Below are 125229 nucleotides of genomic sequence, written 5' to 3'. Positions count from 1 at the left end.
CTGCCAAGATATGCAAATTAATAATATTAATAATGAATACAATTGATATTGCCCCATTCCTGCAGAGAGAAAAATAATATTTTTTGGCTATAGCTTGTTGAACCTCCTGAATTTTACATTGCAAAGATATATTCAGAGGACACAATATACAGCAGCATGCACATTATGCCACTGAAAGTGAATTACAGTAGATGAGAAGTGAATTAAGGAATGAATAATTATTTCAGTGGACCCAGGGTTAAGGTAAGAATGAACTCTGGCAATGCTCAGGATGTGGGGAAGGTGCAAATTTACAAATCAGCTGGCAGAAGTAGAATGATTGAGGTCAGTGATACCTGTAAGATTTCTGACTTTAGTAGAGTTCCTGAGATACAAAATTTAGTGCATGCAAGTGCTGGCAAGTCTGTAAAATACCTCACACCGGGCTTGTAGGAAAATTTTGCTGCTAGCATCTACGATGGAAATTGGACCAGAAAGAAGGACTTGTAATGGGGTGAGATCTATCAGCTGTTCCCAACTGACACAGTATATCCTGGTTCCAACAATCCACCCTGTTTCCTGCCTATCCGCCCCAGTGTGTGTATGGGAGGGAAGGGGGTAATGGCATGGAACCTCAGGCTTCCAAAATTCTTTCTACCTCTAGTTCCATTTACTGGGCCACCAACTGCCATGGAATCTTTGGGTTCCAGTATTCCACCCTGTCTGTTGAAGGATGATGCTTGCTATTGGAATGGCAGTACAGGTGAAAAGCACATGGCCCCATGTATGCACTGCATTACACATGCAGTTTGTCTGCACTCACCACCCCCAGCGGTGAGAGTACAGCTGTGATGAAGGCCAACTCTTCAGGCTCCAACTGTGTTGCACATACAATGGACCATCCCAAAGTTGCGATTCTTCAATTGGTGGATGCTGCACAGCAGCAACTCATGCAGCTCACCAAGACTACAAGAGGCCGTAGGAAGGGGCTGCTGTTATCCAAATGCTGACCAAGCCCAGGTAAATCTTTTCTGGGACTATCGCTAGGACAGGGGTCATCAATAGGGGGCCTATGGGCCAGGAGATGCTTTTGAACAGAACTCAATCTTTTTACTTTCTTATTATTTTCTCCGGAGTCTGGACCTTGACCAAGAAATTTAGATCTTGACAAAAAAAAAAATCAACTACCCCTGCACTAGGACACAATTGTGTCAGTGTGATGACCTCCCCCACCAGAAGTGCTGGAACTAGAGGTGTGGGGGGTGCTGCAGCACCCCCTGGCTTGAAGTGGTTTCCACCACATACAGGATTTACAGTTTGGTTCAGTGGCTCTCTGCATCCCCATTATACAGGGGTGAAAGTAACTTAAAGGACTTACCGGAGTGCCCTAAGGGTTGCTCCTAGGGCTGGTTTTGTTCAATATCTTCATTAACGATCTGGAGGATGGCATGGATTGCACCCTCAGGAGGTTTGCGGATGATACTAAACTGGGAGGAGTGGTAAATATGCTGGAAGGTAGGGATAGGATACAGATGGACCGAGACAAATTAGAGGATTGGGCCAAAAGAAATCTGATGAGGTTCAACAAGGACAAGTGCAGAGTCCTGCACTTAGGACGGAAGAATCCCATGCACTGCTACAGACTAAGGCCCGAGCAGCTAGGCAGCAGTTCTGCAGAAAAGGACCTAGGGGTTACAGTGGATGAGAAGCGGGATATGAGTCAACAGTGTGCCCTTGTTGCCAAGAAGGCTAATGGCATTTGGGGCTGTATAAGTAGGGGCATTGCCAGCAGATCGAGGGAATGTGATCATTCCCCTCTATTCGGCATTGGTGAAGCCTCATCTGGAGTACTGTGTCCAGTTTTGGGCCCCACACTACAGGAAGAAAAGGAGTACTTGTGGCACCTTAGAGACTAACCAATTTATTTGAGCATAAGCTTTCGTGAGCTACACTCAAGCTATGCTCAGATAAATTGGTTAGTCTCTAAGATGCCACAAGTACTCCTTTTCTTTTTGCGGATACAGACTAACACAGCTGTTACTCTGAAACACTACAGGAAGGATGTGGAAAAATTGAAAAGCATCCAGAGAAGGGCAACAAAACTGATTGGGGGGCAGGAGCACGATTTATGAGGAGAAGGTGAGGAAACTGGGATTATTTAGTCTGCGGAAGAGAAGAATGAGAGGGGATTTGATAGCTGCTTTCAACTACCTAAAAGGGGGTTCCAGAGAGGATGGATCTAGACTGTTCTCAGTGGTATCAGATGACAGAACAAGGAGTAAGGGTCTCAAGTTGCAGTGGGGGAGCTTTAGGTTGGATATTAGGAAAAACTTTTTCACTAGGAGGGTGGTGAAGCACTGGAATGCGTTCCCTAAGGAGGCGGTGGAATCTCCTTCCTTGAGGTTTTTAAGGTCAGGCTTAATAAAAGAAAAGGAGTACTTGTGGCACCTTAGAGACTAACCAATTTATTAGAGCATAAGCTTTCGTGAGCTACAGCTCACTTCCTCAGATGCATATCGTGGAAACTGCAGCAGACTTTATATATACACAGAGAATATGAAACAATACCTCCTCCCACCCCACTGTCCTGCTGGTAATAGCTTATCTAAAGTGATCATCAGGTGGGCCATTTCCAGCACAAATCCAGGTTTTCTCACCCTCCACCCCCCCACACAAATTCACTCTCCTGCTGGTGATAGCCCATCCAAAGTGACAACTCTTTACACAATGTGCATGACAATCAACTTGGGCTATTTCCTGCACAAATCCAGGTTTTCTCACATCCCCCCCACCCCCATACACACACAAACTCACTCTCCTGCTGGTAATAGCTCATCCAAACTGACCACTCTTCAAGTTTAAATCCAAGTTAAACCAGAACATCTGGGGGGGGGGGGGGTAGGAAAAAACAAGAGGAAACAGGCTACCTTGCATAATGACTTAGCCACTCCCAGTCTCTATTTAAGCCTAAATTAATAGTATCCAATTTGCAAATGAATTCCAATTCAGCAGTTTCTCGCTGGAGTCTGGATTTGAAGTTTTTTTGTTTTAAGATAGCGACCTTCATGTCTGTGATTGCGTGACCAGAGAGATTGAAGTCTGGGATGATTTACTTGGGGACTGGCCCTGCTTTGAGCAGTGGGTAGGACTAGATGACCTCCTGAGGTTCCTGTTAACCCTGATATTTTATGATTCTAATCTTTAATTAAAAATTAATCTTTCTATTCTTGAAGACTCCAGGACAATCCTGGAGGCTTGGCAATTCTAGTGGGAGGGGGCAGCTATGCGAGGTAAGCACCCCGACCGCTTATGCAGGGAGATGGAGGAGGCATCTGCGCGTTCTACCCCCCCACCCCCCGTGCAGGGAGAGGGCATCTGCGTGTGATGCCATCTCGCGCCACGCAGAGTTCAGCAGGGAATTGACTGTGTGAGAAGGAACACACGTGAGTCCGCGGAAGACTCCAGTCGGCCTAAGCGTTTGCTGTCTCCTGTCACCTAATTGGTCTTCCTCTCAACCTTTGACCTCTCACCCCCATTTTTAGTCCAATCGCCTCACTGCTCTCATGGGCTGGGGAGGTGGAGGGTGTGAGCTATGGGGGGTGGAATTCTCAGAGCACGAGTACGCTGCCTGCGTTGGGCGGGCCTATTGTTGTGGGCGGAGAGCTCGGGCGGTGCTCTATTTGCGTAGGACCAGCCTCGCAGGGGGAAGGGAGGGCAGGAGGCTGTCCCGGGCCCAGGTGAATGGAGGAACCTGACAGCTGGGGGGAGTGAGGCGGCGGCGGCGGGGAAATGGCGGCGGGAGCAGCACAATGAGACGCGGCCTGTAGTCTGGAAGCTCTGGGCTGGGTCCAGTCCGGCAGGTAGGAGGCGGCGGCTCTGGCATGTGCCCTCGCCGAAGGCTTCATGGCGGGCTCGGGGACCCAACGCCGGGGATGGGCAGCTTCTGCCGGGCGAGTGGTCACCGCCCGCTCCGAGCATGTGCGCGGCTCAGCCCCCTTCCCCAGCCCTTGGCGCCCGGCTGAGCCTCCCTTCTCTCCCGCTGGCTGCAAGGCATGTCCACCTGCCGGAGCCGCGCAGGGCCCCCGGCGCAGCCACCCCCCGGGCTCTGCCTACCGCGGGCCTCGCCACTCCCCTTGCCGCTGTGGCCCCGGCTCGGTGGAGCCCAGGGCGAAGGGTCTCCCAGTCCTTCTCGCTGGCTTTGTCTTCTCTCGCCCCAAGGCCAGCAGCGCTTGGGGCCTGCTGAGGCGTGTGCGCTAGGCTCCTGGGCCCCGTCCCGGACACCGCTGCCCCTTCAGACGACAGGCCTGTGGCACCCGGGAGCTGCTTCCTCACGCCTACTCATGGACCATCTGCTAAAGGGGCCCTTGTTCTGGGTATGAGTTGCGGGCGGAGGAGAGGAGTTCTAACTTAAAGCTCCCCTGGAGTAATATTTTAAGGTTTTTTATTATCCCTCTCTTTCTTCGCCATCTCCCCCAGTTGAAACGAGGGGCGTCCTGCATTCTGCAAATATACAGTGATAAAATTAAAAGGTCCTTTTCCAAAACTTGTATGCAAAATATTACAAAGTCTAAGTAGTGCCATTAAAGCATTTAGCTATTCTAGTGCCACATGCTATAGAAAGCTCTACAATAGAAAAAAATAAAAAAAGTGGGTCATGTATTGATATAACCTGAAACAAACTCGGACACTTGTGTATTTGTTTTCTTCCAGAGGTAACAGGCATTCTTTGATAGAAAATATCTTATTGATTAGGTTAACTTTGATCACTAAAAACTTACTTAGAAGATCTTTTGCGCTTAATATTATCAGTTGTGGGTGTTCATTTTTTTTTTTTTTAAACATCAATTGACTGTTTAAGCCCAGGGAGGATGCATTCCACTAGTGGGTGAGAGATATTCTGCCAATTTAGTTTACAAATCTAGACACATCTTTTCCCTCCCCTCCGCCCACCCCACAAAAGTGAAAAAAACTTGACCTATATCTTTAGTCAACTAGTCAGTATATGTTTAGTAATGCTCATCCTCCATCTCTTGAACTGTTGTCCGGTGTCTTGTCTTTCTGCTTTAGATTGTAAATTCATTGGGACAATGAACATGTCTTTTATATTTGTGAAGTGCTATGTACAGAAGCGGAGTTACATACATATTTTTAATAACTGGTCTTTTTTGGTGGTTTGATATATGGGGATTGATTATATCTTAAATTACTTTTCTAAAGGGCGGGACCTTCTACACTTGGTCACAGCTTGTGGGGTCACAATCTGTAGTACTTAATAAAAATATGAAAATGCTCCTATTTAGGCCTAAGCAGCTCACCCAGTAAATAGTTGTGATTTTTCTCCTATTCCTTCACTTTTAATTCATAGAGATGATGGTGCTCAAAACTGCTAGATTGCACTAGTGAAAGATTCCTCATTCAAATATTCTGTAGCCTAGGAAAAAGTCCAGTGACGATGCATTTCAGGCACAGAATTCAAATTTTTGTATCCATATTTCTGCTCGCTTCATAACCTTTATTATTGAGCCAGGCCTTATAAGCTGCTCAAGAGGTCTGTAAAATATAATTTTTCCCATTTTACAGATAGCTAACTTGCAGTCATTTCTGGCAGAGCTGGGGGTAGAACACAGGCCTTACCAATTCATCCACACTGTCTTTCATTATGTGTTTATCAGATCACTGTTCCTATCTCTCATGCGAAATCAGGAATGTTTGTCTATTCTTTTTCTTAGTATAAGAACAATAGGGTACTGAGAGACACTGAGAGATGGAAAATTAAAACTGATAGATGGAAATACTTTTTCACACAATGTGCGATTAGCCTGTAGAGCTAACTGCATGATATGGTTGAGAGCAAGAGCTTAAGAGGATTTAAAAAAAAAAATTATACAGCTATATGGATAACTAGTTACTGTAAATATGAAGAGTATAGGCAAGAGTTTTGGGAGGGATATAAATGCTCATGTATAATCTAATCTCAATAGCTATCTATTGCAAGGTTGTTTTCTTGGTCTTTTTCTTTTTGTACCTTCATCTGAAGCATCTGGTACTGGCCACTGCTAGTGACAGAGTACTAGAATAGATGGACCACTGGTCTGATCTAGTATGATGGTTCCTTTATTCCACTCCCAGAACCAGAGATTCATGATCTCCAAAATTCTGCTGCTATCTAGCAAATAGTGTGTGACCTACTGATAGCATGTCCCATCTCCTTCTGGTGCTTAGCTCATATAGAGCAAAGTCGCTCAACCTTTTCAGATTGCCACCACTTTTTTGAAGTCAAAAACATTCACAATCCTCTTACATAAAATAAGAGTAAAAAATGTAAGTGCATCAATTTTAACAAGCCTATTTAATTTTTGTTTTTCAAGAGGATGAAAGAGAACACTTGAACGGTAAGGATATGTGGGAGTGGGGAAATGAGATTTTCTTTGGTATAGATTGTAATAAAATTTCTAACGCTTTGTAACTACCCTAGGAGACACAACAAACTGGATGAGAAATGCTGACATAGAGGGAGAGTTACTACTTTAGCTCAAACAATAGAGGTTTGTGGTGGGAATCTGAAGGTCTAGTATTCAAACGGTGCTGATGGCCCATGTGGGGAGAGCCTTATAGGTTGCACATGATGATATTTCTAGTTTCAGTTTTCTGTTTAAAAGATAGTTAGTTTACACAATGTAAAACTGTTTTTTATTAATCATTTAAAGAGCAGCACACTAGAAAACTCAGGTATTCCACAGTTTGGTCAGTTGTCACAGATTTTCAGGTTTGAAGGGTTAGCAGTATGCCCAGGATCATCTCTTGCTGCTTTTGTTCTTTACTACAGACTGCATCAGCTTACCCTTATGAAATCAGATCAATTTCAGTATGTCTACACTACAGAATTATGTCCACTTAAGTTATGTCGACATACAGCCACTGCAGTAATTAAATCTTTTTTGCATGTCCACACTACACTCCTTGTTCTGGCAGTGCACATCCTTACCAGGAGTGCTTGCACTGATTTAACGGTCAGTGTGGGGCATAGTGGAATGGCTTATGAAAGGCTGCAACATTCGATGTAAGCACTGCAGTGTCTGTACTGATTCTGTATCGACCTAACTATGATGACCTAAGCACTACACCTCTCACAGAGGTGGAGTTATTAAGTTGGCATAGTGGGAAAGTTACATTGGCAGGAGCAACATTTTAGCGTAGATGCTTTCCGAGTTAGATCGACGTAAGCTGCTAAATTTCATATTGCTGATACTCTTGGGGTAGAGGAGCTGTAACATAAGCCTCAAGAAGATCGCTTTCATTGATGCACCTGCTTATGCGTAGGAACAGCAGCGACAACAAACTTGTCTTTTTGCTAGTGGGCAGGAAAGAGGCAGAAAAATAGTAATATCTCTTCTTAGGTTGTCTGCAACAATCTTGTTGTCTGAAGACTAGATTATGTGTTGCTTTCTTCCAGCTCATACTGACTCAGTGTGTCCTTGGCCAATTTACTTAACTTCTCTGCGCTTCATAATTGTTACCTCACAATATAGGGATAGAGGAGCATTGTTAAAAATGTGACCATAACATATTCTCGTGTGGTGTGTGGTTTTTTTTTTTTTCTTTCTGGGCTTGGGTTTATTTTGAGAAAACTATAACATTTGCTTAAGGGTTAACATCCTTAGTAATTGATAGCTATTTTAAAAACTAAATTCAGAGCCATTATGGTTTAGTGGCTAGGCTGCTGACCTGGGACTATCCCTAGCTCTGTTACTGAACTGCTGTGTGACCTTGGGCAAGTTACTTAGCATCTGTGCACCTGTTTTTCCTTCTTTTCTTTGTATATCCTTTTGATTTATATTGTTAGCTCTTTGGAGCAGGGATTGTCTTTTCCTGTGATTGTATGTTGTCTAGATGATGATGCCTGTAGATATAAATGTAATATAAATTAGTAGTAAAACATGTTACCTGGGAATTTTCTTAGGCAACAGGCCCTTAAAAATGTTAGTTTGAAATTTGTGTATGACATGTAGTTAAAAGTATGATCACTAATAGAGGATGCTTGGTGTGGGTTTTTTTAATTTATGGGGATAGCAACAAGTGTGGTTAGGCCCTTTAGCTTTGTTTTGATTTGAGATTGTGTATCCATTGTGCTGGTCCACCACCCAGCCAGGTTGCACAGATGTAAGTTGATGAGTCTATAGCTGACCTCACTAGGTATCGTTGATAGATTTTCTTTTTTTCCCTGTTAGAACAATTAAGAAAAAAAGTGTTTTACAGGTAGTTGAATTTGAGTTACCTTTTTAATAAGTAAACTTGAATAATAGGTCTGGCACAAATCTAATACATGAATCAGAAATGATGTGATCTTTGTGAAAAAGTCTTTGGAAAATATCCTTGATCAATAAGTAGAAGTCTATCTTTTAGTTGCTGTTTATGCAGTCTACTACCGTGTTGTCTGGATAATCTCCAAGATCTTAAAAACAGTGGCGCTATCTGAGTTGCGCACATGGATGCAAGAGAGAGATGCGAAGGTTCCCTACAGAGGATTTTTTTAAAAAGTGGCTTATACCATTTTTACTCCTTTATGAGGGCCTGAAAAGTTCTTTCTAAAAAGGAAAAAAAATAGAAGTATCTGGATTACTAAAATTGGTCTTGCCACTGTTGCTGGAGTACTTCTTGGTTGTCTCAGAGCAGGTGTATTGTGAGCTGTCTTGCACCTTAATTGAAGTGGCAGGGGTGTACAGTTTTTTGGCTAGGACTTCCTTTCTTCAGAATGTTCATTATTGATTGGAGCTAAACAGGTGTTAACAAAACCAAATTATTTTTAACAGGCTTTCTAAAAATTCCTTCCCTTCTCAGTTGCTCAGCTTTCACTTTCCTAATTCATATTGTATAATGTCATTCATTCTCCAGTCACCATAGGCTTCCAAATAGGGCAACCTGAATTTTCTGTTTAAGACAAAAATATCTTTCATATTTTATAAATTGTAGAGAAGCAAAAAAAGCACAATGAACTTTGCAGGCTACCTTCAAAGCGCTTAAATTTTAGTTGATGTAAATCCCCCTAATCCACTCCTCACAGGAGTAAGGCATCAAGGGCAATTCACCCTTTGAAAGTTAAAATTACGACTTGCTGTTAATATATCTTAAATTTGGATCAAATCAATTCACAAGGCTGGATCAAGGGTATTTTAAATCCTAGGATTATGTTTTGAATAGATAAATAGATCTTATTAGAATTGAAAGTAGTTGAAAAACCATCAGAAGATGCTCAGTATGGTGGAATTTCTCTTCAACAATGGTAACTAGAGCATTTAATCAGGAATTTTCCTACTGGGATCTTTTGAGGAAAAAGCTTGAGCTTTAACAGATGACAAAATTTTGGAGGAGCAGGTGGGGTGTTTTTTTGTTTTTTGTTTTTTTGTGTGTGTGTGTGTGGTATTTTTTTTTAAGATTATAGGCGCTCTAGGCCTGCACTTTACCTTGAAGTACTTGGTTGAAAGGAACTGGGAGAATGCCAAAAAGGTTTATGAGCTTCATGGGTTTTGGAAAGACGTGATCAAGTCCGAAGAGACAAGTAATTTTTTTTCTGTGCTTTCTTAACGTAGTTAGTGCTTTACTTGTATAGGGCCTGATACGTGAAACCTGTGTCTTGGCTAATAGTGAGTGCTCTGGCAAAACTTCAGTCTGTTCAGAGCTGCATTTTATATATGCAGAATGGAAGGGGAGTTCCAGTAAGGAAAGTCATGGTTTCAGCAATACTGTTTACAGACAGACAGCCTGATTGCCTTTATCTCAGTGAATAAGGGCCTACAAGGAATTACACTAAATGTTATCCGGTATGTTGTGACTGGGATGAGGAGCAGGTGTTCTTTTCTGGCAGGGTTTCAAGCAATATGCCTGTAACTTTTTTAAAAATGGAAGTTGATTGTCAAGAATATTTATAATTTCTAAAAATTTCGATCAGTCCATTCTATCCCTGGTGCTCACCACCACTGATCTTCTCTCCTACTAAACTCAATCACTTCTTTCCCTGAATAATCAATAAGGGGCTTGCTTCTGGAACTCTACGTTTATTGCTATTAGAGCAAGACCATTAACACAAGACTGCAGGAAGGAAGATAAGTTAGTGTGTGTTTCTCAGCAACAGTCAAAAGCCTGTTATCCAAATCTTTCACTCGTGCTAAATAATTTCATGTTCCATGATATATAAAATACTCTTTCCTTCATTCAGCTAATTCTATATCCCACACTCCTCCCTTTCTCTCACTTTCCATTTAGATACTTTGTTTTTTGTAACGAGAGATGCTTGATTAGGATCGCTGGTGCAGTCATCTTGAGCTGCTTATGTCACTAAAATTGGCTAAGTAAAGCCATGATTTGGACCAAAGTAAGTGTTCTGAAGACTTTCTGTCTAATATGACATCTGGGAAGAAGAAACTAGATTGAACAAACTTGTGTGTTTGGATATCTAATGAAAGATTTCAGTAGGTTCATAAGCACAGAGCTAGCTACTGTAAAATCTAATAACAAAGGTTAAATTTGGAAAGAAACTAAACTCCCGCATCTAAGCTTTTGCTTATTCAAAGCAAGTCTGGAAAGGAGTAGGAACAGAGCAGGGTGGATAAAAATCATGATTTAAAAAAAAGATTTTAAAATGTACATGTTGCTAGTGTCTACTTTCCACTTCAAAGTCTTAAATTGTTAAAGTGGACATTTTGTACTTATTTCTCTAGTTTCCTAGTTGTTAGTGTAATTTTAGATTTTACATACTACTTTTTTTCTAAGAAGTTTCTCATTTAACATGATGATCTGTGGAAAGACTAAGATCTCATTAATATCCTGACCATGAGAACAACGCAAAATTGATTAGCAAATAGCCTGCACTATATTTACCAGTAGCACCATCTTCTGATTCACTGAATTTCCATAAATCAAGAAAGCTGAACAGCTTCAACCTGGCTGTACTCCTCTACCAGGCTTTATCATTTGAAATTAATGGGATTTACGCTCCAAAGTCATTTAGGTGTTTTTGACAGTGTCAGCCTTAGGAGCCTAAGTATGGGCTTTAGAACCTAATTTTAGACTTCAGTGTTTGAAAATTTTTGCCTGTGTACAAAAAAGTTTACAGTAACTTCGTTAATGTACTGAAAGTCTAAATAACTTTTCATTGTTAATGTTGCAGCAGTTTTGTTTTGAAATGGCAAAGATTTTATGTCACAAAGAAATTTTTAACAAAAATACAGGTTTAGTGCCTGATGCACATAGCATGCTTATCTTTAAGCATATGAGTAGTCCCATTGAAGTCAATGGCACTAGTCATGTGAGTTAAGCTATATACTTGCTTCTGGCCTGGTCTACACTACAAACTTAGGTTGACATAAGCCACATTAAATCTGTGTCTACACTACCGAGTCCTTTCTGCCAATCTAAGTGGCCTGTAAAGTCAACTTCTGTACTCTACCTCTGAGAGAGGCATATCAGTTGAGTCGACATAAGGATAGTGTAGACACTGTGTTGTGTAATTCGAAGGAATTGGCCTCCAGGAGGTGTCCCACAGTGCTCTGCTGTGACTGCTCTGGAGAGCACTTTCAACTCTACTGCACGCTAGCCAGGTACACAGGAAACAGTTGCTCCTGTTAAAGCCCTGGGAACTTTTGAATTTTCATTTCCTGTTTGATCAGCATGGAGAGCTCGCCAGCACAGCTGATCATGGAGACTCAAGGCTGCAGATGCGCTCCAGCATTGAGTACACAGGAGGTGGAGGATCTTATTGCTGTGTGGGGAGAAGAGTCTGTGCAGGCAGAGCGCTGATACAGAAGAAGAAATGCTGATATCTATGCCAAGATTGCATGGGGAGAAGGGCAACACCAGGGACATGCAGCAGTGCCATGTGAAAATAAAGGAGCTTCGGCAAGCATACCAAAAGACAAAGGAGGCAAACAGTCGTTCTGGTTCTGCCCCGCAGACATGCTGCTTTTATGAGGAGCTACATGCGATTCTCAGCGGTGACCCCTCCATTACCCGAGAGTGCTTCCAGGGGACTTTGAGCAACAACGAGGAGGACATTGTTGAGTAGTAGGAGGAGAAGTGTGAGGCAGGCAAGCAGAGGATTCATTCTCCCCAACAGCCAAGGACTGTTTTTAACTCTGGAGTATATCCCTTCACAGGACCAGTTGGCGGCAGAATGTGATGCTGGGGAAGGCACTTCTTGTGAGTACACATTTCCAATCAAACTAGGGGTTACACACACTAATTTTTTGGTGGTTTAATCTGAACAAAAAAGTAGGTGTAATGGGTATCTGCAAAATTAAAATACAGTGCAGTTTGCTCAACTATAACAAAGATAACTTGTTAGACAAATGGTAATTGAGGGTATGTCTACACAGCAACTAGATCCCTGTGCCAACTGACTTGGGCTTCGCTGTGGGGCTGTTCCATTGTTGTCTAGACTTCTGGGCTAGGGCTGTAGCCTGAGCTCTGGGACCCTCTCACCTTGCAGGGTCCCAGAGACCAGGTTCCAGCACAAGCCCGGAAGTCTACCCAGAAACGAAACAGCCCAAGGCAAGGCCAGGCCAGGCTCCAGCCCAAGACTGGAAATGTACACAGAGATGGAACAGCCCCACAGGCCAAGCCTAAGTCAGCTGGCACAGGCCAGCTCTGGGAACTCTGCTGGCATCATTGCAGCACACAGCATTGCAGCATAAGGACCAGGTCTCTGTACCCAGAGTAATATCGCATATGGTCACCTAGGGGAAATGGGAAGTTTTCAATGCTAGCCCTTAAACCGCAAACAATTCAACAAGTAATCCGTCCCCCCACCCCCGTTTGGTAAAAAGAAGACTCAAGAGGACATGTTCAGTGAGTTAATGTGTGCCTCTGAGAGTGACAAGATGGAGCTCAGCACATGGAGGATTGTGCTGTCCGAGAACCTGGATCACACAATCATGCTTTCCCAAACATGCCGTGGTTGTGGTTGGAAGGGATCAAAGTATATTGCAAGCAGCATTGGGGTTGGAGGAAAGGGGGTGGGGTTTCTGTTCTCCTCCCCTCCCCCGACCTGGTGCTGCTTTTGTTAAAAAAAAAACAAACAAACAAACACAAAAAACTGGGGGAGGGGGGGGGTTTACTCTGGTGCCGGTCCTCAAGCACCATCCAGATTGCTAGGGGAACAGGGGCTTTCTTCAAGTTCCAACCTGTGATCCCAAGGATGTCTTCACAAAAGTAGCAGCATAAGACCTCTCACCCATGGCTCGTGGCCTTACTCACCATGGCTGAAGCAGCAAACCAACTCTTGCAATAGCCAGCAGTTGTGATTATGTTGTGGCTTGCAGTGAAGTGTATTGAGGGGTGGTTTTTTTATTTAAAAAAAAGTTAACCTTACACCAGAAACAATGTATGCACTGTCCGTGCTACCCTTGTGCTTTGCATTCCTTGCAGCTGAAATCTGGTCCGTCGGTGCATCTTCCACACCGGGACAGAGACTTTCCCAGATTAGAAGGTGGAAAAAGAAGACTCAGGAGGACATGTTCAGTGAGTTAATGTGTGCCTCCTGAGACTGACAAGATGGAGCTCAGAGCATGGAGGATTATACTGTCCGAGAACCTGGACATGGAGGACAGGAAAGCATGCAGGGAACAAGTGTGTGCCATGCTTGAAGAGATGCTGTGGATTATGAAGGAGCAATCAGACATGTTGAGGCATCTGGTTGAGGTTTAAGAAAGGAAGCTGGATACTAGAGTCCCTCTGCAGCCTATGCTGAACCTGTCGCCATCATCACCCAGTTCTACATCCTCCTGCCCAACTGTCCTATGTGGCAGGGGAGAAGTGGTTAAGTATCCCTTGCACTCAACACCAGGGGCGGGTACAAGGACCAGAAGACACCCATTCCCACACCTTTGATTGTTGTTGCAGTGCATCTGTAAGCAAATTTTTTTTTTCTCCTCCCACAGTGTTATTAGCCATTTTGCCCCGGGTTATATCACTTTTCTTTGCTGTCTCTGTGGTTGTGTGCATAATAAAACTTAATGGATTGAGGAGAAAAGGCTCTTTTTTCAATCAACATATGGTGGTTGGTGGGGGTGGAGTTTAGAGGGAAAAAAATACAACAGAGGGGACCGTTTGGTAAGGAACAACACAGATAAGTGTCATATTACTCTGGCTCATTGCTGAAACTTGTATTCAAAGCCTCACAGAGATGCAGAGACCCTGGATGTGCTCTTGTATTGCCCTGGTGTTTTGCTGCCAGGTGATCTGCCTCAGCCCCTCATCCCAGTGTAAACTTTTCTCCCTTGGTTTCACAGATATTGTGGAGCACACAGCAGGCAGCAATTACAAAGGGAATATTGTTTTCACTGAGGTCTAACCTAGTAAGCAAACAGCACCAGCGAGCTTTTAAATGTCCAAAGGCACATTCCACCACCATTCTGCACTTCCTCAGCCGATGGTTGAACCAATCCTTACTGCTGTCCGGACTGCCAGTGTACAGCTTCATGAGCTATGGGAGCAAGGAGTAGGCTGGGTCTCCCAGGATCATGATTGGCATTTCAACATCACCACTGGTTATTTTGCAGTCTGGAAAGGAAGTCCCTGCTTGCAGGTTTCTGAACAGACCTGTGTTCCTAAAGATGCGCGCATCATGCACCTTTCCAATGTCAGTGAAACAGCCCCTGTGATCCATCAGCTCTTGCAACACCATTGAGAAGTGCCCCTTTCGGTTTATGTACTCTTTTACAAGGTGGTCTGGTACCAAGATAGGTTGTGTTCCGTTTATCGCCTCACTGCAGTTAGGGAACCCTGTGTGACGTTATTGACATAATCTGGGACCATATAGAACATTGTTGCAACCAAGGTCCTGTAGTGGCACCAAATCTTGTATAAAGGGGGTCAAATAAGGTGTCTAAGACAAGATTATGGTTTGCTGGTTATGATTATTCTATCTGTATGCATGTATCATTTTTGTATTTAAAATTATAAGTATTGGCTCTATATTGTCTGTAGTTCAAACTTGTGCTATGCTTCTGGGTGACACCCCAGACAAGTTGGTGTCAGCTCTGCCTAGCCTGCGTGATGGCCCATTAAGGACCATCAGCTATACAACTGACTCATTGAGTGAAGGCAGATATACCTTATGACTCAGCAAGGTATGCAGGGACCTGCGTATGGACAGATCTCTGAGGTTTTTCCATGCCGTGTGATGGACAGCTTGTCTTTGGGACAAAGAAAGAAAGACCATATGGCAAGAGACTATAAAAGGCTGATGCCTCATCTCCATCTTGTCTTCAATACTGCTTCTTACCTCTGGAGGAGCTTTACTACACTGAAGCTTTGAACAAAGGACTGATGACCCATCCCAGCAGTGGATGTACTCCAGAGACTTGATTTAAGCCTGCAGTTTATTCTATCACTGCTACAAGCCTGAACCAAGAACTTTGCCATTACTGTATGTAATTGATTCCGTTTAACCAGTTCTAGCTCTCATCTATATCTTTTTCCTTTTATGAATAAACCTTTAGATTTTAGACTCTAAAGGATTGGGAACAGCGTGATTTGTGGGTAAGATCTGATTTGTATATTGACCTGGGGCTTGGTCCTTTGGTATCGGGCAAACCTTTTTTCTTTTACTGGGGTATTGATTTTCATAACCATTCGTCCCCATAACAAGTGGCACTGGTGGTGATACTGGGAAACTGGGGTGTCTAAGGGAATTGCTTGTGTGACTTGTGGTTAGCCAGTGGGGTAAAACCAAAGTCCTCTCTGTCTGGCTGATTTGGTTTGCCTTAGAGGTGGAAAAACCCCAGCCTTGGGCTGTAACTGCCCTGCTTTAAGCAATTTGTCCTGAACTGGCCCTCTCAGTTGGGTCCCACCAGAACCAGTGTCGTTACACCCTACTGCGGCAAACCCATCCACTATGTCCTGCACGTTGCCCAGAGTCACTGCCCTTCTTAGCAGAAGTCTGTTAATGCCTCTGCAAACTTGGATCACAACAGATCCCATGGTAGATTTACCCACTCCAAACTGATGCAATGCCAAACTGCTAGCGAACAGTGGGGCAAGCTTCCACAGAGCTATCACCACTCGCTTCTCCACTGTCAGAGCAGCTCTTATTTCAGTATTGCTGCGCTTCAGGGCTGGGGAAAGCTCTTCACACAGTTCCTGGAAAGTGGCCTTATGCATTCGAAAGTTCTGCAGCCACGGCTATCGTCCCATGGCCGCATAATGATGCAGTCCCACCTGTCAGTACTTGTTTCCTGGGCCCAGAAATGGCACTCAACAGCGTCAAGGTGATGTGTGACTGTCACCAGCAACTGTCAATTGCTCCGCTCTGTCTTCCAGCAGGGCTGCTTGCGTGGCATCGCATTGTTCCACACGGTGGCTCCTGTATAGGCTGTGTAAATACTGCAGGATAAGGCGCAAGATGTTTGTAATGTTCATAACAACAGTGTAAAGCTGAATGGGGTCCATGTTTCTCGTGCTATGGTATCCGCGTAGGTAATCCAGGCTTATGAAAAAGGCTTGGCTTGTTTGCTGTTGATTTCAGAGAAGGAAGGAGGGGGAGGTAAGTGCCATCATGGTAGGCTAACACCATGTTTCCATAAACACCCGTGCCAATGTTTTGGTCCCATAAGGCATTGCAAGCCCAACCCAAAATTCCACTCAGCTATGTGCACTGTGGGATAGCTACCCATAGTGCAGTGCTCAGTGTGTCAATGCATCCTCCCTAGCAGGACTTACATCCTGCTGACACAGTGAGCGTAGTGTGGACGCAAGATCTGCTTGCTTAAATTGGAGGCTCGATGTCAGTTTACGGAAAGTTGACTTAACTTTGTAATATAAATATGGCCTCTGTCTTTGCAGGTCAAGGCCTTAATTTTCTTTTTCTTTTTTTTTTTTTGCTTGTAGCAGTTTTGTAAAACTCCAAAAGACCTACTAGTAGTGGTATTTAACACCTGTCCCCCTCCCTCTACCAAAATACAGCATTTATAATTTAGTTCGTCATTATATAAAATGGTTTAAATCAATTAGGTTTTATTTGCTCCACACAGAAACCGAGAAGGTTTTAGTATTTTGTGATTTGCTTGCTAAACAGTTCTTGTCCCCACATTTGCCTTAAGCTCCTGTCCGCAGGACCATAAGATTTTGGAGAGTGCCAAAATTATTTGGGGCCTTTCTTACCCCCCCCCCCCCTCCTCCTTCTTGCCATAATGAGTACCTTCTGTATAAAGGAATTGAAGGGGGAGAATTTTGCACTGCCAATAACCTCTTTCTCTGCGGAAGACGAAATCCAGTTGCTTATATGGTATCTGTTAATGACTGTATACACTTACATTTTTTGGGACCGTTCTCCAAATAAGGTGGGGATTTGAAGGTGCAAGGTCATCCTTTGTCCAAGAATTTTGCAGACTTTTGGTGAATTTTAGGTTCTTTTTTTCCTAATTACGTAACTCTAGAATCCAAATTATCCAGCAATATTATGCAGTCATGACATCATAGTTAAGGATCCCTATAGGAGGGTACTTTAAACTTTAATATAAGTGCTTAACATATCCATTCCACTCCTTTTCTCCCAAACTTAGAGAGAATGAGTACATAAAGGAACATACATTAAATATGCTAACATAAAAGTTGTGCGTCTTCCTTCTTTATCCTATTTTTTCCTGCTCCCATGGGGTGGGCTCCGGTGAAGGCTAGGGTAATGCCTGGGTGTGAGACCCAGACCATACCCCCTTGAAATAACTGTGAACAAATGGGCCCTTAACTCCTGCTTGAAATTAATCATCTTTGATCCCAAACTATCCACAACAAGTCATTAACTGTATGGGAAATTGTAAGCAGTAGCAACAAGGTGAGCTAGATTGAAATAAATAAAAGTGAAAAATCACAAATCAGGGTAACTTTTTAAAAAAAGAAAAGGAGTACTTGTGGGACCTTAGACTAACCAATTTATCTGAGCATGAGCTTTTTGCATCCAATGAAGTGAGCTGTAGCTCACGAAAGCTCATGCTCAAATAAATTGGTTAGTCTCTAAGGTGCCACAAGTACTCCTTTTCTTTTTGCAAATACAGACTAACACGGCTGTTACTCTGAAACCTGGTAACTTTTTAGTGACTTACAGAGAAAAACAGGTCTCTTCTTCCTCCCTTCCCCCCGAATATTGCTGAAATATTTTTGTTGTCTTAAGCCTTACTAAGGCTTCATAATGAAAGTTGGTTGCAATTTTTAACTTAGGAGAGGCTACAATCTTTATAATATATGAAAAGGAGATCAAATGGGTTACTCGGGATAGCATGGGTGGGATAGGAACACTTTTCCAGAATTCCCTCAAAAACTACATTGAGTTGCTTCTAATGTTGGTTATTTGGAAGTCATTATTGGGGTTAAAGCTTGCAGGGTTTGTGTAGATTGTAGTTTATCAGTTTGTATTTACAGGCTAAATTGATGTCAGCCTTAGAATCATAGAATATCAGGAATGGAAGGGACCTTAGGAGGTCATCTAGTCCAACCCCCTGCTCAAAGCAGGACCAATCCCCAACTAAATCATCCCAGCCAGGGTTTTGTCAAGCCTGACCTTAAAAACCTCTCGGGAAGGAGAGTCCACCACCTCCCTAGGTAACCCATTCCAGAGCTTCACCACCCTCCTAGTGAAAAAGTTTTTCCTAATAACCAACCAAAACCTCCCCCACTGCAACTTGAGGCCATTACTCCTTGTTCTGTCAAGGAGTTCTGTTACTAGCAGTTACTGACATTGGAGCTAGTTTCACAAGGAACAGTTTGGGAGTTATCTGTAATATTTCACAATTCTATTGAACACTTTTTTTGTGTGAAATATTTATAATGTGAACACTTTGTTGTAAGAAGTAGGGCTTTTACACCTCTAAAAACATATGCAGTTGGACTGGAAGTCTCCTCTTACTGTTTACATTGAAAATTCCTGACTCTTAGTGCCATGGGATTAAAAAGAAGAAAAGGGATTGCTATGTTGCTAAACAACTTTGAATATTTAAATTTATAATTTAAAGTATTTGAACAGCAAATATAGCTTGACTCTAAAGGAACAAGAAAAAAATAAAGTACAAAGGAAGTTGTGTTTAAACACTTTTTGATCTCATTTTATAATAGAGTAGTTAATACAAATTTTCATCTTCAGCATGTGCTTTATAACATTAACTAAAAGTAACAGACTCAAAGACTTTAAGGCCAGAAAGGACCACTATCCTCTAGTCCAGTGGTTTTCAAATTGTGGGTTGTGACCCCAGAGTTGGTCAGGACCCTCTTTTAATGGGGTCGCTGGGGCTGGTATTAGACTTGCTGGAGCCCGGGGCCAGAGCCGAAGCCGGAGCCCCACTGCCTGGGGCTGAAGCCCTTGTACTTTGACCTCCCGCACCTAAAGTGGTGGGGTTTGGGCACCTCCCCCCCCCCCACGCCCCCAGGACAGTGTGGTTTGGGCAGGTTCAGGCTTTGGTGTCCCGTCCCCCCCATCCTGGGGGTCATGTAGTAAGTTTTGTTCTCAGAAGGGGATTGCAGTGCAATGAAGTTTGAGAACCCCGATCTAGTGATTTCCTGCACATTGTAGGCCACAGAACCTCACCCACCACTTCGATAGTAGGCCCATAACCTCGGGCTGAGTTACTGAAGTCCTCCAATCTTAAAGACTTCAGGTTACAGAAAATCTACCATTTACTCTAGTTCAAAGCAGCAAGTGACCCATGCCCCATGCTGCAGAGAAAGGCAGAAAACACCCCCCAAAACAACCCGGGGTTTCTGCCACTTTAATCTGGGGGAAAATTCCTTCTCAACCCAAAATGTGACAATCGGGTACAACCTAGCATGTGGGCAAGACCCACCAGCCAGACACCTGGGAAAGAGTTCTCTGTAATCACTCAGAGCCCTCCCCATCTCTGGCATTGGAGATACTTGCTGATAGCGGTCACAGATGGGTCACATGCCATTGTAGGCAATCTCGCCATACCATCCCCTCCATAAACTTATCGAGCTGCGTCATGAAAGAAGTTAGGTTATTTTGCCCCCACTACTCCCTTTGGAAGGCTGTTCCAGAAGTGTACTCCTCTGATGGTTAGAAACCTTTGTCTACTTTCAAGCCTAAACTTACTGATGGCCAGTTTGTATCCATTTGTTCTTGTGCCAGAATTTGGCCCTCAACATAAATAACTCCTCTCTCTCCCTCCCTGATTTATATTCCTCTGATGTATTTAAACAATCATATCTCCCCATAGCCTTAATTTTACTAGGATAAACAAGCCAAGCTCCCCAAGTCTCATCTTGTAAGGCAGGTTCTCCATTCCACTGATCATCTTAGTAGCTCTTCTCTGCATTTATTCCCTTTTGAATTAATCTTTCTTAAACATGGGAGACCAGAACTTCAGACGGCATTCCAGAAGAGGTTTCACCAGTGCCTTGTATAATGGTAATAACATTTTCCTATCTATACTGGAAGTACCTCACCTGATGCATCGTATGATTGCATTAGCCTTTTTCACAGCTGCATCGCATTGGTGGCTCATAGTCATTCTCCTGCTCTGTTGCTTCTAACTAATATATACCCAGTTTATAGCAAAAATTCTTGTTGTTAGTCCCCAAGTGCTATTAAATTAAACCTTGAATTATTAAATTTCATCCCATTTCTGTTACTCCAGTTTTCAAGGTTGACGATATCTTCTTGTATGATTCTGGTTGTTCTCCATATTGGCAGTACCTCCCAACTTTGTGTCATCTGTAAATTTTATTACTGGAGTCTCACTTTTTGTACCAAGGTCATTAATGAAAATGTTAAGTAAAGTGGTCCCAGGACTAATCCTTGAGGAGCTCTAATAGTAACCTCTCTATCAAGGTCTTACTCCTGCTCCTCTTTTCCATCTCAACTCCTTTGGCCAGCTAAAGGAATTTTCTGTCTTGTAATAGAGTGTAGTAGCTGGAATGGATTCACTCCCTGAGCACCAGATGTGCTCCTGCAGCCAAAGTTCTTTGGGTGCCTTTGGAATAGTTTCACAATAAAGTGGGGCTAATTGAGAAGGTCCAGAAAACCTGAACATTAGTCTTGCCCCTCCCTTTCAGGATTACCATTTTACTTCCAGTGGAACCTCCACTTTGCTGGGATCATACCGGGAGAGCTGCAGAACAGTCTTGAAGTCTGCCTATCTGCTCCTGTTCCAGAACCTGCTCATATTGGAAAGACTACAACCATATTCAGATACAAGGAGGAAAAACACCTTCAGTGGCACTTCACACAGATACCCACCATAACTACTTCCGCATGTCCTGAGTCTTAGCACTAGTACCTTGTCCCGTCCCCCCATCCCCCCCCCCGCACATACTCTTTCTGCTAAACCCGTAAGTCTTGTAATTCTCAAAAATGCTCCCTGCAGTGTACTTCAGAGCTGTGTACACATGCTCCCTATGCTGGATTTACAACTCAAAAACTGTCTATAATACAGTCAATTAAGGGGAAGGGAGTAATTTCCTGTGCCCGTGGTTGTGTGTTGGTTAGTACTCTGTGGTTCCCTTTTAACTGACTGTCTCTCCCAGCCCTACGTGTACTTAGCTTCAAAGTAGTTTGTAAGAATATAGAGAAAGTTAGGGCTAGTTAGAAAATTTTGTACTATCTTCGCTTCCAGAGCTCTGCAACTGTGGAATCCCCATCAATGGAAGGTTTTTAAGAACACATTGGACAAATACATGTCAATGCTGTCTGTTTATTTGGTCCTACCACAGCACAGGGGGCTGGACTTGATGGCTTCCCGAGGTCCCTTCCAGTCCTACATTGCTATGACTCTCTGCCTCTAATGGGTTTTCTAGCCCTATTCAAAACTCAAGTAGGAGTAGAGAGGTTATTCTACCTCTGTTTGTTTGGCACTGGTGCAACTGCTGCTGGAATACTGTGTCTAGTTCTGGTGTTCTCAATTCAAGAAGGATGTTAATAAATTGGAGAGGGCTCATAGAAGAGCAGTGAGAATGATGAGGATTAGAAAATCTGCCTATTCGTGACAGACTCAAGGAGCTCAATCTGTTTGGTTTAACAAACAGAAGGTTAAGGGGTGACTTGATTACAGTATATACAGAACACATAGTTAATAATGGGCTTTTTAATCTAACAGAGAAAAGCATCACATGATCCAATGGCTGGAAGTTGAAGCTAGACAAAGTCAGACTGAAAATAAAGCATAAACTTTTAACAGCGAGAGCAATTAACTGCTGGAACAGTTTACCAAAGTTGTCATGATAGTGCAATTTAAGTGCCCCACTATAGACATCTCAAAGAGACCTGACTTTTCAGAGTAGAAGCTCAGCATTTCTGAAAATCAGAAAAAAATTCTTAGGTGGGGGCACTCCAGAAATGAAATTCCCCAAATCACTGGTCACTTCTGAAAATATACGACACTCTTCTGTATTATCCTAGTGGGAGGAATGTTCCTACGTGATCAGTAGTTCGGTTCACAGTAGTGATGAGGAAAGATTTTTCTCAATGTTTGCCCTTAAGCTATTTGCTTAGGAGGCTACTTGGGGCCTGATATGAGTTTTGCTACTGACTTCAATGGCAGAAGGTTTGGGCCCATGGTATTAAGAAGTCTTTACTGTGGAGTTACTGCCAGACAGTACGGGTAATTGCTGACAGAATTTTAGCCCTACTCTTATAATTAGGATGGTATTTTATTTTACTGTATATCTTTTTGTGTACAAAATGTCTATTTATAATGCTAATAATTGCATCCAGTCTAAAACTGATGTTTTTTGGTTACTGTAATACAGTGTCATGGCTTTGTTTTGTTGGATTTTGTTTTCTAAAGAATAATTCACATTTAAACACTGCTTACCTTAGGAAAAGGTTTAATTGCTACTTGATATTACTATGGGCTGCCAATCACCCTGAGTTGTCAAACTGCTGTTTTATTCATTCTGAATGCTTTGTTTGGTACTGAATGGGAAGAATGGAGGTTTTTTTTTTTAATCCCAGAACTTTTGCATGAGGTCTTTGGCAATCTTAGAAATGGCTTGGTGACTGTTGATCTAAATACTGATCCTGCAATTGGACTCATGCTGGCAACCCTTACTCCTGCATGGAGACCCATTGTCATCAGATCAGTTGTGCAGATCCAGCAGCAGGATAGGGGCCTAATGAGTGAATTTTGTGCATTATTTTTAGCATTTCCATGATTCGCTATGGTTTTATTAGAAAATTAGTGTAGCAATTTGAGGGGGAAAATTTTTCTATCAAACTATAGAAGATTTTTAAATCAAGCAGCAGCTTTGATAACTTGTGTTGGAAAACACTGTCATTACCACACTTCTGGAAGTTTTTTAATTCTGAAAATCTATTTTGGCTTTTTTTCTTGCAATCTTTGAATTGCTAACTATAGATAAAATAAACTTAAGTTTTTTTCGTTTTGCAGCATGGCTCTTTGAATTATTTTTTAGGTACCATAATGCTTATGAATCCGTGTCTGTCCTTCCTACTGGCCTGGTGTGTGTTGGCTAAGTTTACTGACATTTGGCTGACCGTTGAGTAGCAATTAGCCAAAATGCCTGGAAGATTCTTGCCAAGGTTTTCAGAAGTGACTGTTGAGTTTGGAAATGATATTTTTGAGTGCTTAACTTGAGCCACCTTAAAGAGGCCTGATTTTTAAAGGGAGGGTCCTCAACACTTTCTGAAAATAAGCACCCTTTAAAATTAGTATAGTTAGGCCTCCCAAATCAATAGTTTACTTTTGGAAATCTCAGCTTTTAGCTTTAATTATAAGTGAATTTTTTATATTACATAAACAACTCAAACAAAATTCTAGTTAATCATACTGCTAAACTAAGCTTGTAAAACTTATGAACCAATCATAGTAAGTTGCCATGTTATAGTGTTCTTAATAAATGTTTGTCATTCATTTTATCTTTATTAATCAGAAATGACGAGTGTCCTATTATCCTACAAAAATGAAAAACCTACCTCTGCTATACAGTTTCTCCATAGTAATGCCACCGTACATTAAATATCTTCTCTTTCCAGTTTTATCATTTAGCAGTGTCATGGTTTCCCCTTTTTCTTCTGTGTTCTTTTAATATGCTTTCCACTTACTGTAGATTGGGTGGGTTGCTTGTTCAGTGTATGGTAAAAGAGACCTTTGACTGTAAAATTTGACTGGTATCTGCAACACATTGCAGTGAAGAAAGGGAGTAGGTTTTGTAGTCTGTTTTGGTAACCACTCGCTATTGCCATCGTTCAGCAGTGCTCACTTGCAAGTTGTTGTTTCCCTTGGCCTTCAGACAGGAAGGGTTGGCTGTCTGCTGCAACAGGTTTTTGTCCAAGGTTTCAACCAACATCATTTAGATGCTAATGTTTTGTAAGCTTGCTGTTTTGTACTATAACTTGACTGAGTTTCTGGTGTGTGGCCTATCTGGGATACATGTTAGTTTTGGCCTTAAAAGGGCCTACCATGCTGAAGGGCAGTCAGTGTCATGCCCATCAATTAAAATTTGAATCCCCTGTTTTACGGCTATGTAGTGTTAACAGAAGTTGTCAGTGACTTTTAATGAATCAGTGATACTTAGTCCGTCTCCATTTTGTCACCTTAATATGTTTGCCTCCTACATTAATTATCAAAAACTAATACTATGTAGTGTATGAAGTTAGATATTATGCCAAAGGATTGTGGCATTTTTTTTTCTGTTCAGTTTATTGTAATATATTTTGACTACCTCTGTGGATCGGAGAAAACATTCTGCTCCCCCTTGTAGAGAGAACCATTTCTATCTTTAACAAGTTTTTTTTAGACCAGATTTAGCAATTTTACTAGAGAGAAAACAATGATTTCTTTAATAACATACTAACAGCAACTGAAATGATTTTACTGTTAGACCATATACTGGTTCAATAGAAATCATGCACATTTTAGACAGTGTGAATGTAATTTGATGGTAACTAACAAATTAGACACAACAGGAACTCCTTAAACTTCAGCTCTGATCGCTAAATGTACCAAGTGATTGTCTGTACTTTCTGGAGAAAAGAAAGGAAAAAATAAATTTATCCTGGAGAAAAGGGTCTTTACATGAGAAAGACATGGCTTAATATGATATCTTGGGATATAAAGTTCAAGCAGTTCTCTTTTGCACAAGAGCGCAAAATATCTGATTTTACATACTGTACTCTGTATTTTCCTGAATGTAATGGACGACCCTTTTATAAAATGAAGTAATAATTGTGTTTGCATTTATTTCACCATAAAACTAATGCATGCTATAAGCCTTTTAAAGTATGGTGAATATTAAGTTTCTTTAAAACTCCATTTTGATCATAAATGAAACACACACTGAAGTTTTTTTGTTTTTAAGGGCTGTAAATCTAATTGGTCTCTAGCAATTACTTTAGCAAATAAAACAGAAAATATGCAAATATCTCCTGAGCACTTAGAACCAATATTTCAGACACTCATTATCTGTATCCCCAGCCAAGAAAGGATGTGTGATGATTAGATTTTGAAGGACCATGTGCTTTTGCCACAGAGCTAAATCTTAAAATGCAAGAAAACAGACTACCACATGGCATGATTGATTTTTATGAGAGTTCATGTTAAAGTGTTCTCTTTTTATATTACCTTTTAGGTTACCTAGGGTGAAACAAAATTACAGGCTTGGAAACTCTGGAAAAGCTCTGTAGCAGCATTAGAGGTAAAAATGAACACACTGAAGTAATCTTTAGGAATGTCCTTTTTTATTAAAACTGATTAGGATAGAAATTCTTATCAAGGTTCATTTTGTATTTTAACTTTTCAGTAACAGTGTTTAGAAAAATGGACTTGGTAGAGCTTTTTTCTTTTCAGTGAATGGTTCAGTCATTCTGGGAATGCTTACACATTGGATGAATAAATTGAGTAACTTCTGTTGCTCCCTTTTCTCTATGGGGATGTATATAGTTGTGGATACACAAAGTAGAATTGCTGCTTAGAGACTATACTTTTGTGTTTCAGATGCAAGTCTGTGGAGCAGCAATTACAATGTTTGTATTTAACTAAATTCTTTGTTAAATCCCGCTAGTTGCATTTATACAAATGACAGTTAAATATATATATATACACTTTCTAAATTGAACTTTGATTTTGTACATTGCACCATCTTACTAGATATTAACTAATCAATAAGATATTGAATGTATTGACATGTTCAGGAGGTAGTAAACTACACTCAGTGCTTTTTCATGCGTTGAGGACGTTTGTTGAGGCTCAAATTAAAATTTGCACAAAACATAATTTGAACTTTCTTGCCTTTTTTGTTTATAACTTAGAATTCTTTATTATGTGTGTGAAAAATTTAGCATAATTAAACAGGATACAGAACTACTGCATTTCTCTTCTAATTTTCATTCTTGTTGACTAATGGCAGCCTATTGGTTTCCAGCAATTGCTGAATTTAAAACTACTACAAAAATCATATTTTAAAATGTCCTGGTAAAATAAATCTTGTAATTTATCTTTTCATTTCTTGCTGAGTCTTTTCCTTTTTTGAACATTCATTTCTTGAAATAGTTTTTAATCATTTTAAAAAAATACAAATTCCGAAATTTTTACATCTGATTCTCACTAGTAAACTAAAATACTGGAGAATGTTGTCACTTTCACGATAGACCTTTAACACACGAGCTTACCTTTCTTGTGTACTGATATAGATATCTCTGGATGGTTTTGAGAAATTACATAAGGGACCTTTACATTATTATTTATGACCCAAATATTATTGTCCTTTCTTTTACAAATTCCTTGTATTTTGGACTGTTTACAGAATTTGAGCTATCCTTTAATTCCACGCTTATGTTGGTTTTTATTTCATTTTAGAGCAGAAGCTTGCAAATGATGCAATTAATGTACAAACTGATATCATGATGTCAAAATGCAGTTCAAAGAACACAAACACAGATCTCAGAAATTAAAACGGTAAGTCTGTGCTTTATAATATGAGAGAAACAGATTACAAACATTTATATGCATCAAATTAGGCATTAACATGTTTTATTGAATTTCGTTAAATGGCTAAACCTTTAGAACAATACTGTAAAGGCTTTAGGTTCACAATCTAGGATAATATAAAATTGAATAATCTGTAGTTTAATTTTATACACACACACTTCTTACGAAGTAGTAGCTTTATTTTCTCCATAGGTGCTGACTATGTAAGAGGTAGGTAGCTAACAAATTATAAATACTTACCATTAGATTAGTCAAACTACAGACCTTCAAAATTTTATGAAATGTAGTATGATTAAAAATGTTTAACTTATTTTTAAATTTCAATGATTTTTTGGATTTAAACATTTACAGTGTTGTGAACATAAGCATTATTATGCAAGTGAATTAGACCCAGAATGAATATATGCTTATTAAAAAAGGATGGAGGGGTGGCATGTAGCCAGTGTGCTTATCTAACCTGAAAGAAATGCAGGAAGTAAACAGCACAAAATAAATCAGATTGGATTAAAAAGTATTGTTTTAATGATAAGGCAAAAAAAAGGTAAAGATTTGCGCTTGACTCTTAATTTTAGCTCCATATATAACTTCAGGAGAAGAAAACACTGTCCAAGTAAATCTTCATAGCGGGGAAGAGTTTTTGTTTTTAAAGCTCTCTAGGAGGTTTCACAATGAAGAGTGATGCAGAATTTTTTTTTTTTTAAATTTTCAGTAGTGTGCTTCTATCTGTACTACATTTTTAGCTAACCTAGAACTCTGCTCACTTAGCTGGTGGGGTGAATGTATCCTGTTCTGTTCTTGTGACTGCTGGGGGCCAGGACTGCTCTGACATAAGCTTGAAATGGCCCCAGTGAGCAATCACACCAGGCTGGGACCGCTGGAGCTGGGTGCTTTGGCTACACTGTCTCTGTCAAGGCTAATTCCCCACTCTGGCACTTTGAGTGGGGAAGGTGGGGGCCCGCAAGGATTCTAAAAATTAATACTGGCCGCTCCAAGTGCAGAACCCGTTTGAGAGCTCAGGAAGGTGCACTTGGGAATTTCTTCCTCTGGGGTACCCTCAAGCCCTTTTACCCCTCCCAGGAAGGGCTGAGAAAGAAGAGAGGAGGAAAAAAAAGGGAGGGGGGGAAATCAGCTGTTGCCACCAGCTAATTAAACAATGCGCACAAACCTCTTAAGACACAAAAATCCAATTCTGTTTTTTAAAAAAAGGTAAATTTTATTGGAAAAAAAAAAAGAAAAAGCATCTAGGAACTCAGGCTATTGCTAGATTTTTAAAAGAGCAACTACCAGAATTAAGCACCAAGAATAGCTTTCTTGAGGTCCAGCTTAAAGGTTACAAGCAAAACAAAAGCACTTGCGGTTAGCACAGAGGAATCCACAAGCCATAAAGAAATAAAAGGGATAAACCTAATCGCGTCTTCCGTGACATTTCCTGATCTACTTACGTATCTGGGGCTTTAAAAGAGTAGTTTCTAAGTATGATACGGATGATTTTTTCATACCTGGCCCAAGCTTCTTACAGCATAGTTGCTGCCCTGTCTGCCTCTCCCCGGGAGAACAGCCAGAGAGACAAAAGGGGAGTTTTTTCTAAATTTTAACAATTTCTGGTCTTCCCATTGGTTCTTTTGGCCAGGTGCCCACTCGCTTCCTTTTACCGATGCATAGCAGTGAGACTTTTTAACCCATTACAGGTAGAGCAATTAAAGAACAGCTACTAAGAGGGATTTTATAGCTACTGGCTGGCAGGGTGTCCATAAAAGGGAGCTACTTTCCCTCCCCCTTTCATTTATCACAGCCTCCTATCCTCTGAGCACTCCCAGTAGGTCCTCTGTGTCAAGGAGGCCATAGAAGGGGAATTTATGTAGTGCCAGCTCTGCATGTTCCAGGAGAATCCTTAGCTGTATGTTTAGGGCAGTTTTAGAGCCCCTCTCCTTCGCCCCTTGCCAAGTGGTACAAAAGGGCTAGTGGGGACCAGAATCTGGCTCTATGTATTTTTGTTCTGTTAAAGTGGGAACTTTCCTTTGTAAAACTTACGGACACTGTGTTGTTATTTCTGAGACCTGGTCTGCATTGGAAATGTTTGCTGGCATATCAGTATCAATTAGGAGTGTGCCAATTTGTGCACTGGCAAAAGTATACACAGTATACGCAGTTGTCCCAGCATAAAAGCCCTTTTGCTGGTATCACTTATTTTACTCTGAGAATTGGTATAAACTATGCTGGCAAAATCACTTTTTTGCTGGTGTAAACTGCATCTACAGTGGAGGTTTGGCTGGCATAGCTATACCAACAAACTTTTTTTAGTATAGACCTGACTGTAGTGTCAGTACTTTAATCTCCTTTCTCATTAGAGATACCACAGTTTTAACCTAGGACAGGGGTGGGCAAACTATGGTCCACAGGCCTGTTTCAAGCCAGCCTGCGAGCTCCTGTTAGGGAACTGGATTGGGGCCACAATATGCGGCTCAGCCCCGCTTCGGCACTCCAGCTGGGGTGCCGGGACGGGGCCGCACCATGCGGCTCCCGGAAGCTGCGCCGTGGCCCCGCTCTGAAGGTCGGGGGCTGCTCCATGCCTAGGAGCTGGAGAAGGGACATGCCACGGCTTCTGGGAGCCGCTTGAGGTAAGCACTGCTCGGAGCCTGCACCCCTGAGCCTCTCCCCATGCCCCAACCCCCTGCCTCAGCCCTGATCCCCCTCCCCAAACTCCTCGATCCTAGCACAGAGCACCCTCCTGCACCCCAAACCTCAGCCCTAGCCCCACCCCAGAGCCTGCACCCCGAGCCAGAACCTGCACTCTTTCCTGCACCCGTGCCCCAGCTCTGATCCCCCGCTGAACCCTTCAGTCCTAGCCCAGAGTACCCTCCTACACCCCAAACTCCTCATCCCCAGAGCCCCCAACCAGAGCCCTTTCCCCCTCCCACACCCCAACCCCAATGTTGTGAGCATTCATGGCCCGGCACACAATTTCCTATTCCCCGATGTGGCCCTCAGGCCAAAAAGTTTGCCCACCCCTGACCTAGGATGAGGGACTTCTAAGGTCCTTAATTTGCTGAGACTTAAGTTCTAAATTGTCCACCATTTCAGCAGGTCAGGAAGAATCCGTCAGGAACTCCAGCTGTTGACAATACTACATGGGTTATAGAGGAAGCTCTTCAGAGGCAGGTCAGTCTAATATGAGCCTCGTCATAGTCCTGGTCTTATTAAAATTATTAAATATGCTTTGCTGAGTAACAACAAAAAAAAGCCTTTTATTCTCTCAGTTGAGAAAGCAATATTCTGCTTACATGTTGTATAGAGTGTGTATAAAGGTGATCTTTTTGGTTCACATCTTATTATACATGGCCTTAAAAACTCTAGGGTTTTTTGGTTCAAGAAGGGAACTAAAAATGAGGTTAAATAATTGCACCATATTTCCACTGAAAGATACCTCAGGGAAACTTGTTCCTAGAGGGCTTTTGAGTATTTCAGCTACAATACATTCTCTCTGCACTTTTCTTGAGTTTAAAGAAAACAAACCTGAGATCCAATAGTCTCTTAGAAAAATTTGGGAAGACAAAACAAAAACTCAGGCTCTCTTTCTAGAATGCTTCAAGTGAATGCCAACACAGAGAAAAAGAGTTTCATACAATCATATTACAGAGATTATAGAAATGGGAAGGACCCATTAGGTCATCTAGTCCATCTCCCAAGGTCAACTTGTTTGACTAGTTCCTAAGTGTGGTTCTTACAGTTACAGATGAAAGAAACTGACTTTACACAGGACTCTGAAGTGCAATCCAGAATTCTGAACTCTTCATTTTGGAAATATCCAAGAAATTAGTTACTGGGGAAAGGGAGAGAGTCCTATTTCAATGAAAGTGAAACTTTTCCCACTCCATCTGGTTATTGTTGAGGTTTTTCTCCAAGGTTAGAGGGTCTTTCATGCAAGACTTCTACTTAAGTGAAAAACTAAGTTTGAACTGCCAAAGTAGGCTGAAATCTTAGTAAGGATAAATAATCACAATTCTGTTTTAATTTTCAGTTCTTATGGTCAAATATATCTTTGATAAAGCAAATGGAAGTGAATAAATTTTTAATGCCGTTTTTTAAATTAGCTACAAACGTATGCTACCTTTGTTAAATATTAGTATTGTGAAAGGTGTATTGTGTGTGTGCCCCAAGTTTGGCAAAGAGGACAATTTCTGCCTCAAAGACTTTATCCACCAGGAGAGCAGCAAATTTCAAAGGAAATAAGTCATTAAGTGTACAAAAATTGGAATAGAATCTCTCCAAATTTTGCAGGAACGGGCATGGAATGCTTCCAGTGAGTATTTTCCATTTCATGGTTTAATGTTTACTTTCATCTGTTGATGCTCAAGTTCCATTACATTTTCTTCTTTGATACCCAAGAGATGGAACAGGATATTATTTTTGGATCTTTCTGGGTTTTATTTAAAATGACGTATTTGGCTGATATGTAGAACTTTTTTTTCTAAAAATAACATGGTGTTTGAGTGCTGTAGCGAGAGATAGCAGTTAAGCAGAGAAACTTTAATGCAATTTTTTATAGTTGATGAGTGACTTTCTTTTAAATTTGCTACCTGTCCTGTGGATTCAGTCCTGGAAACACTTTTCTTCAACATCTGAGAGTGTTATTTAGAGGGGAAACTAGAAGTTTGTTGGTAGAGTTAAAAGCTAGGTACTGAACTTTCGCATCACTAGGATTATGTCAGATAGAAATTCATAGATCAAGGTTAGTGACTGCTGAAAGAACAGATTACTTAACTATTGGATGTGAAAACAATTATTGTCTGTTGATGAAACAGAAAAATCCTAAAATGTTTCACAGATTCATGTATGATATATTACACACACAAGAACTATGTTAAAATCATTAAGTTGCAAAGTCAAGCACTGAAAAGTTAGGAAATGCCATGATTATGTTTGCATATGCCACCTTAATTCAGCCCCTTTGTGCTTACATGGTCACATACTAGTTTTTCCACAGGACTCCTGTCTTCATTTAGTTCACAAGAGAGATGGTGCTTATTTACTGAGCACCTACTCAATATTTTGTTTTCCTCATTGTTTGTGACCCGATGCCTTATTTACTACATACTATTCAAATCCTGCTCTGAACACAGAATTATTAATTTTCTTTGGGTTTTTCTATGGCACTCAACACTATAGTATCCAGAGGCTTCACAAACATCAACAAATTTATCTTCACAATACTTCTTTGAAGTGAGGGGATGGTATCCCCATTTTACAGATGAGGAGCAGAGGCCCAGAGATTAAACTCAAAAGTTTCCACTAACTTTGGGTGCCTAATTTGAGATGACTGGGACCTGATTTTTTTCCAGAGTACTTGCATTTTGTAACACTTTCACATGTTCAAAGCACAGTTCCCAGTCTTTCTAACTTGACATTTCCTAAATCAAGTGATTTACTTTGCAACTTTAATATGTTCTTAACGTAGTTTGTTTGTAATATGTTTTTATACATACATGTGCACACTGTGTAAAATCTATACAGAAAATAAAACACTCACCCGCTGCTGAAGTGCAGCCACCTCAAGAGTAGAATGTAGTCATTTTTAATGAGACTAGTTACTCAAACTGAAATTACAAAGAAAATATTTACTAGGCAGAGTATTACTGAAGTAGTAATGTGAGCAGCATTCTGGAGTGAATACCTTTTGCTCTTTCAAATCTATTCTGGAATCAGTTTAATGAATGGGCTAGTTAGGACCTTGGTTTTACATTTGACCTGAAAGATTTCAGCTCCAACAGCACGTTTTCTCCCCATGAGACTCAGAAAGGGTATAATATCAATATTGCTGTGAATGGAAGTAGCACCTACTGAATCACTACCACTCTTTGCCGCATCTGAGTTTTTCTTGGAGGTCTCCCATTTAAACACTCACGTAACAGTCACAGCCCAAAGTGGTATGGCTGTTACCTTATCAAGGCTAGTAGGCCTAAAATTGGTCCTGTCAGTTTTGTTTTGACGCAGCATGTTGTGCTGCCTCTGCTCTGCTCTGATGAGCCAGCAGATAACTTATACAATAATTCTGAAGTATTTTTCCCTCCCCAAGTTTGGGTTCAACAGTTTGACAGGTTTCAGAGTAGCAGCTGTGTTAGTCTGTATCCGCAAAAAGAAGAGGAGGACTTGTGGCACCTTGGAGACTAACAAATTTATTGGAGCATAAGCTTTCGTCACCTACAGCTCACTTCATCGGAGTTTTCACATTCACTAATTTACAAAGTTAATGCAGAAGATCAAGATTAGCAACTATGTTCATTGCCCACACTGACCTGGCAGGCCAGCTTGTAGCGAAGTGAGACTTACCGGTTTGGCGCCTCCTGCTGGTTGCCCTGGGGATTAGCTTGCTTCCAGCTCAGAGTGCCCACTGCTGGCCAGCGGCTCACCTGCCTCAGACCCTGTGTCCCTCCTGAACCCCGGTGCCCCTTACCCTGCCGTTCTTCCTCAACAGGACCCCCACTCTCTGTGTGTCCCCTTCCAGGGGAACCCTCAACCCTCTGAGCCCACCTTGCGTCAGTGGTTACTGCCAGTCATCATCTAGCCCCGTTCCCTGGGGCGGACTTCAGTGTAATGGCCACTCATCATTGGCAAGGGGGGGTTTGGACCTGCTGCCTTTCCCTGCAGCCCAGTACCTCTCTAAGCCTTCCTGTCAGGCTGCAGCCTGGGAGGTCCCCAGCAGGCTGAGCTCCCCAGCTCAGCCTGCCCCTTCCCCAGCACTGCTCTGTCCATGGTACCCTTTGCTCCTTCAGGTAGCTAGGTCCATCTCTCTCCAAAGCTAGAGAGAGACTGACTCACCTACTGGCTCACAGCCCTTTTATAGGGCCCAGCCTGGCCCTGATTGGCTGCCTCCCAGCCTTTTCTTATTGGCTCTCAGCCCCATCCCTCCCCAAGGGCTGGCTTTTAACCCTTTCTGAGCCAAAGTGGGGTGACTGCCCTGCTACACAACTATTTTGACTTTGTTCAGCTGTTGTCTGCTTCTCTTCTTGGTTAGTTTCAGGATCCAGTTAATTCCTCTCAGTAGATTCTGAACACAAGTACTTAGTTGTTGACTGTTTCCAATTAAAACCTTACATTTTTTTTCAGATAAACTGATTAATTTTTTTCTTGGTTTCTAGATACTTCTGTACAATTTTGGTTTATTAAAGAATTTGTTGTTTTTCTTGCTTTTGAAATAGAAACTTTGAAGGGTACAAATCTTTCATTCTTCTTCTTCCAGGGCTTGCTCATGTCTATTCCATGTTAGGTGTGTGCACTCAGCATGCACTGTTGCCAGAGATTTTTCCCTCAGCAGTGTCCATCGGGCTGACTCTAGTACTCTCTGGAGCTACAGGCTCATGCGCCTGTATAAGGGGTGCTGCTGGCCACACACCCTCTGTTCCATCTTATCACTCATGACAGTTGCTGGAACGACCCCTCTTTCTTTGGCAAGGCTTCTTCCCAGTGGGATTTGGGCTCTAATCCCTAGTTTGTTAATTAAATCTAGTTTTCAATGTTCATAGATTTTGTAGTTAGAGTAAATAATTAGTGTAGCTATATAACAGGTTTCAGAGTAACAGCCGTGTTAGTCTGTATTCGCAAAAAGAAAAGGAGTACTTGTGGCACCTTAGAGACTAACCAATTTATTTGAGCATGAGCTTTCGATGCATCCGATGAAGTGAGCTGTAGCTCACGAAAGCTCATGCTCAAATAAATTGGTTAGTCTCTAAGGTGCCACAAGTACTCCTTTTCTTGTAGCTATATAGTCGCTATCATTGAGGGACTCCCTTCACCCCAGGGGCTGGGCATGTCCCGGGCTTCAAACCTTGCGTAAGTGCCAGATTTGTCAGGACTTTAGACCCCACACCAAAAAGGACAGAATGATAAGACTGAAGGCTATCCTAATCTCAGACCAGCCTCAGAGCCAAGTTATTCCAATTCTGCACCAAGCACTTTGGCTTCAGCATGAAGCCCTCCTCTGGCACCATGCTCTTCGTGGCACCGTTCACCATCTCCAGAACTACAAAGAAACACAAAAAGCAGCACACCGACAGAGGGTGCTCACCAGTGCAGAAAAAAGAAAAGCATGGGGGAAGGAAGCTCAGTACAACCTGCACCAGGCTACTCCTTCACCCCCGGTCCCATGGTGGCACCGTTGACTCCACTCAGAGCATTGAGTCTGGTGCAGGACCCTCTGCTGACACTCAGAAGCTACTGCGCCACTAGTGGTCTCACTGTCCCAACAGCCCTGGAGGCTTTTGCAGTGGCCAGAGATTTACTTTCACTCCTGGTCACCCCGGCTCCAGTGCTGTCTCCAATGATTACTGAGAGCAGGAAAGAGCAGGGAGTGTCAAGCTCCTTCCTGGCACTGGGCCCTGTGGCACCCTTTAGGGGCAAACTGGCCCTGATCCAGTTGTTGCAGCCATCTCCATTCTGCTGCCAGTCCCCATACTCTTGGCACCATATGGAGGCAGAGAGGGGTATTGTTCCACCATGGTCACCAAGGGAGAATTCTTCATCAGAGTCTGAAGGGGAAACCTATGTGCAGCCTAAGAATCACTACCAGTACTCAGCCTATGCGCCACCGGACCGCGGTGTGGGTCCCCTCGCTGTCACCTGGCCCATGGGTCTGTGGCCTGTGCAGTGGCCGTACTGGAACCATTGGGGAATTACTCTGGTACTTTGTCCTCCCTCCCATCAATCATACTCTGTGGTTTCATAGAGGTGGGCTACTGCACCTTCCTGCTTGGCACCAGACCTAGACTCCGGTACAGACATCCAGGAGTTGGCTTCTGTGGGCATTGTTGAGGCTGAGGAAGAGGAAGGAGTCCCTCCTCCGGTGCAAGCTGCCTCCTTGTCCTCCCAGACGAGGCTGCATAGGGGCCCAGTAGCTCGCTTCCACAGGACATCTTCAAGGCCTATCAGGATCTTCTGGGGGCGGAAACTGAGGAGCTTAAGGAAAAATCCCACAGCCTTATTGACATTCTGGCTGCAGTAGCTCCCTCCAAAGTGGCCTTCCCCATTAATGAGGCTGTAATGGGTGCGGTCAAGGCCCTGTGGAAAACTCCTTCTCTGCCCTTCACCTCAGGGAGGGCAGAGGAGAAATACTACGTGCCAGCAAGTGGGTTTGAGTACCTGTACTCGCACACACCTCCCACCGCCAGGTTCCCTGATTGTGTCGGCAGCCAACAAAAGGGACAGGCAGGCCCATTTGAGCGCTACCCCCAGACAAAAAGACGCACACAAACTGGACCTGTTTGGGAGAGACGTTTATTCGATGGGTAGCCTTCAACTGCATATCTCTAACCAGCAAGGTTTGTTAGGGAGTGTAGCGGGGTGGCTGCCCCACTCCTTTACTAAATGGGGCTTCAGCAGGCCAGGGAGGCGGTGCACGTGGGCAGCCAATCAGAGAAGGCGTGCTAGTGAGCCAGTCAGAGACTGAGTTAGAGACAGCCAATCAGAGCCAGACTCAGCCATATATAAAGGCTGCCCCAGGAAGGGAGTGGGCAGTCTCTCCTGGGGGGTTAAGGGAGGAGGACTGACTCCTGAGCTGGAAGGTAGCACCCTAGATAGAGCAGTGCTGGGGAAGGCCAGAAGGAGTTGGGGAGCACCGGCTAGGGAAAACCCTAGGCTGCTGGCGTAGGCCTGGTATGTGCGTAGGGCCGAAGGGGAAGTGGCCCAGGGACAATAGCAGGGCAATGGAAGAGAAGGAGGGCAGAGAGGCTGCTGCTAGAGGGTCCCTGGGTCGGGACCCAGAGTAGCGGGTGGGCCTGGGTCCCCCTCTTCCCCTTGTGCTACACCTGGCTGAAGAGGAGCGTGGCCTGATCCAGGCTGCGGCTGGTCCCTGCGATAAGGGGCTAGACTTAGAGGCTGCAGCCGGCCACTACAACAGGTGTAGCTCGTGGACGGCTGATAACACCAAACCCCCGGAAGGGGGTGAGACCGGAGCAGTGGGCAGTGCCAGAGGGCAGTGCCCCGAAGAGAATGCTGCCTAGCGGGGAGCAACGAGGGTCCCCAAGCAGCAGAGCAGACGAAGGGCAAGGCACCACGTGAAAAAGGTACTCCATGACTGGACAGAGCTAATTCCCAGAGCAACCAGTGGGAGGCGCCAGCGGTGGTGATTCCTAACCCCGTCACAGAGAGATACACTTGCAATCTTTGGGACTCCCTGGCCGAGTTTAAAGGCTCTCTGCCTCAAGATTCAAGGCAGGAATTCTCTACCCTCTTGAAGGAGGGTAAGAACGTGGCCAGGACCTCTCTCCGGGCAGCTCTGGACATAGCTGACACAATAGTCAAGACAAAGGCCTCAGCTTTCACCATGAGGCGTTGCTCTTGACTCCGGTCCTTGGGACTTCCTCATGAGGCCCAGCAGTCTATCCAGGACCTCTCTTTTGAAGGCTCCTCGCTGTTCTCGGAGCAGACAACTCAAGGGTTGGACTCAAGGGCCACCCTCCAGTACTTGGGCCTCTAAGCTCCAGCTGCTTCCAGGAAGCACTTCAGGCCCCAACAGCCACCTCATTTTTTGGTGCCATCTCTGAGACAGGAGCCCTATAAAATGAAAGGGAACGTTTACAAGAGGCATCAGCCTCTCCTGTCCACCTCAACCTCCCAGCCAGGGTCTCATAGGTACTCCAATGGGCCCAAGCAGGCCTTTAGAAGGTGTGCCTGAGCGCGCTATACCATCTCACTCGTCAGATCCTGCTTCCCCTTTATTTTTGGACCGTTTGTCGCACTTCAGCCCAGTGTGGTCCTGCGTAATGTCAGACTGCTGGGTGCTAAGTACAGAGACAATTGGCTTTATCTTTCAGTTTTCATCCCCTGCTCCCTCCCACCCACGTCCTTCTTCGGGGACCCTGCTCATGAGCAGCCCTTACCTAGGAGGTGCAGCCCATCCTGTGAATGGGGGGCCATTATGGAAGTTTTTAAAGACTTGAGAGGGGAGGGGTGTTACGCCCAATATTTCCTAATCCCAAAGGCCAGGGGGGCCTCCAGATCATTCTGGACCTGCATCACCTCAACAGATATCTCAAGAAATTGAGATTCCTCTTGATCTCCCTGATCTCCATCATTCCCTCCCTGTATCTAGGGGATTGGTATGCCACCCTGGACTTAAAGGATGCATACTTTCACATTTTTATCTTCTGTGGCCACAGAAGATTTCTCAGATTTATTGTGAACCAGTGCCACTACCAATTCACCACTCTTCCTTTCGGCCTGTCTGTAGTTTCTCAGGTTTTCACAAAGTGTATGGCAATAGTAGAGGCCTTTCTCAGATGGTGAGGTGTCCAGGTCTACTGTACCTTGATGACTGGTTGATCAAGGGTCAGTCAGAGGCTTATGTGTGAACAGCATCAGCATGGTCCAAGCTACCTTCTGAGTGCTGGACCTGTTGATAAACGTCCACTCTTGCTCCAGTTCAGAGACTAGAATTTATTGGGGGCAGTGCTTGACTTGACCCAAGCCAGTGTCTTCCTTCCCGAGGCCCGATTCCAAACTGTTAGACCTGATATCCAAGGTCATGGTTCACACAGTTATGACATCCCAAGTTTGCCCCAAGCTACTGGGGCATATGGCTCCATGCACTTATGTGGTTTGTCATGCAAGACCTAGGCCCCTACAGACATGGTTAGTGTCAGTTTACTCCCCCAACAGACACCACTTAGATTCAGTGCTCACTGTTCCACCCCTCGTCCTCACCTCCCTGGACTGGTGGAAAGACCCAAGGTCAGTGATGATGGGAGTACCCTTTGTAACCCCTTCAGCCATCAGTGTCCCTAGTGTCGGACACATCAGACCTAGGTTGGGGAGCCCACTTCCACCTCCTCAGGACTTGGGGCCTATGGTCCCAGGAAGAACTGTCCCTGCACATAAACTTCGGGGGGAACTCAGGGCTGTATGCTTAGCCTATAAAGTGTTCTTCCCCCAGATCTCAGGCAAGGTGGTACAAGTTCTGACAGACAATACCATGGCCATGTTCTGTATCAGCAAACAGGGAGGTGCTTGATTCTTTGCCCCGTCAGGAGGCCATTCATCTGTGGGACTTCTGAGTGTGGCACTTCATCCACATCGTGGCGTCACACTTTCCAGGATCCCAGAATGCACTGGTGGATCAGCTCAGCAGATCCTTTTTCTCTGACCACAAGTGGTCCCTTCACTCGGAGATTGCCAGGTTCTTCTTCCAAAGGTGGGGTTCTCCCCAGGTAGACGGGTTCACGACCAAGCAAAACAGGAAGTGCCATCAGTTTTGCTCACTGCGCAGGCACAGTCCAGACTCCCTCTCCGACGCCTTTGTGTTCCCATGGATAGGGCTCCTACTGTACACTTTTCCCCCTGTCCTTCTGGTTCCCAGGGTCCTCCTGAAAATCAAGCGGGACAAGGTGATGGTTATTCTTATAGCCCTGGCATGGCCACGTCACATCTGGATTGGCACATTGCTGGATCTATCAATAGCATCTGCTCTTCCACTTCTGCTCTGTCCGGACCTCATCTCAGAAGACCACCGCTGGTTGCTCCTCCCCAACCTTGCCTCCCTTCACCTAATTGCATGAATATTACATGACTGAACCTGGAGGAGCAGGCCTGTTCAGAGCAAGTTTGAAAGGTCTTATTAGGTAGTAGGAAGCCTTCCACTTGGGCTACCTACCTGCCAAATGGAAGCACTTCTCCCTATGGGCATCTCTGTGAGATCTCTCTCAGGTTTGTTCTTCCCTCCAGGCTATCTTGGACTACTTGCTCTATCTAAAACAGCAAGATCTGGCCCGAGTGTATCTCAAAGTGCACTTAGCCGCAATCTTGGCCTTCCACCAGCCGGTGAACGGCAGGTCAGTGTTCTCTAATTAGATGATGGTTCAGTTTCTCAAGGGATTGGAGAGACACTACTCTCAGGTCTGTGAACCAATCCCTCCATGGAATTTAAACCTGGTTCTGTTGGGGCTCATGGGCCCTCCTTTCAACCCTTTAGCATCGTGCCCGCTACTACTACTCTCTTGGAAGGTCGCCTTTCTGGTGGTGATCACCTCATCCAGAAGGGTCTCTGAAATCAGGGCCTTATGTCAGAAGCACCATACACAGTGTTCTTCAAGGACAACTTCCAACTGCACCTCCACCCGTCTTTCCTGCCAAAGGTGGTCTCTCAGTTCCATAGCAACCAGGCTATTTTCCTGCCAGTCTTCTTCCCGAAGCCTCACAAGAACTCTGAGGAGCAGCAGCGTCATTCGTTAGATGTTAGACGTGCCCTCGCCTTCTATATTGAGTGTATTAAATCCTTTTTCAAATCCACACAACTCTTTGTAGCAATAGCAGAAAAGATGAAAGGCCTTCCAGTATCAGCCCAGAGGATCTCCTCCTGGATAACTGCCTCTATTCGGGCTTGTTATGAGCAGGCGAATGTCACACGTCCAGCCTGTCCTAACCACTTACTCCACGAGAGATCAGGCCTCTTCATCTGTGTTCCTTGCACAAGTCCCAATCCAAGACATCTGCAGGGCAACAACTTAATCAGTGCATACTTTTGCATCCCATTATGCCATCACTCGACAGGCTCGAGATGACGCCAAGTTTGGAAGACCAGTGTTACAGTCAGCATGTCCATGAACTCCGAGCCCACCTACTGAGGGTACTGGTTGTGAGTCCCCTAATGTGGAAGCAAGCACTCGAAGAAAAAATGGTTACTAACCTTCCATAGCTGCTGTTCTTCGAGATGTGTTGCTCCTGTCCATTCCACAACCCACCTCCTACTCCTCTGTTGCAGTTGACTGAGAAGAAGGAACGGAGAGGGTGTGTGGCAGGCAGCACCCCATGTACCAGCACATGAGTACGCGGCTCCAGAGGGCACTAGAGCCAGCCTGACGGATACCACTGAAGGAAAAAATCTCCGGCAACGGTGCACACCCCTAACATGGAATGTGAGCAACACATCTTGAAGAACAACAGTTACGGAAGGTTTGTAACCATTTTTTCCGGCTTACAGCCATACCCATTTTAGACTGTGATCTTGTCAAATCTCAAAGCTAAGCAAACATGTCCCTGCCCTTTACTCGGATGTGAGATATATTAGGAAAAGCCTGCTGCTGTGGAAGGTAATGGTGGTGGTTCAGAAGGAGGCCTTTTTTCCTCAAGTCAATACTGGTACTTAACCCGAATTCCCATGACATTATGCTGTTTCAGATGCCGTTTACCTGATGAGACAATGTATGTCATTGTATGGTAATACTCATGCCATTTGTGCTCATTAAAGGTCCCATGGTACTATTTGTTTCACTGTAGGATGGCTTCAGTAGTATGACCAAAAAAAATCCAACTATGGTAGTTACATTCTATCTTCTTCGGTTTTTCCTGAGTTTAAATTGGACACACAATTCTTCATTTGCCTCCAAAAAGACTACTGCTCTGGCAGAGAGAGATTGCTGTACTTTAACCCTAGAAATGGCAACTTTTCCTGATGATAGGCAAAAATTAAAATTATGGTTTTAGAACAAATGTGATGCTCACAGTCTTTTACAAACACAGCCAAAACTGCTTATGAATATGAACTTTATCCATAAATGATGTCTCATCAGATATATGACATCTGATATAGCATAATGTCATGGGAGTTTAATGTCTGACTTAAATGGAATTGCAGGAAGTTAGTCACTGTTATCATGGAGGGGTATGAAAGAAGGAAGACATGCTCCATTTCTGGCTTTATGTCAAAAATTGAAAATTTTTTAAAGTATTTTGGTCACTGGAACATGTTCTTGGAAAAAGAAATAAACGTTCATGCAAGTTTTCTGAAATTAGTTTCGATGTGTCTCACCAAATTTTATACTTGTATGAGCAAAACCCATAGCGTCCCCAGCTACAAAATTCACAGTATTCTCAACTTCTCCTTTGTTTTGAACTGCACTTTCTTCTTTGGAATTCTGTAGCTGTTCTCTTCCGAACTTGACAATTTCTACTTAGTTGAAACTAAAATATTGGATCCAGTCTGCCAAATGTCAGCAATATTGTCATACAGTTCCTTGGCTAATGAAGTGTATGTGTCTTCTTCATCAAAATACATTTTGGCCTAGGGAAAAATGCATTGGGCTAGGAGTCAGAGTCCTCCCTCTTTCGCTGACTGGTATTAATTATGAGTGATTCATAGCACTACTTATTGAGAAAGGTCTTGGGTGTCATACCCCTGAAGTGAAGACCCTGAGACACTGCTGAGAGTAGAACCTCTTTGACAGAGCCAAATCTCATCAAGTAAACCAGACTGCCTCTCAGAATAATTAGGCCAAAGCTTCATGCTTGCCTGTGCTGTCTGTGAAATGGGGCTACTCCACAAAGCACTGTGAGGCGCACAAATGAATGATCCTGTTGAGCTATGTTATCACATACCATTTTCTACAAGGTGGTGAAACAGGATTGCTATGGTTTTTTAATCATTTGCTATACATTTTTGAGGTCCTTGATGCACACTTTTAAAATTTAAATTAAATTATTAAAATTTTAATCTATTACACCATTACAAAATTAAAATATTGATTTGACCTCTACATGTGTCTGGCTTAAAAATTAATACATTTTTTGCTGTCAAAAACATTGTACCCAATGAGTTTCTAGTTTCCCTAATCTGACTGATACTCTGCATTGTTTTTTCTCCTGTGGAATATTCAGAGGGAAACCTGTGTCACATTATTTCCTTATCAGAATTTTTCCAGCGAAAGAGAGACACTTATCTCTGTTCTTTTCAGAATTTTAGAGAGACCAAGTGGGTGAGGCAATATCTTTTATTGGACCAACTTTTCAGAATTTTATCATCTTACTCTGTTTCACTTAAAGTGGAAATTGCACAAATCTGTTACTTCTCATCTCTTGTAATTGAATATATTTCTGGATCTTGTCAATAGAGACTGTATTAACAGAATTAAGGCAAATTCAAGAGTGTGAACCTGACGTTACTCTGGGTTGCCCCTTTAAAAATGTGGATTCTCTGAGTTTGTGACATTGGTTAATAATATGCTGTCCTCAGTATAAATATGAAATTGAAAAATGTCTGTTTATTTAGAGCTCTTAATTTACCTCTTTCTTATTGTTGTTCCGTAGATATGAGTAAACAAAAGGCTAGAACTTCCAAGAAATAAAATTCCAGAAAAGGTGTTTCCAGATAAACTCATACTGAAAGCCTGTCTTTTGCTTTGTGCTTTTAATAATGCATGATTTTAATGCCTTATTTTTTCATAGTAAGCTGTGCTGGAACAAAAATGCAATGAAAGAAACACTGGATGAATGAATGAATGAAAAGCCCTGCTTTGCAATCCCTCAGCATGGCAGGACTGCAGCTTATGACCCCTGCTTCCTCACCAATGGGTCCTTTTTTTGGACTGCCATGGCAACAAGAAGCAATTCATGATAACATTTACACGCCAAGAAAATATCAGGTACTAATGACAATATTATTTTTCATTGTATATGAAAAATATTTCATTTTCATTCTATCTGTTATTCGAGATTACCTTCATGAGACTGGTTTTCTTGTTTTATGTGCATTTGTGTTAAGAGCTTTCCACTGCAGTGGGACCACTGGATCGAGATGGTAAAGGAGCACTCAAGGACGATAAGGCCATTGCGGAGAAACTAAATGAATTCTTTGCATCGGTCTTCATGGCTGAGAATGTGAGGAAAATTCCCAGACCTGAGCTATTCTTTTTAGGTGACTTATCTGAGGAACTGTCCCAGATTGAGGTGTCATTAGAGGAGGTTTTGAAACAAATTGATAAATTAAATAGTAATAAGTCACCAGGACCAGATGATATTCACTCAAGAGTTCTGAAGGAACTCAAATGTGAAATTGCAGAACTACTAGCTGTGGTTTGTAACTATCATTAAAATCAATTTCTGTACCAAATGACCGGAGGATAGCTAATGTGGCGCCACTTTTTAAAAAGGGCTCCAGAGGTGATCCTGGCAATTAGAGGCCGGTAAGACTGACTTCAGGACCAGGCAAACTGGTTGAAAGGACCAGGCAAACTGGTTGAAACTATAGGAAAGAACAGAATTGTCAGACACACAGATGAACATGATTTTCTGGGGAAGAGTCAACGTGGTTTTTGTAAAAGAAAATCATGCCTCACCAGTCTGCTAGAATTCTTTGAGGGGGTTAACAAGCATGTGGACAAGGGGGATCCAATGGATATAGTGTATTTAGATTTTCAGAAAGCCTTTGACAAGGTCCCTCACCAAGGGCTCTTAAGCAAAGTAAGCTGTCATGGGATAAGAGGGAAGGTCCTCTCATGGACTGGTAACTGGTTAAAAGATCGGAAACAAAGGGTAGGAATAACTGGTCAGTTTTCGGAATGGAGAGAAGTAAATAGTGGTGTCCCCCAAGGGTCTGTACCGGAACCAGTCCTATTCAACATATACATAAATGATCTGGAAAAAGGGGTAAACAGTGAGGTGGAAAAATTTGCAGATGATACAAAACTACTTGTCTTGTCTACACTAGACGCGATAAATCAAGCCCCGATAGATGGATCACTACCTGTCAATCCGGCGGGTAGTGTAGACGTGGCCATAGAGATTAGAGACTGCTGCTGCCTTTGATCTAATGGATCTGGTCCTTTTGCTCAGCTGGTGAGACTCATATTTTTAGATCCAGAAGTCATCTGCAGGAATTAAACCAAGGACACCGAACTAGGGACATCATTAAATGTAGTAAAGATTTATTTAATCAGATATTTACAGCACTAGCAAAGTGAGGTACTGTATAAACCAGGTTGTATTTTAAAAGCTAGAGCTGATAACTTGTTTCCATGTTTTGAGTGAAACCTGACAATGTACTTTGTGGTAAATAAATTTCTTGTCCTATAAAGTCAGTGGTAGTTATTGGGGACTAAGTTAGCTTTAAAAATACCCATTGGCTCATCCACAGTTCATGCAGGTACAACTTCTGTGGACAGTGTTTGCTTTTGTTCGTTGTTTTTAATTACTCCACGTGTGCAAATAGTGACTTTTATCATTTGCAAATCTAGGTTGAACTGCTTGAAGCAGCTTTGGATCATAATACGATAGTCTGTTTAAACACTGGCTCAGGGAAGACTTTTATTGCAGTACTACTTGCTAAAGAGCTGTCCTATCAGATCAGGGGAGACTTCAACAAAAATGGAAAGAGAACAGTTTTCTTGGTCAACTCAGGTAAGAAAAAAATGGGGTTTATTTGTTTGGTGTATGTGTGTGTGTTTATTACGGGAATAATCCTTAATAAAAGTAAGATAAAAGTGTCCAGTTTTGTTTCTGACATTCTGCACAAAATTGCAGGATAGAATTACATTTATTCAGTGAGACATAGTTTGAAGTTTCTTCATGTCCTTTACCCCCATGACTTTTGTCCACTAGAAACTCCACTTTTTTTTTTTCTGCTGTTTTGCTAGTTCCCAAGACCAGACCAAGAAGTGAGGTGAGGGCCAGTTTACTTTGAGATGTTGTTTAATTTCTGATCTTTCTTGGTGGGGGATGAGAGACAAATATGGAATGGTATATTGTGAGCCGCTATGCTTCTCCGCATGGTGCTTGATTTTTGTCTTATAATTGTGTATATCTAGTTTTATACTAATTTTAAAGGTGTTATAAAACTCATGGATACAATGGCATGTACACTTAAAACTAAAGTATTTAAAAATTCTTTGCCATTTTGTAACTGAAAACTTTTTTTTTTTTTAAAGCAAATCAAGTTGCTCAGCAAGTGTCAGCTGTCAGGACCCATTCAGATCTGAAGGTGGGGGAGTATTCAGTTTTAGAAATAATTGAATCATGGACAAAGGAGAAGTGGAATCAAGAATTTGCTAAACATGAGGTAAGATATGTAATATAAACTGCCAAAAAAGTGAAAAGTTTACAGTTCAGGTGATCTGGGGAAGAAACTAATTTTTACCCAAACTAAATGCTATGTGACCAAGTCCTTCTCATGCTCAGTGCAAAGTTCAACATACTTGGGGTATTTAGAGGCAAACATAGAGATGCAATATTCCTGAGAGTATCCACTGTGTGTCTTTGAGAAGCTGGGCTTCCAATATTCCTTTTTTCAATCACCCTATCTTCCATGACAATCAATATTGGTATTGTTGAAATCCCCCATTATTATTGCGTTTTCTGTTTTTGTAATCTCCTCTAATCTCCCTGAGCATTTCACAGTCACCATTACCACACTAGTCAGGTGGTTGGCAGTATATTCGTACTGCTATACTCTTATTATTCAAGCATGGAATTTCTATCCATAGAGATTCAGTGTTACTCTAATATTTGCACTATATTTGACTCTATGGTTTCTTTCACATATAGTGCTACTCCCTCACCAGCACAACCTACTATGTCATTTCTGTATAGTTTGAACCTTCATAATACTGTGTCCCATTGGTTATCCCATTGGTTAACATTGGTACAGTAATAGGGGCTCAAACTATATGTATTCCCCAAATAATAACAAAAACAGAGGACCAGAAAAATGCCAGTATTGCTAAACAGAGTACAAGAGGCAGTGAGAAACCAAAAGAAATCCTTTTAAAATTGGAAATCTAACGTCCTACTCTGGAAAATAGAAAGGAGCATAAACTAGCAAGTCAAATGTGAAAGTATAATTAGGCAAGCCAAAAAAGACTTAGCAGAGCAGCTAGCAAAAGACACAAACTAACAGCAAAAGTTAAAATACATCGAAATCAGGAAGCTTGCCAAACAATCAGTGGGACTGCTGGGCAATCAAGGTGTTAAAGGATCACTCAAGGGGGAAAAGATTGTTGGGAGAAACTAAATGAATTCTTTGCATTGGTCTTCACTGCAGAAGATGTGAGTAAGATTCCCATAACTGAGCCATTTTTTGAGGTGACATTTTTGAGGAACTGTCCCAGAATGAGGTGTCAATAGAGAAGGTTTTTCGAACAAATTGATTAAATTAAACAGTAATAAATCACCATGAGCACATGGTCTTCACCCAAGAGTTCTGAAGGAACTCAAATATAAATTAGCAGAACTACTAACTGATGTGTCACTGATTGCTTAAATCAGCCTCTGTACCAGATGACTGGCAGATAGCTGATGTGACATTTGATTTATTTATTTTTCTAAAGGCTCGTGAAGCAATTCTGATAATTACAGGCTGGTAAGCCTAGCTTCAGTACCAGGCAAATCGGTTGAAACGATAATAAAGAACAGAATTATCAGACACCTAGATTAGCTCAATAGGTTGAGGAAGAGTCATCACGGCTTTTTTATAAGGAAATGTTGCCTCACCAATCTACTAGAATTCTTCGAGGGTGTCAACAAGCATATGGGCAAGGGTGATCAGTCAATATAGAGTACAGTACTTGCACTTTCAGAAAGCCTTTGACAAGGTCCCTTACCAAAGGCTCTTAAGCAAAGTAAGCAGTCATGGGATAAGAGAGAAGGTCCTTTAGTTAATTAGCAATGTGTTAAAAGACAGGAAACAAAGGGTAGGAATACTGGTCCGTTTTCACAATAGAGAGATGTAAACAGTGGGGGTTCCCCAAGGATCTGCACTAGGACCAGTATCGCTCAATATATTCATAAATGATCTGGAGAAAGGGGTAAATAGTGAGGTGGCAAAGTTTGCAGATGATACAAAATTACCCAGGACAGTTAAATCCAAAGCTGACTGTGAAGCGTTACAGAGGGATCTCTCTCAACTGGATGATTGGGCAAGAAAATGGCAGAAGAAATTCAGTGTTAAGTGCAAAGTAATTCACATAGGAAAACATAATCCAAGATAAACATACAAAATGATGGGTTGTAAATTAGCTGTTATCACTCAAGAGCGAGATCCTGGAGTCATCCTGGATAGTTCTCTGAAAACGTCTGTTCAGTGTGTAGTGGCAGTCAAAAAAGCTAGTAATGTTTGTGGTAACATGCTAATAGCTAGTATTTGTTGCATTTCTCTTTGTATTTTTAGGTTCTGGTTATGACATGTCATGTCATTTTGAATGTTTTAAAAAATGAATACTTATCCCTGTCAAACATTAATCTTCTGGTGTTTGATGAGTGCCATCTTGCAATCCAGGACCATCCGTATCAAGAAATTATGAAGGTAGGTCGTCATTATTTAACCTTTTTATCTTCAGCGTCTCTAATTTCACTGAGATTCAGATAACAAATCTGTTAGTGAAAGCTCACTGGCTAATTTGACTTAGTGTAAAGATTAGTACTTAAAATCATTTTGGTGTATATTGCTCTCAAGAAGGAAAATATTTGAATTGTGGCTACCATTTTATGACAGAGTGATGTAGCGACTGGTAGTCAATGCTTTAACGCTATTCAAAAATATAACTCTTCATAAAATTGTTTTATTTGGTGCAGTGTAGGTTTTTGATAAGACAAATTGTAAATATACTGTAGAGTTTCTTGATTAGATAATTTATTCTAGTGTATTTATCTCAAGTAATTTTATATTCTTATTACAGTGTTCCAATTTAAAATATGTTTACTTACAATTGGGGCAGTAAGGACAATCGCACTTTATTTTATTTCGTGTAGATGACATGGGCTTCCTTCATTAAGCAAATTGCTTGGAAACAAGAACTTAACACTTGTTTGTGGTAAAATTTCAGACTAGTAACATGAAATATTTCTAACTTTTACACTGCAGCTTAAATATGGATTTGTACCTTAAAAGGTGTTTCGTGTTTTTAAAATAAAATGTTTAAGTGTCACTCCTCTTCAGTACAAAACTGAGGATGAGAAACAATGGGAAGTGTACAGTGTATTTTGGGATGCTGAATTTACTGAAGAGTTATTGGATTAAATGGACACCAGTGATGACATAGAATGGTGAAGCCAGTAAATTTACCATAACGTACATTGGTGATTGGTCAGGAATTGATGTAGTAGTGCAGCTAGTTTTATTGTGAATTTAAAATTGAATCTTTTTCTGAGTAAATGAAATTACTGGACCTTTAAAAAGCCATTGATAAAATATCCATTTGAGAGAGTGTGGATGTTTTTGTATTTTTTAAAATACGTGGGTACTGATTTCTAAAGCTTTAAGCTTTCTTTTGTTGTGAGGGCATTTTTGGCCCTGTGCATTATTTGCCCTAATTGAGGTGAACCAAGCAACTCAAAGAGCATCTCTTTCTGTATTTTTTTTTTTGCCTTCATCCTTCCTTCTTCCTCCCCTCCTTCCCCAATGAATGACAGGCTTAACCAGGGATCATGTAGTAGGTTTAATTTTTTTATAGTGGTATTTTAATCCTTTGACATGATGTAAACACTTAAAATGTGGTCATTTTTATGGTATAAATGTTGACAAGGTACCTCACACTGCTTTTATGTGCTTTGAATATCTCTACTTAATAGAATGTTTAGCAAATTTCTGCCTTTATATACTTTTACTAAAACAATAAAAGTTAAAATTTTATATTTAACATGTTTTAATTTTCTAATTTAACTTTAGTTGGTTAGTTATATTAGATTGAAAATATCCATTGTTCTTTTTCTGACACCTGGTGCTGAAATACTAGTTGAACCTGCGATCTAGATATCTATCTGTAAAGAATCAGAGGGGTAGCCGTGGTAGTCTGGATCTGTAAAAGCGGCAAAGAGTCCTGTGGCACCTTATAGACTAACAGACATCTGTAAAGATGCACTCAGGATGCGTTGGTGGAGGAATTGACAGTTTTATTACCCTGCTGTTCTGGTTTACTTCACAGATCTGTGAGAACTGTCCATCCTGTCCTCGAATCCTGGGATTAACAGCTTCCATTTTAAATGGGAAATGTGATCCTGCTGAGTTAGAGGAGAAGATTCAGAAACTGGAGAAAATCCTAAAGAGCAATGCTGAAACTGCAACTGATTTGGTGGTCTTAGATAGGTACATTTTAACATACGATTGTCAGTGTTAAATTTATATCTGTGTTTTCATATCAATAAGACTGAGGAAAGAACACTGTTAGTAGCTATGTGTTTTAATGTTCATGTGTGTATATATATATATGTGTGTGTGTGTATCTATAAAATTATACATACAGTGCCATCACTTTATAAAAAAAAATTGATGCTAAGTTTCTTTCTGAGTAGTGAGAGCTTTTAAATATTTTTAAAAGGTGCTGTGAAGAATTACCTAAGAAGAGATTTCTGAAAAGCAGCTGTTCCTTAGATTGAGAGCTTTTGGGGGCAGGGACTACGGTTTATTATGTTTTGGAAAGTAACTAGCATATTATCGGAGCTGTCATAACCTGTGAGCTGGTTTTGGCAGGATTTTACAACTCCCACTACAATTACAACTCCCACTACAAAGTCTTGCAGATTTTAAAATGTTACTATGGTTAGAAAAAATGACAAAAGCAATTCAGAAATACTATCGCAGATAAGGACCGTTTTCCGTATGTTGGTATAGAGTCAAGAACATTGTGGGTGCTACCTACATGCAAATAAATAGTAATAATACTATGGCTCTTGCTTGTCACGTAGCAGAAGAAAAATATGTACATTCATCAACTTCTGCATCCATAGTCAGTGAGTTAATCGTAATTGCCCCCCCACCGTGTTTGGTTGGTATAAACTTAAGTAGTTGCTTTAGTTAAGACAAAGTAAAAGATGGTATAATCACTTTATCCACTAGCATACACTTATAAAGGGGCCCTTATCTTAACTTACTTGAACAATTCTCTTGCAAAACTCACTTTCTTCTTTGAGTGCTGGTTCCTATGTGTATTTCATAGGATCCATCCATGAGTCCTGCGGCACTTCTCCCACTTGGCATCTGCTGGATCTGTCAAATTAGGAGGTGGAGGAAATTGATCTGGATCCCCAGGTATCAATTATAGCAACATCCTCATTTCTGGATGAAGGAATCACACTATCTTCACTGGACGACCAGAAGCAAAACCAGGAGCTACTACAGAGAATAGTGAATGACCTTCAGAACCACTGGAGGAGATCCAGGATTCCCAGCACTGACTGCTTGATGTTCTGCAACCTACAGGTCCAAGCAAGGTGGCACCACTTAGTTATCATGGAGCCCGCCAGAGTGGTCTGGCATACCCCAGACTCCTGTACCCCCACACCTAAAAGAACTAAGATGCTTATTTGGTCTTGGGCAAAGGAGATGAATTCCTTTTCATCCATCCAGTGCCCAACTCGTGGTGGTGCAGTCAGCCACAGAGAGAGCAAGGTCACAACATCCTAAAACGACCCTGGATGAGGAGGATTCTGAGGTTGGAACTTTTGGGAAGATAGGTATTCTCCTGTGACCCTACAATTCTATATTACTATTTGAGGCTTTGTTACTGTAAAAAGATTTTAACTTCTACTTTAGACTTGCAGACTTTAAGGACAAACTTCCCCTCGAGGACACAGTCCAATTTCAGTCCTTCATAGAGGAAGGCAGGCTAGTGGCAAAAACATCCCTACAAGCTGCAGTGGATGGAGCTGACATGGCAGCCAGAGTGGTAGCCACTGGTATAGTTATGAGGTGTAAGTCTTAGCTTCACTCTTGAGGGTTCCCCAGGGAGGATCAGAACATATAGAGGACTCACCATTCAACAAATCAGATTCAGTTTAATGAGAAAACTGATGATTCTCTATGCTTGTTGAAAGACTCTAGTCTAGATCAGCCATCCACACTCTGGGAATTTACCTCCCGGCCCTGAAGAGAAAACACTGCAGGCAGGTGTATAGACCAAGATCCACCCCCTCCACAATCTTTTTATCACCAGTGTCCAGCCAAGCCTCTGCGCAAGCAGCAGAGGACTCCTGGGCTGAAAATCGAGGCCTCTACCCATTCCACCCACTTGCAAAGGGCTGCGTTTGATTCTTCAGTTGAGAACCTCCTGTCGTTATTGATGCCAACAACTTCTAGCCCTATGTCTTTGGGGGCCAGCTCTCACTTTTTGCCCACAATTGGAATGCTATCACAACAGATATTTGGAGTCTAGAAATTATCCACTATGGTTAATCCATCAGACTTCTCTCCTATTCTTCCCACAAATCCACTTCCTGGTTCCTCTTCAGAGATCACTTTCACAAGCAGATTCTTCTCCAGAAGGTGGGTTCTCTTCTCCAACAAGGGGCGACAGAATGACTGTCATCTCAGTATCAAGAGAGGGTTCTGTTCCACATACTTTTTTTTTTTTTAAAGTCCTCCAGAAAGATGGAGAGTGGATACCCATTCTGGTCCTTCAACAATTAAATATCTTTTTTTCAAAAGTCAAAATGCAGGATGGCTACACTAGCATCAATAATCTCCCTCCTCTATGTGGGGAGAGTGGTTCATGACTCCTTGACACGAAGGATGCTTATTTTTCATATAGATATTCGTCCATCCCACAGAAAGTTTCTTCAGATCCTGGTAGGTCAAGTGCATCAATAGTTCAGAGTCCTTCCCTTTGGACTAGCAACAGTGCCCAGGATAGTCATAAAGATTTTCTCTGGGGTGGCAGCCCAAATGAGACGTCACAGTTACTTAGGTTTCCCATATTTGGATGATAGGCTCCCAATAAGTTGCTCCAACAATAAGGTCAGGTTGGTGACTATGTTACTGCTTTATCTTCTAGCAGTGCTGGATGTCTGCATGAATAAATAAAAGTCCATCTTGATCCCCACACAGACAGTAAAGTTTATTGGAGTGACATGACTTAATTTCAGCAAGAGCTTTCCTCCCCACAGAAAGATTCCAGTCAGTGAGCAATCTGATATCACAGATTACTTGCAGACCAAATACTACGGTTAAAGTATGCCTAACTTTACTAGACTATTTGGCCTCTTACATTTATGTGACGTGATTCACCAGACTTCAGCTATGCTGACTACTGGCTTGGCTCTGGTCCATCTACTCACCAGACCAGAACCACATCAACACCAGAGTGACTGTTCTCACAAGGATCATCACCTCTGTTACCTGATAGTCGAATCTGGAACCACTGCAAGTGAGAGTCCACATCAACACTCCCACTCTTAGTGCCACCATCATAACAGACTCATCCCTTCTGGGTTGGTATGCTCACCTGAATAACCAGACCGTACACTTGGACCCCACAGGAGGCCAGACTGCACATTAACCTGCTAGAAAAGAGAACAGTCTACCTCAGCCCATCAGCTTGCTCTCTTGGTCTGCAGTCCCTCTCTTGCTTCAGGACAAAAAAAGACTTTAAAGAGCAACTAGCAAACGACACAACTAACAGCAACATTTTTTTTAAAAGTACATCAGAAGTAGGAAGCAGACCAAACAATCAGTGTAGCCACCGGATGATCAAGGTGGTAAAGGAGCACTCAAGGAAGACAAGGCCATTGCTGAGAAGCTAAATGATTTTTTTGCATTGGTTTTCACTGGAAACAATGTGAGGGAGATTCCCACACTTGAGTCATTCTTTTTAGGTGACAAAACTGAAGGAACTCAAATTCAAGACTGCAGAACTGCTAACTGTGATAAGTAACCTATTGCTTAAATCAGCCTCTGTACAAGATATATTAGCTAAACTCCAGTCAACACCAATTTAAAAAAAATAAAAAGGCTCGAGAGACAATCCTGAGAATAACTTCAGTACCAGGCATATTGTTTGAAACTATAGTAAAGAACACACAGATTAATACAATATGTTGGGGGAGAGTTAACACAGCTTTTGTAAAGGGAAATCATGCCTCACCAATGTATTATAATTTTTTGAGAATGTCGTTAAGTGTGTGGACAAGGGTGATTCAGTTGATATAGTGCACTTGGATTTTCAGAAAGACTTTGATAGGGTCCCACACCAAAGATTCTTAAGCAAAATAGGGAGTCTTGGGATAAGAGGGACTGTCCTTTCATGGATCGGTAACTAGTTAAAAGATAGGAAGCAAAGGGTAGGAATAACTCGTCCATTTTCACAGTGGAGAGAGGTAAATAGTGGGGTCCCCCAAGGAACTGTATTGGGGCCAATGCTTTCTATCATATTCCTAAATGATCTGGAAAAGGGGTGGCAAAGTTTGCAGACAATCACCTCCAAAGTTGACTTCGAAGAGTTACAAATGTATCTCACGAAACTGGGTGTCTGAGCAAGAAAATGGCAGATGAAATTCAGTGTTGTTAAGTGCAAAGTAATGCACATTGTATGTTTAGCTGAGATGATGGTTTTCCAAAGTGATGGGTTGTAAATTAGCTATTATTACTCAAGAAATGGATTTTGGAATCATCGTGGACAGTTCTCTGAAATTATCTGCTAAGTGTGCAGTAGCAGTCAAAAAATCTAACAATGTTAGGAACCATTAGCAAAGGGTTAGAAAATAATACAGAAAATATAATGGCACTATATAAATTCATGATACTCTTGCATCTTGAATACTGTGTGCAGGTATGGTGACCCCGTCTCAGAAGAGATATATTAGAATTGGAAAAAGTATAGAGCAGTGCAACAAAAACTGTTAGGGGTATGGAACAGCTTCAGTATAAGTATAGATAAAAAGACTGGGACTGTTTAGCTGGGAAAAGAGGCAGCTATAAGGGGCTTTATGATAAATGATGTGGAGAAAATGAATAAGAAAGTTTTATATACCCCTTCACATAACACAAGAAACAGGGGTCACCCAATAAAATTAATAAGTAGCATGTTTGAAACAAACGTATGAAGCACATAGTCAGCCTGTAGAACTCATTGCTAGGAGATGTTGTGAAGGCCAAAGGGGTAGTAGGTTCAAAAAAGAATTAGATAAGTTCATGGAGGATAGGGCCATCAATGCCATTAGCCAAGATGGTCAGGTACACCTTATGCTCCAGGTGTCCTCAAACCTCTTGACTGCCGGAAGCTGGGACTGTGTGATGGGATCACTCAATTTCCCTGTTCTGTTCATTTTCTCTGAAGCATCTAGCACCGGCCACTGTTGAAAGACAGGATCCTGGGCTAAATGGACCATTGGTCTGATCCAGTATGGCCATTTTTATATTCTTATGTTCTTTAAAATATGGAAGAGTCAAATAGGACCTGTTACCTAGCTAAATGGAGATGCTTCTCTACCTGGGCGCAGGTCAGTCAGCCTTCTTCAGACTCTGCAAATATTCCAGTCATGTTAAATTACCTCCTGTCATAGAAGAACTCGGGTCTCTCTCTTAGCTCACTGAGAGTCCATCTCATAGCAATCAGTACTTTCCTTCCTCCAGTAAATGGATGTTCCATTTTTACTCACCCAACAATAGTGAGATTCATAAATGACCTTTCCGCCAATGGTCAAGCCTTACCTCAATGGGACCTCAAGCTTGTCCTTTCAGTACTCACCAAACCACCATCTGAACTTTTAGCTATATGTTCTATGTTCTCACCTTTCTGTGAAAGATGCATTTTTAGTTTTTACTTCAGCCAGAAGAGTAAGCAAGATGGGGGCACTCATGGCAGACCCACCATATACAGTTTTTCGCGAGGAGACGGTTTCCCTTCACCTTCATTCTAAATTCCTCCCTAAGGTAATTTCTGAATTTTTTTGTCAGCCAACCAATCCACTTATCTGTTTTCTTCCCAAAACCTTTTTCTTTTCCATTGAAGAGAAAACCTTCATTCCCTGGATGTCAGATGTGTCCTGACATTCTATTTCCAAAGGACCAAACCGATGAGAAAATCACTGACTGTTTCTCTCTATAGCAGAAAGGTTGCAAGGACAAGCAATATCTTCTCAGAGAAGCTCTAAATGTATTTCTGGTCACATCACCACGTACTACTAGTGTATCCATCCCCTGGATGGAGTACGGGAATGCTCAACGAGAGAGCAAGCTGATTCTGTAGCATTTCTGTGGGAAGTACTGATACTGGATGTATGCAGAATGGCTATCTGGAGTTCCAGTCACACATTCACAAAACATTACATGCTACTTCAGACCTCAGCTTCAGTGGCAGCGGTGGGGACTTTAGTCCTTCAAGCATCTTTACTGCCAGCCTTCTCGAACCCCGTCTCCAGTCTCAATACTGCTTGTCAGTCACCCACATGTGGAATACACATAGGTACTAACACTTGAAGAAGAAATGAAGGTTTACTTACCTGTAACTGGAAGTTCTTCAAGATGTGTGGTGTCTAGCTTTAGTCCACTACCCACTCTCCATCCTCTCTGCTTTGGATCTCATTGGATTTGCAGTTAAGAAGCAGTGAGGGCCAGTGCCTCTCCGCTTCTTCCTCTTATACCCTCAATCTGGAGCACGAGGAGAGCAATTGGGCACTGCTTGTTGAGAATCTCCGGATGCAGGTACGTGGCAGGCATGTGTACCCATGTGTGGAATATAGATCGGAATCACACATTTCAAAGAACTTCAGTTACAGATAAGTAACATCCATTTCATACGTGACTTTGACACTCACTCCTGAAAAATTCAAATATATGCGTTTGGCTCCTGCATAGTGTGTGAATTATATTTATGTAGTCTTTTTTGAGAGATACTAACACTAAGGCATTAAAAAATAAGTACGCTGTTTTGATGTCCTATATAATATCTTAAACTGTGTATTCATTTGTTTTCTGTTTTTCTGTTTACTACCAAAAAAATTTTAAAAACTCTCAAATTGGTTATGGCTGTCCTTCCTGTTTAATGTATAGCCTTAGTAGCTAAAAACAACTCTGACTTTCAACAGCTGTGGTTGACCAAATCTTTTGCTTCTCTCAATGAAGATATACTTCTCAGCCATGTGAGATTGTGGTAGATTGTGGACCATATACCGACAAAAGCGGGCTGTATGAAAGATTGTTAAAAGAATTGGATGAAGCACTTAACTTTTTAAATGACTGCAACATATCTGTACATTCAAAAGAAAGAGACTCTACGTTAATTTCTAAACAGGTAAGGACGTTATGTCAGATATAAAACACATACTTAGATTTTTATTGCTGCTTGTTCATTGCTTTCCAAGTTAATTACAAAAACTTTTATTTTAGTTCAGCCAACCTAAAATATATTAACAAAATTAATCTTAATTTCCTGTGACTGATTTCCTTTTCCTGTTTTCCTTTGAACCGTGGGTGAAATCTATTGAAGTCAATAGCAAAACTCCCCCTGATGTGAACGAGTCCAGGATTTCGCCCCCGAACTCTGTTACTTTAGAACTTTGTCAGATTTGTGGATCAGATATATTTTCTTTTTCATTTTGCATAATTATTTTATTGCTTATACATTGGCCATTATTGTTAAGACCCAGTTACTTTTCCAAATAAGATTTTAATAGTGCAACAACAACAAGAAAATGGTGCTTCAGGAAGTATTCTGAAAAAGTATCCCCAGTTGGTGTCATAAGACGAAATAAACTCTCAGCCAGATACCCTGTTTCAAACTCTCTGCTTCTTTCAGTTCCCATGTTCTTTGAGTCTCTTGAGTTACAGGAGCATTGCCTACATTACCTGCCAAACAAGCTGTAGAGAAAGGAGTGCAGAATTGCACAGGGATTGCAAAGAGTCTTCCCGATATCTCTGAGCAGTCAGGAATGGAGAGGCGGAGAAGAGAGAAGGATAGTTTTTTCAAGTGGAGTTTTGTAGAGCCATAAAAAACCTCATGGTCCAACATTTTAACTGTATTGTGATGCTTCTATTGTAATATTATATCAGGATGTGATGGGTCATGAAATTGTTTTAGTGATATAGCAACATCACAACACAATGTTAGGATGTCACGCTATAGTGTTTATGTGGCATTTGGCCATTTAACTCAATGACAAAGATGCCTTTCCATCAGGTTGAGTACTGCAACACTAACCCTATTTAAATTAATTGAAATGAAATTTATTTTTTCTTTAAACTGCTCTTTTCTCTGTTTAAAGTGTAGTTTTCATTTCCTGAGTTTAATTAAAATGGTTTCCTTTGATAGAACAGACTTAATGAGCTCTAGTTAAATACATTGAATAATATATAATGAATTGAGAGCCTTGTTTGTGGAATTTCTTGGCAAATTATCAGTCTCAGATAATGATGCAAAAGTGCCTATGGAAAATATTGCCTTGTTTATAAACCTGTTTCCCCATTAGACTGTGGGGATAATACTGTCCAGTTGCTCATAACTGCATTATGAATTATTTTTTAGCATAATTATTTTGAGGCAAATTTCCAGATTGCAATGGCATCAGACTACAAAATAGTAATTAAATCCTTCTTGTCCAAGGACAAAAATGATAAAATATAGAGTGTAGCTCTAGCGGCTGGTGTTTCTGGTGAAGTATTTTTACGTTTTCTCCTATCAAGTTTGTGGGGGACTTCTAAATGAAATAACTTGTAAATATATTTTACAAAGAAACCAACCACTATTGTGCCTACAATGAGGATTATCCTCATATTAGAAATGAAAGCCCAATATAAAATGAGTAAATTATTAATATATCCTGTTGAACTGGGGTTTGAATTCATTTGTTGTAGATACTGTCAGACTGTCGAGCTGTGTTGGTTGTTCTGGGACCCTGGTGTGCAGATAAGGTAGCTGGAATGATGGTGAGAGAGCTACAGAAGTACATCAAACATGAGCAAGAGGAGCTGCACAGGAAATTTTTATTGTTTACAGACACTTTCCTAAGGAAAATACATGCACTGTGTGAAGAGCACTTCTCACCTGCCTCACTTGATCTGAAATTTGTAACCCCGAAAGTAATAAAACTGCTTGAAATCTTGCGCAAATATAAACCATATGAGCGGCAGCAGTTTGAAAGTGTTGAGTGGTATAATAATAGGAATCAGGATAATTATGTGTCTTGGAGTGATTCTGAAGATGATGATGAGGATGAAGAAATTGAGGAGAAAGAAAAGCCAGAGACAAATTTCCCTTCTCCCTTTACTAATATTTTATGTGGAATTATTTTTGTGGAAAGGAGATACACAGCAGTCGTCCTAAACAGGTAAAGCTTTTAAAAATGAAAATCTTAAAGAATGTAACACTGACAAAAGGAAAGGTGTTTTAGCGTTATCTAGGAAATTAAGTGTTGTATTTCAGAAAAGCCACTCCATTTTGTGTTTAAGAGTCAAACAAGAGACCTAGAACATTTGTCCAAGAACCAATATGAGCTTTTGAGTAAAATTTTCAAAAGTACCTCAGTCACTTTTGAAAATAGGACTTAGGCTGCAAAATCACTGAGGCACTTCTAAAAATTTACACTGTGAATTTTATCCTGTGACCATATATCAATTTGATTCCAGTTTAGTGGAGCCCAAGCTGATAATTGTAAGTTCAAAAAAAAGAAAAAGTTTATACATGCAATATTGGAACATTTGGAGTTTACAGAACTCTTTATTCAGAAAATGTCAAGCCCTTGTTTTTGCTTATCAGCAACAAAAAAAGGTGGCCACTGGGGCATCTGCCAAAAAATATTGAAGATGTGTGCATACTCTAGTTGCATAAGGTATGTTTCTTTTTTCCTGAAAAGGTGATCTGCATTAGCCATAAGTTACACCACTTTACTAGTAAGTGCTGATTGCCCCAAGTAAACAATGAAAGAGGTAATTCAGCAAATAAATTCGTTTTTCTGTTTTTAAACTGCTAATATGCTGAAAAAATACCCCCATACAATTTATTTTGTGCGTTCATGTATTAACATTAAATATTTTTACTTACGTTACAAGTTTAAACAGGCGGCAAAGAATCCTGTGGCACCTTATAGACTAACAAACGTATTGGAGCATAAGCTTTCGTGGGTGAATACCCACTTCGTCAGATGCTCTTTGCCACTTTTACAGATCCAGACTAACATGGCTACCTCTCTGAAGTTTAAACAAGATCTCTCATGGAAGGAAATGAAAAGTTATTCCACCTAACGGTACATGTCCTCTACTTCTCCATGCACAAACATACACCTTGCCATTTCCACAGCTGTCATACACCACAGATCTTGCTCCACAGCCTTAGCACTGTTCTGTTTTCACCCTTCTGTTCACATCATTTTACCAGAATATTTTTTCCCCAACAATAGCAGTTGGTTGTGTAGGAAGATACTAAAGGGTTTTATGCAGAAGGATGGTTCAACGGTGTGATCTGGGAGGTGAGTTAAGAGTGCAGTTCATGGTTTGTGGTGTACAGTGGTTGTGGGTGAAGTAGAAGGCCTGTATTCTTAGCTCAATTTTACATTTCCTTGCTTTTGTGGATTTGTCAGGAAGTGTCTATAGCAACCCCAACTGCTTCCAAATTATTTTTTTTTTCCTGTGGTAATTTCCTGGGTTGTTTCTACAGCTTAATTAGGGTGGGTAACAGACCTGTGGGGATGCAAGGACACCAAGAGAATGTTATCCTTCGATAGTTATGCATGAACTCTTTGTTATAGGATAAAATCTGCAGAAAAACCTCCATGGGGGAGCAACCCTTATGTGCAACCAACCCCTACCAATCAAGTTTGCATTCAGCAGTCCCTATCAATCAGGCTTACATGTACCCCCCCTCTCCTCATTCTCTTTTCCCTCTCCTCACCCCACCAGATCAATCAGTGGAATTTGTATGAGCCTGCACCTTGCACTCATCTTTCAACCACACTCTCCCATTCCAATCAGTCTTCTGTATACCCATACAGCAAGCAAGGTTATATGCCCCATCAATCAGGTTTGTGTTCACTCCAAATACATTTTCCGTTATAAAAATAGTGGATAATTGCTAAAAATGACCCTAAATCCAAAACTGTCTTTAAAAACAAAAACAAACAAAAGCACACTCTGTTGCTTTGGGGCTACTCAGGATCCACCTCTCTACTAATTTTTGTGTAGATAGACAATATTTTTAATAGGTATCAGTCAACAAGGAAAAGTTTCAGAGCCCAAATTTAAAGACTTCCTGTTTAGTTTCTCTTCACAATTTTTTTTACATAAATTCTGTAGAAAATTCAGAGGACATAAAAACTAACCATGTTTGAAACTTCACACCAACTGGTCTCCTCCATTTAGAGAGAAACAGGATTTTATGCTGACTGTTAAGCCCATTTTGGAACACAACTGTGGAGTCACTACTAGGCACCTCCATAACTTTTTGTGGGGTCAGTTTTCCCAACTGTAAGACACATTGGCTAAAGTCGAGATTTGGTAAAACTTTGTTGCACTCATAAAATGTTTTCATATCTAATTACCTGTTTACATCCATAGACACACAAATGAAAATGTCTGCCATGGATGCACATATGAATTCTGAAGAGGCATGAATTAAGCCATGTCTGTTTGAAGATTTGGCCCACATTTTATTGAAAAGCCTGCAGCAGTTACAAGAGCTTATTGATTTTTGTTCAGTGGAGTTTTCAGTAAATGCTTGCTATACTTTTTTTAAAAAAACTGCATAGCTAAATAATTTTATTTTGGAAAGAAACGTAATGTTCTGCACCTGCCAGTACTTAATATTTATTTGGAATTTGGGCCTGATCCAAAATCCACTAAAGTCAATGGAAAGACTTCCATTGATTTCCGAGTTTTGGATCAGAACATTTATGAAGTGTGTTTTAATTGAATGTACACTTTAATTATTTGATCACTTGACCTATCCTTTGAACTGTGCATTTCCCCACATGCACACTTTCAGTGTATTTTATCCTTTTTCTTTGCCTTTTTGCACCCATAAATGTTCATGGAAGTGTATTATGTGATACAAGTCAAGTCTTCCAGTGAAATGAATACATGTTTTTAATAACTTTTTAAAAGGTCTTTACATTTAATGAAATCTGATAAATATGCCTGGCAACCTGAAATAAATATTACATTATACTTCAGGGAGTAAAAGATTATGAAGTCACAGTTCATATAGACTACTAAATGATAAATTTGATTCAAATGCTATTGTACTTTTTCCATTGCACTGTACATACCTGCATACTTTACATGATATATAAATCAAACTACACCCTGGCTGCCACAACACTTCAAACTTACAGTACATTTTATTTATTTAAATTTATAAAGAATTAACAAAAAGGCACTTACCTTAAGACTCCGGACAACCTTCACATGAGTTATGGTGACCAAAGTATAAAATGAGCATTGAGCATCTAACTCCCACTCCAAAAGTCAACCACTGAACAAAGATTCTCAAAAAAAGTCTCCCCACACTCACGCGAGTTCCAAACTTAAGCTGCATCAAACTCTTCCTTCTGCGTAGAATCATATGGTTAAAAGGTACCATAAGGGTTATCGAGTCTAACCCCCTGCCAAGGTGCAGGATTTGTTGTTTCTAAACCATCCAAGACAGATGGCTATCCAGCCTCCTTTTGAAAACCTCCAGTGAAAGAGCTTCCACAACCTCCCTAGGCAGTCTGTTCCATTGTCCTGCTGTTCCAAAAACATTTGTGAATAGATTGGGTTTACAGATTACTTGGAAGGTCAGCAGATCCAAGGTGTTTCAGACCAAAGGCTGAAGACCCCTCACTACTGCCAGTTCCTTGCCCTTTCAGTTGAGAGGGATTCAGCTCAAAGGCATCCGCTGATTGCAGTTGCAGCAATAGGGCACACAGAGAGAGGCATTCTTCCCAAATCAGAAGATCCCAAAACATTTAGGGTTTTATGTCATAACCAACACCTTAAATTTCACCTAGAAGCCAATAACCAAGCCCTGCACATCATGAAGTGGGGCCAGATCAATATACAGGCACTGTTGACTTGTTTTGCTGCTGTTATAGTAATAATTACACTTGGTCTACAGCTCCTGGAATTATGTAATGGAGTCTGATACTGGTGGTAAAAAGGGGTGCATGGATATGTCTACACTGCAATTGAAAATCCTCGGTTGCCTTGTGCCAGCTGACTTGGACCATGTTTAATTGTGGTGTAGACGCTCGGGCTGGTGGGAGAGTCCCAGAGCTCAGGCTGCAGCCTGAGCCTGAATGTCTATACTGCAGTTAAACAACCTGTTAGCCCCAGGCCTCCGAGCCTGAGTCAGCCAGCACAGAGCAGCCTTGGGAGTCTAACGACAGTGTACACATACCCTGTGGCAGAAACAGGTAAGAATTTAATATGAAATGATACTTAACTACTAATCCCTTTCTTCAGAAACAGGATTATTGCCTAAATTGTAAATATTACTGGTCAAACCAAAAATTGGCCTAATCTGTGTATAGTTATGATCACGTATCATTTTCACCCACTAGTTACAAATGCACAACAAAATCAGTTGTCATAAATTATTAGATGTGTGTTAAAAGCATTTGTTCATTCATTGCCATAGGTATTTTTTAACTTATATTTCAGTTGTATACCTCGGGAAATGTGGGGGGAAAATTCTATTTAAGAAGGTTTTTGTTATACTTTTTACTGTTTTTTGTTTGTCCATATTAAAAAAACACAGTATATGTGTGACATTCCTGGGAACAATCCAGACTAATGAAAAGTTCTGTCACCCTGCCTTGCACCATTGGGTGCCTTACAATGCCTTGCTGAAGGGGCTCCCACCTCTGCCACTCACAAACAGCCTTCCAGCATGCAAGCCACACCCTGTGTGTGTGTAACTACAGCCTGCCAGCCACACTTGGGTTACACTCTGGCTCTCCCCAGCCTGGATTATACTGCAGGGTGCCCCCAACACACCCTCAGTCTTAGATTTCCCCCCAGAAATCTGCCCAGCCCTCTCCTGAATAATACAAGTTTTATATAAAGTCCATTATTACTTTAATAAAAATAATATACATGCAACTTGCCATCCCAACTGGATTTTTCCAGACACTTCAATTTAAACACACTTGCTTAGCTAAAACAATAAAACAAGTTTGTTAACTAAAAAGGGAGAGATTTTAAGTGAGTACAAGTAATGGGGCATAAAAGTCTGAAATGGTTACAAGAAAAACAAAGATAAGTTAAGCACTCCAGTAGCATTTTAACTTAACACGGTTACATTCAAAGCAGAGCTTTCTCTCCACATCCTTCTTAGGATCAGGTCAGGACCCCTTCTCCCAGAATCCAATGAATGCTTTCTTTGTTGCTTCAGGTTTCAGAGTAACAGGCGTGTTAGTCTGTATTCGCAAAAAGAAAAGGAGTACTTGTGGCACCTTAGAGACTAACCAATTTATTTGAGCATGAGCTTTCGTGAGCTACAGCTCACTTCATCGATGCATCCGATGAAGTGAACTGTAGCTCACGAAAGCTCATGCTCAAATAAATTGGTTAGTCTCTAAGGTGCCACAAGTACTCCTTTTCTTTTTGTTGCTTCAGGTACCGTCAGTGCGGATAGATAGGGAGAGAAAGGGAGGTGCCTTGGGGTGTTTATCCTTCCTTTTTATAGTTTCAGTCCCCCCCCTTTGAAAACATTTCCAACTGGGTACCAGGGAACCAAAAGTCTATGGGGAAGGATGATTCCTGCTGCTTGTTCCTCACCAGTTTGAGCTTCCTTTGTTGTTTCCCTTCCTGCTTGATGACTCTGTTTACTGTTTAAATGCAAATTAAGCAGATCACACATTCCTTTGTTTGAGAGAGACCTGTTTGCCAACCTCAGTTTGGAACACATGGAGTTAACACCGTATAGTAGAATCTTATAACTTCACATACAGTGTTATCACATGCATTTTATCAGGAGGATACTGACCAGCAAATTGAGATTTTCAAATGATACTTTACAAGGCATATTTGTACAAAGATAATTACAATACTGTGTAGGTTGTGAATACATGGATACATTCTGTCACAGTATATTACTAGTTTACGGTCAAAAATAGAAGAAAAGAACTTAATACATTTTCCTGTAAGTAATTGCCTGTGAAGTTGTGCACTATGAAATGTTATATCTCGATGTCATTAATTGTATATTTCTCTACAACTGAAGTGCATTAAGACCTAATGCAATCTTTAATAGAAATCCAAATTTGAGATTTATTTCTTTTGATCATCTTTGATGGGATAAAAGAGCTTTAGAATAGGAATGTCATCTAGAAGAAGAAACAAAGGTAAAGATTTTCAGGGTCTGACTTTCCAAAAAAATAAAAATAAAAAAAATCAGATACATAACTGCCCTCCCAATTTTCTGCAATATCCCTTTCTAATGGTTGGACCAGGGTGGGATTGAGATGTTCATACAGCCTTTGACTAACAGACTCTGGGTCTTTTAACACAGGTAGTAAAGAAACATTTTTAGACCCAGAGATTCCAGGTTCATCCCCCCCTGCAGAGGACTCCCCATTGGGCATTGCATTTCAAAAGCAATTACTGTGATTATACACACACGTGTATTTATACAGACAGATGGCTAGTTGCTTAACTTACTCATGAAATCAGTGTTGTACAGACAGACTTTTAGCTTATTAGGCCTATAAGAAGAAGGGGAAATACAAAAGAAGAGACCTATTTAAAAATGAATGCAAAAGGATGAATAAATATGTATAATCATATAATCCATGCTCAGTATTATTGAGGAATTTATAATTTCACCAATTAATTGCAAACATATTTAGGTTAAATAAGAAAGATACATGTCTATATTTTTAATCAGAGTGCTAAACATATCTAGTTTCTCAAAACATTACAGCAAAGTCTTAAAACTTTTTGTCATTAGCATATATGAACAGAAAATATAATTTAAATTATGCAGATGTTTATCCTTAATATTAACCTAATAATCTTACATTCCAACAGAATTATCCATAACAGTAAAACAATTTCTGTATATCTCACCTTTTAATACTACCTTACTTAACCTGCAAAGAATCAAGAGGGTCTTGAACTGTTTTGTGCTGTGATTGTGAAGTCAGTGTCCTTTCGGAAGCTTTGTTAATTTACAGAACTAAGCCTTGATCATACAGCTAGCCCCTTGCTGCACGGGATCCACCCACACAGAGATAGTTGCAGGATACGGGACCTTACATTTCATGTTCAAGATGTTTTTATTTGTGTGTATGTGTGTGTGATATACACACATGCGCTTTTCAGTTTGCTTTTCTGTTTATAAATGTTTGCATATGTACACCTATACAGAATACACATTCAGTGTAGTTGACAATGCCACAACAGATAAAGGTGTCAAATGTTTGAGTACAGAGGTTTGTAACATTTAGAAGAGATGTGAACACTTGGTGCTGGTTTCTTAGGTTCTGTCCTTTGTAGATTTTGACCAAATGACTAGTGACGTGGGTGTCCTGAGTTCTAGGGTGTCCAACATGAGGCCCTTTGGGTATGTCTATACAGGGATAAAAAACCTGCTGGAGTCCAAACTTGAATGTCTACACTGTGATTTTTAGACCCACAGCCCTAGCTCAAGTCAGATGATGCGGGCTGTGTTGCAGGTCTTTTACCCCTATGTAGACATACTCTAAGAGGGGCCTTTTTGTTCTGTTGGGGATACTTGGCACTTCCTGAAAAGTAAGTCCCTTTAAAGGTGTCTCAGTTTGGGCACCCAGAAACTGTGGAATCCCAAAATCACTGGTCCCTTCTGAAAATCTTGGCCTTCAAGTATAGACTTTTCCATACTAGACCCAAAGCATGTGCGTACGTATGCAGTCCATCTTTGATTATCCCTACAGAAGTTTTCACCATAAACTTTGTTTCAGAAAAAAAATATGCTAAGGCCATCTGTATATATGTTGGCAAAATACCCGATTACCAAACTTCAATTTTTAATATAGGTCTTACAAACGAAAGATTAACTTTCATTTTCTCAGCTATGCCTGACTCCAAAATGTGTGTAATATTCTTAGGTTGATAAAGGAAGCTGGAAAACAGGATCCAGAACTGGCTTACATCAGTAGCAATTTTATAACTGGACATGGCATTGGAAAGAATCAGCCTCGTAACAAACAGATGGAAGTGGAATTCAGAAAACAAGAAGAGGTAACTTAATTGAAAAGAATTCTACGATACTACTATGTTCAGAATCATTTCATTTGCAGGCAAAATCTGTGTGCAGTAACTTCTGGAATCTCAGGAAGTATTCTGACTTGACAGATCTGCACATTTGTTTGTGGTGCAGATGTTTTTACAAAAAATGTGTTTCTCCTCTAATGGGTTAACAGTGCTACATTACTGTTTCACAGAAAATAAAGTGTTTTGGAATTTCCTGACTGCAGTGTAGAATATTAAGCCCTTTTGTAATAACAGTAAATTGCTGATCATTAAAAGCTCAGATTTACATTGAGTCTAGTGTCGAATAAAAACCCATGGTCTTGAATTTCATGTTGGGACGTTTTTAAAAAAAAAAATTAGCTTTAACTGTGTTTTGTATTTGAACTTGATAAAAGCCATATTTATAACCTGAACCCCCATAATTGCCTTATTAAAAATATTTAAATCACCTACCCTGTTACAGCTTGACGTACTTTGATACCAGTAGCTTATTAAATTCAAAGAAATAAAATTTAACACTTTTAAAAATACAAACATAGCTTCCAACTTGATGATAAAATCTATGAAAATGGAACATCCTAGCACTCTGAAATCTGTATTTGATTAATTGGGGTGGGTGACTGAGTAATTTTGCATTACAAGGTTTGTTATAACGTATTATTGGCCAGGATCCTTTTAACAATAAACGTTGTGTGGAATGTTTGTTTGGCCTGTATGCATGATAAGGAGTGGGGGAGCATTCACAAATGAAAGACTTATAATATTGCTCTGTCTTTTTTAAGGCTGTTGTTAAATGGTGACGTGGTGTAACAGATATTAAGTAGAGTCCATTAATGATTTAGCAGCCAATTCATTCAAAAAGCCAATGGTTATTTTAATAAGATCCTAAAACAAAAGTTAAAGAGGACCAAAATTAGGGAGTGTATTAGTGTTTTAGCTGAAGGGAAAATATTTAGAAAGAACCCTATATCTATCATTTAAAATACTTTCAATTTAAAAACAGTTGAAAAGCTAATCTTTGTTAATCCTTTTTCAAAACTGAATCTCTTTTGAAAATTAGTATGCCCAACATTGCCAGAAGCTGGGAATGGGCGATAGGGGATGGATCACTTGATTACCTGTTGTGTTCATTTCCTGTGAAGCACCTGGCATTGGCTACTGCTGGGAGACAGAATACTGGGCTAGATGGACTTTGGTCTGACCCAGTATGGCCGTTTTATGATCTTATCTACATTGACATTTCAAATTAGTAAATACTGTTGGCAATTGTTCAGTAACAAACTTGATTTAAAAAAGGAGTACTTGTGGAACCTTAGAGAAGGTGCCACAAGTACTCCTTTTCTTTTTGTGAATACAGACTAACACAGCTGCTACTCTGAAACTTGATTTAAAAAGTAGCCTAAAACCACATGAACTGCAACAAGTAGTTTACTGTAGTTTATTGTGGGGGGGAGGGAGGCTGTTTCTTCCACACATAGTATAATGAGCTATAAATTCTTATTTTTTTTTCCTTTTAAGTGAACCTAATTTTTACTTTTTTATTCCTTTTCTGGATTTTACAGAATAGTTTGACATTTTTCTTTTTGCAAGTATTTTTGTCAGGATTTCTTATTTCAGTTTGTTTTTATATAACTGTTGTGACTTTTCTTTTAGCAGGTTTACCATAATTGTTCCTTGATCCTAGTGAATTTAAATTATTAGCAGAAACATCAACTGTGGAAATTGTCATTTCCAAAAATGATGCTTCAACATCAGAAATGCTGATTGGTTATTCCCAAATTATTGATTTCAGAAATGCTTTTCTGAACAAACATTGCTGGAGCATAGCCAAAAGATATGTAATATTGTAAATTAAGCAGGTTTTCCCCACCCGCATGATTAGAGGTTCCCACATTTTTTTAATTTCCCTCATAATTTGATATTTAAGATGTAATTCCTGGGAAGCCATATTGTCTTTCTGATTAAATGTTGTTGCTCTAAGAGTCTCTGAAATTTTTTTTATTATTGTTGTTTGTTTTGGCTGAACACTGTAATCCTTCTGATTCTTTTTAAACATGTTTTTAGAATTCCAATTCCGTCCTTTTGGGGTTTTTTTTTTGTGTTTTTTACATAGCATTTCAAAATACATTAGAAGTAATTCAAACAGTTGTGTAGAGAAATAATTTCTTAGACATTTTTTTCTTGATTACTTTTATAGGTACTTAGAAAATTTCGAGCACATGAGACCAACTTACTTATTGCTACTAGTATTGTTGAAGAGGGTGTTGACATACCAAAATGCAATTTGGTGGTTCGTTTTGATTTGCCCACAGAATACCGTTCCTATGTGCAGTCCAAAGGAAGAGCCAGGGCACCAATCTCAAATTACATCATGTTAGCAGACACAGACAAAATCAAAAGTTTTGAAGAAGATCTTAAAACCTACAAAGCAATTGAGAAGGTATGTATCCAAAGGAACATACTTCTTGGTTAACATAGTAGTAAAAAAAAAAAATAGCCTGTTTCTCACATTCTGTTCTTAAAATGTTAAGATCCTCAGAAACAAATGCTCAAAGTCCGTTGATACTAGTGAAACTGAAACTGAATCCATCGTGGATGATGATGATATCTTTCCACCCTATGTGTTGAGGCCAGATGATAGCAGTCCAAGAGTTACAATTAACACTGCGATTGGACACATCAATAGGTATGAGGCAAATTCACTTTTTTCCTTGCACTTTGACATCTTCAGATACTGAAGTTCTCCATTGACTCACAAAACAGGGCAGCGTAAGGGATGGCACTGAAAACTTCCCCATAACACTCACCAACATGCTTCAACTCTATTCTGAATGAGATCACCTCTGAGTTAGAGAGGGCAGGCCTGTTGTCAGATCCATTCAGTCCTTGTCTGAGACTGCCAACAAGGATACCAGTTCTGATGATTGGTATTAGTGATGTGGATTCCCTTTCTACTAAGAACTACCCAGGGATATGAACATAACATGACTGATGTGTACTCCCATTGCTTAATGCATTGCTGGAATGTACTGAGTTACTATGGTGATATGGGCTGTATAAAAACCTTTATAAAATAGAGACCACCAACACATTTAATAAAGTTCACCATTCAGCCATCAAATGGGAAGAGATGTAGTTGCTTTTGACAGTGCCAAATTTTAAAGAAGTGCTATAGTTGAGGGGGGCCACATAAAATCCTCTCACTCACATTTCTGGTGTTTATGATCTGCTGTATTATTTTAAAAAGGGTATTGGATGACAACATTAAATCATTTTACTTTACTAAATATTAATTTTGGGAAATTCAAGAGATAGGCAGGACTAAAATCTTCCATACTTCCTGCATTAGTAATTTGAGAGTCCCTGTAAGCTGTAAATAGGATCTTGCTTTTGGATTTAGAAAGATAGGCTTTTTAAAATCTATTGTCAAATTAGGTACTGCGCAAGATTACCAAGCGATCCATTTACTCATCTGGCTCCTAAGTGTAAAACCCGAGAACTGCCTGATACTACATTTTATTCAACTCTCTACCTGCCAATCAACTCACCTCTTCGAGCCTCTATTGTTGTAAGTACTTGGTATGGGGATGGAAATAAGTGAATTATGTATGTATATATATCTGAATGAATTTTCCATTGGTATTAATTAGTATCCAGCATATATGTTCTTTTCTTTTGCTGTAACACACACTGTAACTACCTGCAGACCACTTCTGCTTCTTTTGTTTGTAGTCTGTTTTCTCAGCAACTTCCTTTCATTGTACATCCCAAAGACTTTTGCTGCTTTTCCCTCAGCCTCATGAGCAAATAAGCCGCAAATAAGCCACACATTTGCTTATTTGAGCTGTGGGATGTGCTCCAGATTTATTTATTTATTTATTTCTGCACTTTGCATAGGCAGTATAAGAGTTGATACTGTTTTTTAAAACAGTAACTCCTTTGTGATTTTTAATGTCTGTTCTTTCTGAGTTTATGAAACCATTATAATGTTTGTTAAGTTCTCACCATTTAAATATATTGGTAAACTATGTACTGTTAAAGATAGATTTAAGATATTTTGTGAAATATTTTGTAGGGTCCTCCAATGAGTTGTGCAAGACTGGCTGAGAGAGTGGTAGCTCTTATTTGCTGTGAAAAGCTTCACAAAATTGGTAAGTGTCTTTGAAAACAAGGATCTCTTTGGTTAAGGGGAAAAAATCTTTATATTGAGGCATTTGGAAAGTTGTAGGTAAAGACTTCTGTCATCTATAATATGGTAGAGGAATTCATGGTTTAACCCCCATTGCACAATGTTCTGTGATGTGATCATATAATGAAATAATTTAACATGCATCCATGTAGAGGTGTAGAGTTAAAGTTGTCAAGGGAATCTCACCACTGAATTTCTGTGGTTTTTAAAATGGTAAATTCAATATCAGTTGCGGTAACATAACTTTTGACATGGAATATGGTTTTTATACAGGAAAAAAATTTCAATGTCAGCTAGCAAATCACATTTCAGAGTTCTAGTGTAATTTGAGAGCTATATTTCTCAGCCATGAGATAACCATAGAATATGATTTTTCTAAAAGTTCATTGTAACAGCATTTGTTATGTACAATCCAAAATTCAATGCTTTAAGAGGAGGCTTCTCTAGTTAACTACAAAATATTTATCAGAACTCTAAATTCTTCAAGTGCTGGTCCCTATGTGTGTTCGATATGTGAGTGTGCATGTGCACGATACACCTGAATCCAGAAAAATCTTGCAAATAGTGACCATTGGTCTGCCTCTGAGCCCAGGTTCCCTTTGGGCTCTGCACCAAGGATATAAGGGGAGGTGTGGACTGACTCCTCCAGTTCCTTCGTACCACCACATGGCCTCAGTCAGAATCCTCCAGTGTCTGGAGCTATCCTCACATCGAGTTTGTCTTCATCTTGTAAATATAATTGTATATATTTTAAGTGCTTTTATAGTTTTCTGTATAGGTAGTGTAGCTTAGTTCCTCATCTGGTGGGGAACCCTCTCTGTCTCCCCTTTTGGGAGTAGGGCTATGTCAGAATTTCGGGATTCAAAAACTCTCTATCCTGCCCTTGCTCTTTCTTGGTCAGTGACGACCACCTAAGATCCCTCTTGGCTGCATGGCCGCACAGCAGCTTATTAAGAGCAGCGCAGGGCTGCGGCGGAGAAAGCACCTCAGCCCAGGTGCTGCTGTGAGGAGAGAGAGGGGACGGGGGGAGGAGTCCTCTCCCTGCTGTAGCTCCAGAGCAGCCTGCACTCCAAAACCTCATCCCTGGGCCCCATCCTAGAGCCCTCACCCTTCTTGCACCCAAACCCCCTGTCCCAGCCCCCTTCTGGACCCCAGAGCCTGCACCCCCAGCCAGAGTCCTCCCCCCTGCACCCCAACCCTCTACCCCTCCCTGAACCCCTTCCCACGTTCCGAACCCCTTCCCACGTACCAAACCCCTCAGTCCCACCCTGCCACGTGAACTCTATGTACACCAATATGGAGGTGAGGAAAAATTAGAGGGAACACTGATGACCACCCATGCTGTCTTTACTGCCTTGGGGAAGTTCACGTCTCCTCCAAGTGCAATATTTGTTGCTTCTTCCCACCCCAGACCAAAGATAGACGAGAGGAAGTATCTCATGGAGAAAGCCCTGTTAGATCCAGGCTGGGGAGACACCTTAGTACATTGACTGGAGGCTTTGAGCAGTTCTTCTAGGAGTATGAGCTCTGGAGCAGAGGCTGGGTCAGTTAAATCTAAAGACCTGTTGCCTTGGACCTCTCATAAGAGTGAGGGGAACTCTTTCAAGCATAAGAACAGACCATCACCCGTCTAAGTAGCCTTCTCAGAGAAGGGATCCTCCCAGTGTCCTTCCAAATCAGGTGAGTCTTTGCCTGTCAGTCTGCCGAAGCCTTTTGACCACAAAGGGAAAGCGTACAAAATGAAAGCTTCCATGATACCGGTACCAACATCGGTGCTGACCACAACCTTAAAGAGTCAAAGTACCATCAGCTGCCAGTACTGAGGAGCGCCAGATGGGATCCTCTCTGCCCAGCTGTACCAACCCGGTTCTGAAAGCACCCACCAACAACTAAGTCTGTCATGGCTTTGGATCCAGCAGAACTGACAACCAGGACTGTTTGTACTCTAGAATGGACTGAGACATACACTACACCAGAGGATATCTTCATCCTCCTGGATTCGCAATTTCCTCTACTTTTTAGCCTAGTCTTTCTGAGGACCATATTGACCCCAGAAGGGGACACCACTTCAAGAAGGAGGAGTCACTCCCCTATTCCATCCATAAGCCAGTCTTTTCTTCCACTGGTACTGACAGTACTGCTGATGGAACTGGATCTGCCTTTGCCATAGACTAAATGCGATGCCCAAGGCAAACCATCATCTTCTCAACCTATGGAAGTTATCGCAGACAGGACTTTGAGAGTGTCTTGGACCTGTTCTCTGCACAAACATGGTTCCCCTCCAAGAGAGCACTGGTACCCACTGTCCTGAGGTCCATCCCAACCAGTCTTCAACCCTTCATACTGGCCCCTTGGCATCCATGGGACCCTTACCAAATCCATACACTCAACCAGAGTCTCCCCATCCTTCTCCTACTAGACAACAGCAGCCAGCTCTGCAGAAGTATATGGAAGAGGAAGATGATGAACTGGATCCTCTGGTACTAGCAGTGCCAACAGGCATATCGTCTTCCTCACCTGATGAGGTAGTTACCCTGTCTTTGCTCTCACCCAGTGACCCTAGGTAATACCAAGCACTATTGGAGACATTGGCAGCAGAGCTTCAAATTCCATTAGAGGATGTTCAAGATATGCAGCACAAACTCTTGAACATGTGACAGCCCGCCGGACCCAATTGGGTAGCATCCCTGTGAATGAGGCCATTATGGAGGCCAGCTAAAGTGGTATGGCGTACACCAGCAACTTGTATCCCTACTCCTAAGGGGAAGAACTCTTGTTCATTGGCCCTACCCCTAACTCCCTAATAGTGCAAGCAGCCATGAAAAGATCCAGGAAGCGACACCCAGGAACTACCCATACGTACAAGGTAGTTCAACGCCTTGACCTGAGGAGGAAGGTATTCACATCCATCAGTCTCCAGTTGAAAATTTCTAACTACCAGGCCCTTTTATGAACTATGCAATGTTACTGGAGTTCAAAGATAAAACTCCTCAAGGAGGACAGGGCTCAATTCCAGGCCCTTTTTGAGGAAGGTGGACTTGTGGCAAAACCTCACTGTAAGCTGCAGTGGAAGCAGCTGATACTGCATCAAGATCTATGGCAACCACAATAGTAATGTGCCAGGAGTCATGGCTCCACTCTTCAGGGTTCCCAAGAGAGATTCAGAACACCATTGAGGAGTTTCCTTGTAATGAAACTAGTCTCTTTAATGAGAAGACAGACAAGTCTTTGCACTTCTTAAAAAACTGCAGGTCAGCCCACTGCCCGCTGGGCATTTATTCTCTGGGCCTGAAGAGGAAACACCATAAATGACCATATAAGCCAACACCTCTTTCCTTAGCCTTTCTATCACCGATGACCTTACAAAACTGCGCGACAAGCAACAAAAGGTGCAGAAATCAAGATATGCAGTCTCATCCATATCAGTGACAGCTACCCAACCTCAGCCACCAGCTAAACTATAGAGTGAGTGCCACCTCAGCATCAAGGGAAAGGGTTCTATTCCAACTGTTTCATATTTCCCAATAAAAAGGGAGGCTGGAGGGATTATTGACCTGCATCAGCTAAATACCTTCATTTACGAATTAAAATTCTGCATGGTTACATTGGCATCAATAACTACTTCCTTGGAAAAAGACACATGGTTCACAGCTCTCCACATAAAAGATGTTTGCTTTCATGTGATCATCCACCTGTCCCGCAGAAGGTTCCTCAGTTTTCTGGTAGGTCAGGAACACTGTGAATACAGGGAACTCCTGCACAATTTGGCAACAGCACCCCGAGTCTTTGCAAAGGTCTTTCCAGTGGTGGGAGCAAAGATGAGATGAAACAGCTACACTATCTTCCTGTACTTGAATGACTGGCTTTAAACAAGTAGATAATGCCTAGGAGCTCTGATGGCAACCTCGTCATTACTGGGTTTTGGCATCCTTGGTGAACTGCATAAAAAAAAAATCTGTCCTGATTCCCATGCAAATCAGAAACTCTATAGGGGTGACCCTGGACACAGCTACAGCAAGGGCCTGCTTTCCCATGGACAGATTCCATGCCATGAGCAGTCTAATAAACCAAGTCACACTCAGATGTCGAATGGTCCGGTTCTGTCTTTCTGTGTTAGGCCATGTAGGCTATTATACCTATGTAATGCCTTTCACCAGGTTACATCTCCATTGTCTACAAGTCTGGCTCCTGTCAGCATATACATCAGTCAGGCACACCATGAACTCTGTAGTGACAATTGCTGTCATGGTCAGAGCTTCACTCATCTGGTGGACGAACCTGGGGCATGTATATGTTAGAGTCCTTTTTCTTAGCTCCCATACCCAACATGAGAATAATCTTAGTCACATCCCTTGCGGGCTGGGGATCCCATGTGGATGGACACCTCGGAAAGCCAGTATGCATATCAACCTCCAGAACTAAGAGCAGTCAGGTGGGCCTGCAATGCATTCCTTCCATTTATATAATCCCAACATTTCTGGATAAGGAAGGACCTACTAACTCAAGAAAGCAGCAGGGTCAGGCATCCCAACCCAGATTCTCTTCACCTCACAGCTTGATATTTGGATAGTTTTCAAACCCAAAGCATTCATGTTTGGCAGTTGAACTATTCTGAATAATAGCAGGAAAGATTCTACCAGAAGATGTTACCTAGCCACAGGGAGGAATTTGTATATCTGGTCACAACAGATTCAGTATGGTCAGAGTCAGCAGATATTCCTGCTATTTTAAGACATCGAGTCTCTATATTAGCTTGCTGTGGCCTCACCTAGCAGCATCAGTGCATGCCATCCTCTGATTGATAGCTACTCTATCTTTACTCATTCGGTATCAACCAGATTCCTAAGGGGTTTGACCAGGACCTATCCACCAGTAATGAAGCCAATGCCACAACAAGACCTCAGTTTTGTACTTTCAACACTTACCAGGCCACCTGTAGAACAATGTCCTACTTATCAAGGAAGGTCGCCTTCCTGGTTGCCATTCTGCTGGCCAGGAGGGTGAGTGAGCTGGGGACTCTTATGGCTGACCCACCCTATACTACATTTCACAAAGATATAGTATCCTTTCTCCTTCATCTGAAATTCATCCCAAATTAGTTTCCAAATTCTACATAAACTAATCAATTCACTTACCAGTATTCTTCCCAAAGCCTCATGCCTCCAGCAAAGACAGGAGACTTCTTTGTCTTGAGCTCAGATGAGCACTGTGTTCTACGTGCAAAGAATGAAATCTTTTAGGAAATCACCTGGACCGTTTGTTGTTTTTGCTTGACCTCATGCTTGTTCTGCTATATCTTCTCAGAGACTATAATGGAATGTCTACACTGCAATTAAAAACCTGTGACTGGCCCATGCTAGCTGACTCGGGCTCATGGGCCTCGAGGTAAGGGGCTGTTTAATTGCGGGGTAGACTTCTAGGCTCAGACTAGAGCCTGGTCTACAGAACCCTCTGAGATGGGAGGGTCCCAGAGTTCGGGCTGCAGCCTGAGCCCAAATGTCTATTCCACAAACAGCCCTGTGAGCCTTAGTCAGCTGGCATGGGCCAGCCATGGGTAAGTGCAGTGCAGCCATACCTTGCATGGATTTTTTAAATCAGTTAGCACATCTATTCCACGAGAGCACAGAAAGCCTAAGTAGCTTCTCTCAGAGAAGACCCTCTACTGGACATTTAAAGTGGCAACCTGGAGTTCCAGCAACACTTTCGGAAAGCATTATGTATTGGCCCAAGACTCTTCTGCTGACATAGCCTTCGGAGCTGCAGTGTTGCAAGCATATAGACCACCTGAATCCTCGTATCCCCCTCCTCTTTGAATACTATTTGTCAGCAATCATGTGGAATACAATAGGGACTAGTGCACAAAAAAGAAATGGAGATTAATTACCTGTAACTGGAAGTTCTTCAAGACGTGTTCCTATCTGTATTCCACTACATACCCTCCTTCCCTGCCGTCCCAGCTTTGAATTACAACTGGATTTGTGGTAGAGAAAGAACTGGAGAGGCATTGGTTTGCACTTCCACTTATATCCCCAGTGCAGAGCACTAGGGGAGCCAGGGCGCAGGCACGGAACAATAGACACTATTTGCAATATTTTTCTGGTCTCAAGCTCATGATGTGCATGCGTACCCACATCTGGAATGTAGTCAGGGACCACACATCTCGAAGAACTTCCAGTTAAAAGTCAGTAATCTCCATTTCTAAAGAGGGCAAAGCAGGTTTTCTCTGAGCCATAGAACATAGTCAAAAAAATGAAAATGTCATGCTGACTTTAGCTGTAGTGCTGCTTGTAAATATGTCATAAGTACATTTCTTTATTACAGTGTGTTTTTTAAACCAACATCCCATAGAATATTGCTAGATGTGCTCTAAACCAGTACAGAAAGTCTGTACATACCCAAAGAAAAGGGAGTAAGAAATCCTGGGTGGTAGACATTACTGTGTGCAAATTAGTCCAATCAAGTAATTCAGTCCCAGGCTGCCTTTAATTGGTGTGGGAAGTTGATTTTTCCATGACAACTTCAGCATAGGGAGAATATTTATTTAAAATTTTTATTTTAAATGTACTTCGGAAATCTTAGAATTCTGCCATCAGTATTATTTTTACTCAGAACAAATTAGCAGCTTTAACTGGTAAGAGGTTAATGTGTGCATGGTATCACGATTAGCAAGTTCTCGCTACTATTTAGTGAGGTCACCTAAATATTGTGTAGCCTCTAAGGGTATGTTTACACTGCAATTGGAAACCCATGGCTGGCCCGTGCCAGCTGGCTCGGACTCAGGGGCTTGGGCTGTTTAATGGCAGTGCAGATGTTCAGGCTTGAGCTGCAGCCTGAGCTCTGGGACCCTCCTACCTCACTGGGTATTACAGCCTGGGCTCTAGTCCTAACCCTAACGTCTACACCAGTTAAACGGCCCTTAGCCCAAGCCCTGAGCCGGCATGGGCCAGCTGCAGATTTTTAATTGCAGTGTAGACATACCCTCAAATTCATCTTGCAGGTTATATGGTAGTTATTCCATTGAGTAAACACAGCTAATCCATAATATCTGAAGAATTGAAATGTGATTATTAATACTACTACTCACCTGTACTCATTAATAAAATTAGGTGAACTGGATGACCACTTGATGCCGGTTGGGAAAGAAACGGTTAAGTATGAGGAGGAGCTTGATTTACATGATGAAGAAGAAACCAATGTTCCAGGAAGACCAGGATCTACAAAACGAAGGCAGTGCTACCCTAAAGCTGTTAGTATCATTCATTGCTGTCCACATCTAAGATTTAATATATTCTGTTATAGTCTGGAAATAAGACAAGCTTTCTAAGTTTAAGTCTCTAACTTGACTGACAAAGGGGTGTTTTTCAAATGAAGGTTTTATTTTAAGGTGTGTCCAGGTTCCTTCCCCACTCTGAACTCTAGGGTACAGATGTGGGGACCTGCATGAAAACCCCCTAAGCTTATTTTTACCAGCTTAGGTTAAAACTTCCCCAAGGTACAAACTATTTTGCCTTTTGTCCTTGGACTTTATTGCTGCCACCACCGAGCGTCTAACAGATATATAACAGGGAAAGAGCCCGCTTGGAAATGTCTTTCCCCTCAAAATCCTCCCCAAATCCTACACCCCCTTTCCTGGGGAAGGCTTGATAAAAATCCTCACCAATTTGCATAGGTGAACACAGACTCAAACCCTTGGATCTTAAGAACAAGGAAAAAGCAATCAGGTTCTTAAAAGAAAAATTTTAATTCTTAGAAAAAAAGTAAAAGAATCACCTCAGTAAAATCAGGATGGTAAATACCTTACAGGGTAATCAGATTCAAAACATAGAGAATCCCTCTACGCAAAACCTTAAGTTACAAAAAGACACAAAAACCTGAACATACATTCCATTCATCACAACTTATTTTATCAGCCATTTAAACAAAACAGAATCTAACGCATATCTAGCTAGATTACTTACTAAGTTCTAAGACTCCATTCATGTTCTGCTCCCGGCAAAAGCATCACACAGACAGAGAGAGCCTTTGTTTATCTCCCCCCTCCCCCCCCCCCAGCTTTGAAAGTATCTTGTCTCCTCATTGGTCATTTGGTCAGGTGCCAGCGAAGATATCCTAGCTTTTTAACCCTTTACAGGTGAAAGGGTTTTTCCTCTGGCCAGGAGGGATTTTAAAGGTGTTTACCCTTCCCTTTATATTTATGGCAAGGTGTGTTTCAAACTTTTTAGCAGGATGGTCTTTACATTACAAAATATATAGTACAGACTTCTAGCTGCATGTTTGTCTCCCTTTTAGAGAAAAGAGGGTAGGTACTAGCTGTCAAGGTGAATCTGTTCAGAGGAATGAAAAATGTTTTGCATGCTAGCTAGCACTCTCTTTTTTTTAATTACCTAGTTGCATTTTATCCCATGTATAATTACTATTATATTATAGCTTTCAAAGCTGGTTGAAAGAAACAAAAAGAAATTGTGACATTTTGGATGAAGTCTTTTCCCTGTTTTTTTTTTTCTTTTGAAAAAAAATTGTCTAGCTGTAATATCCAGACAGTTTTTCTTCTGTACATCACAAAGATAGCTCTCTGTCCCTGATGGAGTCTTGAAAATCATGGACCAAATTCTCTGTTATACCAGTGCAATTCTGTTGAAGTCAGTGAAGTTTCACTAATGTAATTGAGTGGAAAACTTGTCCCAAAGAAACTAACAAGTGTCAGAAGAAGTTTGTGTAAAAAAAAACAAAACAAAACAAAACTTCAGCATCCAGGTCAATATGTCAAAGTATAGAAAGTAAAGAATTTCTTTTTCTAAAGTCTGTGAAATGAAGTCATGTGACTCAAAGACTGTTGTTGTGGTGTTAGTAATTTTGACTTTTGGACATTTCCAGAGGCAGAACTCGCTGCTTTTTTATTAATTTCAGATATTTAATTTTGATTTAAAGGTTTACCATTTGAGCATGGAACATCAAATTCTTTCGGTTTGAACCGTAGGTTGGTAAAGATCACTTTTTTCAAATAGAGATTTATTAAGGCACAGTGTTGGTATAAGTCATGTTATTTCATAAACATGTTTATCACTTTACAGGAATATTCTTTTATTAGATTTATTTAACATAATATATAATAGGATAACTAGTGCAGAGTTGAACTTTCACTTTAACAGAACAGGTTTGTTATAAGCTGCATTCTTCATCATGGAAAGTTCCACAGATCCATTATGATGGGTCTTCAACCTGCTTCCATGGATGTAGAAACAGACCTGTCAGTCACTGGTAGCAGAAGAAAGCCCCATTCCCTGAAATTCCTTCCAGAGGATTGATAATTAGTAGTACAGGGTATATCCTTCCAACCAGTGAATTTTGTAGCTGCTCAGGAGGGCCATGGCAACCTCAATTAAAAACAGAGCCAAGAGACTGGAAAAGCAACCCAAAGGTTCTACCATATGCACCAGCTCAGATCCAACCTGGTGTCTGTCCCAAAAATAGACTTGGTGCACACACATATCTCACTCTTCTCCATCAAGGACTTGGTGATCCCAGCTGAGGGAGATTCTTCCACCAAAAAGACACCATGGATGGGAGAGTGGACTCCTTAATCAGAAGGAATTGCAAGGTGACTGTGGACATCCACAACCTCTGTGTACTCCACAAGAGAAGTTTTGAGTCATCTTTCTGGAAAAATTCTTTATCAGCAGCCTTCAGTCATATCTAGGGATATTCTCTTGCTCTCATCCAGAGCAGTGAGATACAATATAGTATCATGTCGGCATACATATCCTCAATCGTAGAGAATATTTGGCAGGTAAATCAGCTTCTGGCAATTCCCACACACTCCAGTGGGAAGCTTTTTGGAAATCAATGGATAAGGTAGTGACAGTCATCGGAAAAGTCTAGGGAAAACTTGACCCTAGTCAGATATTATAGAAAGGAATATAGATAACATGAAATTTTAAGTCCCAGAAGTACAACAAAAGAGAGGACCTCTTCAGAAGCAGTAGATTGAACAGTCCAGTGTAAATGGGGAAAACCTATTTCCTACAGCACTAAGAACCTGTTCATCAGTTTGAACCACTGGAAGAGGTATTGTCATATTTCCTTTCCATCAGAGTGCCCTTCCCAATATCTGTTACCTCAGTAAGGTGACCTTTTGCAATATGGAGTGTGCTCAAAAGGCTCAGTAAAATACCTATCATTCTGAGAAGATGATTTTTCAAACTGGCACAAAGAAAACTGTTTTTTTCATAGAAATCAAGAATTTTTCCCGTGTTTTTGTCCCAACTCTGCATCTGGAAAAGAAGCTTTAGCACATTTCAGATTTACAAGAAGTACTCAGGGTTTTTTATGTAAAAGCCAGGGGATATCTAAAACATCTAGTTTTTTGATTAATCGAGATGGAGTATTTTTCACCCCTGCAAAATAGTAGATCTTACTCTTCTATCAAATATCAAATCCTATTTCTTAAGAGCAACGATGAGCACATGAGCAGAGAAGTTATATGGTTCCTACAAGGAGAGCTGGAAGTCAGTCACCTGATCACCATAAATACATACATTCACAGAAATCCACAAATTGGTCATCCAAACTTCAGCCAGTGTCATTTTAGGCAGAGGAATTCTGTGGCCTAATGCCACAGCCAAGGAAAGATGGGGGGTAGATATAGTTTTGCCTCATTTTTTGGTGTACAAAAGTAAAGATTGAACTTGCTTTTCATTCTGGAGACATACTACTGAGAAAATCCTAGTGCAGTGGGTCTTTGAATCTTAGCAGATTAAGAATGGGAAGACTTATCCAACCTTTATATAAAAACTGCCTTTATTTGAGAAATAAGGACCATAGAGTCTGGACACAAGGGCTTATCCAGAGATGGATAGAGATGTAAAATGGTATTCAAAGCTTTCATTTTATTCATAGGGAAGATTATTCTGGTGCTCTGCAGTAGGAGAGACTTTTGTTTTTCAATGTAGAATTAACACAATTGTTAATTTAGGAAAGTAATAGTTGTCTCAGCTAGCAGGAAGTTCTGGGCATGAGGCATTCTGCTGCTGACTAATGACTGAGGTCTGGTTTTGCCCCCAGCCTACAAGTAGGCTGAAGACCAGTATTAATGGGTCTTGCTGTTCAAAAAAAAAAAAAAAAAAAGGGGGGGGGGGATTCAGGTTAGTTTGGGTGAATTTTCCTGTTCTACCTTTTAGAAACATATTTCCAAAGGTTTTAATAAAGTATAATAATTTTGTTTCATACCAGTCTCAACAGATCTTATGAAATATTTGTTCTAGGAATGAAAATTTAAGTGAAGTTTGTTGAAATAGTCATATTAATGTATTTTCCTCTCTTTGATTGTAGATTCCAGAATGTTTGAGAGATAGTTACCCCAAACCTGATCATCCCTGTTATCTGTATGTAATAGGAATGGTGTTAACTACCCCTTTGCCTGACGAGCTCAACTTTAGGAGGCGAAAGCTGTATCCTCCTGAGGATACAACAAGATGCTTTGGAATACTGACAGCCAAACCTATACCTCAGGTAATGAATCTGACTTTCTCTTACCCCTTCTGTGCCTGACAGTTCTTCTACTGTTCATGACTCAAAGCACTGAGGCAGGCCAGAGACCAGACCACATGTCAACTCTGCCTTCCTGGAGAAATCTTGAAAACTGGATCTCCAATTATCATAGAGTATTGTGTACAGTTATTTCCACAGTTTAACTTCTTCCTATCAAACTTTCCTCATTGTCATTTTATATTCTCTGATTAAGAATACCAAATTCTTCTTCTGAGGTAGGACATTTCTGACTAGCCTCGTCTGAGCTGAAAATGGGAGACAAGGCTAAGCACAGGCTGAGGAAATACACCTCTTTCTGTGCTTTTTCCCAACCATCCATTGAGAGGGGATCTGTGCTTTTGTTGTGCTCAGAACAAATCATGTTCTGTTACCTGCTCAGAGGGTTTGTCCTCGCAATTCCAACCATGGCCCTGCACTCAGCAATATCACCAGCACTCCGCAGCTCCTTCAGCATCTCTGTAGCAGCAGGACTCTGTAACATCACAGTGCAGGGGTTATGGACACTTTTAGAGCTCTGCCACTCCCTCACTATAATGTCCACCTAGTATTCCTGGGGTACCTGTCCCACATTCATCAACTCCCTCGCTCCCAGAAGTCTTCATCTGACTATTGGTAAAGGTAATAACGTCTCCCTCCCCACAAATCATCCCATGGATGTGATGTTTTATAGGGTCGCAAGCCCCATTACACACCCACTTTCTCAGCAAACTCCTCCCCCGCTGCCGTTCAGACCCTTTGGGCCACTCATTTATAATTCTGTGCCTTTGTGGGCACAGAATCTTATCAGTCTGACTCTAGGAAACCGTAACTCCAGTTTCACTAGTGTCTGCTCTTTGTGCATCAGCTCGTGCACAGCATCACCACTGAGCCCATTTCTGGCAATGGCTCTCCATGCCTGCCTCTTATAAAACTTGTTGACAAGTTGAGAAACAAGAGTAAAATCTTTCATGCTAGTTCTCATTAGCACAAGAAAAGAGATGATTGCATTGTTTCTGATTCAGATTCCGATCAATTCTGAAAGAAATAGTTAAGGATCAAATCCAGAAGAAAATGTCCTTCACCTAGTCTCTCTTCACAGGAGAGAATGAAATCCTCAGTGAAAACATGAGGATAGCACTACCCTTCTTATTGATAAGAAAATGCAGGGAAATTAAGAAACTCTATAGAGAGAAGCCAAAATTTTAAAAGGTAACTTTATCAGGTAGCCCCTGCTCTCTAAAAAAGGGTCATTTTCTAGGTTAGAGAGAACGTAAACTTTTCTGAACAGTGAAATTGTCCCTGTATCAAAATGATGGCTTCCACTTGTGTTTCTGTATGTGTAAATTAATGTTCATTAATACCTAAATCCTGACTAAACATTAATCACTGTTCTATTGGGACAGTTCTATTCTGGAAGAAGTATATATGGTATTTTCTAAGACATGTTTCAGTATCTAATTTTTGTTCTCTTTTGGTTTTCTTTATGTACTTAGATTCCTCACTTTCCTGTGTACACACGTTCTGGAGAGGTTACTATATCTATTGAGCTAAAGAAGTCTGGTTTTATGTTGTCTTTACAAATGCTTGAGCTGATCACAAGACTTCACCAGTACATTTTCTCACACATTCTTCGGCTTGAGAAACCTGCACTAGAGTTCAGACCTACAGAAGCTGATTCAGCCTATTGTGTTCTACCTCTTAATGTTGGTAAGGATTGAGTTTCTTTAAATATTCCCTTTAGTTTGCTTTATAACAACAAACTAGTTACTTTAGTATTTTGTCATCCTGCAGAGTTATCATATTTCATATATAATTTAATATAGTAACAACAGCAGAAATATAATAGTATGCGGGTTTGATTCTGTTACCGTTCCTCACCTTTTTCAATTCTAAGTGTGCTTGAAATGAGTACAAATCATCTCTTAGCAGTATGTTTTCATGTGAACGAGGAAGGATCTAAAAGTATCTAGGTGTGCTGTTATAAGTGGAAGGTTTACCTCAAGATTTTAGGGAAGAGGGGAGGCAAAGAGTGTGTTGACAGCAAATAGTCTACCGGAAAAGTAAGACTTTACAAGTTAAAAATAATACTGCTTCCAGTTTGGGAAACCCAACAAAATAAATTAAATATGTCTTTTCTTTTTAAGTTGATGACTCCAGCACTTTGGACATTGACTTTAAGTTTATGGAAGATATTGAAAAATCTGAAGCACGTACAGGCATTCCCAGTACAAAGTACACAAAAGAAACTCCATTTATTTTCAAATTAGAAGATTACCAGGATGCAGTTATCATTCCAAGGTGAGGATTGTATCATCTGTGACATTCGGAGTGTAGAAAATGTATCGGTATAAGTATTTGCCACATAACTTATGTAACTAATGTATTGGATCAAAGCATATTTAGCATACACCATAAACCTGATGACATTTGATGATAAATTACATTATTTAATAATATAGAGTCGATGACAAGTTTGTGGTATGATTCATATAGAAATATAATACTGGGATTTTAATGTATTGTCACTAAAAAATCTGTTACATCCCCATAAGGAACAGTGCAAGTCACCACACAGCTTTCATAGTATTCTGCCAAAAGCTGTGACTCTATCAGCAGCTAGTTTACTGGAACTGTTTTAAATTGGGGAGGCTGGTGGTGATCCTGTCTCTAGTTACATCTCCTTGATACTGAAGTCTTGCCAGAGCAGTCCCAAAGACCGAAAAGAATGACCCCCTCAGTGCAGCTCCATCAGCAGTAGCAATGATAGGAGTGATAGCGGAGACAAGCTGTGGCCACCAGTGTTTTAACCACCGTGTCATCTAAGCATGGCTTAATGACATGGGGGTAGATCCTAAACTGGCATAAATGTCATAGTTGTATTGACTTCAGTGAAACTAAGACATTTGATCCCAGCTAGGGATTTGCCCAATAAAACACAGTGGATGGTCTTCACTAGCACCCCCTCTGTTGCTACCCCCAGTGGAACTGCATTGGTGGTAGTAACAATTGGAGACTTGGAAGTTCAGGAGGGGGAGACTTGAATTACACTCCTAGCGAGAATTATTTGTTGCCAACTAATAATAGCTAGGCAAGGTGGGGTGGACAACGTGGACTACTGACATAATTGAATATTCTGTCTCATTTGTTTGTATCTTAAAAGAGAAAACCTCTTAAAACCTGAAAATAGTGCATGTATTCAGTCTACATAAAACTGTGATAGAAATATGTGTTTATCACCCTTGTTATACCCCTGTTTGTTTGACTGCAAGGGATTGTCTCTTAAGTATGTGTTTGTACAATGCCCAGAATCATTAGAGTACACATAATAAGTATGCAAGGGCTGATAAGATAAATGAGTTTTCTGAAGGCTGCTTTAACTTAAGCATCCACTTTTTTCCAGAATTTTGAAAAAAATAAAAAATCAGATGGTCCTGGAAAGTAACAGCCTTGTTTGCCGCTTTAGAATGAGGTTGAAAAGATTAAATAAATTATTAGAGATTTTACCTCATTTAGAGACGTCTACTCAGATGCGTAAATATTTAGATAGGAATTGAAAATGACAGACACATCAGAAACTAAGACCAAAGTGCCAAAAAAAAAATATATGCAAATCTCTTCATAGTTAAGAATATATCTTGCTAGCTATCACAATTTGTGCAAAATGGTGTGTGAACATCACATTTACACTAGCTTTAAAGGGCAGGATTAAACGTCTTGAGTATTCCAGTGCTAGAAAATGAATATTTGAAACTTTTTCTACTTTTTAAGAAGGAAGAGGCCATAAATAGGTTGAGAACCAGAATCAAATGCCAAATGTACTATTGGTATAAGTTTGTATCATTCCAGCTTCTGTGGAACATTCACCTACTCTATGGGACAAACATCCTCCCATCTTTCTTCAAGGGATTTTTTAATTTTGCATTTGCCTTGTGGTGTTTTTGGTTTGTCTTGGGGATTTTTTTATTTATTTGAAATAACATATTCTTGTTGAAATAACAACAACAAAAAATCTGTTTGTTTAAGCATTCTAAAATTGTGTGATAGGACCAATGTCTTTTTATAGAAAAGTTTAAACATATTTAAGAGCTTCTGAAAAATTTAAAACTGTTGGGACTAAATTTCTATATTGGTTAACAGAAATATTTATCATTTGTAAAATAAGTGCTCAGATTGAAGCAGATAGTCTAAAGTATATATTTATTGCATTATACATAACCCTTTTAAAATTGATACTTAATTTTATTAAAATTAGGTGTTCTGGGTTCCTATTTCTTCACAGAAAGTAATTGTAAAGGGTAATTGATTTTTTTCTACTCTGTTGTATATTAGTTCTTATACTGCACTCATCACCATAATCTTTGATTTGTCACATCTATTCAGTTTCTGCACAAAGAACTAAATACTTGAGTTATTTAACTTAGCATCTGATCCCAATGCAGAATCAGAGCCTTAGGTAGAAAATTTGCTCAAAGAATGCTTTTCATTCCAAACTATCTGATTTTATTTAGGTATCGAAATTTTGATCAGCCTCATCGATTCTATGTAGCTGATGTATACACTGATCTTACTCCACTGAGTAAATTTCCTTCCCCTGAATATGAAACTTTTGCTGAATATTATAAAACAAAGTATAATCTTGACCTGACCAATCTCAACCAGCCACTGCTGGATGTGGACCACACATCTTCAAGGTGAGGAGATTCTGAATAGTATAAACTTAGTTTAATTCTTCTTTGGGTTTTATATTTTATGGTCTTGCAACATGTATAATGAAACGTTTTGTAAACTGTGTGTAATAAAGTTGGCAATCTTATTTTCAAAATTTTGGGTGTAATTTTTTGGGCAGTCAACTTGAGCCATCATTAAAGGGCCTGATTTTCAGAGGGCAAATGCTTTCTGAAAATCAGGTTTGTTTAAAAGTGTTGATGGTCAAAATCATTTGAAAACTTAGTTCAGCATGGTTTAATTAGATTTTTTTGTATATTTACATTAAAGGAAATATTTTCACAATATATTTTTAGACTTAATCTTTTGACTCCTCGCCATTTGAATCAGAAGGGGAAAGCTCTTCCACTAAGCAGTGCTGAGAAGAGGAAAGCTAAGTGGGAAAGTCTGCAAAATAAGCAGGTAATGAACTGCTTTCCATTCTAAATTGTTTAATTCAGCTTAAATCATTAACCACACTTAAGAGTTTTTGAGATTCTTTTTAAAAGTAAAACTCTTTCCCTTCTTCAAAGATATTGGTTCCAGAACTCTGTGCTATACATCCTATTCCAGCATCGCTGTGGAGAAAAGCAGTTTGTCTCCCTAGCATACTTTATCGTCTGCACTGCCTGTTGACAGCTGAGGAACTGAGAGCCCAAACAGCCACTGACGCTGGTGTAGGGGTTAAATCACTTCCTGCAGACTTCAGGTATTTACTATGCCACACATATATGTATTCTAAATCTTCTTGAACAACTAAGTGAACATTTGCAAATGCTGGAACAGTGCAAAATTGATCTGCTCTATATGGTTCATATAATTTTTTCAGTTGGCCATATAGCTAGAAAATACTTGATTGTAAATAGTGGAGTTGGATACTACAATGATCTTTGTTTTAAAAAATGCCCTACTTTCTTAATATGTAAAAATGAACATACATATGGAGTTCTCTTATGCCTTCACTTTGAGATATTTTTAAATTAAAAAATCAACATTTATTTTGCAGATATCCTAACCTGGACTTCGGGTGGAAAAAGTCCATTGACAGCAAATCCTTCATCTCTATTCCTAGCTCCACTTTAGCAGAGAATGAAAATTACTGTAAGCACAGCACAATTGTAGTCCCTGAAAATGCTGCACATCAAGGTGCTACAAGAGCCTCCTCTGCAGAAAATCATGACCAAATGTCTGTGAACTACATAACATTGCTCAATGAGTCACCCAGTAAACTCCAAATTGATGTATCGGTAGAACTTGCAGCAATTAATGGTGTTTCTTATAATAAAAATCTTGCCAATGGCAATTGTGATTTAGTTAACAGAGACTTTTGCCAAGGAAATCAACTGAATTACTGCAGGCAGGAAATACCTGTACAACCAACTACCTCATATCCCATTCACAATTTATACAACAGTGAGAACCAGCCCAAGCCCAGCAATGAATGTACTCTACTGAGTAATAAATACCGTGATGGAAATGTTAACAGATCTACCTCAGATGGAAGCCCCAAAATGGCAGTGACCACCAGTACTTCAGAAGCTCTTAATTTTTCAAAAGACAGAATGGATTCTGAAAAGAACTGTTCTAGTGGATACTCCTCAAAAACTCTTGGCCCAAACCCTGGTCTCATTCTTCAGGCTTTGACGCTTTCAAATGCTAGTGATGGATTTAATCTAGAGCGGCTCGAAATGCTTGGTGATTCATTTTTAAAGCATGCCATCACTACATATTTGTTTTGCACTTACCCAGATGCTCATGAGGGACGCCTGTCATATATGAGAAGTAAAAAAGTGAGTAGCTAATGATCTATCACTATTCTGTTAAATAATGGCTACAATATATGATTTATAGATAAAATATTTGAACACTGAATAAGTAATATGTTAATACATATTTATATTTACCAGATATTTTCATGTCTAAAATAAAATTACAACCTGTGTTATAAATTTGCTAGCATGCATGTTAGGAATACAATTGTACAATACAATCCTCTCTCCTTTAAAATGACTAAAATAATTCATTTGAGATACCATCAAAATAAATTAATTATATCATAATTAAAGCTACATTTATGGACAAACTTCTCCTCAGAACTGTTGATTTTTTTTATGCCAAGGTTTAATTTAAACAAGGGGCTTGTGATACATCTTGTTAAGGTGGCAATCAAGAATGCTACTATATAATGGGATATTTATTGTGTAAATTTTTACTATTATTCAGAAAGTTATACTTTTATTTATAAATAAGGCTTTAACTTTTCAAGAAACTATAGACATAAATGTTAAAAAGTTACTTCTGTTTGTAGGCCAGGATTTGGCCAGTCACAGTTACTGTGTTAGGAAGTTTGCATAATAACCTCTGAGAACTGGAAAATATATCTGTATATAAATTATCATATGCATGTTTTATTTTAAATAAGAAATGCATGACTGTTTTACAAACATGCTATCATTTTATTTTATTGTTTAGGCACATAAAATTGTTTATATTTGTATTCTCATATACTTTTGTATGAATGTATACGTAGATGTTTATAGTGTTTTTTTCTTAAAGGTCAGCAATTGTAACTTGTATCGTCTTGGGAAGAAGAAAGGGCTGCCTAGTCGTATGGTGGTATCTATTTTTGATCCACCCGTCAATTGGCTCCCTCCTGGTTACATAGTAAACCAAGACAAGAGTAACGCAGACAAATGGGAGAAAGATGAAATGGTAAGCTGTCATTGAAATATGTTAAGACTTAAATAACTTTTTGTATATATTATTATATCACAAGGTGGAGGGACAAGAAAACGAGCTTTCATTTTATCATGGTTCAGCAAAATATAGCTTCCTACATCTTCATTTCCTACTTTTCTTTAAAATATCTCTAATTTATGAAAAATGTGGGAGAAAGAGATGCTGATGGAGAACTTAGGAAGGGCAATTTGTGGAACAGATTGCTGACCATAGTTCAGAAATGAGTGTATATCTTAATGGTATAAGAGCTTAAATATTTTAAAATAAAGCTTCCATCCATTATTCTCAGCACTCTTTTGTGGAAGCTCACCTAATTTGAAGTGTTTCTCCCTTCGTGCGAACTGTGAAATATATGTATAAATGATGTTTTTGACTAACATTTCTGTTCTGCACACTATTGGTGGCTAAACATCATTTTGCTGAAAAATGAGCCCATCTTTGGCAACATGGGCAGCACAACATCAGATTCTGTGAGCTAGCTTTTGTCCTGCTTTACCAGGTGCCCCCTAACTGCTACCTAGTACAACTAGTATTTCTTAGTTGTGTGATTGAGTGGAGGTGATGGCTGATTTGAGAAGTTTCTCAATAGTAACTGACCATTGCCAGATGGCATTTTATCTTTAATGGTTGAAGATTGAGACCAGAGTAGAAAAGGAATAATCAAACAGAACCATTTTTCTTTTCTGAAATTTAAACTCTAAATAGGTGAGGGCTGAAGAATCTGTTTAGCTCCTATCCAGAGTGAACACAAAAAGATCTTGACTACTTTTAGATGTTTTGTTTGTCTCTCATACAGTGCAGTTCTAAACTCATGTTGTGCAGTTCATCTGCTGATCCTAAACCAGGATTACAGCTGACTGTAAACTGATCTTTGGTCCCTAATGTTAGGGCCCAATACTGCCAAGGTGATGGATTTCACTTTTCCGTGAGATTGTGCCCACCAGCAGGCTCAGAATGGCAAATCTCAATTTTAAAACTTCGCAGATTTCATCTTGTAATTGAATTGTAATACTTGTATGTTTCACCCTATGAACTCAAAAAGTTAGGGTAAAAATGGGTACTCTTGCTTTTAAAAAAAAAAAGAGAGAGAGAAAAAATCACTAATTATATGGCATTAATGACTTAATCTGTAAATACTCAGAATGTTATGTTTTGACTCAATACAATACTCTGACTATAGAACCACCAGAGGGCACACAAGAGGACTGTTAAACAGATGTACTGTATGACTAAATCTTTATTGAAAAATCAAACCTGATTATTGTAGTTCTGTATTCTGCCAAAGTTTCATTTCAAAAGGATTTATCATTATACCATTCTAAAAATAAAACGGCATATTTGAGGCTGCAACTGATAAATTACTAAGGGGGCAAAAAATGATTCTTCGTACCCGTTTTACTGCTTATGCCTTTGCCAGTCACAAATTTTATATATATATTTCAGTCCAGTACTCATATTGGACAGTGATCTCACAAGATATGTTTACTGCTGCCAAGTGGTAAAATAGTCATTTCACTGTCAGGGAATAAATTCCATTCTTTTTGGGGAGAGGGTTAACTATAGCTCTGATAACACTTTGAATTACTGTTGTAAAACATTGTAGACAAATGCTGGGATTCTTGGCCTGGCCGAACCATATAAGAAAAATGCAAGTACTTTAGTTGTCTGATTAAATAACTAAATTTGAAAAAGCATAAAAGGAACATTTAAGCATATTTGATCTTTGGTTTGAAATACAAATCGCGACTGGAATAAATTATGTTTATAATTTATTTAAAATAAATTGAAGTTTTTTGAGATGTGTGGGTTTTGAAGTCTGGGGCAGTAGTTTCTGAAAAAGTGCTATCTAGCACAAAACAAAATGATCAGAATTACCTTTTGGCTTCCAAATGACTATATAGTTTAGTGTTAATTATTTTTTTTAAATCACCCAATAAATAATGAAATATTAGGTCTAGTTTGTTCTTTCTCACAGAGTTCACTTATCTGTATCAAAACTCTTTTTTTGCTCAGAGTTCAGGGTTTTTTTTTTTTTTTTTCCTTTTGAGAAAATTTAAAATTGATCTCATTCATAATCATTTAAGTCTATTTTGAAACTGCTGTTTGGGCAGCTCTCATTCTTAACTGGAGTAGTCAAAATTCTGCTTTCAGGCTAGATATGGAGTATGGAGTTTTTACAGTTCATTTTCCTTTCTAATATGGAAATGTGGCCTCCTAATACTTCATTTTCCAAAATGCTACATACTCCCTTCTGATCAGATCATTTGGAGCACTGCATGCTAGGGCCATAGTATCTGCAAGCCATACATCCATACTTAAAAATGAGGGCAAATATAAACGATTCCATTTTATTCAAAGTGGAATGGTCCTTACGCTTGTAGGCCCCAATCCAGGAAAGTGCTTTGGGTCTGATCCTGCTCCCATGAAATGACAAAACTTCTGTTGACTTCAGTGGTGCAGGATCAAGCACGCAAGCAACTGCACTGAGCTTAAGTGCTTTCTTGGGTCAGGGCCTTAACAAGCTTCCAGTGCAATCCTTAGTTAGGTAACATTTTGACATACCTGTTTTTGATGATTTACTCCAAGCCATACAAATTGAATACCTGTTATTTTTCATTAATCATATGTATCACTAATTTTTCCTCCTTTCAATGACAAATGCACAGATTAGAAAAAAAATCGAGCAACAATATACAACAACAACTATATCCACTTCTAATTAAACTAAAATGTAACCCAGGAGATTTTGCTTAACTGAATACCTCTTAAGAGAATTAAGTCTCTTAATGTATCCCCTTTGGAGTAGTTTTTGAGTTACGGTATTGTTTCACTCAATGTGCACATTAATATTTTGTCCAAAAATGCAATATTTAAGAAACATGCTGTCTAAGTTTGTATTTTCCCCATTCTTAGGCCTGATCTTATGAAATATTTGCAACATTACAAAAATGCATGACAAATTGGAAAAATCTTTTTGGCAAAACAGAGTGTGGAAGGTTGTGTGTTAGAACTTACATTGTCTTAATTTTTTTCTGACTTTTTTCAAATACAGCTCATATTGCAGAATCAAAAATTGGCCTGTGCTTTTTTTTTATTTTTTTTTTTTTTTAAGTTAGATCTCTTACCAAGTTACTGAATCCCCAATGCAATCTATCCAGGCCATCACCCACATAAATGTCAAACTTTTGCCAAACTGGCATTAGAGCTCCTGTTTTTTTTGTCTTTTCTGCCAACATATTAAAACCTTTTTTCATGTATGTTGATGTGAATATCTCAAAAGCATAAATACAGGGCATCATACCTATGATTTACCTCAAATAAGGTTTGCAAAAGCCCTATGATAAAATTTATGTTGTGTAGAAATGCTATTTATTATTATCTTCCTTGATTGCGTATAGTAGCATTACTTAGCAGCAAGAGAGAGAGAAACAAATTTTGGTGCATCTAATGTCACTATTTTAAAATTGGTTCCCCCCACGCCCTCTCCCCACTCACTCCTGTTTCTATGAGCATAAGTGGGTTATGGATGGTTTTTATTTTTTTTAAGCCACTTGTGTACTAGACGCAAGTAAAAACAAAAAAAAATCCTCTGCTTTTTTTGTATTCCCATGAAACTTAGATGTTCATTGTAAGAAATTATATTTAATATATATTGTAACAATAAAGGTTGCTTATAGAAAATTTCATTGTACACCAAGGCAATTATTTTGGTCTTAGAATGAGAATATTAAGTGGTATTGCTCTTTGCATCTGATTAAACAAGTTAATTGATATCAATTAACAAAAAACAAATGGTCATACCGTTAAAGCTAGCTGACGGTGGTTATAATTGAAAACGATTTTTTCTTGCTGGCAGAGTTATGAAACTTGTGTAAGAAGTAATTATACCTTTTTTTCCCCGTACCTCATTTTATTTCTTCTTTCAGACAAAAGAAAGCTTGTTAGCTAATGGTAAACTTGATGACGATTATGATGATGAGGAGGATGAAGACCTAATGTGGAGGTTACCCAAGGAAGAAGCTGACCTTGAAGATGATTTTTTGGAATATGATCAGGAACATATCAAATTCATTGATAATATGTTAATGGGATCTGGGGCTTTTGTGAAGAAAATTTCTCTCTCACCCTTTTCAACCACTGATTCCAGCTATGAATGGAAAGCACCCAAAAAATCATCCCTGGGTAACATTCAATTTTCTTCAGATTTTGATGATTTTGACTACAGTTCTTGGGATGCTATGTGCTATCTAGATCCTAGCAAGGCTGTCGAAGAAGATGATTTTGTAGTAGGCTTCTGGAATCCGTCAGAAGAAAACTGTGGTGTTGACACAGGGAAACAGTCAATCTCGTATGACTTGCATACGGAGCAGTGTATTGCCGACAAAAGCATTGCAGATTGTGTGGAAGCCTTGCTGGGTTGCTATCTGACCAGCTGTGGTGAAAGAGCTGCTCAGCTTTTCCTGTGTTCATTAGGGCTGAAGGTGCTCCCAGTAATGAAAAAAACTGAGTGGAACAGCACTTCGTGTTCTAGCAGAGAGAATTTTAACAGTCAACAGAAAAATCTTTCACCAAACTGTGCTTCTGCCTCTGTAGCCAATTCAGAGTGTTCTCTGTGTAAAGAAATGGAGTATGGCTGTTTGAAGATTCCACCAAGGTGTATGTTTGATCACCCAGATGCTGAAAAAACCCTGAATCACCTGATATCTGGTTTTGAAAATTTTGAGAAGAAAATTAACTACAGTTTTAAGAATAAGGCTTATCTTCTTCAGGCATTTACTCATGCCTCCTACCATTACAATACCATTACTGGTAAGTTGCCTGAAAGAAATTACTTCATTTCAGTATTCGATTGATATAAATAAAGGATGTACAGTGCAGGTTATTTTTTGTGCACAGATCTTGACTTTTTTTATATGTCAAAATACAAAATGATAATAATCTCTTAATACAAAAATGAATACCAAAAAGGATCTTCTTTCTGCTGTTTTTAAGGGGTCTTCCAGTTAACTGTGTGTGACCTCTCCCTCCCTAAAATACTACCAGGGCACGTGGGTGACTCTCAATTCCCTAGACCAAGTGCGTGGTATAGGGCACCATAACACAGTTTTTTTTTCTAGACTAGAGATCGGCAGCTTTTGGCATGCAGCCCATCAGGGAAAGCCCTGGCGGGCCAGGCTGGTTTGTTTACCTGCTACATCCGCAGGTTTGGCCGATCGCAGCTCCCACTGGCCGCGGTTCGCCGCTCCAGGCCAATGGGGGCTGCAGGAAGGGCGGCCACGGGCCAAAGGTTGCCAATCCCTGTTCTAGACGGCAGTTTTTTCATATTTTACTTCTGTCCCTTCTCTCATCAGCTGTTATGTGCTCAGTACTAATCCTACACTCATCAGGGTGACTTAGCAAAGAACCTCCAAAACTGCAGTGCCTGTCTAGAATTAGCCACCATGGTTTTCAAAAATAAATGTTTTTTCAAAAAACGGTATTTCAAAACAAATCGGTAGCTATTTCACTGATTTTCATCCCAAGAGCATCACCTTGACTTCACTGGAGCCAAGATTTCCTCTGTAGGCTGAATTAATCTGTTGTTCATTGGAGTGGCCAAGTTTGGAAATGCTCAGGAGTACCTTTAGAGAGCCCAGTCCTGTGGGGTGCATGTATTGAGTGTCCTCAGCTCACGCTGAGGTCAGTGGGGGCTGAGGGGTGTTGTACCTAATGGGATCTAGATCTTAGAAAAGGATCACTTTCAATCTAGTGATGTCTTGAACAAACATCATGGGGCCTCCGAAAGTGGGAGTGATGATTTTCCAGGAGAAAATCCTCTCAAAAAACCCTGAGCTTTTAACACAAATCCTATTGAAATGTTAATATGCTACAATAGAGATCTAACAAGAATATACATAGTATTAAAAATTAACATAGTATTGTAAAGTGCTTTATCTGGAGAAAGAGCTGTTTGTCTACAAACATTGAGCTTCGCAATACTCATATGAGGTAAGTGGTAGGTAGTTATTCCTATTACACAAATGAGAAAATTGAAGCATAATATCTTGACCAAAGTTACACAGTCAGTAGCAGAAACTTGAATGGAATCTAGGAATTTATATTCCCAGTCTCCTACTTTAGTTGACAGGGAAGACTATTTTGGGGAAACTATTAATGTTAGTGTTAAATGTTTTCATGAAAAGTAAAAGTTAAAATGTGTTGGGATCCATATGATATCTACTGAAAACTGCTTCATTCTAGGTTTCAGAGTAGCAGCCGTGTCAGTCTGTATCCGTAAAAAGAAAAGGAGCACTCCTTTTCTTTTTGCTTCATTCTAGTCATTTTTAAGCTTTCTGTTTGTTTGTTTTTTCTTAACCCATCTCTCATGCCTTTCTAGATTTGTGCTGGGTTTTATGTATACATTAACAACAAAAACCCTAATTCAAAATTAAAAACAGCACATCTGCAAGTGAAACACCATTGAACATTTAAACTGAAAAAAGTCTGAAGGAATAAAAAGTTAGCTCAGAAATATTAAATACGAAAGTGCCCCACTTTTTTTTTAGTGTATTGATTTCTTTATTGAATTTTTGAAAGTTTGATTATCATTGTCTATTCAGATGAACACAGTTGTACTATTACTTGGTGTTATTTTTAATCAGTTCTATTTAAGGCATTTGAGCCTTCATTATAAGCCCATATTTTTGCCACCATGCTCTAAGTGAGTATTTGGTTCAGAAGAAGCTTCATTATTACATATAATTTGTGAAGCTTTTTCTTATTTTTGGAATACATTAAAACAGGCAGAACAGCCTTTTAAGATGACACTGAAAACAAAATCCAGTAAAAAGAGATCGATGTTTAAACATGGGTAGATGTTTATCTTTTTTTGAGCATTGTTTAACTTGTGGTATTTACATAGTAATAAGCCACATCTTCTATCCAGAAAGGCCAGACAAGAATGTGTTAGTTAACTAAACTTAATTGTATTGCTGTACATTTTTTTTATTTCCAATGCTTTAAGATTGTTACCAGCGCTTGGAATTCCTGGGAGATGCAATTTTGGACTACCTCATAACCAAGCACCTTTATGAAGACCCACGGCAGCACTCTCCAGGAGTTCTAACTGACCTACGATCCGCTCTAGTCAATAATACCATCTTTGCATCATTAGCTGTAAAGTATGACTACCACAAGTACTTCAAAGCTGTCTCTCCTGAGCTGTTCCATGTTATTGATGACTTTGTACAGTTTCAGATGGAAAAGAATGAAATGCAAGGAATGGATTCTGAGGTTAGTAGTATTTGAAAGTATTTGCATTCAATGTTTGATTTTAGCATGCCATCAGAATTCTTAGCACAATACAGATTTATATAATGTGTTAGTTTTGAATGTATAGCAGCCAAAGAAGCATATGGATGCCAATAATGTAGTAACTTACTTAGCATAACTGCATGCATTCATTAAGCAGTTTTTACTAAATGAAAGTGCTCAGAAAATAACTTCTTAATTGGATTGATACCAGATTTTACCCCAGGATCTCCTATGATATCCAATGTAGGTGATATCACACCTTCATGCTTACACCATAATTTTTCCCCACACCACTTCAACAGTGTTCTTCATCACTGACTGAGAGGCCCTGGCCAGGGAAACACTGTTAGTATCTTTCAAGTGAACTGTTTTAAGAGCAATTTGGTTGAAAATTTGTAAACACAGGCTTTGGACTAGCCAAGAAAACTAAGTACATTACATGTTGATGGACACTTATTTGCTGGGAAAGGAACTAAAACCAAATCATTTCAGATAAGCTACTAAACAACCATATCATGGCAATGGCTTTCTGTCTCTGGTGATCTGGGTCAGATTCAAACCAATTACCTAGAACAGAAAGATGAGACTCTTCTTTCTATTATCAAGCCCCCGAGCCATCCAGTCTTCCTTAACATTTTGGTTTGATCTTTGTCTGATAAGTGTCCTCTATAGTAAGTCTTAAAAAGTGTGATTTAATTGCTTTTAGAGCAAGAACCTACCTTCAAAGAATAGTGTTGATTAAATCTGTGACTAAATACTTGCCATCTATGTCTTCAGTAGTTTGCTCACTCCATTACTCAGTTTAAAGGAGACAAAGGACTTGAATCTATGTAGGTATATATACATTTTTATCACCCTTGCATTTACTACAAACCAAAATCTTTAAATTTTTCATTGCAAGATGGGAAAACAACTGAGGGGACAAGTGTCAAATGATTTAATCACAAAGGATCAGACTCTGCCACTGCTATATTGTATAGTATTCTTTACAGTGGGTTTACCCAGTGTGAGTAAGTGGTGTAAAATCTAGCCTTAAAGTTTTACAACAGTGGTTTTTGCCTTTGTGAAAGTGACCCAATCATTTAATATGGTTGAGGTGGTACCTCAGAAACACCAGCAGGTTATAAAATACCTCAAGTTCTTTAGTTCTTGTTTCTATCTACTACTCTACCTGATCCCTGTGCTAGTCTGGCACTGGGTTACTGTGTCTCTTCCTTTAATTTCATCACAGTTAATGCAAGAACCTTTGCTTCACCAGATCCTGCCAGTTGGACTAGTTTCCACGCATCTCTCCATGTCACCATCTCTTATTTTTTCAAATCTCACTCCTAAAATATCTTTTGTCCCTTGCTTTGTACCTTACTTTTATTATTTATAAGGGGAATAGGACTTCCTAAAGTGTTTTGTGGTACATTTGGTGTGAAATACACTGTGCAAATACAGTTGCATATTTGTTTAACAATAAGTTTGCTGTTTGGAGAGTTTGCACATTCAGTCTAGTTCCCTGTTAGACCTATTTTCGGAATAAATGTTGGGTGGGACTAATATATGGAGTAATACTGTACCTTTTAAGAGTGTGGACCGAGTATTGGCCTTAGAATTTTAAATTCCTGAACCACGACCAAATGAGTAAGAGGCGGCCAGAAGGGGAAGAGAAAAGATAGGAAAATGTTCATTTCCATTTATTTGGGGATGTGATGGTCAAAAACAGTTTTTCTTTTTTCAGTTCAGCTTCCTGTGTTATTTGCACTAAGGCAAAATATGGACAAAACTGCAGATGATTGAAAAAAATATTATTATAAAGGACTATATTAAAATCAAGATGTATACATAACACAATATGCACACCTTTTTACAGTGCAAAAATAACAGCACTGCATAAAAGCAATAGTAAACCATAGAAGAAAACACTGCATATATGTTAAAAGCAGCCTCTCTGGCATCAAGTAGCTAATAGTACAAATAGTGTAAACTCAGTCTGACACTACTGAGTTGTTGTTGTTAATGGCTCATTTCAGTTACACTTATGCTTCACCTGCCTTCCGTAACTAAGAACCTATGGCAAGAGTGTATGTGAGTTACATACCATTTAAACAAAAGGAGGACTTGTGGCACCTTAGAGACTAACCAATTGATTTGAGCATAAGCTTTCGTGAGCTACAGCTCACTGCATCCGATGAAGTGAGCTGTAGCTCACGAAAGCTTATGCTCAGATAAATTGGTTAGTCTCTAAGGTGCCACAAGTCCTCCTTTTCTTTTTGCGAATACAGACTAACACGGCTGTTACTCTGAAACATACCATTTAAACATGGTCTATGCAACCAAAAATTAGACTTAGGCTTTGAAAGCCTGCATCTAGAAGATGTTTAAAATATGAACTCTCTTGGTTATGCATGGTTTACTAGCATTAACTGTCAGAGACAAGTCTGTTTCTTATTGGGGAAAAACAGACCCATGATGAAATTCTGCAGAATTAGTACAATTGGAATTCAAAAAGCATATATGGTATGTGTATGCGGTGGCTTTATTTTATTTTTTACACTCACACGTTCGAAAAAAGTAAATCCAGCTGCTTGGTTTCATTTGGGAATACAGCAATGATTTAGCTGTGGAAAGGTGTCATTGAAAAACTCAAACAAGGCACATAGGACAGGGCATAAGAGAGTACTTCCATATCTGAAGATTTATTCTTTAAATAAAAAATGTTCAGTGTAACAATGGTCTCTTATAATTTCAAACAGCTCAGAAGATCTGAAGAGGATGAAGAGAAGGAAGAAGATATTGAAGTACCAAAGGCCATGGGAGATATATTTGAGTCATTGGCTGGTGCCATTTATATGGATAGTGGGATGTCTTTGGAAATGGTTTGGCATGTGTACTATCCTATGATGAGGCCATTAATAGGTAATGTTAGCTTTCATAGAGAAGAAAGTTTTAGTAATTAATTGTCTTGTAACGGGGGAAAAAATCAAGTTAACTTTTTTTTTTAACACCATAGAAAAGTTTTCTGCAAATGTGCCTCGTTCCCCAGTGCGGGAGCTGCTGGAGATGGAACCAGAGACAGCCAAGTTTAGGTAAGAGTATATTTGCTTGGTAAGCATTGCCGTAAAATATTTTTTAAACCATGCTTCACAGAATATTGAGAAATTTTAATGGATATTGATTGTGTTTAATCTGTCTTATACTGAGCAAGAAAGATTGTCTTTGTACTTACTGATTACTTTTTTAGGACGTTTTCCCTCAGAAAACTGTCTAAGTAAAAGATAAAAATAAAGCCTATTTAATTATATATTTTATACACATTACATATGTTACCCATAGGAAGACCATGTGAAGAGTCTTTTTTCACCTTTGCTTATCTTGGTGGTAATGTGTGTGTTTGTTTTTTGCAGTCCTGCAGAAAGAACTTACGACGGAAAGGTCAGAGTAACTGTGGAAGTTGTAGGGAAAGGAAAGTTTAAAGGTGTTGGCAGAAGCTATAGGATTGCCAAATCTGCAGCTGCAAGAAGAGCACTACGAAGCCTCAAAGCAAACCAACCTCAGGTCCCAAACAGCTGAGACGCCTCTTAAAAAAAAAAAAAAAAAAACATTAAAAAAAAAAATTAAAAATCCCACATTTTTTTTTTTAAAGTTAATGTTGAGAGGAACAAATTGAAGACAGAATTTAACGTTTGTTTGATAACAGAATAGCTAACAAAACATTTAACATGTAAAATTTTGGAACTAATTGTAGGTATAGGTTTTTGCGCAAACACAATCTTGTCTTCTTTCCTCACTTCCGCTTTGTTTAATCACAAGAGTGCTTTAATGATGACATTAAGTTAGTGTTCAAAGAATTGTTGTCAGGTTTTTTTGGTTTATTTTTATTGTCAGTACAGCTTTGCTTAGTGTTAGAAGGACAGGGATCTTATGCCTAATGCAGATGCTTGATTTATACATAGTAATCTTGAAACTCCTCAATCTGTGCACTAGTGCCAGTCATAAAGCAGTTTATAAACTGTAGAGGACGATTTGGTATAAGAGAGAATAGGTGTGCCAGTATTGTTGTCCCTTCACCTACCCCCATCCCCACCTCCCATGTCATCTTTGCATCAAGATGGCATTCTCAGTCATTATTGCACTTATTTGTTAGGGACAGGTTTTTCTTTGAAATGGCTGGCATACTGGCAGAAATAAATTTCAACTTCCTGATGCCACATAGTCTTGCATAAAAAGGTTCTTGCCTTAAAAGTAAATAAACCCTCATTAATAATCTTTAATTTCTGATCTTTTTGGAACAAACTTGTTTTACATTCCCTTCATTTTTATTATGCATTTTATGATGATACAACTCTATTTACAGTACAACACATTAGTGTAGCTGTGACTTAACTTATTAGGATTATAATAGAAATTGTATTCATATATGTGTAATGAGGTTATTTTTAACAATTCAGAGGAGGTGGTTCGTCTACAGATTTTTTTTTTTTTTTAAATACTACAAATAAAAAATGGTCTTTGGCTAAAATTCCAATTTTACACAAACCTGCAAACTAGATAGTTCCAAGACTTGGAAACAAATAGTAATGAAGAATTGCACAGTTCAGGCTGTTGCGCTAACAAAATAACCTTAGACATATCACACCTAAAATATGCTGCAGATTTTATAATCAGTTGGTTACTTATTTAACAAATGGAGCACCTTTACACTTAGAAATATTTCCACATAAATTTCTTACTGTGCTTTTCACAGAGTTGCATGCATATTTCACTTACCAAAGCTGTGCTGTTAAATGCCATGAAAGCTGATGTTTGAGATAAACTGCCGTACTTTTGATAAATCTGTGATTTAGGTCCTTAATTTGGAGAAACTAGTTCATTGTAGTTTGTTTATTGGAAAAAAATCATACATTTTTAGGCTTTGCCTAAATCATACATGTTTCTTTAATTAGATTTTTGTAGGCACTCTTCACTTAAATACCTCAGTTCTGTTCTGTTCTTTTCTTTTTTGCATGCATTGTTTTTTTGTTTTGTTTTTGTTTTGGTGCTATGTTTATATATTATGCTTGAAATTTTAATTTTTTGCACTGTAACTATAATACCTCTTAATTTACTTTTTTTTTAAAAGCTGTGGGTCAGTCTTGCACTCCCACCAATATCAGCAGAGATTTGCTGCAATTTTGCCCTGTTAATTATGCTTGAAGTTTGAGAAAGCTGAGCAAGGCGTTTTAATGATTTCCAGCACATTGGTCTGAACTTGGTGCTGTTTTATGTGTTAAAATTACAAATAAATACTGTATTTCCTGCTTTGAAAACCCCACTCCCTTCCATACACTTTCACTAAACAAACAACAACAAAAAACCATACCCTGTCAGCTCTAGCTTTCTAGAAAATAGAAAACAAAAGTCTTAGTGCAGGGGATGGACATTAAGCTTCTCTGAAATACAGAATTTTGTAATTAGATTTTCTATCTAAAGTTTTTTTAATATTAATTATAATAATTCTTACAAAAATCTGGAAACAAATTCCTGGTATTGATAGTATAATAATACAAGTGCTATGTTTTTAAAACAAAATAACATTACTATTTTTGTTCTTCAATCATTATGAGAGCAAAAGAGTATCATGGGACGTTTAAAACCTGCAAGTCTTAAAATATATTTAAATTAAACTTGTTTTATACAAAAGAAAAAAAAAAAACTTTGTATGAGTAAATTGGTATGAACCGCCACACAATTAAAAATTTATTGATAACCATTTCTTTCAGCCAGGAGTCAGGATTTTACAGCACACCAACGGAAAGTGCATTATCACTAATGTGAAAATTCCATGGCACCTGGCCCAAGGGTCAATTTTTAAGATAAGTCATAACATCCCTAAGGCTTAAAAAGAATAAAAGTTAATTATATTACAATGAATAGTATAAAGTAAAAATGGTGGGGTCATCTGCGAACACTTTAAGAAATAGGTTTCTTTCTTGGACATCTGAAGGTCATCGTTTCTTACAGTTTTGAGGTAAATCTGTTAGCAGTAAAAAAATGATATGGAAAAATCAAACTTTTGCTACCAAGTGTTTGATGTAAAGAAAACAAACAAACCGAATGTGGTATTATGCTCTGTATTTCAGCAGTGGTCAATGATCCCCTTGTTACTAGATAAAGCCTATGAATTGGAAATAAGAAATGTGTAAAAAGAAAAGGAGTACTTGTGGCACCTTAGAGACTAACCAATTTATTTGAGCATAAGCTTTCGTGAGCTACAGCTCACTTCATCGGATGTTGTAGCTCACGAAAGCTCATGCTCAAATAAATTGGTTAGTCTCTAAGGTGCCACAAGTCCTCCTTTTCTTTTTGCGAATACAGACTAACACGGCTGCTACTCTGAAAGAAATGTGCAGTGGCTGACTATAGTTTCTGCTGCTGCTGTTTTTTAAATGCCGTAACTCTTTTCCAGTGTGACCTCACTGAAATGTTTCATATCCTTTGGGATAGAAAAATCATCTTAGTTTCCATGCTGTACAACTATGTGTTTCACTCTTCAGTTGATATGATTCTGATATTGGATAGTGTATGCTATTAATGACCTAAATCTGATAATTTGAAGGTTGGGATAGAAATCACTTGGCAATGGTGTAAGCACAAGTGTAAGTGGACTGTTGCAACCCATCTTCAAAAGCAACCACACAGACTCCTAAGAAATAGTGTGGGGGTTAGTTGGCATGAACCTTGGTTTTGTTCTTCTTAGTTCTATTATACTGTACTTTAAACAGTCCTCCTAACTATGCTGCGTTTTTATTTTTATTGCTTTTTTTTTGCGCTGTTCTATTCATGTAGCACAAATAAGCATTGCACTTGGTACCATGCTTTACCTCATTTCAAGGGAAAAAATATGCTTAACAGAGGAAAAATGTGGTTTGGCCTTGCTGCTGTTTTGATTTACTGAATTTGAAAAAGATAATTATAATGCCTGCAATGTGTCATTTACTTGTACAACTTATATAGGTCATTTTTAATGTCTGTGGCATTTTTACTGGGTATGAAAATACAACAAAGACATGTTATGAAAATCTTGATTGTATTTTAAAGCTATTGTTTTTTATTACATCATTTTTACTGTTATGTGAAGTAATTAAAATTAGAATGACCTCTGACACTCCAGTATTTATCTCTGAACAAACCAACATGCAGTGTGTATAGTGTAGTTTTTACAAGAAGAGAGCCCATAGCAATTTGGTCAACTAAATCTCCCCTTTTTCTGGATATGGAGGGATCTGTAGTGACTTCTGAAGTGTTTGTTCAGCTTAATGCTGGTAACATTGATATCAAAAGGCCTACTATTTTTCAGTCTCATTACATGAAGCTGTGCTGTGACCACAGAGTACCGAATTTAACAAGAATTCAAGCCAATCTGAGTACCAGTTCAGAGTATAATGCAAAGTCTAGTAGACACATGGACAGATCCTTAATTGGCGTAAATTGGCATGGCACCATTGAGGTTTAGAGTAATTTCAGTTTACATCAGCTGAGGATATGCCATTAATTGTTGTTTTCTGAGTTTTCTGAGTAACAGCCGTGTTAGTCTGTATTCGCAAAAAGAAAAGGAGTACTTGTGGCACCTTAGAGACGAACCAATTTATTTGAGCATAAGCTTTCGTGAGCTACAGCTCACTTCATCGCTCACGAAAGCTTATGCTCAAATAAATTGGTTTGTCTCTAAGGTGCCACAAGTACTCCTTTTCTTTTTGCGAATACAGACTAACACGGCTGTTACTCTGAAACCAGTGGATCTATTGTGAGTCCAATGAGAAGGATTTTGACCTGTGGTACTTGATTATTGGCACATTTGTATTTTTCAACCACTTAAATTTTCAAGAAGTTAAAATGGATTGATCTTTATTTTACACATTAAGTTTAAGAACATAAAACTATAATTTACAACCCTGAAATATAATCTAAATATCAACTGTAGCTCCATTAGAATTATGTTGGCAAATATTAGTAGAGGTCATTGTTGTATACTCCACTAGCAGTTAAAATTAACTTCTTTCAAAAGTAACTTTATAAATATATATACACTTTACCCAATAAATCCTTTAGATCTCTTCCCCCTTCTAATTTGATAGCAACCACAGACTACTTAAATTGCTTTGTAGATGTACTCAAAATGCACTGCAGCCGCAAGTTAGGTAGAAAAACAACAAATGTTTGTGAACAAGAACTGGGAATTGCAGGTGTTTTTATTGTATATAGTTTGACATAAAAGATGGTTAAAATCAAGTAGAATGAATAACAAATAAAATTTGATGAACAATAAAATATTTACCATCACATGCTGCAGCTGTCTTTAAGGGACATAAAATGTAATTCATTCATACTGTAATCATGCTGCAGAAATTTGCAGCCTGCACCTTATGGATCACAATTACCTTTAATAGTTTTTTGTAACAATTGTAGCTGAGTATATCTCCAATAAAGTTATGGTCTGTTCACTTTGTGTTGTCTTTCTTTAGTTTAATTAGACTGTTAGAGATTTTCAAGAAATATTAATCTTTTATTGCTCACAATTCTTACTTTTCAGTTTGACTCTAAATAACAGTCTTTAAATATAAAACGTATTTAAACAAGACTAGGAAATAATGTTTGTGTACAGTTCCGCTCATCCCGTTCCACTGATGGACAGTCAGAAAAAAATTCTCAAGGTTTCTTCAGAATTATTTTAAAACCCCCCATATACACCTCTTAACCCAGGTGAGAAATAATGGCCCTGAAGCCACAACTGGATCTGTGTAGGTGTGCCCTTACACTTGCACAACGTCCCCTTGCAGTCAGTGGAACGTGTATGAATCAAGGTCTGTCTGCACAGATGGGATTGCACAACTTGGGCCCATATTTTTAAGAAACAAATGTGATAACCTATGCAAATAAAAATACATTGAGGGTAAAACAATTTCTCCCCCTGTCCCCATTTATGGTGTTTTTCTTTTGGCATCTCACTCATCTGGGATACAGAAAACAGACTAGTCCAGCTTGTGCACTAGTCCCATGCTGCAAAGTTTAAGGAGGCAAGATAGACCTGTCAGTCACCAATCAAGGATTTGCTCTCCCTTCTAGAAAACTCCCCAGTTTGATCCGCTTCTTGGCGTCAGCAACAGGCAATTTACAGCCCTCATCCTCCTCCCTAAACTAGAAAGCATAAAGAAACTCCTACTCAAATGCCAGTGTGGCACCACCATTTTTTCCCCTTCCTCCTGTGAGAAAACCTAACTGCCTGTGATCTGTTCTGTGGCTTGCACCACAGTATGCAGCAGCCTCTCCTCTACTCCAACTCAAGTTCAGCATAGTGGATGCATCAGCTAAGAGGTTCTCGCTGTGCTCTTCCTCCCTACAGCCTTCCAAGCAAGGTTTTGGCACTCTGGTCTCAGGAGCAGCCTCTGCCTTATTGCTCTAGCTTCCCATCTGAGCAACTGCCACCGCTGACTGGTAGGCAAAGTTCCCTAAGCTTTGATACCTTTGTCTAGGGGGACAGATTGCGTTTAGAGGACAAAAAGGCTGCTTTTGGCCCCTCCTCCCAATGTGGCTGCTTTAGCAGCATTAGAAGCAAGTGGGGAATGCTGGTGCCAGATTGGTGGACGGACTCGGTAATCTAGCTCGAGCCTCCTCTTGTAACAGACACACCAGCAGGGCTTCCCTTGCAGAATCTTGAATGATTGGCCCTTCTGCCTCCAGTGCAGATCTCTCTGCTGCTGACTGTGGGGTGCCTTTGTCAGCTGCCAACAGTCCTTCTAAATTGGGTGTAAGTGCTTTTCTTTAATGGTGTTTATAGGCCTTTCATACGTGTTCCCACATCTTCCTCACTTGTCTTCTGGACAGCTTTTAGTAGGGTAATGGTGCACATCTTGCATCAGCCTTTCCAACTGCTCTCACTCGCTCAAGTAGGGTCCCCCACTTGTTGACCCATTCCAATAGTACCTCCCAGCCCGAGTGGTCAGGCTGCAGAGGCCCACCACCAGAGCTGTGTCAGGGGCATCCTTCTTGATCCTTCTGTTCAAGGGCCGTCAGGAAAAAAAGCCAAGGTCAAGTACAGAAGAGCCCTAATGGGAGAGGAATTGGGCAATTGAGGGCCAAGACCCTTCTCAAGTCAGGTCTACAATACCGCTTAAGTCAATCTAACTTACATCGCTCATAGGTTGTGAAAAAGACACACACACCCCCCATGCGACGCAAATTACAGCAACCTAAGCACTGTCCACACAGGCACTATGTCAGTGGGAGACACTCTCCTGCTGACACAGTTTCCGCTTCTCGTGGAGACAGAGTAATTATGCCAACGAGAGAGTGCTCTCCCATCAACATAGAGCATCTTCACCAGAAGCATTATAGAAGTCGCTCATCCTTTTAAATGAAGTCATTTATGATACAAAACATTCCTATATGTGATTTATTTTTAATGGACCCATAGCTAAATGGGTCCCTGCTTACTGTGAAATTCAAACAATACTGAGATCTTGGTGAGAGAAAATCCAAGGACCCTTCATATATTCTGAAAATGGTTATCATTTACTTCTCAGTATTACTGTCTTCCCCTTAACCTTGCTTTGTGCTATTTTACTAATGCTGCAGTTGAGATAATTACCTTCTGATAACTCGAAAAGTACCTCCCTGAGGCTTTGGGGCCCAATCCAGTTCCCACTGAAGTCACTGGAGAGACTCCCAGTTGGGCCCTTGACTTGCATGCAATTTTTTAAAAAAATCCTTCATATAAAAGTAAGGTAGATTCCAGATTGAAAATTTTAAAAAAGGGTTGGGGGGGGGGGGGCGGGAGGGGCATTTCAACAACATGACAAATGGTCTCTGTCAGAGTTCTGGGGTAAGTGCACCTCTGACCCCTTTGTGGCCTCCTTGAGGGTACTTATTGGCAATTCACTGCTGTTTAAAATAGCACACATTTCAGCAGAGTGGCAAGCAGAGTTTAACCAAGAGGGCAAAGTCCTGCTGGAAGGGTTTGAAGGACTTCAAAGCTGACCCAGGATCTCCCTCCATATGAAAGATGGGTGCTACCTGGTAAACTTAGCATGTTTGTTGTTTTGTTATATGCTTTCCCCATAATGCTTTAGTCCTGAATACATGTACTGTGAAAGCTGGCTGGTCAGTGCCCTAGGTCCTGGGAGAGTGCAGAATGGCAGGCACCAGACTAAAGTCTGATGGGCTGGGATAAGCACCATGAATTAAAAAGGGAATTGCAGCCTAGACCTCTGGTCTGAAGGAGAGGAACAGGAGCAAGTTCCTGCCCTGGGAAAGGTGATGGCAAGAGGCCTGAGACCTGAGTAGGACCTTGTCATAAAAATAAAGGGAAGGGTAAACACCTTTAAATCCCTCCTGGCCAGAGGAAAAACCCTTTCACCTGTAAAAGGTTAAGAAGCTAAGACAACCGTGCTGGCATCTGACCAAAATGACCAATGAGGAGACAAGATACTTTCAAAGCTGGAGGGTGGGGGAGAAACAAAGGTTCTCTTGGTCTGTGTGTTGCTTTTGCCGGGACCAGAGCAGGAATGTAGGTCAGAACTCCTGTAAAGGGCTAATAAGCAATCTGGTTAGATATGCGTTAGATTCTGTTTTGTTTAAATGGCTGACAAAATAAGCTGTGCTGAATGAAATGTATATTCCTGTTTTTGTGTCTTTGTAACTTAAGGTTTTGCCTAGAGGGATTCTCTATATTTTGAATCTGATTACCCTGTAAGGTATTTACCATCCTGATTTTACAGAGGTGATTCTTTTACTTTTTCTTCAATTAAAATTCTTCTTTTAAGAACCTGATTGCTTTTTCCTTGTTCTTAAGATCCAAGGGTTTGCGTCTGTGTTCACCTATGCGAATCGGTGAGGATTTTTATCAAGCCTTCCCCAGGAAAGGGGGTGGAGGGTTTGGGAGGATTCTGGGGAGAAAGATGTTTCCAAGCAGGCTGTCATAAATATAAAGGGAAGGGTAAACCCCTTTGAAATCCCTCCTGGCCAGGGGAAAGCTCCTCTCACCTGTAAAGGGTTAAGAAGCTAAAGGTAACCTCGCTGGCACCTGACCAAAATGACCAATGAGGAGACAAGATACTTTCAAAAGCTGGGAGGAGGGAGAGAAACAAAGGGTCTGTGTGTCTGTCTGTATGCTGGTTTCTGCAGGGGATAGACCAGGAATGGAGTCTTAGAACTTTTAGTAAGTAATCTAGCGAGGTATGTGTTAGATTATGATTTCTCTAAACAGCTGAGAAAAGAATTGTGCTGAATAGAATAACTATGTCTGTCTGTCTGTCTTTTTTGTAACTTAAGGTTTTGCCTAGAGGGGTTCTCTATGTTTTTGAATCTAATTACCCTATAAGATATCTACCATCCTGATTTTACAGGGGGGATTTCTTTATTTCTATTTACTTCTATTTTTTATTAAAAGTCTTCTTGTAAGAAACTGAATGCTTTTTTCATTGTTCTCAGATCCAAGGGTTTGGGTCTGTGGTCACCTATGCAAATTGGTGAGGCTTTTTATCCAACATTTCCCAGGAAAGGGGGGGTGCAAGTGTTGGGAGGATTGTTCATTGTTCTTAAGATCCAAGGGTCTGGGTCTGTAGTCACCTAGGCAAATTGGTGAGGCTTTTTACCAAACCTTGTCCAGGAAGTGGGGTACAAGGTTTTGGGAAGTATTTTGGGGGGAAATACGTGTCCAAACAGCTCTTCCCCAGTAACCAGTATTAGTTTGGTGGTGGTAGCGGCCAATCCAAGGACGACGGGTGGAATATTTTGTACCTTGGGGAAGTTTTGACCTAAGCTGGTAAAGATAAGCTTAGGAGGTTTTTCATGCAGGTCCCCACATCTGTACCCTAGAGTTCAGAGTGGGAAAGGAACCTTGACAGACCTCCAGGAGGCCACAAAGGGGTCAGGGGTGCAGTTACCCTGGAACTGTGGCTGTATAAGTTTCCTATTTTTCTTTTCCTTCTCCAGCCTGGTATGTGGATTAATGGGTATAAAGTTAGCCATCCAGACAACAACCAGCATAGTTAAGTAAACAACTATCTGTGCCCTGGGCCATTTTGATTTTTTGGGTGAGGAGGGCATTGGGGGGACAGCCTAGAACAGGGGTTCTCAACCTTTTTCTTGCTAAGGCCCTCCCCAGTATGCTATAAAAACTCCACGGCCCCCCCGTGCCACGACAACTGGTTTTCTGCATATAAAAGCCAAGGCCGGAGCTAGCAGTTAGCAAGCAGGGCAATTGCCTGGGGCCCCCATGAAGCTACATTGCTCTGGCTTTGGCTTCAGCCCTGGGCGGCGAGGCTCAGGGCCCCAGGCTTCAGTCCCATGCAATGCAGCTTTGGCTTTCTGCCCTGGGCCCCAGTGAGTCTAATGCTGGCCCTGCTTGGCGGATCCCCTGAAACCTGCTTGTGCCCCCGCCATCCCCCTGGGGCCCCCAGATCCCTGGTTGAGAATTGCTGGCCTAGAACTCCTTGGGGTTTTGTTAAACGCCTAGCAGACTGGCTTGTTGCTAAAGATTGAAAGTCACTGCGGGGTGGAGAAAGAAGGCTTTCCAGCAGGGAAATGGGGTCTGTATAATGCTTACTCTGCCATTCAGACACCAGATAATTCAAGGTCACAGCTATCCATTACCAGGTAAGAAGAATTCCTTCTTTTGGTTCACTTCCACTTGACCTGGTTCATTTTGCATCAAGCCATTTCAAATGCTCTTCATGTTTGTAGCTAATTGGGTAATAATCTCTTGGATTCCATTTAACTGAGTCTAAAGTACTGAGTTATATGAAGAAGAGGCAAGAGCACCACAGACTGCCATGTTTCTTAACATTTAAGTAAAATTATCAAAGTGGCTTGTGTGCATTCCTTAAAGAAAATGACTTTCATACAAGTGCTTATACTCTAGGAGTGAAATCCTAGGCCCATTGAAGTCAAATAAGAGTTTTGCCAAAACTTGGGTAGTGCCAGGATTTCACTCGGTTCACAAATTCATATCTGTGTTAGACAGGTAGCGGGAAAGGTTGATCAGTTGGCCACCTGTCTCCTGATTACAATAGTCAGCAACCTGCAAGCTTTGATTCTCTTATACCCTTGGCATCCCCCTAAAATCATACCCTTCCATTTGCTTATATAATTTATTATTAAGTAACTTAAATTATATGGGTGAAATCCTGGTTGCATTGCAGTCAGTTGCAAAACTCACCGTCAGCAAGAATTTCACCATCTGCCTTGATTGCTAAAATCAGCAATATTCACACCTGTCCCTAGAAATTAATAATGATTTTGCAATAAATTTCAATTAAGAAATTAAATTGCTATTATGGCTGTCAAGCAATTTAAAAAATTAATCACAATGAATCGCACTGTTAAACAATAATAGAATACCATTTATTTAAATATTTTTGGTTGTATTCTACATTTTCAAATATATTGATTTCAGTGACAAAACAGAATACAAAGTGCACAGTGATCACTTTATTTTTGGTTACAAATATTTGCACTGTAAAAACAAAAGAAATAGTATTTTTCAATTCACCTAACAGAAGTACTGTAGTACAATCTCTTATCATGAAAGTTGAACTTACAAACATAGAATAATGTACAAAAAATAACTGCACTCAAAAACCAAACAATTTAAAACTTTAGAGCCTACAAGTCCACTTAGTCCTACTTCTTGTTCAGCCAATCACTTGGACAAACAAGTTTGTTTACATTTGCAGGAGATAATGCTGCCCTCTTCTTGTTTACAGTGTCAACTGACAGTAAGAACATGCATTCACATGCTACTGTTGTAGCCAGCGTTGTAAGGTATTTACATTGCCAGATGCACTAAAAATTCATATGTCCCTTCATGCTTCAACCACCATTCCAGAGGACATGCATCCAAGCTGATGACGGGTTCTGCTTGATAACAATCCAAAGCAGTGCGGACCTACACATGTTCATTTTCATCATCTGAGTCAAATGCCACCAGCGGAAGATTGGTTTTCTTTTTTGGTGGTTTGGGTTCTGTAGTTTCTGCATCAGAGCGTTGCTCTTTTAAGACTTCTGAAAGCATGCTCCACACCTCATCCCTCTCAGATTTTGGAAGGCACTTCAGATTCTTAAAACTTGGTTTGAGTGCTGTAGCTATCTTTAGAAATCTCACATTGGTACCTTCTTTGCGTTTTATGAAATCTGCAGTGAAAGTTTTCTTAAAACGAACATGTGCTGGGTCATCATCCAAGACTGCTATAACATGAAATATATGGTAGAATGTGGGTAAACAATACAATACAGGAGCCACACAATTCTCCCCCAAGGAGTTCAGTCACTAATTTAATTAACGCATTATTTTTTTAATGAGCATCATCAGCATGGAAGCATGTCCTCTGGAATGGTGGCCAGAGCATGAAGGGGCATCTGAATGTTTAGCATATCTGGCACGTAAATACTTTGCAATGCTGGCTACAAACGTGCCATGTGAATGCCTGTTCTCACTTTCAGGTAATATTGTAAATAAGCAAGCAGCATTATCTCCCATAAACATAAACAAACTTGTTTCTCTTAGCATGGCTGAACAAGAAGTAGGACTGAGTGGACCTGTATGCTCTAAAGTTCTACATTGTTTTGTTTTTGAGTGCAGTTATGCAACAACAAAAAATCTACATTTGTAAGTTGCACTTTCAGGATAAAGAGATTGCACTACGGTACTTGTATGATGTGAATCAAAAAATACTATTTCTTTTGTTTATCATTTTGCATTACAGTGCAAATATTTGTAATAAAAATAATAATATAAAGTGAGCACTGTACACTTTGTATTCTATGTTGTAATTGAAATCAATATATTTGAAAATGTAGAAAAACATCCAAAAATATTTAGTAACTGTTTAACAGTGTGATTAAAATTATAATTAATCACGATTAATTTTGTTAATCACAAATAATTTTTTGAGTTAATTGTGTGAGTTAACTGCGATTAATCGACAGCCTTAATTCCTATTAGTTTTAGGATGATTTGAATAGTACGGAATAATGTTCCAGCCAGCAACACTCAACACTTCAACTACATAAAAGGTTGTTACAAGGACAAAGAAAAATTGTTCTTCTTAACCACTGAGTATAGGACAAGAAGCAATGGGCTTAAATTGCAGCAAGGGAGGTTTAGAATGGACATTAGGAAATACATCCTGTCAGGGTAGTTGAGCACTGGGATAAATTGCCTAGGGAGATTGCGGAATCTCCATCATTGGAGATTCTTAAGGACAGGTTAGACAAACATCTGTCAGGGATGGTCTTAATACTTAGTCCTGCCATGAGTGCAGGGGACTGGACTAGATGACCTCTCAAGGTCCCTTCCAGTCCCATGATTCTATGACTCATCACCCATAGTATCACACATTTGCATGTGCTCCAGGCAAAAGAGACCTCGTGTTAATGTACTGACAGATGTATGGGATCAATCTAACACACAATCTAGCATACCTGTCAACAGAAGGTTTGCCTGGAGCAAAGACGGTGGCAAAAATCACCCACAACCTTGTCTCCACCACGCACCCTGAAATCAGCCCCGGGGAGTGTTGGTGAGTCCCAGGTAAGAGCCTCAGCAAGATTTCAAAGCTGCCCTCCCTCAGTGGAACCCATTAGGCAGAGGGGCTGTGCTGCTGCTGGCTTTCCTCGGTGTGAATCCCAAGTGGGGCACAGTTGACCCCTTCGGGGAAGGGGAAGGGGAAACCTGTGGGGGCTGAATCAAGCCCACAGTCTTCATGCATGTGCATTGCAATGATATACCTCATTGTGCATGGGTGTTGGGTACAGGCTACCATGTTAATGGAAAATAGCAGCACAGTGACCTGGGTAGGAGGCACATTCTGAACCAGGATCAGTGTGTTAACGTAGTTAAGGTGCAGAGCTACTTAGTGTAGCTAACGGATACTACACTTTCTCTCAACTAAGCTTATGTCACTTCAACAGGAGGAGCTAAAATCAATTATTGTTGTTTAAGATTTCTATTATGGCAATGCCGAGGGGACCTGATCAGGACTTGGTCCTGTTGTGCCAGGTGCTGTTTAAATAGAGTCCCTATCCAGAAGTGTTTACAATTTAAGGTGATGAGCAGCATGCACGGGGATAGGTATCAAATATACGTTTCCTTTTGTATGGATTGGAAGGGGGGGAGATGTCTGTGTCAGGGAGACCAGAGAGGTAGAGATTGCAATAATCAAGACAGAAGATGATGGGTAGAGGACGGGGGAAGGGCTGCTGGATAAAAGTTTTAGCTGTGTGCACCAAAACAAAGGGTCAGGTTTTAGAGATCTTACGGAGGAAGACGCGAAGATTTGGAGACAGCCTGGAGGGGTGAGATGGAGGAGTCACAATTGTCTCCCAGATCATAAACCTGACACCCAGAAAGGGGTGAAGGTGTTGCCAAGTGTGACAATGGGGGAAGTAGAGAAGGTTTTGGCACAACTCAGCAAAAGTGAACTTTCGATCTTTAAGTTTTAAAAAGACAGGGAGATATGGTAAGCTGAGATGCAGGACTGTGTAGCGGGGCCAGATGTAGTAGTGAACTATCAGTGTAGTAACGTGATGGTCTTTGCTCCTCCCATCGCTTTGTAAATATCAAAATTCCCAGAAGCTTTGGTGTAGCCTATGGCGTCTAGAATCCTTTATGAAGCAAATCTTACCACTCACATGTTGGCCTGATCATCGTCTCCATCCATCATGATTTTGTGGTGAGATTGTTTGCACAAGCTCACACCCATGTGGACAGTGGCTTGAGGAGATCAGATATGTATAATATTCAAAACTCGGGCTACCCATCTCCAGCAGGGCTCTCACCAGGGGGGTGGAATGGTGGGAAAGTTTGCAGAAAAATGCTAGTGCTTAAAGGGGTAAATGAGGTCACAGTTCAGCTGCTTTAGGGGTTAGAAGTTTATGGTATTCATGTCCACCCCATACTTATTCTGTGTAATGAAGCCAGGATAGGATTCAAGGATGCTCCTTACACCATGCTAGGACTCTTGCTTGAAGTGAGTTCTGACTGTCCCTGCCTCCTACCGGATAGGAACTCCCCCTGCCTGCACTCCTGGTGTGACCATCTTCCTTCTGCTGCTGGTTCCTGACCTCTCTCTTGGTTTTGAAATCCACAGAAGGAATTGGGTCTTATCAGATAGGTGCCAACTGCAGAAGAGACAGTAAGAGGGGGTGAGGATCTTGTCTGAGAGGCAGGTGTTACTGCCACGTGCTCTAGAGCAGTGGTTCTCAAAACCGGTCCGCCGCTTGTTCAGGGAAAGCCCCTGGAGGGCTGGACCAGTTTGTTTACCTGCCGCATCCGCAGGTTCGGCCGATCGTGGCTCCCACTGGCCGCGGTTCGCTGCTCCAGGCCAATGGGGGCTGCGGGAAGGGCAGCCAGCATGTCCCTTGGCCCACGCTGCTTCCTGCAGCCCCCATTGGCCTGGAGCGGCGAACCGCGGCCAGTGGGAGCTGCGATCAGCTGAACCTGCGGACGTGGCAGGTAAACAAACTGGTCCAGCCTGCCAGGGGCTTTCCCTGAACAAGCGGCAGACCAGCTTTGAGAACCACTGCTCTTGAGCACCCCACCTTTACCCCTCCGTGAGGTCAAGGAATAACCCAATTAATTTAGGCACCCCACACTTTCACAGTTACTAGGGCTCTGGGTGAAAGGCACCTACCCTTACTCAGTTCCTAAGGCTCTGGGCATAATCTTCTGTGGGTTTGTGGGGCCTTTTACCAGTGAAAGAGTCTTACACAGTAATATCCTTAACCTCTATTTATTAACAGTTACCAAAACAGAATGCATATGCTAAGCATACAATACTCGCCACTTCCAATAAGGCAGACAAACTTTTCCTGGTGGCAAGTCAGGATCAGGTTGTCTGGGGCTCCTCCAGCTTCTTGAAGCACAATATGGTTGGTAGGGTGCTGAGGTCTGGCAGTTCTGATTTTGGGCTGTGTCCTGGAGTCAGGGTCCAAAGAATTTCCCTTTGGACCCCAGTTTATATAGTTAAATTTGAGTCCTGCTTAGCTAGACCTTAACCAATCATTCTAAACTAAAGTCCTACAAAACAGCATTTTTCACCAATCCCAGCCCGTTATGAAACAATTCTGTAACCAATCAGACCCCACAACCTTAGTTGATTTAAATCTTGCAAAGTTAGTTATGTAACAGACAGAAACAGTCAAAGAATCAGACAGAACCCATACAGATAAACAATAGAGAACTAGGGACCGTAAAGGCAAAACAATAATAAGTATAGATTTCACAACCACAGCTGTTAAGTGATGCCATCAAATAACATTTTCTTTCAGCATCTTAAGATCTGTTTCTTTATCTGTTAGGACAGGAGCGCCTTCTTAACAGGCTGATATTGTATCGTTCTGATGTAATTTAGATGGATTGTGGGGATGTGACTCTCTACTTCTTAGCTTATGGCTGCTGCTGCTTAAAAAAGTGAAAGGGCTCAGACCTTACAGCAGCAGCTGACTGCATCAGTGGTCTTTTGCCGTCAATCAGTTTAAAATCCCCAGATGATGACTATGCTCATTGTGAGTGTTAATGTTTAGTGGCACATGGATTCAGCACCTTTACCACGTGAGCAGGGTCCTAAATCATGCTCTGCAGCAACCTATCTGACCTGCGGCCCAGCCAAATTATTTGGCTCAAAAAAGAGAAGCGACTGCTGCTTGTCATTTCAGCTGCCTGGGTGAGGTAAGATAGGCTGATCCAAATCTATTTGAGATTTAACTCTTGGACAGAGTGGCTCCCTATCAGGTGGTCGATCTTCTTGCTGAGCTAAATCGGATATCCTAACTTAAAGAAGAACTTGACTTCTCCCAGAAATCAGAGAGATTCTGAGCAGCTCTGAAGAGAGTAGGGTGCCCAGGTGCCCAGTTTTTGACCAAAACACGAGATCGAAAAGGGATCCTGGTGGCTCTGGTCAGCACTGCTGACCGGGCCGTTGACTGTCCAGTTGGCGGCACTATGCAACGGGGCTGGCAAAGAAACAGGCGGCATGTCCTCCCTCCGGTTCCCATGTGTAGGGGCAACCAGGGGGCTCAGCATGCTGCCCCCGCCCCAAGCACCGCCCCTGCAGCTCCTCTTGGCCAGGAACTGCAGCCAATGGGAGCTGCGGGGGAGGCGCCTGCAGATGGGCCAATGCGCAAAGCCACCTGGCCGCACCTCCGTGTAGGAACCAGGGGGGAGATGCCTCTGCTTCTGGGAGCTGATTGAGGTAAGCACTGCCTGGAGCCTGCACTCCTGAACCTCCCACCTGTGCCCCAACCTCCTGCCCCAGGCCTGATCCCCCTCCCACCCTCCAAACCCCTTGATCCCAGCCCAGAGCATCCTACTGCACCCCAAGCTCCTCATCCCCAGCCCCACCCCAGAGCCTGCACCCCCAGCCAGGGCCCTCACCCCCCCGGTGCCCCAACCCCCTGTCCCAGCCCTGATCCCCCTTCCATCCTCCAAACCCCTCAGTCCCAGCCCGGAGCTCCTGCCATGCCCCAAATCCTCATCTCCGGCCCCACATCAGAGCCCGTACCCCAGATGAGCCCTTATTCCTTCTCACATCCCAACCCCCTGCTTCGGCCTGGAGCCTCCTCCCATATGCTGATCTCCTCATTTCTGGCCCCACCCCGGAGTCTACATCCCAGTCCCCTGAGCCAGTCCGGTGAAAATGAGCAAGTGAGGGTGGGGAGAGCAAGTGACAGAGGGAGGGGGGATGGAGTGAGCAGGGGGGGAGGCTCAGAGAAGGGGTGGGGCAAAGGTGGGACCTCGGAAGAGGGACGGGGCAGAGGGTGTTTGGTTTTATGCAAGTAGAAAGTTGGCAACCCTGGAAGAGAGGCCAGACTGAAGGATTCCATGTTGACTTGGAGCCATTGGAGCTTATTTTGGGTTCCATAAATGTAAGTATGGAGAAGCTGGAAGGAGGCAACAGTGACTGAAATCAAAATCGACAACGTGAAAGCTTTTCAGCAAGGTATGGAACAGCAGCCTTTGATAGCCAACTTCTGATTGGATCAGTGGCCGGATCATAAATCATAAATTCCTACCAAACTGTCATTGATTATTTTGAACAATTTAACTGTGTACTCGGCTATCCATTCCCCAGATTTCTGTTCAGTATGTCTCTGCGGCTACGCCAGCCCTACAATTAGCAGTACATTTTAGGGTTTTGGGAGACCCCGTGTGGTGACAGTAGGCATTGCAGGCTCTGTTGATTTGTCTGGGAGCTAGAGAGCCAGAGCTAACTAACTACAGGATCTGATCTGTAGTCAGCAGCCCCGACTCCCTGAGCTAGCAGGGACTGCCGTGCTCCTGGCAGGATTCATCTTTGCTGTAAGGCATGTGTGTTTGCACTGCCACCTTCCCTCAGGGTTTACACCACAGGAGCCCAGCTTTGGTGCGTGGTTGGGGCTTTATAGAAACCTTGCTGATGGTGGCTTTCCAGGCACTGAATTGGCATATGTCCCAGCTAACTTGGCAACAAGCCTCCCTTGCCTGCCATGTGCCTACTTATGTCATGTTATGCTCTCGATACTTGGACATAATTTTCTTCACTTCCCGTCCTAAACCATCCGTCTAATCTGCCAGCATGTGCACCTGTTGTGTACTGTGACTAGGCTCTGTTAATGCAGTGTTGTTGCAGCGGTGTTGGTCCTGGGATACTAGAGCAACAAGGTGGGTGAGGTGCCGTTAAAGCACATTCCACCCCCCAGGCGACTGTATTTCCGTGGTGAATGAACTCATCCCCACATGTATGATTTTTAAAGTGCTTTGGGGTAGAAGGTGCTATTGTACAAGATAATGTTGAAGCAGGAATCAATGCAATGGGTGATAAATGTTGATACTGTATGTTTAATACAGTACGGTGGGTGTAAATCCAGTGAATTACTGTAGGCATTTGCTATGGAGCGTATCTTGATTTTTCACACAAAATGTGAATTATATGATCGCTTAGTAATATTTCATATTGGACTCCTATGCACTATAATTAGCTTTTGAAATCTCAGTCAATGGCTGAATTGTTTGCTGGTCAAGTTCATATATAACAAGATGAATCATAGAATATCAGGGTTGGAAGGGACCTCAGGAGGTCATGAAACAGCAGTGTAGGGTAAAGGGGTCTGCGGTAGTGGATTTCAGATTTATTCTTTAAAGCCTACATTTTAAAGAAGCAGAACTCAGGAGCTTAGTATTTTCAAACTGTATTTTAATACATTTCTTTACACAGACTAGAAGGAGTGTATTTAGGTTACAGTGATCAAATAGTTCTGTGAAAGTTTGTGTTCAATGGCAATATTATTAATAATAAAAATAATGTACTGCAGATATTGATTACAGTTCAGAGAATTTGACTTAAATTTGATTTAAAATAAGATACCAAATTGGTTTAATCCAGAACCTAGGATCATAATTCTTTGTTTTTGTTCCACCACAAAAACTCTTCGTTATCTCTGACGAAGAGGTGACACATTTAGTAGTCTGTCTGATTTTATATCACTAGTCACATTTTCTCATGAGCTGGAATGAGATGCAATGAGGTAGCAATACACTGTTTATAAACAATTTTTATTGTTTATTCAAGAAGGGTTCTTCCAGCCCAAATGATTCTAGGATTCTGTGAATGGTAAATTCAGCGCTTGTTAGTTTCATTAATGTACAATTACTACAATTCTTTTGGGTTCATAGCCCTTTGTTTATTCTCCTTGCGAGGGCGAGTGGGTGGCTCCGGGTATGTGTTGTTCTGTACGCCACACCATAGCTGTCCATGGCACTTTCTAACAAAATAAGGCTAATTGCCTGACTTTTTTAGAGGTGCTGAGCACTCAGAACTCTAGCTGAAGTCAATAGCCCCAGAGAGCGCTTAGGAGTTCGACAAAAATCGCCCAACTTTCCTTGTCCTGCAGAGCTTAGGCTCAAAGCATCAAGGTGCTAAGCACATTCCTCTGCCACTGAAGTCAGTGGGGAGGGGGACTGAGGACGCTAGTACCTCCCAGGATCAGGGCCCTTAGTTAGGCCTAGACAGCATCAACGTACAGCATTACAACCTGGTAGCTCAAATGGAGGTTTATTTAAACATTTTGTTTCCACTTAACATGCAAGAGAAACTTGTTTGCAGTTCTCTTCTCCTTCCACCCCGCAATAGCCTGTGTATGTGTAAAATGTGCCCTTAGCCCTCAGATGATATGTTTGCATTTTATAATTAATGCTGAACTTGACTTGGGGCAGATACCAAAGGACAATTTTTTAAACAGATGTTGCAGGTCACTTGTAAGTTATTTGTCAAATAGGTTTCGGAACACAAGCCGCTGCTTTTGCCATTGTAGCCAAAGGCGTATGCTGTTCAGCAGCAGTAATTACAAAGCCAGGGCATTGCAGGGAAAATTCATCTTATTTAAATGTGTTTTAGTGTCACTAAACAGCTTGCTTGGCCATTAGGCAAGTTTTGTTAGACACATACAGCTTGAGGTTTTTAATTTGTCTGAAGTATTCTCTGAAACAGAATTATGCTGGAGTTTACATAAAATGAGAGAATGACATGAAAAGTTTTAACTTAAGCAGCAAAATATAAAGGCTAATCTTATTTAAAAGTAATATGTGTGTCTTGATTGAGTGCCCAGATACACTCAACTGGGACATTTTAGTGGAATCGGTTCTAAGCCGTTACACTGAGTTATACAGAGTAGGTTTTCCTGAGCTCACATTGCCAGACCTGAAATACTCTTGTGGCTGCATTTAATAAAGAAACGAAAGTCTTGGGTAAGGGGATATGATTTTTTATGACAGAAGGAATGCAAATAACTTTTAGTCTCATTGCCTAGACCGGGTTTGGGCTGATTTGATGGAGTTTAATAATGACTTATAACCTGTGCTGACAATGTGCAGACCCGCACAACGTCATTTAACTCATTTATTCTGCTTGCTGTAAAAACAAAGAGATGGCAAATAAATATATGGAAAGTTCATTGTTTGTCAGAGGGCCCAAGCCAAAAGTTTTCAGTGACCTTTTAAAATATGGTCCCAGGCTAGTACTAAAATGTCTGTCACTCAGTGCACACACTTGCACAGTTTGGCCTTTTAACCCATGCATCTTGTTTTTCTCTCTTTCAACTGGTTGTATGAATTTCAAATCAGCTGCAGCTATTTAAGTTTTTGCATTGGAGGATTACTGTAAATTGCAGTCTGACAATTACAATGTACAGCGCACTAGAGAGTTATTAATGGATAGGCCTACTGATGGCCTTTCAGCGCTGACTTGGGCCTGGTATTCTTCAGTCATAATTAGATCCAGTGGTTGAGGCCTATATGGATGATGCAAAGGAGGGGGCTGACTGTGGAACTCCACTTTATCAGAGGAAGATATCAATTGATCATAGATAGTTACTATCGGCAATGTCTAAATCTCTAATTCACCTTCTTCTTAATGACTTGTATTGGCTTAAGAAGCTAAGTTATTTGACAGCATGGAGCTCAGCTGACAAAGGCTTGCAGGTGGTTTTAATAGAAGATTGCTGTTGCTAGAGATTTTACTAAAGACAGAGCAACAGTTCAACAGACACAATAGAGACCAGTAAAAAACCAGTCTGTTACACCACTCACAGAGAATACTAATAGGACTGTAACTGAAGTTAACCACCGCTTCCATTTACTTGGCACTTTTTTCTTTACAAATCCTGCACAAGGCTTTTCTCCTGGGATTCAGTATTTATTTTAAGGAATGAATTATGTGTAGGCATAAATTATATTTGACAAATGCAAACTTTTTTTGGAGGAAAAAACTTTAAAACATTTTTTTTACTGCCCTACAAAAAACATTTTTCAGAGCATGTAACGCTCCTGAAAAATTAAATATACATCGTAGCGTAAAGATTCAAATGGCCGGGAAGAACTACTACACTTAATAAAAGTTGAAAATAATGGTCAGTTACTCGGAATAAAATAAAGATTTAAAAGGCTACAGATAGATCATTTGGATTATATGTGACACCATGAAAAATCATTTTAACTTTTTTTAAAGTCCAGGAGAGAGACTTCTACACGAGCCCTTTTAGGAAAGTTTTATGTGTTCTAAAGCTTGTATCCTGCCTGATATTCACAGTATTTCCCATCCTGTTTGTTTGTTTGTTTGTTTTAAAATATTTGTATTGTGTACCTATGACAAATGTTGTTAAGGGTCTGTTAGCTTTTCCAGTCATTTTCAGGGGGGTTGCCTCAGTCTCTTAAAAACATATTGAGATGAAATCTGATTGCAAAGTCATTGGCAAAAGTGCAAAAAGTTTGTGTTTTGGAGGGCTTCAGAATGAATCGAGTTCTTGAGTTTTAGATGTTTTTTGTAATGCTGCAAACCAAAAGCAGCCTTCAGTGTTTTATTTTTCAAGTTGCTACATTTTATAGAGATGCATTTAACATTGTGGAGCAAGCCTTTTAGCAGTTTTGGAAAGAAAAAGTAGCATAAGTATAATATTAAAGAGCCTCTCAGCAAACTAGTAAAGCATTGAAAAAAACATACTTTGTGCCTACAGTGCTCTTTTGTCTGAGAATCTCAAAATACTTTTCAAGCAAGTATTAATTAAAGTTCATAACACTTTGCTGAGTATTATTATTATTCCTGTAATCAGTGGGGAAACTGAGGCATGGAAGAATTAAGTGACTTGCCATGGTCACATAGCAAGTGAGTGGCAAAGCCAGGAATACAAATGAGAAATCCTGGCTGCATTGATGTATATAGCAAAATTCCCATTTACTTCAATGGAGCCAGGATTTTACCAAAGAATTTCTGGCTCATTTGTTTATTATTTGTGTTGTGCTAGCACGTAGGAGCCCCAGCCACGATCCCTGTGTGCTAGGTATTATACAGACACATACTCTACTCATTAGAATAAGCAGCCACCAACCAAGACATTAAATTTACCTGGTAATCAATTGTTATTGAAATTCTTATTTTAGGCATCAATACATAAGAACATAAGAATGGCCCTACTGGGTCAGACCAAAGGTTCATTGAGCCCAGTATCCTGTCTTCCGACAGTGGCCAGTGCCAGATGCCCCAGAGGGAATGAACAGAACAGGTAATCATCAAGTGATCCATCCGCTGTCGCTCATTCCCAGCTTCTGGCAAACAGCGGCTAGGGACACTATTCCTGCCCATTCTGGCTAATAGCCATTAATGGACCTATCCTTGATGAATTTATCTAGTTCTTTTTTGAACCCTGTTTTGGTCTTGGCCTTCACAACATCCTCTGGCAAGGAGTTCCACAGGTTGACTGTGTGTTCTGTGAAGAAATACTTCCTTTTATTTGTTTTAAACCTGCTGCCTATTAATTTCATTTGGTGATCCCTAGTTCTTGTGTTATGAGAAGTATAAACAACACTTCCTTATCTACTTTCTCTACACCAGTCATGATTTTATAGAACTCAATCATATCTCCCCTTAACCATCTCTTTTCCAAGCTGAAAAGTCCCAGTCTTATTAATCTCTCTTCATATGGAAGCCGTTCCATACCCCTAATAATTTTTGTTGCCCTTTTCTGAACCTTTTCCAATTCCAATATATCTTTTTTGAGATGGGGTGACCACATCTGCACACAGTATTCAAGATGTGGGCATACCATGGATTTATAGAGAGGCAACATGATATTTTCTGTCCTATTATCTATCCCTTTCTTAATTATTCCCAGCATTCTGTTTGCTTTTTTGACTGCTGCTGCACATTGAGTGGATATTTTCAGAGAACTATCCACAATGACTCCAAGATCTCTTTCTTGAGTGGTAAAGCTAATTTAGTCCCCATCATTTTATATGTATAGTTGGGATTATAATTTCCAATGTGTACTACTTTTCATTTATCAACATTAAATTTCATCTGCCATTTTGTTGCCCAATCACCCAGTTTTGAGAGATCCTTTTGTAGCTCTCCGCAGTTTGCCTGGGTCTTAACTATCTTTAGTAATTTTGTATCATCTGCAAATGTTGCCATCTCAATGTTTACCCCTTTTTCCAGATCATTTATGAATACGTTGAATAGGACTGGTCCCAGAACAGACCCCTGGGGGACACCACTATTTACCCTTTGTTTCCTATCTTTTAACCAGTTACCAATCCATGAGAGCACCTTCCCTCTTATCCCGTGGCAGCTTACTTTGTATAAGAGCCTTTGGTGAGGGACCTTGTCAAAGGCTTTCTGAAAATCTAAGTACACTATATCCACTGGATCTCCTTGGTCCACCCCCTCAAAGAATTCTAGTAGATTGGTGAGGCATGATTTCCCTTTATTAAAACCATGTTGGCTCTTCCTCAACAAATTATGTTCCTCTATATGTCTGACAATATTGTTTTTTATTGTCATTTCAACCAGTTTGCCCGGTACTGAAGTCCAGGCTTACAGGCCTGTAATTGCCGGGATCACCTCTGGAGCCCTTTTTAAAAATTGGCTTCACATTAGCTATCCTCTAGTCATCTGGTACAAAAGCTGATTTAAATGATAGGTTACAGACTACAGTTAGTAGTTCTGTAATTTCACATTTGAGTTCCTTCAGAACTCTTGGGTGAATACCATCTGGTCCTGGTGACTTATTGCTGTTTAATTTATCAATTTGTTCCAAAACCTCCTCTAATGATACCTCCATTTGGGACAGTTCCTCAGATCTGTCACCTAACAAGAATGGCTCAGGTTTGGGAATCTCCCTCACATCATCAGCCATGAAGACCGATGCAAAGAATTCATTTAGTTTCTTCGCAATGGCCTTATTGTCCTTGAGTGCTCCTCAAAGCTTCAAGTATTAAAGAGAAAGTGGGCTTATTAATACATGGGATTGACAAGGAAATTAATGACCAAAATGACAGAAATCTGGAGCTCTTATAGACCCTGATTCAGCAAAATACTTATGCACTTACTTAAATCCATCCCCATTCAGCAAAGCACTTAAGTGCATGGCGATGACTCATTAACTACAACAGAACTTAAGCATATGCTTAAAGTTAAGTACTTGCTTAAGTGTTTTGCTGAACTGAGGCCTCAAACCTGTCTTTCCAAAGGATGTAGAAGTTTGTAATTTCAGGGCCAGGTTGTGAACCCCTTGCTCATACTGCATACTGTATGGAAACAATGGAAACAGTGAAGGAAACAGTGAAGACTTTGTAAAGGCAGCTATTGAGACACCTGGTAATCTGAACAGAGCATTAAAAACCAGAACAAGTTGAGGGAAAA

The 125229-nt window shown here is 40.4% G+C and overlaps 1 protein-coding gene across 18 annotated transcripts; it reads left to right on the top strand.

Annotated features, from left to right (window-relative positions):
* The first annotated feature begins 3634 nt into the window (after nucleotides 1-3634).
* DICER1 (dicer 1, ribonuclease III) lies at nucleotides 3635-100692 on the top strand. Of its 18 annotated transcripts, none has more exons than XM_073349541.1 (30): nucleotides 3635-3716; nucleotides 25564-25629; nucleotides 26790-26888; nucleotides 30003-30080; nucleotides 43128-43324; nucleotides 44915-45077; nucleotides 45605-45735; nucleotides 47842-47976; nucleotides 49595-49755; nucleotides 56506-56674; nucleotides 58234-58706; nucleotides 66441-66573; nucleotides 68783-69025; nucleotides 69117-69271; nucleotides 70021-70153; nucleotides 70661-70736; nucleotides 77881-78020; nucleotides 82103-82282; nucleotides 83794-84007; nucleotides 84445-84598; nucleotides 86809-86991; nucleotides 87322-87427; nucleotides 87538-87713; nucleotides 88011-88794; nucleotides 89561-89716; nucleotides 93670-94552; nucleotides 96747-97015; nucleotides 99778-99940; nucleotides 100035-100110; nucleotides 100429-100692. In XM_073349541.1, exons 5-30 carry the CDS (start codon nucleotides 43181-43183, stop codon nucleotides 100592-100594), a joined length of 5766 nt encoding a protein of 1921 aa, XP_073205642.1. In that variant the 5' UTR covers nucleotides 3635-3716; nucleotides 25564-25629; nucleotides 26790-26888; nucleotides 30003-30080; nucleotides 43128-43180; the 3' UTR covers nucleotides 100595-100692. The 18 variants fall into 18 exon arrangements, 17 of the variants coding, with proteins under 17 accessions (XP_073205642.1, XP_073205648.1, XP_073205645.1 ...); XM_073349544.2 differs by lacking the exon at nucleotides 3635-3716 and adding an exon at nucleotides 3724-3839 and having other exon boundaries at nucleotides 26795-26888; XM_073349538.2 differs by lacking the exon at nucleotides 3635-3716 and adding an exon at nucleotides 3724-3839 and having other exon boundaries at nucleotides 30006-30080.
* Nucleotides 100693-125229: the final 24537 nt, after the last annotated feature.

The sequence above is a fragment of the Lepidochelys kempii genome, chromosome 6 (genome assembly GCF_965140285.1).
Source record: "Lepidochelys kempii isolate rLepKem1 chromosome 6, rLepKem1.hap1, whole genome shotgun sequence".
NCBI lineage: Eukaryota > Metazoa > Chordata > Testudines > Cheloniidae > Lepidochelys > Lepidochelys kempii.
This window is presented reverse-complemented; position numbering and strand designations above follow the sequence as displayed.

Bases quoted from the DNA above. Each gene is read 5' to 3' on its own strand.
- DICER1 (XM_073349547.1), top strand. From the start codon at position 43,181: ATGAAAAGCCCTGCTTTGCAATCCCTCAGCATGGCAGGACTGCAGCTT. The intron at 56,675-58,233 runs GTAAGGACGTTA...CATTTGTTGTAG, and splicing joins CTACGTTAATTTCTAAACAG to ATACTGTCAGACTGTCGAGC. The intron at 87,714-88,010 runs GTATTTACTATG...TTTATTTTGCAG, and splicing joins TCACTTCCTGCAGACTTCAG to ATATCCTAACCTGGACTTCG.